Source organism: Orcinus orca, chromosome 11 (assembly GCF_937001465.1).
Source record: "Orcinus orca chromosome 11, mOrcOrc1.1, whole genome shotgun sequence".
Classification (NCBI taxonomy): domain Eukaryota; kingdom Metazoa; phylum Chordata; class Mammalia; order Artiodactyla; family Delphinidae; genus Orcinus; species Orcinus orca.
Window position 1 is genome coordinate 30,682,819 of NC_064569.1, and position 102,078 is coordinate 30,784,896.

The window sequence follows — 102,078 nt, forward strand, 5'->3', positions numbered from 1 at the left end:
AAATAAATTTTCTTGTGCATGGTGGGGGTGCAGGGAGGTGAAGGGGCTCCTTAGGGTCAAACCGCAGATTTGTAATGAAAAGATGAGTACCTCCACTTTCTACTATAACAGTTGACAAGATTAGTTGATCATGGCATCTGATCATGAGACCCTAAAGGGCCTCAGAATCCCAGACAATGCTTAGTAATCACTAGCAGCTGATTGGAGCTACTATAGAATAGAAATTTTAATTCTTATCCCAGACCATCCTGGAGTACTTGTTTCTTCCCCTCTGATGTTAGGATGGTTTTGTGGTTGAAAATTTTGGGAACTGTTAGGAACTTAAAATATAGACAAGTGAAATAACTGGAGAACATTTACAGAGTCCCCTCAGAACAACTGCTCCCTATAACATTCAACATTAAGTATTCAACAAGTATATTTTTACATGCCTACATGTTTAGGACATTGTTAGGCTGTGTGGGGGTGTTAAGCTATAAGGGCTCAGAAGTGAAAAGATATAATTTTGGCCCACAAAAAGAATATATGGTAGAATGGTGAGATTAGAATTAGATAAATGACTATAATACTAGATACATAGCACTTAATATATAACAAGCACTGTTCTAAGTGCTTTTTGTATATTAGCTCATTTACTCTTAACAAGAACCCTATGAGGTATGTACAGATGTTATCCCCATTTTACTGATGGGGAAACCATTAATGTTAAGTGACTCACCCAAGGTCACCTAGCTAATCAGTGACAAGAGTTAGGATTAGAGAACAATGTGCTTGACCACTACACAGTGCTATATAGAAACATGTGTATTGTAAAAGTGGCCTGTGGATAAATAAAGGGCTGCGGATATTTAGAGAATTGAGAAACAGGAAATTATGTTAAGCCTTGAAGGATAGCAGAACAAACACCACAGAGAAGCAATGAAATACAGGTTCTTAAAAGTTGAAAAGGATGTGAGATAAATAATTGATCAAGTTGGAGACCTAATCTTTAGCAAGAGTTCTTAGACGAGATGGATTGGGAGGGGAGGTATTAAAGAACTTGAAAGGATTATTTTGCAGTGTGTGTGTGTGTGGGGGCCTGCATAAGGACGGGAAAACACTTAAGGGACTATACATTTTTGTCAAGGGAATGAATGAAGCAGGCTATAGCAAGTTTATGTTTTGGTCATAACAACTTGATTGTATACATTAAACTGAGGGAGAGTATTCTTGTATATTATAGGAATCTGATATATGTTAAGTGTAATTACAGAATCATCTAATAGGAGCATCTTTATAGTTGCAAAGGTCTTTACAGTTTTTCTTGGTATTTGACTTTTTGCTGCTCTTCAGTTCAGGGACTCTACCAGTTATACATAAAATGTCTTCTTTTGTGAGGGAAAGGGCTAAGCTTCCCTTATTTTCCTTTTTAAATTACTTAACTTGGTTTGCCTTTAGTGTTATGGTTTGTGGACATCTTTGCAAGATGTCATAACATTTCATTTCAAACAAAGTCTCATTTAGGGTAAAGATATTTGATCTAAGCTGAAACTAATTTATACATCTCTGATAGCAGTTCCCAATCTACTGTCCCTGAAACTTGCTAATCAGTGATAATGTCAGGTTTTTCAATTTAAGGACTGTTCTAAAATTATATTCCTCTTACTTTTTTTTTCTCTTACTTTTTTTGATTTTAAAGTACCTCTCCCCCTTTAAGTCCTCTCTTGACAAAATTAAAATATCAGTAATTTGTCAGTCTTACCAATTAAAAAAATTATTTTTATTTGGGAATCATTGACCTAGAACTCTAATTTTTGTTTTATACTTTTTACAAGTCACCGCTGAGACCCTGTATTTTCCTAGTCAGGTTAAGGTATAAATTTGAGAGAGGTCAGGTATAAGCAACTGATTTTTTTAAATTTGGAAAAGTTTCTCTTTTATTTTCCTTATTTATTGATTGGTGACTTGTTTCACCAAATTCATAGCCACCTCAGAAATGAGGGTGGTAGGATAGAGGAGAGGAAGTAGAATATAAAGATGTAACCAGTCTTTGGGCCAGAATATGCTATTCAGAATGAGATCGCCTTTTTATAACTTAGATTGAAGAATGTGACCAGTGTCATAAGAAAAACACAGATTAAAATCTTGTTTAAATTTAGGTGAGGTAGAGGTTTGCCTTTGTAAATGTAGGCCTAAAATGTTCACCTGTTCAAAACATTTGTTGAATGCTATGCACCAGGTGCTGTGCCAGGTTGGGGTACAAAATAACCGAAATTTAGTCTCTTTCTGATAGATTTATAGTTTATCAGGAGGAGGGGGAATGACATGCTATTAAGCTTGAAAATGTTTAAGGTCAGAGGCCAAAATATGTGGTTTAAAAAATAGATACTGTGACTAATAGTAGAACATGGGGTAGTTTTAGATAGGGCTTGGCAAATCAGAAACAAGGATGAAAGAAAGTTCAGATGGAGAAAGACAAAGAAGAAAATAAACATTACATAACTAATTGGAGATAAGATTATATATTTAAATATTTTACAGTGTGTGTGTGGTATTTTACAGAGATGGTGTGTGGTATTTGCTTGACAGGTTGAAAGACAGACTGAGAAGTTGAAATTTGATCTGTTATTGAAGACTCATTCAAATTCAGAAGTAACGCAATGAAAGTGGTATTTTATGACTCTTTGTGATGTTAGTGGTGTGTAGGTTGGAATACAGCAGGGAAAGACTCCAGGATAGGAATACTAGTTAGGATTCTGCTTGGGGGGGAAAAAAACAACTAATACTATTTTTTCATTTTCTGATATGACTGTATATTCTCCAAATCAAATCAATACCAGTGCTAACTCCTTTTTAGGTACTGTGGGCTATGTGAATTTGGGTTAATTATTAAACCTCTGTACAGGGGCAGATCCAGGTTGTAAGGAGCCCTCTTTATGGAAAAAGAATACAAAATTGTGACTACAAAATTATGTACAGGGCTTGGAAAGGGCATGCATATTCAGGTGAAGTGCCCTGAAGCTTAAGCTTTACAATAAATTGTCTTCACAATAAATTAACCTCTGTCTCTATACATCTCTTTCTTCATCTGTTAAATGGGGATAATACTTAAATGTACAGTGAACATCATCTCAGTTGCTTGGGACAGTCATGGTTTATGCCTGTGGTCCTAGTGGCATGCCCAGTTCAGCTTTGTTCTTGGAGGTTTTTTGTTTTGTTTTTATTTTTAATTGAAGTATAGTTAATTTACAATGTTGTGTTAGTTTCTGGTATACAGCAAAGTGATGATTCAGTTACACACATATATACACACATGCACATACTCTTTTTCATTGTGGTTTATTATAGGATATTGAATATAGTTCCCTGTGCTATACAGTAGGACCTTGCTGTTTATTTTATCAGCACTTGCTGATAAAATTAAGTGTGCTGGGACATGAGCAGCTTGGGGCAACTAACTTGCATTGGGTGGGAAGTATTTAATGCTGCTATCCTTGCTGGCCGCTTGTTGTACCAGCTAGTTGTACCATTGCATGCTAAGGTCGGAGAGATTTGTCCAGCCACCATGGCTGGTGTTGGGAAATTTTATATTAGTTGTCAGTGAAATATCTATAAGGAATTGGGGCCTTTCAGTCCTGTGATAGAACATACAAAGAGTAGTAGGACTGTTGCTGCTGTAGTGGTTTTGCCAACAATTATTTTCTTTTTTAATATTTTTTGGTAATGCTTTTGTAATCTTTTTTGCAGCCTGGAGCTCAAATAAAGAAGAATAAATACTTAATGATAAATTAAGTTCTGATATTTTGTTTTTCAGTCAAGTTGATGTGAATCTGTAACTTGTGTACAAGATGTGTGCCAACATTTATCATCTCTCATGGTTATGTCGTTGACCACATGACAATCTGAAGCCACAAACCTACTGAAAAGCATCAGGATTTACTTTCAGATATAGTAGTTATTTTAAGGCGATTATAGCTGCAGACAGTAATTTGACACATGGAACTGAAGAACATTAAAGGTAAAATTACTTCTGCAATAATAATATGAATACAAATTTGATGGATCATAGCATCATGGGTAAAACAGGGTTCTTACTAAATTATGTACCTATGTAGCCAAGATATACCTGGAATTGGTTGTGGTTTACATATATTTCATAGTTGCATCCAAAGAGGCTTTATATTTTACCAAACAGAAGCCGTACTTGTCACAGTTTCAAACAATTTTATATATGCACAGTTAATGTAACTGAATTACAATGTTTTTGAGACAATACTAATGTTGAATACAAAAAGAATACTTTGGCATGTCATTAAAAGCTTTTTCTCTTTGCTGCCTTTCCTTAATTGAATTTCATGAACGTTTGAGTCCTTTAAGAATTACTTTATAAATCAGTCTGTTTGTCCTACACTGTTATTGAACATTTTTATAAGCAAGTCCTCTAAATTTTGATGACATTTTGTTCAAACAGTTGGAAATTTTTATTCAAAGTAGTGCCTAAATGGAGGGAAAAAACTTCAACTTTTGAAGGTTTTAGTGAATTATAATTATTGGAAATAATGTTTCTAAAACTTAATTGTGAAATATACACCTATGTTGGGGTATCATTCACATTCTAAAATCTCTTCCACTGTGTGACTCAAGAGATGGCGGCTCATGTTTATCATTACAGCCTGTAACTGTGAAACATTGTTTTCTGTGTGAAAATACTATAAGAATTCAGTCTCTTAAGAACTTACTTTTAATTAGCCTCTGTATTCTGAGTATTAGATGGATTTCTGCCTATTGATTTGCCAAATTTTTTTCACAATACTTTACCTTTTGTAATTCATACATCTAAAAACTTTTTTCTTGTATTACAAGAGAAGAATTTATTTAAAGCTATAATATTCTAAAATATATCATTACTATTCTTAACGCATCAGGTAGACCTGCTTTAGTTTTGTGGAAAGCCAATGTAAGTACTTTTTCTAGGCTAGTTACTGCCCTGAATCTTAATAAGTCTGCTAGCTAACAGTGCTAGATTATGATGTTTTAGGTTAATATTAATTCCAGTGTAACACGAACCATAAAATATTATTTTTCATTTTTAGTTATTGCTCTATTAATTTTATTTACATTTTCCACTTTTAATTATACTTAAGGTATTATAAAATTTTAACAATATAGAACAGTTTCTCTTGCATGATATCATGCCACTGAAAAAAATAAGCAGCAAACTAAAAAGCAAAACAAAATGAAAGAAACAAAAAAGAACAATTTAAGACTGACAATTAAGGCATAAGACACCCATAGTTTTTAATCCCTAATGTAGTTTCAATATATCCTGCATATTCCATGTAAAATGTGCTTCAGTATTCTTTTTGATATTACGTTGACAACCTTATAACTTTTGTCTTTTTTTTTTTTAAAGAAAGTATTTCTTTAACATTTCCTTTAAAGCTTTTCCTATTAGAAAGAATAGCAAGGGGCAGAATGCCTTGATACATTTCTGTAGTCAGCATGGTTCACTTTTTTTTTTTAACATCTTTATTGGGGTATAATTGCTTTACAATGGTATGTTAGTTTCCGCTGTATAACAAAGTGAATCAGCTATACATATACATGTATCTCCATATCTCCTCCCTCTTGCCTCTCCCTCCCACCCTCCCTATCCCACCCCTCCCTGTGCTATGCAGCTGCTTCCCACTAGCTATCTGTTTTACATGGTAGTGTATATATGTCCATGCCACTCTCTCACTTCGTCCCATCTTACCCTTTCCCCCCCATGTACTCAAGTCCATTCTCTGTGTCTGCATCTTTATTCCTGTCCTGCGCCTAGGTTCTCCAGAACATTTTTTTTCTTACATTCTATACATATGTGTCAGCATGTGGTATTTGTTTTTCTCTTTCTGACTTCACTCTGTATGACAGTCTCTAGGTCCATCCACCTCATTACAAATAACTCAATTTCGTTTCCTTTTATGGCTGAGTAATATTCCATTGTATATATGTGCCACATCTTCTTTATCCATTCATCTGTTGATGGACACTTAGGTTGCTTCCATGTCCTAGCTATTGAAAATAGAGCTACAATGAATATTGAGGTACGTGACACTTTTTGAATTATGGTTCTCTTAGAGTGTATGCCCAGTAGTGGGATTGCTGGGTCGTATGGTAGTTCTATTTTTAGTTTTTTAAGGAACCTCCATACTGTTCTCCATAGTGGTTGTATCAATTTACATTCCTACCAACAGTGCAAGAGGGTTCCATTTTCTCCACACCCTCTCCAGCATTTGTTGTTTGTGGATTTTTTGTAGATGGCCATTCTGACTGGTGTGAGGTGATACCCCATTGCAGTTTTGATTTGTATTTCTCTAATGATTAGTGATGTTGAACATCCTTTCATGTGTTTGTTGGCAATCTGTATGTCTTCTTTGGAGAAATGTCTATTTAGGTCTTCTGCCCATTTTTGGATTGGGTTGTTTGTTTTTTAATATTGAGCTGCGTGAGCTGTTTATATATTTTGGAGATTAATCCTTGTCTGTTGATTCGTTTGCAAATATCTTCTCCCATTCTGAGGGTTGTCTTTTCATCTTATGGTTTCCTTTGCTGTGCAAAAGCTTTTAAGTTTCATTAGGTTCCATTTGTTTATTTTTGTTTTTATTTCCATTTCTCTAGGAGGTGGGTCGAAAAGGATCTTGCTGTGATTGATTTATGTCATAGAGTGTTCTGCCTATGTTTTCCTCTAAGAGTTTTATAGTGTCTGGCCTTACATTTAGGTCTTTAATCCATTTTGAGTTTATTTCTGTGTATTGTGTTAGGGAGTGTTCTAATTTCATTCTTTTACATGTAGCTGTCCAGTTTTCCCAGCACCACTTATTGAAGAGGCTGTCTTTTCTCCATTGTATATTCTTGCTTTCTTTATCAAAGATAAGGTGACCATATGTGCGTGTGTTCATCTCTGGACTTTCTATCCTATTCCATTGAACTGTATTTCTGTTTTTGTGCCAGTACCATACTGTCTTGATTACTGTAGCTTTGTACTATTGTCTGAAGTCAGGGAGTATGATTTTTCCAGCTCTGTTTTTCTTTCTCAAGATTGCTTTCGCTATTGGGGATCTTTTGTGTTTCCATACAAATTGTGAAATTTTTTGTTCTAGTTCTGTGAAAAATGCCATTGATAGTTAGAGATGGATTGCATTGAATCTGTAGATTGCTTTGGGTAGTATAGTCATTTTCATAATGTTGATTCTTCCAATCCAAGAACATGGTATATCTCTCCATCTTTTGTATCTTTAATTATTTTCATTAGTGTCATAGTTTTCTGCATACAGGTTTTTTGTCTCCTTAGGTGGGTTTATTCCTAGGTATTTTATTCTTTTTGTTGCAATGGTAAATGAGAGTGTTTCCTTAATTTCTCTTTCAGATTTTTCATCATGAGTGTATAGGAATGTGAGAGATTTCTGTGGATTAATTTTGTATCCTGCTACTTTACCAAATTCACTGATTAGTCCTAGTAGTTTTCTGGTAGCATCATTAGGATTCTCTATGTAGAGTATCATGTCATCTGAAAACAGTGACAGTTTTACTTCTTTTCTGATTTGGATTCCTTTTATTTCTTTTTCTTCTCTGACTGCTGTGGCTAACACTTCCAAAACTATGTTGAATAATAGTGGTGAGAGTGTGCAACCTTGTTTTGTTCCTGATCTTAGTGGAAATGGTTTCAGTTTTTCACCGTTGAGAATGATGTTGGCTGTGGGTTTGTCATATATGGCCTTTATTACGTTGAGGTAAGTTCCCTTATGCCTACGTTCTGGAGGGTTTTTATCATAAATGGGTGTTGAATTTTGTCGAAAGCTTTATCTGCATCTATTGAGATGATCATATGGTTTTTCTGCTTCAATTTGTTAATATTGTGTATCGCATTGATTGATTGCATATATTGAAGAATCCTTTCATTCCTGGGATAAACCCCACTTGATCATGGTCTATGATCCTTTTAATGTGCTGTTGGATTCTGTTTGCTAGTATTTTGTTGAGGATTTTTGCATCTATGTTGATCAGTGATACTGTAGTTTTCTTTTTATGTGACATCTTTTTCTGGTTTTGGTATCAGGGTGAGGTGGCCTCATAGAATGAGTTTGGGAGTGTTCCTCCCTCTGCTGTATTTTGGAAGAGTTTTGAGATGGATCAGTGTTAGCTCTTTTGTAAATGTTTGATAGAATTTGCCTGTGAATCCATCTGGTCCTGGGCTTTTGTTCGTTGGAAGATCTTTAATCACGGTTTCAATTATGTTACTTGTGGTTGGTCTGTTTATATTTTGTATTTTTCCTGGTTCAGGTTGTGCTTTTCTAAGAATTTCTCCATTTTTTCCAGGTTGTCCATTTTATTGGCATATAGTTGCTTATAGTAATCTCTCATGATCCTTTGTATTTCTGCAGTGTCAGTTGTTACTTCTCCTTTTTGATTTCCAATTCTGTTGATTTGAGTCTTATCCCTTTTTTTCTTGATGAGTCTGGCTAATGGTTTATCAATTTTGTTTACCTTCTCCAAGAACCAGCTTTTAGTTTTATTTATTGATCTTTGCTATTGTTTCCATCATTTCTCTTTCATTTATTTCTAATCTGATTTTTATGATTTGTTTCCTTCTGCTAACTTTGGGGTTTTTTTGTTCTTCTTTCTCTAATTGCTTTAGGTGTAAGGTTAGGTTGTTTATTTGAGATGTTTCTTGTTTCTTGAGGTAGGATTGTATTGCTATAAACCTTTCTCTTAGAACTGCTTTTGCTGCATCCCATAGGTTTTGGGCCATCGTGTTTTCATTGTCATTTGTTTCTAGGTATTTTTTGATTTCCTCTTTGATTTCTTTGGTGAACTCTTGTTTATTTAGTAGTGTATTGTTTAGCCTCCATGTGTATGTATATTTTACTGTTTTTTTCCTGTAATTGATATCTGCTCTCATAGTGTTGTGGTCGGAAAAGATACTTGATACGATTTCAATTTTATTAAATTTACCAAGGTTGGATTTGTCACCCAGGATATGATCTATCGTGGAGAAAGTTCCATGAGCCCTTGAGAAGAAAGTGTATTCTGTTGTTTTTGGATGGAATGTCCTGTAAATATCAATTAAGCCCATCTTGTTTAATCTCTCATTTAAAGCTTTTGTTTACTTATTTATTTTCATTTTGGATGATCTGTCCATAGGTGAAAGTGGGGTGTCAAAGTCCCCTACTATTATTGTGTTACTGTTGATTTCCTGTTTTATGGCTGTTAGCATTTGCCTTATGTATTGAGGTGCTCCTATATTGGGTGCATAAATATTTAAAATTGTTATATCTTCTCCTTGGATTGATCCCTTGATCATTATGTAGTGTCCTTCTTTGTCTCTTGTAATAGTCTTTTTTTTTTCTTTTTTTAATTTTATTTTTTTTTAAATCTATATTGGAATATAATTGCTTTACAATGGTGTGTTAGTTTCTGCTTTATAACATAGTGAATCAGCTCTCTATATACATATATCCCCATATCTCCTCCCTCTTCTGTCTCCCTCCCACCCTCCCCATCCCACCTCTTGTAATAGTCTTTATTTTAAAGTCTATTTTGTCTGATATGAGAATTGCTACTCCAGCTTTCTTTTGATTTCCATTTGCATGGAATATATCTTTCCATCCTCTCACTTGCAGTCTGTATGTGTCCCTAGGTCTGAAGTGGGTCTGTTGTACATAGCATACATACGGGGTTTGTTTTTGTATTCATTCTACCAGTCTGTGTCTTTTGGTTGGATCATTTAATACATTTACATTTAAGGTAGTTACTGATATGTATGTTCCTATTACCATTTTTTAATTGTTTTGGGTTTGTTCTTGTAGGTCTTTTCCTTCTCTTGTGTTTCCTGCCTAGAGAAGCTCCTTTAGCATTTGTTGTAAAGCTGGTTTGGTGGTGCTGAATTCTCTTAGTTTTTGCTTGTCTGTAAAGCTTTTAATTTCTCCTTTCAATCTGAATGAGATCCTTGCTGGGTAGAATAATGTTGGTTGTAGGTTTTCCTCTTTCATCACTTTAAATATGTCCTTCCACTCCCTTCTGGCTTGCAGAGTTTCTGCTGAAAGATCAGCTGTTAGCCTTATGGGGATTCCCTTGTATATTATTTGTTGCTTTTCCCCTACTGCTTTTAATATTTTTTCTTTGTTTTAATTTTTGATAGTTTGTTTAAAATATGTCTTGGCATGTTTCTCCTTGGATTTATCCTTTTGGGACTCTCTGCACTTCCTGACTTGATTGACAATTTCCTTTCCCATATTAGGGAAGTTTTCAACTATAATCTCTTCAAATATTTTCTCAGTCTCTTTTTTTTTTCTCTTCTTCTTCTGGGACCCCTATAATTTGAATGTTGGTGTGTTTAATGTTGTCCCAGAGGTCTCTGAGACTGTCCTCAATTCTTTTCATTCTTTTTTCTTTATTCTGCTCTGCAGTAGTTATTTCTACTATTTTATATTCTAGATAACTGTACATTCCTCTGCCTCAGTTATTCCGCTATTGATTCCTTCTAGAGAATTTTTGATTTCATTTATTGTGTTGTTCATCATTGTTTGTGTGCTCTTTAGTTCTTCTCGGTCCTTGTTAAACATGTCTTGTATTTTCTCCATTCTATTTCCAGGATTTTGGATCATCTTTACTACATTACTCTGAGTTCTTTTTCAGGTAGACTGCCTATTTCCTCTTCATTTGTTTGTTCTGGTGGGTTATTACCTTGCTTTTTCATCTGCTGTGTATTTCTCTGTTTTCTCATTTTGCTTAACTTACTGTGCTTGGGGTCTCCTTTTCGCAGGCTGAAGGTTCATAGTTCCCGTTATTTTTGGTGTCTGCCTCCAGTGGGTAAGGTTTTCTCATTGTGTTGCATAGGCTTCCTGGTGGAGGGGACTGATGCCTGTGTTCTGGGAGATGAGGCTGGATCTTGTCTCTCTGGTGGGCAGGACCACATCTGGTGGTGTGTTATGGGGTGTTTGTGAACTTACTATGATTTTAGGCAGCCTCTCTGCTACTGGGTGGGGTTGTGTTCCTGTCTTCCTAGTTGTTTGACATAGGGTGTCCAGCACTGTAGCTTGCTGGTCATTGAGTGGAGCTGGGTCTTAGCATTGAGATGGAGATCTCTGGGATAGCTTTCGCCATTTGACATTATGTGGGGCTGGGAGGTCTCTGGTGGACCAATGTCCTGAACTTGGGTCTTCCACCTCAGAGGCTCAGGCCTGACACCCGGCCGGAGCACCAAGACCCTGTCAGCCACACAGCTCAGAAGAAAAAGGAGAAAAAAAAAAGAAAGAAAAAAGTAAATAAAATAACATAATTTAAAAATATATGTTATTGAAGATTAAAAGAAATAGAAAAGTAATTAGAAAAAGAAAAAAGAAGAGAGCAACCGAACCAAAAAACAATCCACCAATGATACCAAGTGCTAAAAACTATACTAAAAAAAAAAAACAAAATGGATAGACAGAGCCCTAGGACAAATGGTAAAAGCAAAGCTATACAGACAAAATCACACAAAGAAGCATATGCATACACACTCACAAAAAGAGGAAAAGGAAAAAATATATATACATTTATATATATAAGAAAAAAGGGAAGAGAACAACCAAATCAATAAACGAATCTACCAATGATAAGCTCTAAATACTAAATTAAGATAAATATAAAACCAGAAACAAATTAGATGCAGAAAGCAAACCCCAAGTCTACAGTTGCTCCCAAAGTTCACCGCCTCAATTTTGGGATGATTCGTTATGTATTCAGGTATTCCGCAGATGCAGGGTACATCAAGTTGATTGTGGAGATTTAATCCACTGCTACTGAGGCTGCTGGGAGAAATTTCCCTTTCTTTTCTTTGTTCTCACAGTTCTTGGGGTTCAGGTTTGGTATTGGCTCTGCCTCTGTGTGTAGGTTGCCTGAGGGCATCTGTTCCCTGCCCAGACAGGACGGGGTTAAAGTAGCAGCTGATTAGGGGGCTGTGGCTCACTCAGGCTGGGGTACTGAATGCGTGGTGAGCCTGCAGCAGGCAGAGGCCGGCGTAATGTTGCAACAGCCTGAGGCACACCGTGTGTTCTCCCGAGGATGTTGTCCCTGGATAACAGGAGCCTGGCAGTGGCGGGCCGCACAGGTTCCTGGGAGGGGAGGTCTGGATAGTGACCTGTGCTTGCACACAGGCTTCTTGGTGGCTACAGCAGTACCGTTAGTGTTTCATGCCTATCCCTGATAACCGTGCCTCACGCCTGTCTCGGGAGCTTGTTTAGGCGGTGCTCTGAATTCCCCCTCCTTGCGCACCCTGAAACAATGGTCTCTTGCCTCTTAGGCAGGTCCAGATTTTTTCCCGGGCTCCCTCCTGGCTAGCTGTGGCACACTAGCCCCCTTCAGGCTGTGTTCACGCAGCCAACCCCAGTCCTTTCCCTGGGATCTGACCTCTGAAGCCCGAGCCTCATCTCCCAGCCCCCAACCGCCCTGGCAGGTGAGCAGACAAGCCTCTCAGGTTGGTGAGAGCTGGTTGGCACCGATCCTCTGTGCGGGAATCTCTGCACTTTGCCCTCTGCACTCCTGTTGCTGCGCTCTCCTCTCTGGCTCCGAAGCTTCCCCCCGCCCACTCCCCCCCTGTCTCTACCAGTGAAGGGACTTTCTAGTGTGTGGAAACTTTTCCTCCTTCACAGCTCCCTCCCAGAGGGGTAGGTCCCGTACCTATTCTTTTGTTTCTGTTTTTTCTTTTGCCCTGCCCAGGTACGTGGGGAGTCTCTTGCCTTTGGGGAAGTCTGAGGTCTTCTGCCAGCATTCAGTAGGTGTTCTGTAGGAGTTATTCCACATGTAGATGTATTTCTGATGTATTTGTGAGGAGGAAGCTGATCTCCATGTCTCACTCCTCTGCCATCTTGAAGATCCCTCCCAGCATGGTTTTATTTCTTTCTGTATCTGTCTCTCTCTGCACCTCCCTCACTCTCTCCCTTACTATTTTCCCCTTTTTTCCCTACCTTCCCTCAATTAACCTTTTTTACACCTCTCTGTTTTACTTTATTCTTTTTGCTTAACAAAAAATAATGTAACAAATATCTATATTCTTTCTTCATATAATTGATAACTTGTAGTGTTTTATGAAGAGGTTATGACCTACTGATTTTCTTTTTAGTATGTAGCTATAATGGCAACTAATAGTGTTCATTCAGACTTTTATTGAAAGAGATGGTTGCGGTATGTGACTTTAAAAATCCATTTTCTAGAATGAAATAATAATTGTTAAAAGGCTGAGCCTCATTCCCATTTCCCCACTCCCAATTCTCTGGTAGTTAAAATTTCAAGGCAATATTAGAAAAACTCTTAAAGTTATTTTTTATAAAGTACATATAAATTTCATGAAGAAACTGGCTTTTGAACGGGGTCTTGAAGGTACTGAAAGTTCTGAATAAAAAAATGTGGTGGAAGAAGTATCTATATATGAAGAAGAGTAGCATATATTTTATTTTTTTAAACATCTTTACTGGAGTATAATTGCAGTGTGTTAATTTCTGCTGTATAACAAAGTGAATCAGCTATATGTATACATATATCCCCATATCCCCTCCCTCTTGCTTCTCCCTCCTACCCTCTCTATCCCATCCCTCTAGGTGGTCACAAAGCACCAAGCTGATCTCCCTGTGCTATGCAGCTGCTTCCCACTAGCTATGTATTTTACATTTGGTAGTGTATATACGTCAGTGCTACTCTCTCACTTCGTCCCAGCTTACCCTTCCCCACCGAGTCCTCAAGTCCATTCTATGCATCTGTGTCTTTATTCTGTCTTGTCCCTAGTTTCTTCAGAACCATTTTTTTTTTAGATTCCATATATATGTGTTAGCATACGGCATTTGTTTTTCCCTTTCTGACTTAGAGAAGCATATATCTTAATTTGGTTGGGTGTTGGAATACATGAAGTGGAAGAATGGAAAACAAGGTTGAAATCTAAGGGATGGACAGGCTATGGAAGTCCTGTCCCTAAGTAATAATCAGTGCTGCATTTTATTGTGCTTACCATTATAGTAAAATATATTGGAGAATATTTGCATAAAATCCAGGAGACTTCAAAATATAAATCTGGTAGTTAGGCATATATTTAATATTGCAGTAGACAAAGTAGCTAATGACTTCTGGGGATTCATATTTTATATATGGCAAGGTGTTTTAATTATGTGGACTTTTTCTTTTTTGTTAGACATAAAATTCCACATAGTTTCCCACATTATATAGGGGTATTGTTCTCCCACTGTTACTATCTTTATTTTTCTCTAGCTTTATTGAGTTAATAATTGACAAATAAAAAATATAAGATATTTAAAGTGTACAACATGATGATTTCATATATGTGTACATTGTGAAAGTAATCCCCTCATCAAGTTAATAACCATATCCATCACCTCACAGAATTTTTTTTTGAATTTTATTATATTTATTTTTTATACAGCAGGTTCTTATTAGTTATCTATTTTGTACATGTTAGTGTGTATATGTCAATCGTCAATCCCAATCTCCCAATTCGTCCCACTACCACCAACCCCCACCACCACCTTCCCCCCTTGGTGTCCATACGTTTGTTCTCTACATCTGTGTATCTATTTCTGCCCTGGTTCATCTGTACCATTTTTCTATGTTCCACATATATGCATTAATATATGATATTTGTTTTTTATATTTTTGCCTTAATTCACTCTTTATGACAGTCTCTAGATCCATCCACGCCTCTACAAATGACCCAATTTGATTCCTTATTATGGTTGAATAATATTCCATTGTATATATGTACCACATCTTTATCCATTCATCTGTCAGTGGGCATTTAGGTTATTTCCATGACCTGGCTATTGTAAATAGTGCTGCAGTGAACATTCGGTGCATGTGTCTTTCTGAATTATGGTTTTTATTGGGTATATGCCCAGTAGTGGGGTTGCTGGGTCATATGGTAGTTCTATTTTTAGTTTTCTAAGGAAACTCCATACTGTTCTCCATAGTGGCTGTATCAACTTATATTCCCACCAACAGTGCAAGAGGGTTCCCTTTTCTCCACACCCTCTCCAGCATTTGTTGTTTATAGATTTTCTGATGATGCCCATTCTAACTGGTGTGATGTGATTCCTCACTGTAGTTTTGATTTGCATTTCTTTAATAGTTAGTGATGTTGAGCAGCTTTTCATGTGCCAGTTGGCCATCTGTATGTCTTTGGAAAAATATCTGTTTAGGTCTTCTTCCCATTTTTTGATTGGGTTGTTTCTTTTTTTAATATTGAGCTGCATGAGCTATTTATATATTTTGGAGATTAATTCTTTGTCTGTTGCTTCATTTGCAAATATTTTCTCCCATTCTGAGGGTTGTCTTATCATCATGTTTATGGTTTCCTTTGCTGTGCAAAAGCTTTTAAGTTTTATTAGGTCCCATTTGTTTATTTTTGTTTTTATTTCCATTACTCTAGGAGGTGGATCAAAAAAGATCTTGCTGTGATTTTTGTCAAAGAGTGTTCTTCCTTTGTTTTCCTCTAAGAGTTTTATACTGGCGGGTCTTTCATTTAGGTCTTTAACCCATTTTGAATTTATTTTTGTGTATGGTGTTAGGGAGTGTTCTAATTTCATTCTCTTACATGTAGCTGTCCAGTTATCCCAGCACCACTTAGTTAAGAGGCTGTCTTTTCTCCATTGTATATCCTTGCCTCCTTTGTCATAGATTAGTTGACCATAGGTGTGTGGGTTTATCTCTGGGCTTTCTATCCTGTTCCATTGATCTATATTTCTTCTTTTGTGCCAGTACAATATTGGCCTGATTACTGTAGCTTTGTAGTATAGTCTGATCAGGGAGTCTGATTCCTCCAGCTCCTTTTTTTTTAACCTCAAGACTTCATTGGCTATTCGGGTCTTTTGTGTCTCCATACAAATTTTAAGATTTTTTGTTCCAGTTCTGTAAAAAATGCCACTGGTAATTTGATAGGGACTGCATTGAATTTGTAGATTGCTTTGGGTAGTATAGTCATTTTCACAATATTGATTCTTCCAATCCAAGAACATGGTATATCTCTCCATCTGTTTGTGTCATCTTTGGTTTCTTTCATTAGTGTCTTATAGTTTTCTGAATACAGGTCTTTTACCTCCTTAGGTAGGTTTATTCCTAGGTATTTTATTCTTTTTGTTGCAATGGTAAATGGGATTGTTTCCTTAATTTCTCTTTCTGATCTTTCATTGTTAGTGTATAGGAATTCAAATGTTTTCTCTGCATTAATTTTGTACCCTGCAGATTTACCAAATTCATTGGTTAGCTCTAGAAGTTTTCTGGTGACATCTTTGGGATTCTCTATGTATAGAATCATGTCATGTACAAACAGTGACAGTTTTACTTCTTTTCCAATTTGTATTCCTTTTATTTCTTTTCTTCTCTGATTGCCATGGCTAAGACTTCCAAAACTATGTTGAATAATAGTGGACATCCTTGGGCTTCCCTGGTGGTGCGGTGGTTGAGAGTCCGCCTGCCGATGCAGGGGGCACGGGTTAGTGCCCTGGTCCGGGAAGATCCCACATGCCGCAGAGCAGCTGGGCCCATGAGCCATGGCCGCTGAGCCTGCGCGTCTGGAGCCTGTGCTCCCCAACGGGAGAGGCCACAACAGTGAGAGGCCCGCGTACCACACACACACACACACACACACACACACACACACACACACACACACACACACACACACACACAAACAAAAAAATACTGGACATCCTTGTCTTGTTCCAGATCTTAGTGGAAATGCTTTCAGTTCTTCACCTTTTTTATTTTTGTTTTTGCAGTACGCATGCCTCTCACTGTTGTGGCCTCTCCCGTTGTGGAGCACAGGCTCCTGATGCGCAGGCTAGGCAGCCATGGCTCATGGGCCTAGCTGGTCCGTGGCATGTGGGATCTTCCCAGACCGGGGCACGAACCCGTGTCCCCTGCATCGGCAGGCAGACTCTCAACCACTGCGCCACAAGGGAAGCCCCAGTTTTTCACCTTTGAGAACGATGTTTGCTGTTGGTTTGTGGTATATGACCTTTATTATGTTGAGGTAGGTTCCCTCTCTGCCCACTTTCTGTAGAGTTTTTATCATAAATGGGTGTTGAATTATGTCAAAAGCTTTTTCTGCATCTATTGAGATGATCATACTGGTTTTATTCTTCAATTTGTTAATATGGTGTATCACATTGATTGATTTGCATATATTTAAGAGTCCTTGCATCCCTGTGATAAATCCCACTTGATCATGGTGTATGATCCTTTTAATGAGCTGTTGTATTGTTTGCTAGTATTTTGTTGCAGATTTTTGCATCTATATACATCAGTGATATTGGTCTGTAATTTTCTTTTTTTGTAGTATCTCTGTCTGGTTTTGGTGTCAGGGTGATGATGGCCTCATAGAATGAGTTTGGGAGTGTTCCTTCCTCTGCAATTTTTGGAAGAGTTTGAGAAGCATGGGTGCTAGCTATTCTCTAAAAGTTTGATAGAATTCACATTTGAAGCCACCTGGTCCTGGACTTTTGTTTGTTGGAAGATTTGTAATCACAGTTTCAATTTCATTACTTGTGATTGGTCTGTTCACATTTTCTATTTCTTCCTCGTTCAGTCTTGGAAGGTTATACCTTTCTAAGAACTTGTCCATTTCTTCCAGGTTGTCCATTTTATTGGCATAGAGTTGCTTGTAGCAGTCTCTTATGATGCTTTGTATTTCTGTGTTGTCCATTGTAACTTCTCCTTTTTCATTTCTAATTTTATTGATTTGAGTCCTCTCAGTCTTTTTCTTGATGAGTCTGGCTAAAGGTTTATCAAGTTTATTTATCTTCTCAAAGAACCAACTTTTAGTTTTATTGATGTTTGCTTTTGTTTACTTTCTTTCTATTTCATTTATTGCTGATATGATATTTATTATTTCTTTCCTTCTACTAACTTTGGGTTTTGTTTGTTCTTTCTCTAGTTCCTTTAGGTGTAAGGTTCGATTGTTTACTTGAGATTTTTCTTGTTTCTTGAGGTAATCTTCTATTACTATAAACTTCCCTCTTAGGACTGCTTTTGCTGCATCCCATAGGTTTTGGATCGTCATATTTCTGTTGTAATTTGTCTCTAGGTATTTTCTGATGTCCTCTTTGATTTCTTCAGTGATCTCTTGGTTATTTAGTAATGTATTGTTTAGCCTCCATGTGTTTGTGTTTTTTACGGTTTTTTCCCTGTAATTGATTTCTAATCTCATAGCATTGTGGTCAGAAAAGATGCTTGATATGATTTCAATTTTCTTAAATTTACTGAAGCTTGATTTGTGACCCAAGATGTGATCTATTCTGGAGAATGTTCTGTGTGCACTTGAGAAGAAAGTGTAATCAGCTGTTTTTGGATGGAATGTCCTATAAATATCAATTAAATCTATCTAGTGTATTGTGTCATTTAAAGCATCTGTTTCCTTATTTATTTTCATTTTGGATGATCTGTCCATTGGTGTAAGGAAGGTGTTAAAGTTCCCTACTATTATTGTGTTACTGTCGATTTCCTCTTTTATAGCTCTTAGCATTTGCCTTATGTATTGAGGTGCTCCTATGTTGGGTACATATATGTTTATAATTGTTTTATCTTCTTCTTGGATTGATCCCTTGATCATTATGTAGTGTCCTTCCTTGTCTCTTGTAACATTCTTTATTTTAAAGTCTATTTTATCTGATATGAGTATTGCTACTCCAGATTTCTTTTGATTTCCGTTTGCATGGAATATCTTTTTCCATCCCCTCACTTTCAGTCTGTATGTGTCCCTAGGTCTGAAGTGGATCTCTTGTATACAGCATATATATGGGTCTTGTTTTTGTATCCATTCAGTGAGCCTGTGTCTTTTGGTTGGAGCATTTAATCCATTCATGTTTAAGGTAATTATTGATATGTACGTTCCTATGACCATTTTCTTAATTTTGGGGGGTTCGTTTTTGTAGGTCCTTTTCTTGTCTTGTGTTTCCCGCTTATAGAAGTTCCTTTTGCATTTGTTTTAGAGCTGGTTTGATGTTGCTGAATTCTCTTAACTTTTGCTTGTCTGTAAAGCTTTTGATTTCTCCATCGAATCTTAATGAGATCCTTGCAGGGTAGGGTATTCTTGGTTGTAGTTTTTTCCCTTTCATCACTTTAAATGTATCATGCTACTCTCTTCTGACTTGTAGAGTTTCTGCTGAGAAATCAGCTGTTAACCTTATGGGAGTTCCCTTGTATGTTATTTGTCCTTTTTCCCTTGCTCCTTTCAGTAATTTTTCTTTGTCTTTAATTTTTGTCAATTTGATTACTATGTGTCTCAGCATGTTTTTCCTGGGTTTATTCTGCCTGGGACTCTCTGCACTTCCTGGGCTTGGTTGGCTATTTCCTTTCCCATGTTCGGAAAGTTTTTGACTATAATCTTTTCAAATATTTTCTCGGGTCATTTCTGTCTCTCTTCTTTCTGGGACCTCTATAATGTGAATGTTGTTATGTTTAATGTTGTCCCAGAGGTCTCCTAGGCTGTCTTCATTTCTTTTCATTCTTTTTTTTTTATTCTGTTCCTCAGCAGTGAATTCCACCATTCTGTCTTCCAGATCACTTATCTGTTCTTCTGCCTCAGTTATTCTGCTATTGATTCCTTCTAGTGTATTTTTCATTTCAATTATTGTATTCATTTCTGTTTGTTAATTCTTTAATTCTTCTATGTGTTTGTTCTTTAATTCTTCTAGGTCTTTGTTAAACATTTCTTGCATCTTCTCAATCTTTTCCTCCATACTTTTTTTTTTTTTTTTTTTTTGTGGTACGTGGGGCTCTCACTGTTGTGGGCTCTCCCGTTGTGGAGCACAGCCTCCGGATGCGCAAGCTCAGCAGCCATGGCTCACGGGCCCAACCGCTCTGCGGCTTGTGGGATCTTCCTGGATTGGGGCACGAACCCATGTCCCCTGCATCAGCAGGCAGACTCTCAACCACTGCACCACCAGGGAAGCCCTGCCTCCATTCTTTTTCCAAGGTCCTGGATCATCTTCATGATCATTATTCTGAATTCTTTTTCTGGAAGGGTGCCTATCTCCACGTCTTTTAGTTGTTTTTCTGGGGTTTTATCTTGTTCCTTTATTTCGTACATAGTCCTCCACATTTTCATTTTTTCTCTCTGTGAATGTGGTTTTCCTTCCACAGCCTGCAGAATTGTAATTCTTCTTGCTTCTGCTATCTGCCCTCTGGTGGATGAGGCTATGTAAGAGGCTTGTGCAAGCTTCCTGATGGGAGGGACTGGTGGTGGGTAGAGCTGCGTGTTTCTCTGGTGAGCAGAGCTCAGTAAAACTTCAGTCTGCTTGTCTGCTGATGGGTGGGGTTGGGTTCCTTCCCTGTTGGTTGTTTGGCCTGAGGCAACCCAGCAATGGAGCCTACCGGCTCTTTGGTGGGGTTAATTGCAGACTCTGGGAGGGCTCATGCTAAGGAGTACTTCCCAGAACTTCTGCTGCCAGTGTCCTTTTCCCCACGGTGAGCCACAGTCACCCCCCGCCTCTGCAGAAGACCCTCCTACACTAGCAGGTAGGTCTGGTTCAGTCTCCTATGGGGCCACTATTCCTTTTCCTGGGTCCCAATGTGCATACTACTTTGTGTGTGCCCTCCAAGAGTGGAATCTCTATTTCCCCCAGTCCTGTCGAAGTCATACAGTCAAATCCTGCTAGCCTTCAAAGTCTGATTCTCTAGGAATTCCTCCTCCTGTTGCTGGACCCCCAGGTTGGGAAGCCTGACATGCGGCTCAGAACCTTCACTCCAGTTGGTGAACTTCGGTGGTATAAGTGTTCTCCAGTTTGTGAGTCGCCCACGCAGCAGTTATGGGATTCAATTTTATTGTGATTGCACCCCTCCTACCATCTCATTGCAGCTTCTTCTTTGTCTTTGGATGTGGGGTATCTTTTTTGGTGAGTTCCAGTGTCTTCCTGTCGATGATTGTTCAGCAGTTAGTTGTTCTTCTGGTGTTCTCGCAAGAAGGAGTGAGCACATGTCCTTCTAATCCGCCATATTGAACCAATCTTTTTTTTTTTTTTTGATGAAAGCATTTAAGTTCTCCTCTCGTAGCAAATTTCAGTTATACAGTACAATGTTATCAACTATAGATACCATGGTATACATTAGATCCTCAGACTGTAGTCATCTTGTAACTGAAAATCTGTACCATTTTTACAGAGCTTTCCCTATTTCCGCCACCCATCAGCAACCACTTTTCTATTCTCTGTTTCTGAGTTTGACTTTTTTGTTTAGATTCCACATATAAGTGTTACCATGTGGTATTTGTCTTTCTCTGGATTATTTTACTTATGCTAATGCTCCCAAGTTCATCCATATTATTGCAAATGACATGATTTCATTCTTTTTAAAGGCTGAATGACTTTCCATTGTGTATATATATACCACATTTTCTTGATCCATTCTTTCATTGATGAACAATTAGGTTGTTTTTGTATCTTGGCTATAGTTAATAATGCTGCTATGAACATGTGACTAGAGCTATCGCTTTGAGATATGGATACATATCTTTGGATACATACCCAGAAGTGGTATTGCTGGATCATGTGGTAGTTCTATTTTTAATTTCTTGAGGAAACTCCGTACTGTTTTCCATAGTGGCTGCATCAATTTACATTCCTACCAACAGTTTGCAGGAGTTCCTTTTTCTCCACATCCTCCCCAGCATTTATCTTTTTTATTTTTGATAAAAGTAATCCTAAGTGTTGTGTGGTGATAAATCATTGTGGTTTTGATTTGCATTTTCTTGATAATTGGTGATATTGAGCACTCTTTCATGTACCTGTTGGCCATTTGTATGTCTTCTTTGGAAAAATGTCTATTTAGGTCCTTTGCCAATTTTTAAGTTGCGTCATTTGGTCTTTTGCTATTGAATAGTATGAGCTCCTTACATATTTTAGATATTGACCCCTTATCAGATATAAGCTTTGCAAATATATCTTCGCATTCCATAGGTTGCCTTTTCATTTTGTTGATGCTTTCCTTTACTGCGCAGAAGCTTTCTAGTTTGATGTAGTCTTACTTACTGATTTTTGCTTTTTTTCCTTATCCTTTTGGTGCCATATCCAAAAAATCACTACCAACACCAATATCAAGGAGTTTTTTTCTCTGTTTTCTTCTAGGAATCTTATGATTTCAGGTCTCACATTCCAGTGTTTAATTCATATTGAGTTAATTTTTGTGTGTGGTGTAAGATAGTAGTTTAATTTTATTCTTTTGCACATGGCTGTGCAGTTTTCCCAACACCATTTATTGAAGAGACTATCCTTTCCTTATTGTATATTCTTGATTGTCATAAATTAATTGACCATATGTATGTACATTTATCTCTGGGCTGTCTTTTCTGTTCCATTGGTCTATGTGCCTGTTTTTATGCCAGTACCATACTGTTTGATTACCATAGCTTTGTAATGTTGTTTGAAATCAAGCAGTGTAATGCCTCCAGCTTTGTTCTTTCTCAAGATTGCCTTGGCTATTTGGGGTCTTTTGTGGTTCCATACAAATTTTAGGATTATTAGTTCCATTTCTGTAAAATCTTTCACTGGAATTTTGATGGGGATTGCATTGAATCTGAAGATCACTTTGAGTAGTATGGACATTTAAATGATATTAATTATTTTAATCCATGAGCACTGAATATCTTCCTATTTAGCTGTGTCTTCTGCAATTTCTGTCATCAGTGTCTAATAGTTTTTAGTATACAGATGTTTCATCTCCTTGGTTAAATTTATTAAGTATTTTATTCTCTTTGCTGCCATTGTTAATGGGATTGTTTTCTTAATTTCTCTTTCTGATAGATCGTTGTTAATGCTTACAAATACAAGTGATTTTTGTACATTGATATTGTATCCTGAAACATTACTGAATTTTTTAGTTGTAACAGTTTCTGGTGGAATCTTTAGGGTTTTCTATCTATAATATCATGTTATCTGCAAATAAAGACAATTTTACTTGTTCCTTTCTAGTTTGGATGCCTTTTATTTCTTTTTCTTGCCCAACTGCTCTGGCTAGGATTTCCTTACTGTGTTGAATGAAAGTGGTGAGATTGGGCATCCTTGTTCCTGATCTTAGAGGAAAAGGTTTTAGTGTTTCACCATTGAATATTAGCTGTGGATTGGAGTGGTAGATATGGAGTCCAAACCCTTTGCTCCTCAGGGAGAAGCTAGGAGTTGGGGGTTCTCTCCCAACTGTATGGCATTGTGCTAGGGTAGGGTTTATGGTAACAGTGTGTCTCAGCCTTTCCTATTCATTTTAATGCGGAAATTTTATCATTTGTCCAGTGTGCAGGAGTCACTCACCTAGTTTCTGTATCTCTTTCATAGGGAATGCTCCAAGTGTAGCTGTACACTGGGTGTGTCTGTGCGAAGAGGGAAGCTTAGGAACCTCTTATATTGCCACTGTAAGGGAGCAAAATCTTCCACCCCAAAATATCTCTTTGGCATGCGGATTATTTCAAGCTGAAAACATTCTAGGCCCAAAAGACTCAGGAAGAAACATTGACCTTTCTCCTAATTGCCTAAAAGAATTCAGATAGACAGCCTGTTCCCAGAACAGAGCTATCATCAGAGATATCAGCAAATATCGTCTAGGTGTGGTGTGGGAAAATTGGCAGGGCCTACAGATCAGAGTCCACTCTGTGTCCCATTGTCTACATGGCCCAGCAAACATTTATGTACCAAACATTTGCTTTTCCATCTCCATATGAATTGCCTTTCTTCCCTTTGAAGTCCCAAACCACTACTCCCAACATCCTCTTTTGTCTTTAGCTGAAGATGGTATTAAAGGTGACGACTGCACCCTGGTGGCGCAGTGGTTGAGAGTCCGCCTGCTGATGCAGGGGACATGGGTTCGTGCCCTGGTCCGGGAAGATCCTACATGCTGCGGAGTGGCTGGGCCTTTGAGCCATGGCCACTGAGCCTGCAAGTCTGGAGCCTGTGCTCCGCAATGGGAGAGGCCACAACAGTGAGAGGCCCACGTACTGGGGAGAAAAAAAAAAAAAAAAAAGGTGAGGACTTCAGCCATTTTGGTGAGTTACTCAGTTTTCCTGGATCTCTCTCATGTATACATGTTATTAAACTTGTTTGGTTTTCTCCTGTTAACGTGTCTCATGTCAATTTAATTCTTAGACCAGTTATAAGACCCTGGAAGGGCAGAGGAAAATTTCTTCTTCTCTGACACAATCTTGGTTAACCCTTGGGGGCAAAAACCAACTTTGCTCTCTTATTTTAATGTTAATCTAAGCAAAACCATTAGAAGCAACTATTAGGAATATATATATATATATACCTCCAACATGCACACACATAAATATATACATACAAATCCATACCTGACATAGCCAAATAAAAAATCACTTTTTGATTGTCAACTATTTTAACTTTATTGTACAACATCTCTTCAGTGGACTTTGTACCCTTCGGCAGCCCAACATCTGAATCTGAGCACCTTGTCTATGCCTTAGGTATTTCTCACTTTATGAATTTTGATGAGAGGCACAGCCCACCTACCTCCATAGAATCTGGAAGAAAAAAAAAAACCCAGATACCTGTTTCAGCCTGTTTTGCTGCTAGTGAATGGGCATATGATTTTTTAAACATCTTTATTGGAGTATAATTGCTTTACAATGGTGTGTTAGTTTCTGCTTTATAACAAAGTGAATCAGTTATACATCTGCATATATCCCCATATCTCTTCCCTCTTGTGTCTCCCTCCCTCCCACCCTCCCTGTCCCAGCCCTCTAGGTGATCATAAAGCACTGAGCTGCTCTCCCTGTGCTATGCAGCTGCTTCCCACTAGCTAGCTATTTTACATTTGGTAGTGTATATATGTCCATGCCACTCTCTCACTTTGTCCCAGCTTACCCTTCCCCCTCCCCGTGTCCTCAAGTCCATTCTCTAGTAGGTCTGTGTCTTTATTCCCGTCTTGCCCCTGGGTTCTTCATGACATTTTTTTAGTTTCCATATATAGTGTTAGCATAAGGTATTTGTTTTTTCTCTTTCTGACTTACTTCACTATGTATGACAGTTTCTAGGTCTATCCACCTCACTACAAATAACTCAATTTAGTTTCCTTTTATGGTTGAGTAATATTCCATTTTATATATGTGCCACATCTTCTTTATCCATTCATCTATTGATGGACACTTAGGTTGCTTCCCTGTCCTGGTTATTGTAAATAGAGCTGCAGTGAACATTGTGGTATATGACTCTTTTTGAATAATTGTTTTCTCAGGGTATATGCCCAGTAGCAGGATTGCTGAGTCATATGGTAGTTCTATTTTTAGTTTTTTAAGGAATCTCCGTACTGTTCTCCATAGTGGCTGTATCAGTTTACATTCCCACCAACAGTGCAACAGGGTTCCCTTTTTTCCACACCCTCTCCAGCATTTATTGTTTGTAGATTTTTTGATGATGGCCATTCTGACCAGTGTGAGATAATATCTCATTGTAGTTTTATCCAATTTCCTTTTAATTTATTTTCTGTTTAAATTAACCAAAGATGCTTTCATTTCTTTTAACTAAGAATCCTAACTGATGCAATATTCTTCTTTAATATAGGTAATTGAAAGTGACTATATGCAGTAAAACATTTAGACATAGAGTACTTACTGTTTACTAGCATTGGGTACCTTAATAATAGTTTAAAAAGATTACCTTTGACTTATACATCAGGATCCTTTTTTACTTTCACTGTAGTTTAGTGATTAGTAAGCTGATCTAGCAATTGGTCTTGAATTCCTAATTAATTTTTTCTTAGGCAAATAGGAACAGGGATTATGTAGTACATAGAATTTGGTGAAAGTCATAAGATGATGTCCTGGTTAATGGAAAATCAGCCTGGAATAAATTCAGTTGGTTTATGCATATATTAAGACTGTATTTAGACTTTGACTTATCCCTAATTCTATTGATCTTTATAATGTGGGAACTGCTTATACAATTGATATTTCTTTTTTCTCTTTATAATCTGGATTGTTTAGTGTTATTGCAGCCTCTATCATACTTCTTATATTTCTGACTTTGAAAAGTCACTTTTCTCTCTGTGCCAAAGTTTTTTAAGTTTTGAAATGATGGAGAATAAACTAATCCCAAAGGTCCTCTCTAGCCTTAGTATTTAATGAGTTAATGAAGTGTAATTTGTTTCCTTTTTCTTTTCTAAAGTTTGAATGCCAACAGTACACTTATGCTGCATGGAGCAGAATAGTTTGGATTTATTGTTCAGTGACCTCAAAATGGTCAATTTAAGACATACTATTGGGAAATATGTTAAAGAACAAGTTCAGTAAGTGGCAGAGGACTTCCCTGGTAGTGCAGTGGTTAAGAATCCACTTGCCAATGCAGGGGACACGGGTATGATCCCTGGTGCAGGAAGATATGACATGCAACAGAGCAACTTAAGCCCATACACCACAACTACTGAGCCTGTGCTCTAGAGCCCGTGAGCAACAACTACTGAGCCCGTGTGCCACAACTATTGAAGCCCACCCGCCCTAGAGCCCATGCTCTAGCCCATGCTCTAGCCCATGCAAGGAAAGCCACCGCAATGAGAAGCCTGCGTACCACAACGCGGAGTAGCCCCCGCTCACTGCAAATAGAGAAAAGCCTGCGCACAGCAACGAAGACCCAACACAGCCAAAAATAAATAAATTTATTAAAAAAAATAAAGTGGCAGAGTCTGGGGATATTCAGTAACTGTCATTCATGTAGTTTATGAAAATCATTTGGAAAAATGAACAGCTTTGTATATTCACAGTTGGCATACTTGGCAGGCAGTAAAAGAAACTGGTTAAAAATTTTAAAGCTAGATTTCTTGGATTTGAATCCAGGTTCTACCACTTATTAGCAGTATGACCTTGGGCAAATTACTTAACTTCTCTGTGTCTTAGTTTCTTCATCAGTAAAATGGGGATAAAAATAGAACTTACCTTATAGATTTGCTATGAAGATTAAATGAGTTTATACATGTAAAGATTCTGGAGTATCTAGAATGGTACAAGATTTATGGTACTCATTTTTAGCAATTTTATTTTCATTTTATTATTACATAATCTCACATAGCTAAAATACATTTTGTTATTTTACTTATAATTCTTGCACAAATCTTGAATTTGAGAGTATAGTTTCATGTATATCCAAAAGATATATTGTGTAGATCTGACTCTATTATCAATGTTTTATAGTGTTCTGCTATTATTAATAGAGCAAATATTTTATAACTGTTAAATACTGCATTACCATTGGGATTCAGTACAGTTTTTGGCACAAAGATTATGTGGTTTGAAGCACATCCATAATGAATAGCTGTTTTTTAAAGAAGTCGTGAGGTTTCAGGTACACATAGCTGATATATTAATGTAACTGAAGTTGCTCTAATAATAAACTTAACATTTCCTTAGATCCTATATAGATTTTGATCTTCTCTCTATTCCATGTTGATTTCAGTAGAATATTGAAATACAAGGAAAGGCAAAGAAAATAGCAGTGTTGACCAAGAATATTGCTATCAGATGAGAATGTTTCAGTGATACATTCTTTCCAGTGCATTTATTTCTCTACTTATCTTGTTTTTCATAACAGGTTTATTTTATGCTTAATTATTCATCATACGTCCAGAGTCTTTTTTATTAGTTCTTGGATTTTCTATCTGGGAAAATTTTGTGAAGCAGTATATATACTTTACAGATAATTTAAGAACATTTTCACAGTTGTCACTACACTTTTAGATTTTAATTCCAAGTCTTCAATTCAGCTAAAATGGCAGTTGTTTTAGAGACTATTTCTTTAATTATTATATGTTTTATCATGCTTCCCTTTTCAGGACCAGAGTTCTGATCAAGCAGGAAAGGAGAAAGCAAAAGGTAAAGAAAAAATATTTTGATTGTGTCTTATAGCCTTATGAGAACAGTGATCTTTTGGAGCACTTTTCCAAGGTTGATAAATTCACCTGAGTGAAACTGGAAGACCATCTTTCTTTAGTCTTCTTCCTTCTTGTAGATAGCTTAATTAGCTACCCATTTTGCTCAGGCAGAGAGTTAAGGATCATGTTGATTCTTGTTGTCATCTAGTTCCAATATATCCCAAGTCTGATCAATTCTCACTAACTGTACTGTTAGCCCCCTGATCCACATCATTATCATTTATTGCCCAGAGTACTATAATGACCTTATAACCTATTTCCTACTTTTTTTTAGTGTTTTTTAAAATTTTTACATTGATTGTATTACATAGTAATGTTGAGCATGTATATGCCTTGCAACTGAGCAGTATATATCCCAGAGAAACTTCCACAAGTGCACTTTATGTACATGCTTGTTTGAATCATTGTTGTTAAGTAGCAAACAAAAAAAAAAAAGAAAGGAGAAAGAGAGGAAGAAGAAGGACAGGGTACAGGGGAGAGAAAAGGGAGCACCCAAACATTCAGGAGCAGTAGAATGGTTAAGCAAATTGTGGCCTACCCAAGTAATGGTATAGCCATGAAATGTATCATCTGAATGTAATTAATGTAGATGAATCTCAAAAACAATGTTGAGCAAGGGAAGCAACTCACAGAAGAATACAAGCAGTGAGATTACATTTACAAAAAGTTCCAAAACAGTAAAAATATGTTCAAAGGTAGTAAAATTTAAAGAAAAGCAAGGGAGTGATTATGATGTAAGCAGGATTTTTGTTAACTCAGTGAAATTATACCTTATTGTAAGTTTAACTTGTATTTTCTTGACTACTAATGAAGCTGACTATCTTTTCATTCAGGTTTTCTGTTTGGGGTTTTTTTTTAACATCTTTATTGGAGTATAATTGCTTTACAATGGTGTATTAGTTTCTGTTTTATAACAAAGTGAATCAGCTATACATACACATATATCCCCATATCTCTTCCCTCTTGTGTCTCCAGGTTTTCTGTTTCATGAGGTGCTTTTCCAAGTATTTAAAATTTTTTTTCTTTGGGTTCTTTGTCTTTTTCTTATTGTGTCTTTATACATTTAGGAATTCTTTGTCAGTTATATGTGTACTCCATAGCTTTATTTTTACTTCCTTAATGATATCTTTGAAGAAAAGTTCTTACTTTTAATGTCATTGAATTTATCAAAAAAATTTTTGCTTTTTCTTTTATTCTTTTGTATTCTATTCTTCACACAGCAGTTAGTATGATTTTTTTAAAAACACAAGCCAGAATTTATCATTTCCCTGCTTAAAAGCCTCAATTACTTTTCATTGCTTTTAGAATAAATCTGATTTAAACATATCTAAAAGGACCTAAAGGTTCTGCATGCTGCCTGCTTCTCTGACCTTATTTTTTACTACTCGCCCTATTGTTCATTGTATTTCAACCACACTGAGCCTCCTTCTGCCACTCTTCTTCCCTTTCTCTGGAAAATTCTCCCTTGAGATAGTTTTATGTCTGGCTTATCAATCTTGGGTCTCAGCTAAAGTATCTTAGACTGGCTTTCTCTGATCACTACATCAAATAACTCCCCACCCTCCAGTTACTCTCTCTTCAGTACTCGCTCTTATTCATCACTCTTTTCAAAGTCTGGTATTTTCTTATAAATTTGTTGATTCTCTTCTCTTCCCCCACCCCCTATTAACATATATTCATAAAAAAGGGGTCTTATCACTTTTATTCATTCTGTATCTCCTGTGCCTAGAATTGTGTGTAACATAGGCACTCAGTAACTAAATAACCTATGAATGTCATCTGTCCCCAGACTATTTTTCAAAAAATAATCTAACTCTATTTGGATCATTCTTTTGAATATTTATAAGAAAGAAAAAGACTCATGGCCCTTTCCCAAAGTGTTGATCTCTAGTCATGTCATTTTCTTATTCCTTGAAAATTTCATACCTTCCTTTGTCTCCTCAAGCCTCTCTTCCCCAACCCTGTTCTTTATCCCTTCATGCTCATTAGATGACCGTGTCTCATATTTCAAAGGAGATAGAAGCTATCAGATGAGAATTATCTGAAATTTCTATCACCAGTTCTATAAACCATCTTATATCTTCACCCATCTTCTCTTTCCTTCCTGTAACTAAGGAAGTAGTTTCCTTTTCTCAAGGTCTCTCTATCTGTGATCTGGATTCCATTTACTTCTGCTTTCTCAGGGACCTCACTGCATCAATTACTTCACCCCTTTCTTGTATCTTCAGCTATTCTGGGTCAACTGGAGGTTTTGCATCGATATCATACATACTCAATTCTCTCCTGTTGAAACAAGTAAAAGCTCTCTCTGGATCCTTTCCCTTTTCTGCTATGCCCCTTCCCACTTACCTCCCATTCACTTCTCAGTACACTCCACTATACAGCTCTTGCTAATGCTGAAATTGAACTTCATGTTGTTCAATTCCAAGATATTTTTCAGTCCAACTTACTTTAATATGTCATTATTTCCTGCAGTTTACCATTACCTCCATCTTTTCTTTTTGTAGGTGTGTGAGATATAAACAAACCATTCAACACTTCATAAAGTGGACAGTCTCCATTTGGAGAACTGTACACTCCCTTTATCTCAAAACAAGCTTTTACCTTGCTTTCTTCAACACATTCTCCAGATTCTATTCCTGTCTCTCTAGCTGCTTCTTTTAAATAGCTATTATCAAGTTAAAAATTGATTATTTCCTGAGGTTTTTCTAATTATTTTCTGTTTGGCTCTACCAAATGAAACTTGATAGAAAAATTGAGCCTAACCTTGTCAGGTAAATCAACTAGTCACATACCTTTGTTCTTTCTGGGAACACAAAGATTAGAGGCTATCATGATATCTAGAGTATGAGGATCCATTCTCTTCAGCACAGTGTCCCCTGAAATAAAGACTTACTAGCTTTGTAGATAGTCGTTGTACTGTTCTTCCTTATTCCTAGAACCTTATATTTCTGTCCTCTGGCTTACTCTTGACTCATCCATCTACCTTAGAAATAATTTCATAAGAAACCTTCCCTCTCCTCCTCTGCCTGACCTCCCACCACCTACCCATAGGTTGACTACCCTTTTGGGGTAGATCCTATAACCTCCTATCACATGGTATTGTAATTATTTGTGTCAGTGTCTCTCTCACCATAGTCTTATTCATCACAAAGTATACTGCCTTAAGAAATAGCATCTTAATTCTAAGATATCATCAATTGTAAGATCCATAGTCAGTTTTTTCAAGGGAAAAAAATATTTACATCCTGAAGGTACTGTCATTTCATTGCTGAACCATAGTGTGATCTTTTCTAAGACATTTAAGTCCAATTTGGGATTGCAAATCACTGAAACAAATTATAAACAGATATGTTTATCTACGGTTAGTTTTGCATAACAACATGACATTTACTTTGTTGCTTGAGAACTGGTACGTTTCTTACAATTCTTACAAGTTTTTTACAATCTTAAGTCTAAGTCTACAGTATAAATGTCTATTATAATTAATGATATTCTGAAAGGTTAATGTGAAAGAGCTTTAATTTCTTGGAAAAGCAATACTTCCTCTTTAGTTTTTTTGCCATCTTGGACCTTCCTCATTTTTGATATCTCACATTTATAATCACATTTATGGCAGTGTATTATGAATTATTAATGGAAGAGAAGATGTTTTCACAATTTGTTATAGTGTTAGTACATAGTAGTTGCTCAATAAATAAGTTTTAAACAAATAAAGGCCTTTGAACTTGGTAAATTAAGGGTATAATCTGAAAGAAAAGAATGAAGATAAGGAAGAATAATTAAGTTCAAACAACCAAGAAGAGAATAAATGCTGGATGATAAAAGATAATTATGTACAAGTCTGGTTTAAAAAAAATTGTAGTCATGGAGGTATAACAAAGGGAATTAAATTGGCTTTGGCTGCAGATTATTTCTCACATAGCTGCTTTCCCCCCCCCCCTTCTCATCTCAGTTGACTTTTAATGGCACCCAGCTGAGAATATCTTTAAGGATTTTTATATCTATAGAATAGCACACTTTGTAGAAAAACAAATTTGTAGCCTGTCAGATTTGTTTTATCAGATTTTTAAAAACTTTCTACATTCAGATAATTTTTGATACCTGTGAATGTCTTTATAAAGTTCTGTCTTAAAAGTATTACATTTAACAAAAGAAAGATTATAAGAGGCTGTGAAATTTAAACTCTTTAGGCAAACTGCAAGTTATCATGATTGATTTTAATTTGTAAACATATAAAGCGTGTCACAAAAATATAAAAATATCAAGTCAAGGGCTTCCCTGGTGGCGCAGTGGTTGAGAGTCCGCCTGCCGATGCAGGGAACACGGGTTCGTGCCCTGGTCTGGGAAGATCCTACATGCCGTGGAGCGGCTGGGCCCATGAGCCATGGCCACTGAGCCTGCAAGTCTGGAGCCTGTGCTCCGCAACGGGACAGGCCACAACAGTGAGAGGCCCGCATACTGCAAAAAAAAAAAAAAAAAAAATCAAGTCAATTATTTGATTGTATTATTGCTTTTTATTATTTATGATTCTGCCTGAAACCATATAGTTGCTGCAATAACTTTTTATTTATAATTACTTTAGGAATATTTTGAAAAGAAAAGGTTAAAATCAAAAATGGAATTACTGGGAGTTTCATCCCCTGTCAAAAATTCTGCTGTCAGTTTAGACCTCCTTAACCTGTATATGGTAAATCAGATATCTTGCCAGAAGGAAACACCTGGTAAGTAAGTTTTTCTAATACCATTTTGTTTTGATTCTGATGTGATTATAAGACTTAGTTCTCTAATAAGTGTAATTTTAGAACTCAAAGGATGTGGAAAGTAAACTAATTTTAAAACTTGGTTGCCTGGTTAAATAAGATTTGTTAATTTTTGCTTAAAATCTGTTGTTTAATCCATTTACTTTTATTTTTAGGTTAAGTGTTATATAAAATTAATTTTATAAGGTATGGTTAGACTTATTACAGTGCAGCTGTTTCAGTTATTACATTATTCTGTCTAGGCAGATAGTTATCAAAGTTTAGCTAAAGAGAAGGAAATAAATGTATTTACTATCTTATACTATTTAGAGAATTTGTTTGAAAGGAAGAGCTGAAAGGATTTTTGTCAGTTTCCTATCTCACAATCTGAATAATTTCGTAGGCATTCCTGGGGTATTAACTATGGTAGTCTAATACTTCAAAATAAAATTCCTTTTGGCATGCACTTTGATTCTTTAAGTAAATAAAAAGTTTAATCAGAGTATTTTTTTTTCTCTAAAGGGAACTTGTGTCTGATATTTAATTTTTAAAATAAATGCTAAAATGAGAGCTTAAAGAAGTAAGAGAGTTCATAAATGATGGATAGAAATTGATCATACTGTTCTTAGTATCCCCTCTTTTCCTTTCTCTGCCATTTTTGTTTCTCCCTCCACAGATGGCAGTTTACACAAGTAAAAAACTTTTACTGTAGTAAAAGTAAATATGTTATTCATGGACTTTGGGAATAAAAGCTTTTGTTGTAAATCTGTCTGTTGAATTTACCTTTTATTTTCTTCACTTGTATAATACAGTGTTATCAACTATAGTCACCACATTTTACACTAGATCTTCAGACCTTAATCATCATACAGCTCAAAGTTTGTGCCCTTTTACCAGCCTCTCCCTATTTTCCCCTACTCTCCAATCCCCAGCCCCTGGAAACCACTTTTCTACTCTGTGTTTCTATGAGTTTGACTTTTTTTTTTTAAGACTCTACATGTAAGTGATTCTACATTTTTTTTTTAAGATTCTACAGTGCACAAGGGTTCCCTTTTCTCCACATTCTTGTCAACACTTGTTATCTCTTCTCTTTTTGATAATAGTCCCTCTGACAGATATGAGAAGATGTCTTATTGTGGTTTTGATTTGCATTTCCCTGATGATTAGTGATGTTGAGCACCTGTTGGCCATTTGTATGTCTTTGGAAAAATGTCTATTCAGGTCCTCTGCCCATTTTTAAATTAGATTGTTTATTTTTTTGCTAATGACTTATGTGAGTTCTTTATATATGGTGGATATTAATCCCTTATTAGATACATGATTTGCAAATATTTTCTCCCATTCCATAGGTTGCCTTTTCATTTTGTTGATGGTTTCTTTTGCTGTGCAGTAGCTTTTTAGTTTAATGTAGTCTCACTTGTTTATATTTGCTTTAGTTGCCTTTGTTTTGCTGTCAAATCCAAAAAATCATTGCCAAGATGGATGTCAAGGAGCTTAACCTTTATGTTTTCTTCTAGGAGTTTTATGGTTTCGAGTCTTATAATTTTTACTTTTTTGTTTTTTTGGCCACGCTATGTGGCATGCGGGATCTTAGTTCCCAGACCAGGGATCAAACCCTTGCCCCCTGCACTGGTAGTGTGGAGTCTTAACCACTGGAACGCCAGGGAAGTCCCTAGGGTCTTATAATTAAGGCTTTAATCCATTCTGAGTTGATTTTTGTGTATGGTGTAAGATAAGGTTCCAGTTTTGTTCTCTTGCATGTGCTGTCTGATGATGAATTTATCTTTATGTATTTTCTTTCTCCCTTACTTTCTTTTCACTTATGCATTCAACATATGTTTACTGAATACCTACCATAAGTATTGTGTTGGATGCTGGGAATAGAATAGGAAGTGACAAGGTCGGGACATGATACCCCAAAATATGGCACCTTGGCATTTTGAATATTTTAAGCTGAAGGAATTTGAGAAGCAGCATGTGCAGGAAGGATTCTCATGTGAGAGGTACCCTATACCTGGAGGAAAGGAACATCTTTATCTCCAAGACAGAGGGGCACTGAGAAGAATCTAAATGAACGGGACTGCTGTTTCCCCCAGTTTACTACACTTTGCTCATACCCTTTTTTTGTCCTATCACATTCTTTATGACTTTCCATTGTTCGTCAAACCTAGCATTAAAATGCTCAGGTTTAAACACTTCTTTGGGTCTTCATTTTCTTTTTGAAGTTTTCTATGTAAAACCTATATTAAGTAAATTTGAATGTTTTCCTCTTGTTAATCCCTGTTTTGTTACAGGGGCCCCAGCTGGGAGTTTAGAAAGGTAGAGGATAGAGATATTTCTACTCTCCTACAAAAGCAAGACTTTATTAGTGAGGACTCATGGCTGCAAACAACAGACATTTAAAAATATATACTTATTTAATGTTGTGAATTGAATGTTTGTGTCCCCCCCCTCCAAACTCATATGTTGAAATCTTAATCCCTAATGTTCAAGAGGGACATTTAGGAAGTGATAATGTCATGAGGGTGGAGCCCTCATGGATAGCATTGTATCCTTATTAAAGAGACCCCAGAGAGCTCTCTTTCCCTTTCTACCATCTGAAGGCACAGTGAGAAGATGGCTGTCTGTGAACAGGAAGCAGGCCCTCACCAGACACCACATCTGCCAGCGCCTTGATCTTGGACTTCGCAGCCTCCAGACTGAGAACTAAATTTCTGTTGTTTATAATCCACCCAGACTATGGTATTCTGTTACAGCAGCCTTGAAGGGACCAAGGCACTTAACTAAAAGGAAGGGCTGTGGTGCAGCCGGGCCTCAGAGACTGCTTGGATCAGGGACTTGAATACAGCCAAGATTCTTTCTCACTTCAGATATTAGCTTCATTCTCTCAGACTGTCTTCGTCATTGAGGCTTAAAACATTACCTTAGGGGCTTCCCTGGTGGCGCAGTGGTTGAGAGTCCGCCTGCTGATGCAGGGGACCCGGGTTCGTGCCCCGGTCTGGGAGGATCCCACATGCCGCAGAGCGGCTGGGCCCGTGAGCCATGGCTGCTGAGCCTGTGCGTCTGGAGCCTGTGCTCCGCAACGGGAGAGGCCACAGCAGTGAGAGGCCCGCGTACTGCAAAAACAAACAAACAAAAAAACACATTACCTTAAAAAACTAATATTGATCATCTCTCCTAGTTTTGCTACCAGGGAAATACTGAGATCTGTTTCTCTGGTTCTGAACTTTAAAAAATTCCACTGGAGGGATGTTGCCTTGCCCTACTGGTGCCAGGGCCCAGCACTGGAACAATTACTTATTTTTTTAACTTTTTATTTTATACTGGAGTATAGCTGATCAACAATGTTGTGACAGTTTCAGTTGCACAGCAAAGCGATTCAAACCTACATATATATGTATCCATTCTCCCCCAGGCTCCCGTCCCATCCACGCTGCCATGGAACAATTACTTATAACCAGAGGGAACAATTATTAATTCTTCTTGGGTCAGATGGGTACCCATTATTTTTTCCAGAAAGGCAGGGTTTTATAACATAGAAAGTCTCCACTAGAACTACATAGTTGGTGCATGTGTAAAAGCATTTCACAGAAGAGTTGTCAAAAGTACTGAACAGACAAAATAGAGACTTCTTCTATAAAGAGAGACAAGGATTCTGCTCTATAAAGTTTAAAAATCTAGTGAGGGAAATAGAGTTAATCAAGTACTGCAAACTATGGTAAGTGCTATAATAGAGAACTTATATAGCTTTATGGGAATGTATCAGACAACATCTGATATAGTCTGGGCGTCAGGGAAGTCTTGGAGGAAGTAAAAAGTAGAAGTGAGTAGAGCCCCTTTCACGAGGAATATATAAGATGATGAAGAAAAAGAGATGATTTGACTTACTGTGATAGTATTGTAATGACTTCTAGCATATATATCTATAGAATATAGGTGGTTTTCAGTAAATTTCTAAAATGTACATTTATTTAATGAACATAGTATATCAAACAACGCTTTTAAAAGATTTTATTATTCTTATAGATTTTTATAAATTGTAATTGTAATTTTTTTCATTATAGAAACTGTGAGAAAACCAATCCACGTGAATATGAATAGAGACATAAAAATGCCCCTAAGAAAGCATGATATAGAGCTTCCAATGTCGCCTCCCTGTGTACCATCTAACCTCTGCATTGATGATGTAGAAAACAAGTAGGTTTTAGCTAAGTTGTATATTATTAGGTATTTAAAATGGGTCATTATTAACACTCATTTATTCATTGGAAAATGTACAAAGGATTTATCCTTCTAAGCTTCAGTTTTTATTTGTTCGGCTGTTATAATATTATTAAACTATTAAGACCTTTATCAAATGACCAAATGTCCACACTAAGTTTTTGTACACAGTTTCACTTTCTTTATCATAAAAATGTCTCTCTTGTAATAATATAATTTTTAGAAAACTCAGTAATATTATAACCCTGGAATGAAGAGAGTTACTTAGAGTTCCATATGTTTTCAAGTATTTGTGTAGAACAGTATGAATTTTAAATAGATATAAAAAGATGGTCAATTTTATTGCCAGCTATATTTTTAACCTTAAAATTTTATTTTCGTTAGTATATACTATCAAAGACTAAGCAGCAAGGAAGAATTTGATCCAGTTCAGGTGAGTTTTTTTTTTTTTTTTTGACAATTGTGACATGCCACCAAATGATATAAATTTTTCAAATACTGGAGAAAATTATAGTCCTTAAAATTATTCTTTTAAGAGTTTTTAATGTAAGGAACCTATACATTAAAATATTTTAACTGATTGCTTATGAGAAACAATTTGGAGTTCTGGTAAAGTAGACTAGGCCTACATGTGCATAACATTTGATTCTGCTTGTTACTGACAAACTGCAAAGGATAATTCATTAGGAGATTCCTACTTTGGGTTCATGTGATCATTGAGTAATTCATCTCTTCAAACATAGTGATCAGATTATTTTATTTTACATCAAATTGTGATTTTCAATATTCACATTGTTTCTAAGATTATTTTTTAAAGTATTGCAAATGATTATTTTTTAGCAAATAATTTTTAATTTAAACATTTTTATTTTTTTAAATTGAAGTATAGTTGATTTGCATGTCATGTTAGTTTCAGGTGTACAACACAGTGATTCAGTTATATATATATATGTATGTATGTGTATATATATATATATATATATTCTCTTTCAGATTCTTTTCCCTTATAGGTTATTACAAAATATTGAGTGTATTTTTCTGTGCTATACAGTAGGACTTGTTGATTATCCATTCTGTATATACTAGTGTGTATACATTAATTCCAACTTCTTAATTTATTCCCCACTCCCTTTCCACTTTGGTAACTGTAAGTTTGTTTTCTATGTCTGTGGGTCTATTTCTGTTTTGTAGATAAGTTCATTTGTATCTTTTTTTTTTTATTCCACATATAAGCTATATCATATGATATTTGTCTCTCTCTGACTTCACTTAGTCTGGTAGTCTCTAGGTCTGTCTATGTTGCTGCAAAAGACATTATTTCATTCTTTTTTATGGATGAGTAATATTCCATTGTAACTATAAACCACATCTTCTTTATCCATTTATCTATTTGTAGACATTTAGGTTTGCTTCCACATCTCAGCTATTGTAAATAGTGCTGCAAAGAACATTTGGGTGTATGTATCTTTTCGGATTATGGTTTTCCCCAGATATATGCCCAGGAGTAGGATTGCAGGATCATATGGTAGCTCTATTTTTAGTTTTTAAGGAACCTTCATACTGTTCTCCAAAGTGGCTGTATCAGTTTACATTCCAACCAACAGTGTGTAGGAGGGTTCCCTTTTCTCCATACCCTCTCCAGCATTTATTGTTTGTAGACTTTTTAAGGGCCATTCTGACCGGTGTTGGGGTGATGCCTCATTGTAGTTTTGATTTTCATTTCTCAAATAATTAGCAATGTTGAGCATCATTTCATGTGTCTTTTGTCTACCTGTGTGTCTTCTTTGGAGAAATGTCTATTTAGATCTACTACCCAGTTTTTGATAGGTTATTTGTTTTTTTGCTGTTGAGCTGTATGAGCTGTTTGTATATTTTGGAAATTAATCCCTTATCAGTCTCATCACTTGCAAATATTTTCTCCCATTCTGTAGGTTGTCTTTTGATTTTTCTATGGTTTCCTTTGCTGCAAAAGTGTTTAAGTTTAATTAGATCCCATTTGTTTATTTTTGTTTTTATTTCCATTATTCCAAGAGATGGATCCAAAAAGATATCGCTGTGATTTATGTCAAAGAGTGTTCTGCCTATGTTTTCCTCTAGGAGTTTTACAGTATCCAATCTTACATTTAGGTCTTTAATCCAGTTTGAGTTTATTTTTTACATTGTATTAGAGAATGTTGTAATTTCATTCTTTTACATGTAGCTGTCCAGGTTCCCCAGCACCACTTATTGAAGAAACTGTCTTTTCTCCATTGTATATTCTTGCCTCCTTTATCATAGATTAATTAGCCATAGGTGCCTGGGCTTTCTGTCCTGTTCCATTGATCTATATGTCTGTTTTTGTACCAGTACCATATGTTTTGAATACTGTAGCTTTGTAGTCTGAAGTCAGGGAGACTGATTACTCCAGCTCTGTTTTTCTTTCTCAAGATTGCTTTGGCTATTTGGAGTTTTTTGTGTTTCCATACAAATTTTTTAAAATTTTGTTCTAATTCTGTGAAAAATTCCATTGGTAATTTGGTAGGGCTGGCATTGAATCTGTAGATTGCCTTGGACAGTGCAGTCATTTTAACAACATTAATTCTTCCAATCCAGGAACACAGTGTATCTTTCCAACTGTTTGTGTCACCTTCAGTTTCTTTCATCAGTGTCTTATAGTTTTCAGAGTACAGGTCTTTTGCCTTCTTAGGTAGGTTTATTCCTAGATATTTTAATCTTTGTGATGCAATGGTACATGGGATTGTTTCCTTAATTTCTCTTTCTGATCTTTCATTGTTAGCATATAGAAATGGAACAGATTTCTATATATTAATTTTGTATCCTGCAACTTTACCGAATTCACTGATGAGCTCTAGTAGTTTTTGGGTAGTATCTTTAGGATTTTCTATGTATAGTATCATGTCATGTACAGTGACAGTTTTACTTTCTGTTTTCCAGTCTGGATTCCTTTTATTTCTTTTTCTTCTCTGATTGCCATGGCTAGGACTTCTAAAACTGTGTTGAATAAATATCATAGGATATAGCTTATGTTTGGAACTTTTAAAAAAAGACAGAAACTGTGTCCACAAGAGTGGACATTCTTGTCTTGTTCCTGATCTTAGAGGAAATGCTTTCAGCTTTTCACTGTTGAGTATGATGTTATCTGTGGGTTTGTCATATATGGCCATTATTATGTTGAGGTACGTTCCCTCTATGACCACTTTCTGGAGAGTTTTTATCATCAAGGGATGTTGAATTTTATCAAAAGCTTTTTCTGTATTTATTGAGATGATCATATGGTTTTTATTCTTCAGTTTGTTAATGTGGTGTATCATGCTGATTAATTTGTGGATATTGAAAAATCCTTGCATCCCTGGTATAAATCCCGCTTGATCATGGTGTATGATCCTTTTAATGTATTGTTGGTTTAGATTTGCCAATATTTTGTTGAGGATTTTTGTATCTAAGTTCATCAGTGATATTGGCCTGTAATTTTCTTTTTTGAAGGTATCTTTGTCTGGTTTCTGTATCAGGGTGATGGTGGCCTCATAGAATGAGTTCGAAGTGTTCCTTTCTCTGCAATTTTTTGGAATAGTTTCGGAAGGATAGATGTTAACTCTTCTCTAAATATTTGGCAGAATTCTCCTGTTAAGTCATCTGGTCCTGGACTTTTGTTTGTTGGGAGTTTTTAAATCACAGATTCAATTTCAGTACTTATGATTGGTCTGTCATATTTTCTATTTCTTCTTGGTTCAGTCTTGGAAGATTGTACCTGTCTAAGAATTTGTACATTCCTTCTAGGTTGTCCATTTTCTTGGCATATAGTTGTTTGTAGCAGTCTCTTATGATCCTTTGTATTTCTGTGGTGTTGGTTGTAACTTCTTTTTCATTGCTAATTTTATTGCTTTGGGTGCCCTCCCCTTTTTCTTTATGAGTCTGGCTAAAGGTTTATCAATTTTGTTTATCTTTTCAAAGGACCAGCTTTTAATTTCATTGATCTTTTCTATTGTTTTCTTGGTCTCTATCCCATTTATTTCTGCTCTGATCTTTATGATTTTTTTCCCTTCTACTAACTTTGGGTTTTGTTTGTTCTTCTCTCTGTAGTTGCTTCAGGTGTAAGGTTAGGTTGTTTGAGGTTTTTCTTGTTTCCTGAGGTAAACTTGTATCACTATAAACTTCCCTCTTAGAACTACTTTTAGCAAATAAAATTTTAATCAATTAGAAAATGCACAGATTGTGATTAAAGCTTGAAATATTAAGGTCTAAGGCTATATTATTCATTACCCTTTCTTTCCTTTGAATTGCTAAAGTTATACTAGAGAAAGATAACAACAGTGACACTAAAATCTCTTGGAAATCTTTTCACCTGTAATGTGGGTTAATGAAACTCAGGTTTCCCATCTTTAGGAGATGGCATGTAGGAGAATGGGGCTTGAGGATGGAGGGGACCAAGTGTGATAAAGGCAAATGAAAAGGAGCTCTTAAGTATAATCTTAGTTGATAACCTCTCTTGTCTTAATAAGTCTTGTCCATTACTGATGGGCTTGCCTTTCCTTGGGACCTTTTCTGCAACCCATGATCTTTTTGCACTTCTATTTTCACTTTCATCTTCTCTGGTTTTTACATTTTGGCAAACCAAATTATTGTATCTTCTTTCATATAGTCATCACAAGTCATGGACTCATATAGAATGTTTGAACCTCAATTCAACAGAACAGAAAACTGCAGTTTCACTCCACCATCTTTTTCAGCTGAATTATCTTCCAATAGAAATATTACAAAACTAAATTTCATTCCCAGAATAGCACCTAGTCTTCAGAAAGTTGCATATGAAGAGAAGCAGAATGAACAGATATCTTTGGATCACGAGTTCTTAGCATTTTGATATTATTATATTTTTATGATATATTCCTTTCTCTTTTTATAGATTTAAAAATATTAGTTGCGAATTGCTATAGTTATAGCTAAAATAAGATATAAATTAAGTGTAATTGTTCCTCAAAGGTCAAAAACTTAATTTTCTGCACTGTAGAAGATTATGAATCCAAAAACTGGAGTGTTCTTTAAAAATCTTTGAAAAAAGTCATTTTTTATAAAATTGATAGTGAAATTGAAAATCGTTCAGTGTGTTATATAGTAGTATGATTGTAATCACAGTAAATATCTAGTTGGTGATGTAATGGTGGCCCGGTAGACATGTTATGGAAAGGCTCTTGTGAATAGCAGTACATAATCTCAGTGATATCATAGTAGCCTGTTAAAGTATGAGTTGTGATGGCTTGATTCTTTTTATGATTTGTCAGATAACAACGTTATATGCACTTCAATTATAATTATACAAATATATTTATATAGAGATGTGTAGTGCTAAAATATTGTTCAATCATTGTGTACTCTAAAGTAAAAATATGAAAATGTCCAAAATTTAAAATTCTGAAATATATCTGCTATAGAACATAGCAAGAAATGATTTTTTATTAAATTTATATAGAGTTTAAAAATAAAATTATTAAAGATTACTAATGTATAATGATAGGAAAATGGTTGTATAAACACTGTCTTATTAATAGGAATATTTAGTTTGAATTTCTCCCATTTTTAGCATGCAGTAGTTTTATGCCATATTTATGTAGATATTATTTTTAAATTAATTTATAATTATAAATTTATAAATTATAGTTATATATCATGCTATATTATAGTTGTATATAATATATAACATGATTCAGTTTTATTAAAGTATGTTTTCTGTTTTTCAGAAGAGATAAAATGAAGTATTATGTTTCAGTGATATGTGTTAGCCTTATTAATTTGAGCACCCAATAATTTTTGAAAGATGCAGTGAAAAACATCTAAGTACCCATTCAGTTTGTATTTTATAAGACTAAAACTTGCATCCTAGATCAGTTTATAGGCTAGAGAATGAAATGCTCTGTAATCTCCTACTTATAGACTGCAGGTTAGTGATTATCTCCAGAGGGGTAAATAATGTTATTCTTAATATGACAGAAGAGAAAAAGAGAGTTTAATGTCTCTGTCCAAGGCATATTGTCACATTGTGACCTTTTAATGAAGTATTTAATAGTTCATTTGGAGGGATTTCAAGAAAAGTGAGAAGAATTGAAATGAAATTATATGATAAAAAAGAAATTGAGTTGAAAAAACATTTTAGAAGAAAAAGTGTTCTGGGGCTCACTTCTCACTTCCCTAGAAAAGTAGTATTTGAGCCCATATATAATATTCCCTTCTCTTTTGATTTGTTTGTTTGTTTCTCACTTCAAGGGATGCACCTTTGTCTCTGCACCTCTGTCACTGTCTCTCTGAGGCTGAGATGTGAGATGTATTATCAGACTTTATTTTCAGCTCTCCCTCACTTCAGACCTTTTTTTTTTTAAGACTTTCAGTATCTCTTCTTGTCTCCCCCTCTTTTTTTCCTATTTCTGTCACTGATTGTCTTTGGACTTGTCATTTCTATGTTTGATGACTTATAGATAAATATATACTACAGATATAAACTATTGTTGCTGGATAGATTAGTGCTGGGCCAATATAATATATTTATATGGTACTTTCCACATTAATAAATGGATTATCTCAACTGCTTTTCACAATAGTCTTCCAACACTTTCTCCATTTTGTATTCAATGATATTGATATTTGGAAATATTAAAGTAGCAGTATAAAATTACTCAGTAAATGGAAAAACTGAGATAAGTATAGCTGTTTTCTTGGGAGAGATAATGTATTTTTTGTCAGAGAAATTTAACTTTTATTTACTCAAGATCCTGGTGTACTGGGTATTTTTTAAATTTTTTTTTTAATCTCTGAGAAAATGTTTAGCTGACCATAGTATCAACCCTGTTATTTCAATAATTACTCAAATACTGATATTGCTTTCATTGTTATAACAGTATTTATTTTGTTTTCAATTAGGACACAATTACTTTATTTTAGACTAAAATAATACATTTTTGTATATATATGTTCACTTAAATGGCATTTGTGATAAATAATTTAACTTGTATATATGTACATTTACCACTTTGGCAGGCTCTTCCTTTCTTTTTGCAGCTCAGTAGTGTTAATTATTCTAATTCCTTGGTTTCTAAATTAAATGAAAGTCAAGATACTTTCAGTCCATCATATGAAACAGCACAATTTGGACCATTACTTGAAAGATTAAACAGGTAAGCAAAGATGTTGAACGTAATAAAGAACCTGTAGCATTCTTTCCTTGAATTATTAATTTGACTTTTAATAGATACAAATATCTTTTGTTAGAAATGTAAGCAGACCTAAATATTACTTCTAGAAAAAAAACACTATCAGTAAAATGTAGCATTTCACTAAAACACTTATAAGTAATTATTTTCTAATGTGCACATTTACCTTTCATTTATTTATTTTAAAACATATTTGGAACCAAGGTGTTTTGTACCTGTTTTATAATCTCCATGAATTACTTGCTTCTTTTGCTGTGTCGTATCATATTAATTTCTTTTTCATATTTATGATAGTTGATCAGTGTCTTATTTTTATTTTCTAGATGTCTGTATATAAACCCTAGTTATTTGTTTTAAATCCATTGAACTTGTCAAACCAGTTTGAATTACTCTTGGTAATTGTGGTGAGAAACCTTGACTCTGTAATCCTACCCATCTTCTTCATGGTAGTAAAAGGCAACACTGTTCACTCAGCTGCTTAAGCCAAAATAAAAGTTGTCCTCGATTCCTTCCTTTTCTTCATCTTCCAATATACATTTCACCAACAAAGTATTGTCATTTCTGTATTCTGATAAACTTTAAAATTATTTACTTACATTTTCATCTCAAAGGGTTCCATCCCAGTCTAAGCAACCACTGCTTCTTGCCTGGAGAATTGTAATAGCCACAAAACAGTTCTTTTTGTTTTCTCTTTGTCCTGAGATAAATTTTTTTTACAACTTTATTAATGTATAATCAACGTACAACAAAGTGAACTTATCTGAAATGTGCACTTAATAAGTTTTGACCTGTGTTAAAAATAATGAACTTATTTATCATCTCCAGTAGTTTCTTGGGCGCCTTTGTAATCGCTTCTTCTGGTCACTTCACATCCCTTACTCCCATCCCAAGACAACTGCTCATCTGCTTTCTGTCACTATTGATTAGTCTTTAAGTGGCATCATACAATATGTTCTCCCTTTTTTTTGTTTAGCTTTTTTCACTCAGCATAATTATTTTGAGATTCATCTATATTGTTTATTGTATATATCAATGTCTGTTTCTTTTTATTGCTGAGTAGTATTCCATTGTATGGACATAGCACAATTTATTCATCTGTTGATGGACATTTGGATGTTTTTCTCCCAGTTTTGGCTATTCCAAATAAAGCTTCTATGAACATTGATACTGAAATCTTCGTTTGGACATATGCTTTCATTTATTTTGGGTAAATATCTACAAGTGGAATAGCTGGGTCATATGGTAGGTGTATGTTTAACTTTTCAAGAAACTGACAAACTGTTCTCCCAAGTGATTTGTGTCATTTTTACATTCCCATGAGCAATGAGTGAGAGTTCCATTTGCAACACATACTTGACAACACTTGGTACAATCAGTTTTTTTAAATTTACACCATTCTAGTCAACATGTAATGGTGTCTCATTGGGGTTTTAATTTTGCATTTCCCTAATGACTAATGATGTTAGCATCTTTTCATGTGCTTCCTAGCCATTTATGTATCTTTGGTGAAATGCTAACCCTTTTCGTTTTCTTAATGGTGTCTTTTTGACACCAAACTTTTTTACAAAGGTTTTAATTTTGATGAAATCATATTTATTAATTTTTAAATTTATGAATCATGCATATGGTGTCAAAGTTAACAAATCTTTGCCTAAGACAAGGCCAGGAAGATTGTCTCTTATGTTTTCTTCTGTCTTGTAGTTTTCAATCTAATATTTTTTATTTTATTTTATCTTTCAATTTATTTTATTTATTTATTTATTTTTAGCTGTTTTGAGTCTTCATTGCTGTGTGCAAGCTTTCTCTAGTTGCGGCGAGCGGGGGCTACTCTTTGTTGAGGTGCACAGGCTTCTCATTGCGGTGGCTTCTCTTGTTGTGGAGCACAGGCTCTAGGCACACAGGCTTCAGTAGCTGTGGCACATGGGTTCAGTAGTTGTGGCTTGTGAGCTCTAGAGCACAGGCTCAGTAGTTGTGGCGCATGGGCTTAGTTGCTCCGTGGCATATGGGGATCTTCCTGGACCAGGACTTGAATCCATGTCCCCTGCATTGGCAGGCGGATTCTTAACAACTGCGCCACCAGGTAAGCCCTCAATCTAATTTTTTTTTTTTTTTTTTTTTACGGTACGCAGGCCTCTCCCGTTGCGGAGCACAGGCTCCGGACGCACAGGCTCAGCGGCCATGGCTCACGGGCCCAGCCACTCCATGGCATGTGGAATCCTCCTGGACCGGGACATGAACCCGTGTCCCCTGCATCGGCAGGCAGACTCTCAACCAGTGTGCCACCAGGGAAGCCCCTCAATCTAATATTTTTGAGTTAATTTTTATGTATGGTGTGAGGTAAGGATTTAATTTCACCATTTGCATTTGTGGAAAGAGAAGAATAACTTCTCCCCACTGAGTGCTTTGAGACTTTTGTTGAAAATTAATTGACCAAAAATATGTTTTGTTTTCCCTGTAATCTCAATTCTGTTTTATTTATCAATCATGTCTATCTTTGTTTGTCACACTGTATACTAAAGCTTTAGTATAAGTTTTGAAATTGGGACTTGTATTAGTCCTCCAATTTGTTCTTCTTTTTCAAAAGTGTTTTAGGTTGTCTTAGCCCTTTGCATTTTCATATAAGTTTTAGGATCACCCGGTCAGTTTCTGGGGAAAAAAATAGTTTAATTGGATTTTTATAGGGATTGTGTTGAATCTATAGATCAATTTGGGAGAAATTTTAACATTTTAACAATCAAATTTAACAATTTTAACAAAGTGATTCTTCCAATCCATGAGCATGAAATGTTTCTCCTAATCGATTTTACTGTATGTCATAGGAGCTTTATTCTTAATAGCCCCAAACTTCAACTAACCCAGAAGTCCATTAAGAATAGAATATTATATAATATTCATGTAATGGAATAGTACATGGAAAAGAAAAAGAATGGACTGCTAATATATGTAATAGCAAGCAAGAACATGAATAAATCTCAACACAAAAAGAGAACCATTGTATAATTCAATTTAAATGAAGCTCAAAGACAGGCTAAAATAATGTATAGCAACAGTAATCAGAATGGTGGTTACTTTTGAGAGGTATGGACTTGGAGGGACATGAGAGAGCCTTCCAGTGTGTTTGAAGTGTGATTTTCTTTCTCTCCAGCTTTAATGACATAACTGACAAATAAAAATTATATATATTTAAAGTGTTCACTGTGATGATTTAATATACATACACATTTTGAAATGATTACCACAATCAAGCTAATTAACACATCCATCACCTCACATAGTTACCATTATTGTATGTGTGGTAAGACCACTTAAGATCTACTCTGTTAACAAATTTCCAGTGTAAATATAGTATTAAGAACTATAGTCACCATGCTGTACACTAGATCCCCAGAACTTATTCATCTTATAACTAGAAATTTGTACCCTTTGACCAATATTTCCCATTTCTCCCACTTCCCAGCCCCTGGCAACCACCATTCTACTCTCTGCATTTTTGAGTTTGGCTTTTTAGATTCTACATATAAGTAAGATATACAGTATTTATCTTTCTGTGTCTGACTTTTCACTTAGCAAAATATCCTCCATGTTCTTTCATGTTGTCACAAATAGAAGGATTTTCTTTTTTTTTTTTTATTTTGCGGTATGCGGGCCTCTCACTGTTGTGGCCTCTCCTGTTGCGGAGCACAGGCTCCGGACGCACAGGCTCCGCGGCCATGGCTCACGGGCCCAGCCGCTCCATGGCATATGGGATCTTCCCGGACCGGGGCACAAACCTGTGTCCCCTGCATCAGCAGGTGGACTCTCCACCACTGTGCCACCAGGGAGGCCCAGGATTTTCTTTTTATGGCTGAATAATATTCTATTTTATTTAATCTTCTTTAATTTTTCTCAGTAATTTACAGTAGTTTTCAATGTATAAGCCTCATGGTTATATTGTTAAATTTATTCCTACATATTTAATTCATTTTATGTTGTTGTGATGGGAATTATTTTCTTTTTTTAAGTTTTATTGAAGTATAGTTGATTTATACTGTGTTAATTTCTGCTGTACAGCAAAGTGACTCAGTTATACACACACATACATATATATGTGTATATATATACATACATATATATATATTCTTTTCCATATTCTTTTCCATTATGGTTTATCACAGGATATTGAATATAGTTCCCTGTTCTGTACAGTAGGACCTTGTTGTTTATCCATCCTATATATAATAGTTTGCATCTACTAATCCCAAACTCCCAATCCTTCCCTCCCCCCCAGCAGCCCCTTGGCAACCACAAGTCTGTTCTCTATGTCTGTGAGTCTGTTTCTGTTTCATAGATATGTTCATTTGTGTCATATTTTAGATTCCACATATAAGTGATATCATATGGTATGTCTCTCTCTTTCTGACTTACTTCACTTAGTGTGATAATCTCTAGGTCCATCCATGTTGTTGCAAGTGGCATTATTTTATTCTTTTTTATGGCTGACTGATATTCCATTACATATATATCTTAATCCATTCATCCATCAGTGGACATTTAGGTTGTTTCCATGTCTTGGCTATTGTAAGTAGTGCTGCTATGAATATAGGGGTGCAGGTATCTTTTTGAATTATATTTTTTTCCGGGTATATGCCAGGAAGTGGGATTGCTAGATCATATGGCAACTCTATTTTTAGGTTTTTTGAGGAACCTCCTTACTGTTTTCCAGAGTGGCTGTACCAAATTACATTCCTACCAATAGCGTAGGAGGGTTCCCTTTTATCCACAACCTCACCAGCATTTATTTGTAGCCTTTTTAATGATGGCCATTCTGAATGGTGTGAGGTTATACTTCATTGTAGTTTTGATTTGCATTTCACTAAGAATTAGCAATGTTGAGCATATTTTCGTGTGCCTATTGGCCATATGTATGTCTTCTTTGGAGAATTGTCTATTTAGGTCTTCTGCCCATTTTTTGATTGGGTTATTTTTTTGTTGTTACTGAATTGTAGGAGCTGCTTGTATATTTTGGAAATTAAGCCCTTGTCAGTTGTATTATTTGCAAATATTTTCTCCTAATCCATAGTTTGTCTTTTCATTTTGCTTATGGTTTCCTTTGCTATGCAAAAGCTTACAAGTTTGATTAGGTCCCATTTGTTTATTTTTGCTTTTATTTCTATTGCCTTGGGAGACTGACCTGAGAAAACACTGGTACAATTTATGTCAGAGAATGTTATAACTATGTTCTCTGCTAGGAGTTTTATGGTGTCTTGTCTTATATTTAAGTCTTTAAGCCATTTTTGAGTTTATTTTTGTGTATGGTGTGAGGGTGTGTTCTAACTTCATTTATTTACATGTGGCTGTCCAAATTTCCCAATACTACTTGCTGAAGAGACTTTTATTGTGTATTCTTGCCTCCTTTGTCAAAGATTAATTGTCCATAAGCGTGTGGGTTTATTTCTGGGCTCTCTATTCTGTTCCATTGATCCATATGTCTGTTTTTGTGCCATTACCACACTGTTTTGATTACTGTAGCTTTGTAGTATTGTCTGAAGTCTGGGAGGGTCATGTCTCCTGCTCTCTTCTTTTTCCTCAGGATTGTTTTGGCAATTCTGGGTCTCCCATGGTTCCATATAAATTTTAGGATTATTTGTTCTAGTTCTGTGAGAAATGTCATGGGTAATTTGATAGAGATCACCTTAAATCTGTAGATTGCTTTGAGTAGTGTGGCCATTTTAACAGTATTAATTCTTCCATTCCAAGAACATGGGATATCTTTCCATTTCTTTGCATTATTTTTAAGATTTCCTTTATTAATGTTTTGTAGTTCTCAACATATGTCTTTCACCTCCTTGGTGAAGTTGATTCCTAAGTTTTGTGTGTTTTTTATGTGATTTTAAAAGGTATTGATTTTTTTACATTCCCTTTCTGATATTTCATTGTTAGTATAAAGAAATTCAACTGATTTCTGTGTGTTAATCTTGTATCCTGCTACCTTGCTGAATTTATCAATTCTAGTAGTTTTTGTATGGAGTCTTTAGGGTTTTCTATATATAATATCATGTCATCTGCATATAATGACAATTTTACCTCTTCCCTACCAATGTGAATACCTTTTATTTCTTTTTCTTTTCTGATTGCTGTGGCTAGGACTTCCAATACTATGTTGAAGAGAAGTGATGAGCGTGGGCATCCTTGTCTTGTTCCACATTTTAGCGGGAAGGCTTTCAGCTTTTCACCATTGAGTATTATATTGGCTGTGGGTTTGTCATAAAAAGCTTTTATTATGTTGAGATATGTTCCCTCTATACCCACTTTTATAAGGGTTTTTATCATTAATGGATGTTGAATTTTATCAGGTGCTTTTTCTGAATCTATTGAGATGATCATGTGGTTTTTATCTTTTCTTTGGTTGATGTGGTGTATCACATTGATTAATTTGCATATGTTGAACCATCCTTGTGACCCTGGGATGAATCCAACTAGGTCATGGTGTATGATCTTTTTTATGTGTTGGATTTGGTTTGCTAATATTCTGTTGAAAATTTTTGCATCTATAGTCATCAAAGATATTGGCCTGTAATTTTCTTTTTACTAAAAAACCAATGGATCAATGATGAAATCAAGGAAGAAATTTTAAAATGCCTTGAGGCAAATGACAATGCAAACACAACTAAACAAAATCTATGGGATGCAGTAAAAGCAGTTCTTAAAGGAAAGTTCATAGCAGTACAGGTCTTCTTTAAGAAACAAGACAAATGTCAAATAAACAACCTAACCCACCACCTAAAAGAATTAGAAAAAGAAGAACAAACAAAACCTAAAGTTAGCAGAAGAAAGCAGATAATAAAAATCAGAGAGGAAATAAATAAAATAGAGATTAAAAACAATAGAAAAAAATCAGTATAACCAAGAGTTGCTTCTTTGAAAGGGTAAACAAAATTGACAAACCTCTGGCCAGGCTCACGAAGAAAAGAGAGAAAACCCAAATAATGAAAATAAGAAATGAAAGGAGAAATCATAACTGATACCACAGAAATACAAAAATCCATAAGAGATTACTATGAACAATTATATGCCAACAAATTTGACAACCTAGAAGAAATGGACAACTTTCTAGAAACATACAGCTTGTCAAGACTGAGTCAAGAAGAAAATGATAACTTGAACAGACCAATCACTAGAAATGAAATAGAATCTGTAATTAAAAATACAAAAACAAGAAACAACTCCCTACAAACATAAGTCCAGGGCCAGATGGCTTCACAGGTGAATTCTACCAAACATACAAAGAACTTGTACTGATCCTTCTCAAACTTTTCCAAAAGATTGAAGAGGAAGGAACACTCCCAAAGACATTCTATGAAGCCATCACCATCACTCTGATACCAAAACCAGACAAAGACACTACCAGAAAATAAAATTACAGGCCAATATCTTTGCAATTATTTTGTTAATATTATTTTTGGATTATTCATTGCTAGTATATAGTTATACAATTTTGTATATTGAAATTGTATCCTTTGACCTTGCTGTATTATTAGTTCTACTAGTAGTTTTATGAGTTCTTTAGGATTTTCACCATATTGGATTATGCTGTCTATAAATATAGATATTTTTACCTTTCCCCTTTCAATCTGAATGCCTTTTGCTTCTTTTTGTTGCCTGACTGCAGTGACTTGAACCTCTAATACAGTGCTGAATAGCAGTGGCAAGAGTGAGCATGTTTACATTGTTCTGAGTCTTAGGGAAAAGCATTTAACCTTTCACTATTAAGAATGATATTAGCTTTAGGTTTTTTGTAGGTGCCCTTTGTCAGGTTGCCCTCTATTCCTAGTTTATTGAAAGTTTTTATCATGGATTTTTGCCAAATGCTCATTCTGTGTCCCTTGAGATTATCATGTAGTTTTTTTTCTTTATTCTATTAATATATATATATTACCTTATTTTCAAATGTTAAACCACCTTGCCTTCCTGCGATAAAGGCTGCTTAATTATGTTACAGAACCCATTTCATAAAATGCTGGATTTATTTTGCTAATATTTTAATGATTTTTACATCTATATTCATGAGAAATATTGGTCTGAATTTTTCTTTTCCTTTGATGTCTTTGTCTGGCTTTGGTAACAGAGTAATACTTCTGGCTTCATAGAACAAGTTGGAAAGCATTTCCTCCTCTATTTAATGGAAGAATTTGTGGAGGACTGGTTATTTCTTCTTTAAGTATTTTTGCACCTGGCCTTTTCTTAGTGGAAAGACATTTAACTAATAATTCTTTTTATTTTTAGTTGTTATAGGTCTAATCAGATTTTAAAATTTCTTCTTGAGTACTTTGTGTTAATGTGTGTTTTTATAGGAATTCATCCATTTCATCTAAGTTGTATAATTTGTTTGTATAAAGTTGTTCATAGTATTCCCTTGAAATCCTTTTAATTTCTATAAGGTAAGTGTTGATATCCTTGTTTAACCTGTTTAATTCCAGATCTGTGTCTTTTCTACTTTTTTTCTTGGTCAGTATAACTAAAGATTTGCTAATTTTATTTGCTAAGTTTTGAGTTTCATCAATTTTCTCTATTTTTTTTCTATTTTCTATTCCATTTCTGCCCTAATGTTTATCATTTTCTTTTTCTACTTACTTTGGATTTAGTTTGGCCTCCTTTTTTTTCTAGTTTCTTAAGGTGTAAGCTTAACTTATTGATTTGATATTTTTCATTTAAATTTTTGACATTTAAATATTTTGACATTTAAATATTTTTCATTTAAATATTTGACATTTAAATCTGTAAAGCAGTGCTTAGAGGTCAACCAATGATTAGTTGAAGGTTGTGTTTAAACACCTTGAGCTAATAAGACTTACTCCTGGGCATAAGACCTTACATTCAGCCAGGTATGAGTGGATACCTCACATTCAGCCAGGATGAGTGTTATTTTTCAAAGACATTTTGAAAAATGTCTTTGAGTGGCATTGTTTCCAACTAGAAGTTTGCTGTCATTCTTATCTTAATATCTGTGTATATAATATAATTTTCTGTTTTTAAGATTCTTTTGTCGTGGATTCTCTACCGCAGATTTTTTATGGTGGCTTTCTCTCCATTAGGGTTAGGATGTTTGTTTTCTATTTCTTGTATTTGGACTGTGCTGAGCGTCTTGGATCTGTGGACTTCTTATTGTTTTTACAAAATTTGGAAAAAATTCAGTCATTAATTTTTCAAATATTTTTTACATATTTTTTCTGATTGCTCTCTCCTGTGTGTGCTCACAGCCTTATACATGTTTGCAGCTTTCCAGACCACCAGTGATGGCTGAGAGTTTATGAAAACGTATTTGTTTTCTAGATCTCTCCATGAAATTTCTTGATCGTTTTTTGCTTTCTCCAAGTATTATAGCCTTAGGCAGCTGCAATGTTAGCCTATCCTGATGGTCTGCCACCAAGATAATGATCGATTTTGACAAATTCCCTGGTCATGGGGCTCCCCCATACCCACCTCCAAACTGCCTAGCCTTGGTAGTGCTACCAGCCATGGAGCTGGGGATGGAGGGAAGCAGCCCAAGGCTAAAACTCCACAGACTCCCACTTTTCCTACTAAGGTTTAGTAGTTTTACCTCCTTCTCAGTTTATTGTATACCTTTGGTCACTCCCCAGATTCTGAAATAGTTTTTTTTGCAAATGTTATTTGGTTCTGTTGTTGCTTAGAGTGGGGAAGAATTTGCCAAGTTTCTCTATCAATTCCAGAGGTCCTGCTCCTCATAGATTAATTTTTTTAATGTTAAATCAGTCTTGTGTTCCTGAGATAAACCCCACTTGGTCACAGCATGCTATCCTGGTTATGCATTCTTGGATTTGATTTGCTAAAATTTTGTTAGGAATTTTTGAAAGATATTGTTTTCTAGGTTTCTTTTTATTTTAATATCTTGGTCTGATTTTGATATCAGCCTAATGCCAATGTCATAGAATGAGTTGGGAAGTAACCCCTCCTATGTAATTTTCTGAAAGTTTGTGTAGCTTTGGTGTAATTTACTCCTTAAATGTCTGGCAGAGTTCATCACTGAGGAGTTCTTTTTGTGGGAATGTTTATTTTTTACTATAAATTTCATTTCTTACTAGATACAGGCTAGTCAGATTATTTTTAGTGAGATTTGATAATTTGTATTGAATGAAAAAAGTATTCATTTAATCTCTTGTAGAATTTATTGACTTCAAGTTATTCATAATATCCCCTTACAATGCATTTAACATCTTTAACATCTGTAGTGATGTCTTTTCTCTCATTGATAACATCTTCTCCTTTTTTTCTCCTGATTATTCTGATTAGGGACTTACCAAGTTTACTTATCTTCTAAACGAATTAACTTTCAATTTCACATATTTCTTATTTTTCTAGTATTCATTTCATTGAATTCTGCTTTTATTTCCATTTGTCTATTTAATTTGGATTTAATTTGCTCTTTTTTTTCTGGTTTCTTAAGGTGAAAGCTGAGGTCATTGATTTGAGACCATTTTTTCTTTTCTGTGTGTGTGTGTGTGTGTGTGTGTGTGTGTGTTTAGTGCTATCAGTTTCCCATTAACCACTGCTTTTGCTATATCCTACAAGTTTGATATGTTTTGTTTTAATTTTCATTCAGTTAAAAAAATTATAATTTTCCTTTTGATTTCATTTACAATCCATTAATTATTTAGAAGTTTGTTGTTTGGTTCCTAGAAACCTCAAGGCTTTTCTGTTATCTTTCTAAATTAATTATATTGTGGACAAGGAAGATGCTTTATGTGATTTGAATCCTTTCAAATTTATTGAAATGTATTACTGTTAAGAATATCATTTACATTTAATGTGACAATTGATATGGTTGGGTTTAAGTCTGTTCTCTTGCTATTTGTTTTTTATTTGTCCCATATAATTTTGTTTCCCTTCCCTCTTTTTCTGCCTTTTGAGTATTTTGTATGACTTAATTTATCCCTTTTGTTGGCTTATTAGATATAACTCTGTTTTTTGTTTTTCAGTGATTGCTTTAGATTTTATAGTATATATTTAATTTATCATGGACTGTCTTCAAGTTATATTATGCCAATTCAAATATAATATGAGACTTATAATGGTATGCTTCTGTTTCTTTCCTTTAGCCTTTGTGTTGTTGTATTCATACATTTTACTTATATATATGTTATAAATCCATTATTCTTTTTGTTTTAGAGAGAGTTAAAAAATAAGAAAACAATTTTTTATATTCAGTTCAAATTTATCATTTTTGGTGGTCTTCATTATTTTGTGCAGCTCTAGATTTACATCTGGTGACATTTTCATTCTGTTTAAAAGACTTTCTTTAACATTTTTTATAGTGTGGGTCTGCTGGTGATTAATTCATCTCGTATATTTTTAAGTCTTTATTGTTCTCTTCTTTTTGAAAAATGTCTTTGAGTACCATTGTTTCCAACTAGAAGTTTGCTGTCATTCTTATCTTAATATCTGTGTATATATAATATACAATTTTCTCTGTTCTTAAGATTTTTCATGATGGATTCTCTACCACAGATTTTCTACTGTGGATTTCTCTCCATTAGGATTAGGATGTTTGTTTCCTATTTCTTGTGTTTGGGATGTGTTGAGCTTCTTGGATCTGTGGACTTATTGTTTTCACAAAATTTGGAAAAAATTCAGTCATTAATATTTCAAATATTTTTTCTGATTCCTCTCCTCTCTTCTTTGGGATCCCAAATAATATGTAAAGTAGTCCAACTGAAGTTTTGTAACAGTTTGCTGATGCTCTATTCATTTTCCATTTTTTTCCTCTCCTTTCATTTTATATATATTGTTAGATCTTCAAAGTCACTAATTGTATCTTCTTTGGTATCTAATACTGGTAAATTTATTCAGTGTATTTTTCATCTCTAGAAATTTGATTTAACTCTTTATTTTCCTTGTATCTATTCACTATGCTCAATCTTTCCTTTAGCTTCTTGAATATAGGGAACATAGGATAACTCTAATCTTAATGTCTTTGTCTATAAATTATATCATTTTGTGTCATTTCTTAGTCTATTTCTAATAACTGATTTTCCTCCTCATTACAGATTGTAACTTTCTGCTTCTTTGCATTCTTGCGAATTTTGTTTAGATTCTATACATTGTGAATTATCTTTTTGGTTTCTGGAAATCTTGTAATCCTATAGCTCATCTTAAGCTTAGTTCTGGGATACAGTTCAGTTACTTGGAAGTAGTATGATTTTATTGAGGGTTGCTTTAAACTTTGTTAAGCAGGACCAGATACACCTTCAGTCTGTGGTTAATTTGCCCTCTGCTGAGGCTATACTCTTCTGAGTATACAGAATTCAATTTCCTTTGAATTACAAGGTTTTCCACTCTGGTTGATGAGAACACAAAATTTTCCCATCTTTGTGTGAGTTCCTGGAATTGTTCCATCTTCTCATGTTGAGTGGTTCTTTTCCCAGCCTTGACTAATTGCTTCATATGTATGTGCTGGTCAGTACTTGGTTAAAGATTTGAGAACTCTCTGTAGATCTCTGGAGCTTCCTTTTTTTGAAACACACTCCTTCATGGTACTCTGCCCCGTGAACTCTATTTTCTGTAGTCTCCCTGAACCCCCAGCCCTATTTCCTCAAGAAGGGTAATCTGTGAGCTCTGACTAGGTTTCCCCTCCAAGTATTCAAGTATTCTGTGGCTTGGATACACTCTCAAGGTAGTAAGCTAGGAGCAGTTATAGGGTTCATTTGATTTGTTTTCTCTCTTTCAGGGATCATTATCCTGTTCTACCTGATGGCCCATGTCTGAAAATTATTGTCTCATGTATTTTGTCTAGTTTTTTAATTTGGTCAGTTGGGAGGATAAATCTGGTTCTTTTTACTTCATTTGGGTAGTCAGAAGACCTGAAATTCATATGCACCCAGCAATCAGACTGATATTTTCCAAGGCAGAAGGCAGTCGATTTTACTTTTGTACTTGGAACCTTTCAGTGTTTTTTGTTTGTTTGTTTGTTTGTTTTTAACATCTTTATTGGGGTATAATTGCTTTACAGTGGTGTGTTAGTTTCTGCTTTATAACAAAGTGAATCAGTTATACATATACATATGTTCCCATATCTCTTCCCTTTCAGTGTTTTTTTATTGGTCTTTTCAGAAATAAAGCTCTGCATGATTTTTGGCCCTTTTGTACCTTTTAAGCCTTAAGTCATAAGTTTTCTTTTACTGATTCTAATCTAGCTTTATTCCTCCTCTTTTCATTTCCCAAACATGCTGCAGACCTTGCATTTGTTATTATTCCATTCCCCAGGGCGTACTTACTCCTTTCTTCACATGTCTAATCATTCTGTACTTTTAGCTTATTTATCACTTCCTTATTAGGGACTTTCCTGACCAAACTATCTGAAACATGACCTCCAACATGTTATTCCATCACGTGATTTTGTAGCACTTGTAAAGGCACTATAATTATCTTTATTTGTTTAATTCTTTATTTCTTTTATTGTACTTATTAATGGTTAATTATCTCATTTGTTTAATATATTTGTTCACTAGAATATAAGCTGTATTGTCTCCTTACCACATAGTAGGCATACATTAAATTTCTGTTGAATACTCTTTATTTAGATAATAAATTTATCCCTATTTTTGTACATAATTTTCATGAATTTTATATTTATCTATAGGAAAAATTAAATTGTTAAACTGGATGGATTTATCTTAATAAGACTTTAAAATTTTTAGCATCATGTCTCTCATTTGTACAAGTAACAATTCTTCCCAACATTTGGTCCCCAACTCAAATGCCACCTGCCTGATTTTTCTCAGTCAAAAGAATTTCTATGTACTATAGTGACAATTTACTGTAGGATAGCACTTTTCACTTTCTAATTTTTTCTTGCCTCTTCTAGGCTATTTCTTGTGAGCAATGACTGTGCACTCTACACTTCTGTATTGCCCACATCTTTTGAGTTAGTGATTATCCTGAGTCTGAATGCTTAAGATACCCTTTTAAAATGATGATTTACATTTTGTAGTATGCTTTCTAACTTACTAAGTGCTTTTAAATTTATTTTCTTATTTAGAGTAATAGAAATTTCTCTGCTGTTAATGGTGTATATTATTGTATACTATAGGTTATGCCTTTTGGTAATAACAGAGTAGCATTTTTCTGCCCAAAATACCAATAAGACCCATATTGAGAAATAATGTAGGATCATGATCTGTGTGCATTCATGGACAAAACATCTCTCTCTCCTTAATACCAAAATGAAATATTTTATCTCTCTGTCCCCAACACATGGCGCACTGCCTAGAACAGAGTAGGTGTACTTGCTCATTAAATATTTAATAAATTAATTATAAATAAAATTGGAACTCAATCAGAGTTTCAGCAGTCTGTGTTTTTTCTAAATTTCTTTGGTACCTCCAATCTCTGGAACAAAACCAACCCCAAGTAAATTTGTAGATAGTCAAAGGCAACAAAATTCATAATACCTTGATTTCTAATTACTTTCCATGATAACTTTGATTCTTTAATACAAGTTGGACATAACTTAGAATTATGATTTATAATAATTTATAATAATTATACATTAGAAGGGAATTTGCAAGCTATCTGGTCTAACATTTTCATCTAATCCATCTTATCTCTTGACTTTATTACTTACGTATGCATTTGTAGTTATATTGCTCTTCCTTGGGAACTTCAGAGATTGTTAGTTTGAGTTCCTTGTTAGGTTGAGAAATATCTGATTTAATGTTCTCATAACAATTTTATTTGACATTTTAATACTAAGGGTAATTATTTTCTCTGAACAGTCTTCAAAGTGTCTTTCTCTGGTTAACTGGAGTGGCATTTATGTACAGTGTTTGCCTAGGTAATTCTCTAGATGTTTTGTTTTTGTTAATAAATATTTTGTTTTGTTAATAAAACAGTAAATTGAACCACATACTAGTTTTTCATGTTGCAGTACTAAACTAAGTGTAGATTATTTTTATACTCACTAAGATATTAGAAGAGGTTATTAACACATTTCCACCCAAAGCAGTATTATTTATTTAAATTTTAAAAATGTAAACATGGTCCATTTAAATGTTAGCAGCTACTCAATATGTTCTGTAAGATTTAACTTCACATGTTTCTAAATGAGAATGCTCTATGCTTTTCTTGCTAAATATGTTTTTATTTATCCTGAAGTCCAGAAAATAGAAATTTCCTTACTAGGAGACCTGCTGTAGTTGTAGGTGAATATTGTGGAAGCATGGATGAAAGAAGACAGTCAGATTTCATTACTGAAAAAAATTCATTACAACATATTTGGGGAGAAAATAGAAAAAAGTTTTCTAATGAAGATATGAACCAGCCAACCCCGAACCTTCTATCAGATAACTGTGACTCTTTTATTAGTGAAAATATGATCAACTTATTAAACATAGATCAACAGAAGATAAAGAAAACCTTTGACAAGTGTCGTTATGACAGTGCAGTCATTAGTTCTGATAAAAACCATTTCACTGATAGATGCATTAGAAGTATTTTTACAGATCCAGAGTTGACTTCTAGTAATTCTACTTTTAATAAATCAAGTTTTCCAGAAAAGTGTCAACCAAACAAGAATTGTCAGAAAGAGTACAACAATAATGAAAGAAATAATTTTAGTACATCTTTTGAGAAGGATTGTTACCCAGCCAGCTCTGAAAAAAAAGGTTGGTGTTATAGATGGAAAGTGTAATAATCTATTGGGGCTTTTTGTTTGTTTGTTTTCAGTTTTAATGAATATCCATGTGTGTGTGTGTGTGTGTGTGTGTGTGTGTTTGGAGGAACATGAAATTAAAAATAGAATGACATTCTATTATATGACATTGTGGACCAGTGGCATCCCTCTATATGGGTCATGCTAATAAGCTTCAAATTAAAAAATAGAAATTGTCTATGCTAAAGTTTTATTTCAAAACATACTTTTATTTTTAAAGGAAAATTTGAAAGTGATTACCAAGAGAAGACATCCCAGAAAAAAAATCAGAAATATTCAGTGAACCATATGTAAGTTTTTAGGTAAATTTGGGGAATGCAAATTGGGATCTAATATAATGCATGTTTAAGGATTAAACTGATACAAAGTGAGGTAGGCATAATGCTGTCTGAGGGTGGGCAGACTGGCCTCAAAAATCAATTGTCAGACCTCGGTAATATCACCCTAGTTGAGAGTTTGGTCCTCATATTCACCAGTGCAAAAATATCTTCTTATCTGAATCATAGTGTTAATTAGATTTGAGAAAACTGACTTATGTGTTCAGGAAATTTATTTACCCACCAGAATGTCAATTTATTAATTTACAATAAGAAATAGGTGACATACATAGGAATGCTTACTGGCATAATTTTCGTACTGAATATTTTCTACCTTTTGGCAGCTTGCCATGGGAAGGTTGCTTGGTTAATATAGAATCAGAACAAGGGAGTAATAGAATTCAAATGTTAATGGCATAAACAAGCATATCAACAATGTATGGGACTGACATTATAGGAAATTAAAGAAAACTTGTCATTTCAGAATATACCTAACTTTCTCAGTAATAATTATGATTTAATCAAATCTTTGTAATTGAAAATCATGAATTAGAATAGATTTTTATTTTGGAAGTACTTTCTTATGGAAATATGTAAAATATCTATAATACAAAGAATTATTAGATGCCATTTTTATGGCATTGGCACAACAAATTAATTAAAAAATAGATTCACCACATTTAATAAAATTAACAACTTAGGTTCTTTGTTGTCAAACCTCCAAATATTCAGAAACTTATGAATGAAAAACAGGATGTTAAAACTTGAATTTTAAAACATATTTTATGAAAGTGATTTAGAACATGGCTTCCAAACCTGTGTGAAGATCCTCATCACTTGAGGGTTTTTTTTTTCCTAATAAATTTATTATTTATTTTTGGCTGCATTGGGTCTTCATTGCTGCACGTGGGCTTTCTCTAGTTGCGGTGAGCAGGGGCTTCTCTTCGTTGCAGTGCGCAGGCTTCTCATTGTGGTGGCTTCTCTTGTTGCAGAGCATGGGCTCTAGGCATGAGGGCTTCAGTAGTTGTGGCTTGTGGGCTCTAAAGCGCAAGCTTAGTAGTTGTGGCGCATGGGTTTAGCTGCTCTGTGGCATGTGGGATCTTCCCAGACCAGGGATTGAACTCGTGTCCCCTGCATTGGCAGGTGGATTCTTAACCACTGCGCCACCAGGGAAGCCCAAGGGGTGATTTTAAAATACAAAATATCAGGTTTGACCTACACAAAATAAATAGGCTCCTTAAGATAGAGCTTATGAATCCTTATCTTTTAAAAAACTTCTCTTATAATTCTGATCTTTAACCAACTTTGGGAATCATAATTTAGAACAATAATTTTCAGAGGGAATAAAACACACTCTAATACTGTCTTATTTAAAACCCTTAGGGGTAATATCCCTTTGGAAGAATTGTGTTCTAAGCAATCATGGGACTTCGGAATTGGTGAGGTAAAGTACATCTTACATTATCTTTCCAATTAAGTAAGTTGTATTATCATGTCTTATTTTAGTATTTAAAATTTACTTTGATTTAAGGTTAGCTCTTTCTGAAAATTTTCTTTTTAGGGTAACTTTTTTTAATATATTTTTTTACTCTGGGGAAATTATAGCTTAGATTGAGAAATAAAATTAACAACATTTCAGAAACTGTAATGTGCCTTATTTTAGTCAAACCAATATAGATGCATTTAACGTTCTTTCTCTAAGTCCTATAAAATTTATTCCAAGATGAAATTTCTTCAGGTTTAATTGTGTTACAGGTGAAAATAGTTATATATTTAAAACATATATAAACACTGGTTACCTAAGTTGTAATTCCTGCTCATAATAAGGGTGTATGATTCAGTCATTCAAAAAACAATACACATTCTTTTCAAGAGCGCATGGGATATTCTCTAGGATAGGTCACATACTAGGACACGGAACAATAAACAGTTAAGGAACAAGCACGAAGATGTAAAATATAGCATAAAAAACCCACAAAAGAGAAGGGAGTAAAAAATGTAGATATTTTAAAATGTGTTTGAAATTAAATGACTATCAGTTTAAAACAAGTACAGTAAGTCCCCTACATATGAACCTTCAAGTTGAGAACATTCAAAGATGCAAATATGCATTCACATGTCCAATCACATAAATTAATTCATGTGTCTGGCATACATTGTTACATGTATGCGTCTTCTAAAAGTGGTTGTGCTTTTGTGTACTTTACAGTACGGTATAGAGTATAGTAGTACAGTGTCTTTATTTCAAGCCCAGGCTGTCTGGAAGCAAGTATAAAAGCAGTGGTGATGTAGCAGGTACTGCTAAGAAGCACCAATTGATAACAATAGAATTGAAAGCCCAGAGAAAGGATGAAGAGAGAAAAGAGGAAGAAGAAGTAACTGAAGAACCAAAGAGATTCACAATGCAGGAAATTTGGTAAGGGGATTTTCTTTATTTGAGAAGGCACTGTTAGTTTTTGAGGCACAGGACCCGAACTTAGTACATGAAAGTTGCAGCAGCCGTTCAGAATGCAATCCAGTGCTACTGTGTCATCTATGATGAGAAAAAAAGAGCTACTACCCCCCAGAAATCACTGGGTCTTTTGTTCAAGAGGGTAGATAGAATTGAATCCAGCAAGGAACCAGAACTTTTGTCATCAATGTCAGGCGTGTGTAAAATTGCAGCTTGCCCTCCATCTCTCATTGCTGATGATCCTTCAGCTCTACCATCTCCCACCTCCTCTCCCTCCTCCAGTCAGTAATTATTCTTGCCTGTTCACTCAATGCCAGCCCCTGTATGCCAGCTGTTGTACTGTACTACTGTACTTTTCAAGGTACTGTACTGTAAGCTTAAAAATATTTTCTTTACTTTTGTGTTTGTTTGCTTTTTATGTATTATTTGTGTGAAAAATATTATAAACCTATTACAGTACAGTACTATATAGCTGATTGTGTTAGTTGGGTACCCAGGCTAACGTTGTTGAACTTACAAACAAATTGGACTTATGAACGTGCTCTCAGAACAGAACTCATTCATCTGTACGGGACTTACTGTAGATATAATTATGGGTCAACATATGTGATCCTCGTGGAAACCACAAGTCAAAAGCCTATAATAGCTACACAAAAAGCAAATAGCAAGGAAACCAAGGAATTACTAAAGAACCTCATGAAACCACAATGCTAGAAACAAAAAGAAAAAATGAACAGAGAAGAACTACAGAAACAACTGGAAAACAAGTGATAAAGTGGCCATAAGTACATACCTATCAATAATTACTTAAAATGTCAGTGTTCAATCAAAATACATAGGGTGGCTGATTGGGTAAAAACCAAGACCCTCAATATGCTGCTTACAGGAGACTTTAGGGCAAAAGACATGTACAGAATAAAAGTGAGGGGATGGAAAATGATATTTCATGCAAATGGAAACAAAAAGAAAGTGGGAGTAACAATACTCATATCAGACAAAAGAGACTTCACAACAAACGATATAACAAAAGACAAAGAAGGGTATTATATAATGATAAAGGGATCAAACAAGAAGAGGATATTATACTTGTTAACATATTTGTACCCAAAACAGGAGCACCTAAATATATAAATCAAATACTAACTCTTAAAGGAAGAAAGAGACAATAATATAATAATAGTAGGGGACTTTAACACCTAACTGACATCAATGGACAGATTATCCATACAGAAAATCAATAAAGGAAGAGTGGTCTTAAGGACACACTAGACCAGTTAAACTTAGTAGATATCTATGGGACAGTACATCCAAAAACAACAGAATACACATTCCTTTCAATTGAACACAGAACATTCTCCAGGATAGATCACATACTAGACCACAAAACAAGCCTCAGCAAATTTAAGAGGATAGAAATTGCATCAAGCATTTTTTTCAGAACACAACTGTATGAAACTAGAAATCAACTACAGAAAGAAAAATGGGAAAAGAACAAACACGTGAAGACTAAATGACATGCTACTGAAAAGCAAATGGATCAACAATGAAATCAAAAAGGAAACCAGTACCTTGAGACAAATAAAAATGGAAACAAAACTTTTCAAAATACATGGGATATTGCAAAGTCAGTTCTAAGAAGGAAGTTTATAGCGATACAGGACTTCCTCAGGAAACAAGAAAAATCTCAAACAGCCTACCACCTAAAAGAATTAGAAAAAGAAAAACAGAGATCAAAGTCAGCAGAAGGAAGGAAATAATAAAGATCAGAGAGGAAATAGAGATAAAAAACAATGGCGGTCTTTCCTGGTGGTGCAGTGGTTGAGTCCGCCTGCCGATGCAGGGGATACGGGTTCGTGTCCTGGTCTGGGAAGATCCCACATGCCGCGGAGCAGCTGGGCCTGTGACCCATGGCCGCTGAGCCTGTGCGTCCAGAGCCTGTGCTCCGCAATGGGAGAGGCCACAACAGTGAGAGGCCCGCGTACCGCAAAAAAAAAAAACAAAAAAAAACAATGGAAAAGATCAATTAAACTAAGAGCTATTTTTCTGAAAAGATAAACAAAATTGATAAACATTTAGCTGGGTTCACCAAGAAGAAAAGGGAGAAGACTGAAATAAACAAAATAAGAAATGAAACAGGAGAAATAAAAACTGATACCACAGAGATATAAAGAAATTATAAGAGAATTCTCTGAACAGTTATATGCCAACAAATTGGACAACCTCGAAGAAAGGACAAATTTCTAGAAACATACAGCCTGCCAAGACTGAGTCCAGAAGAAACAACTTTAACAGACCAATCACTAGTAGTGAAATAAAATCTTTAACTTGAAAAATTCCCTACAAATAAAAGTCCAGGGCAAGATGGCTTCACAGGGGAATTTTACCAAACATATGAAGAAGAACTAATACTTATCCTTCTCAAACTATTCCAAAAAATGGAAGAGTAGGTAACACTCCCCAATTCATTCTACAAGGCCACCATTACACTGATGCCAAAACCAGACAAAGACAGTACGAAAAAGAAAATTACAGGCCAAATATATATATATATATATATATATATATATATATTTTTTTTTTTTTTTTTTTTTTGCGGTACACAGGCCTCTCACTGTTGTGGCCTCTCCCATTGCAGAGCACAGGCTCTGGACGCACAGGCTCAGCGGCCATGGATCATGGGCCTAGCCGCTCCGCAGCATGTGGGATCTTCCCGGACTGGGGCACAAACCCGTGTCCCCTGCATCGGCAGGTGGACTCTCAACCACTGCGCCACCAGGGAAGCCCAGGCCAAATATTTTTGATGAATATAGACGGCAGAATCCTCAACACAATATTAGCAAGCCAAATCCAACAATATATAAATAGGATCATACACCATAATCAAGTTGGATTCATTCCAGGGTCAAAAGGATGGTTCAACATTTGCAAATCAACCAGTGTGGTATATCACATTAGCAAAAGGAAAGATAAAAATCACATGATCTCAATATATGCAGAAAAAGCATTTGATAAAATTCAACATCCATTCATGGTAAAAACTCTCATCAAAGTGGGTATAGAGGGAAAATATTTCAACATAATAAAGTCTATTTGTGACAAACCTATGGCCAATGTCATACTCAATGGTGAAAAATTGAAAGCCATCTCACTAAATTCAGGAACAAGATAGGGATGTTCACTCTTGCTGCTTTGATTTACCATAGTACTGGAAGCCCTAGCCACAGAAATGAGACAAGAAAAAGAAATGAAAGTTATCCAAATTGGAAGGAAAGAGGTAAAATGGTCATTAGTTGCAGATGACATGATACTTTATATAGAGAACCCTAAAGTCTCACACAAAAACTACTAGAACTAATAAATGAATGCAGCAAGGTAGCAGGATACAAGAGAAAGTTTTTAAAAGTCCCATTTAAAAATCACACCAAAAAGAATAAAATACCTAGGAATAAACTTAAGAAGATGAGAAACCTATACTCTGCAAGCTATAAAACATTGATGAAGGAAATTGAACATGATACAAAGAAATGGAAAGGTATCACATTTGTGGCTTTGAAGAATTAATATTGTTAAAATGGCCATATCACCCAAAGCAATCTATAGATTTCATGTAATCCCTATCAAACACTCATGACATTTTTCACAGGACTAGACCAAATAATCCTAAATTTACATGGAACCACAGAAGACCCTGAGTTGCCAAAGCACTCTTGAGAAAAAGAACAAAGCCAGAGGAATTACCCTCTCAGACTTCAGAGAATACAACAAAACTGAAGTATTCAAAACAGCATGGTACTGGCACAAAAACAGACACATAGATAAATGGAACAGAATAGAGAGCCCAGAAAGAAACCCACAGAACTGTGGTAAATTAATCTATGACAGAAGAGGCAAGAATATACAATGGGGAAAAGAAAATCTCTTCAACAAGTGGTGCTGGCCAAACTAGACAGCTACACATAAAATAATGAGATTAGAACATTTCCTCACACCATATTCAAAAATAAACTCAAAATGGTTTAAGACCTAAATATAAGACATGAAACAATAAAACTCCTAGAAGAGAACATAGGCAGAATACCCTTTGACATAAATTGTAGCAATATTTTTGGGGGTTTGTCTCCTAAGGCAAAAGAAATAAAATCAACAATAAATAAATGGGACCTAATTAAATTTAAAAGCTTTTCCACAGCAAATAAAACCATCGGCAAAATGAAAAGCCAACCAGCAGAATGGGAGAAAATATTTAGAAATGATGCAATCAACAAGGGATTAATATCAAAAAATACATAAACAGCTCATACAACTCAATATCAAAAAAACCAAATAACCAATCAAAAAATGATCAAAGACCTGAACAGACTTTTTCTTCAAAGAAGACATACAGATGGCCAACAGGCCCATGAAAAGATGCTCAACATCACTAATTATTAGAGAAATGCAAATCAAAACAGCAATGAGATATCACCTCACAACTGTCAGAATGGCTATCATCAAAAAGTCTACAAATAACAAGTGTTGGAGAGGATGTGGAGAAAAGGGGACACTTGTACACTGTTGGTGAGAATGTAAATTGTTGCAGCCACTATGGAAAACAGTATGGAAGTTCTTTAAAAAACTAAGAATAGAGTTAACATATGATCCAGCAATCCCACTTTAGTATATATATCAGGAGAAAAAGAAAACACTAATTTGCAGTTACATGTGCCCCAAAATTTATAGCAGCACTATTTATACTAGCCAAGACATGGAAGCAACCCTAGTGCCCATCAACAAAGTAATGAATAAAGAAGATGTGGGAGATAAACACACACACACACACACACACACACACACAAAATGGAACATTACTTAGCCATTTGCAGCAATGTTGATGACCCTATGGTCCTAGAAGATATTATGCTTTCTGAAATAAGTCAGGCAGAGAAAGAAAAATAGTGTATGATATCATTTATGTGTAGAATCTAAAACATAATACATATGAATGCATATGCAAAACAGAAATAGACTCACAGATATAGCAAACAAACTTGTGGTTACCAGTGGGGATAGGAAAGCAGGGAGGAACAAATTAGGGGTGTGGGGTTAATAGATACAAACGACTAAGTATAAAATAGATAAGCAACAAGGATGTATTGTATAGCACTGGTAATTAGCACAATTATCTTGTAATAACTTATAATGGAGTATAATCTGCAAAAATACTGAATTACTATGCTATACACCTAATCTAAATAATATTGTAAATCAACTATATTTCCATTAAAAATTGCTTTCCAAGATTCTGTTAGATTTCAGTAATTAATACAGTAAATAAAATCGGAATAAAACTGAATTATGTATTAATTTTCCTTCTGTGTGATAATCAGTGAAAATAAATATTGTTTACCATCAAAAAAGAGAGAGAGAATGAGCTGCTAGAGAGCTTTGGGAGTACTCAAAGGTGTCATAGGAAAGAAAAATGGGAGAGATTTTTAAGGAAGGGAATGTGGTCAGTAATATTAGATGCTATCCTGTTACTCCTTTAAATAACTCATATTTTCTAAATAAGAATAATATAGATATATCCTCTTAAAGAACGAATCATGAGCAGGTTAGAATCCTTAAAAAACAATCTCTACATCTATGGCAGCTTGAATGTGTCTAGAGCAAGTCAGAAAAGAAAATAAGCTCACTGGTAGAACCTGAAGGGTATCAGGTGCTATGAGTTCTTTAGGTAGAGCAGCCGTCAGCTTTTAATTTGTGATGCCTAGACAGGGCTAAAGGCATAGTGGAACCCTGGCTAAAATCTTAAATTTTACAAGAGAGACCAAGGCAGGAGTCACAATAAGAGAGGAAGAAAAGGATTGGAGCAGTAGAGGAGCTGAGCTATACCTGCCTACTGGTTGGGAAACTTTGGGACAGGTAATTCCTACTGAGGCAGAATTAATGAAGAGATAGCAAACAAGCAAACCAAACCCCAAAATCAAACCAAACAAAAACTCCTCTTGGATGGCAGATAGTAGGGTATGAGTAATTAGGGGTGTTCCAAGATCCTTTTGCTGGATGTGGAATGGAATAGGAAAGAAGAACATCTTGGAGGATATAATAATTTTTTTTTTCCGGTTTTCCCAATGAGTTTTATTTGGGCAGACCTGGGGACAGGGAGGGCCTGCGTCTAAAAGAAGGTGTTGGGCCTCTTAGTGGTGAGGTGTGGCTTGTGCTGGCAACAGAGAACCCTGTAGGGCAGTGGGAACTTGATCTTGGAGTCGTGGAACTGCTTGACTGCTGGTCGACAGCACTTGCTGGCTGCAATCTCTTCTGTTTTTGTGATCTGGATCGAGTGGGCCCAGGCGCGGTGCCAGGTGCCAATGTCTTGGTAGCACTGGGTGACCACACTGGCTGTGGTCAGGTCCCGGTACTCTCAGTGCTGCAGAAGTCATAGCGCAACCAGAAGCCAAAGTTCTTCACCCGCAGGGGAGATTTCTCCAACACCTGTCTGCAGTAGACAATTTCCCCTGAATACTCTCATCTTCTTCAGCTGAGACACAAAGTACCAGAAACAGGACTTGGCAACATGATTAGATGCAAAGATGCACATGCAGTAGAGGGGAGACATGCCGCATTTGGGGGTCAGCAGGCAGTGCCCCACCACCTTGTATTCTGGAAGTGTGCCGAGGCCTTCATGGTGTTCTATACGTGCTTGCTGCCACCCTCAAAAAGGAAACTACATTATTATTTTTATGGAGGTATAACTGAATATAACAGTTATTTAAAGTGTACAACATAGTGATTTGATATGTGTACCCACTGTGAAAAGATCGCCACAATAAGTCTAGTTAACATGGATCACCACACAGTTACAAATTCTTTTTCTTTGGATGAGAAATTTTAAGATATACTCTCTAGAAACTTTCAAATATAAAATACAGTATTATTAACTATAGTCACCATCCTGTACGTTACATCACCAGGACTTATTTATTTTATAATCGTAAGTTTCTACATTTTTACCACATTCGCTAATTTTGCCCATACCCCACCCCCCGACTCTAGCAACCACTAATCTATTCTATTTATGATTTTTTTCAGATTACATGTATAAATGAGGTCATATGGTATTTTTCTTTCTCTGCCTGACTTATTTCACTTAGCATGGTGCCCTCAAGGTCCATCCATGTTGTTGCAGTTGGCAGGATTTCCTTACTTTTTATGGCTGAATAGTATTCCATTGTGTGTGTATATATAGATATATATACCACATCTTCTTTATTCATCCATTGATGGACACGTAGGTTGTTTCCATGTCTTGGCTATTGTAAATAATGTTTCAGTGGACATGGTGGTGAGGATAATATTTTTGAGTTAGTGTCTTCTTTTCCTCGGAAAAATACCAGAAGTGGAATTGCTCGATCATATGGTAGTTCTATTTTTAACTTTTTCTTCCAGTTTTATTGAGATATAATTGACATACAGCATGTATGAGTTTAAGGTATACATCATAATGATTTGACTTACATGCGTCATGAAATTATTAGCACAATAAGTACAGTGAACATCCGTCATCTCATACAGATACAAAATTAAAGAAATAGAAAAAAATTCCTTGTGATGAGAACTCAGGATTTACCCTATTTTTAATTTTTTTGAGGAAACCCCATTCTGTTTTTCGGTAGCAGCTGAACAATTTACATTGCCACCAATAGTGCACCTGGGTTCCCTTTTCTCCACATCCTTGCCAAGGCTTGTTTTTGCTTATATTTTTGATGCTAGCTATTCTCACAGATGTGGTTTTGATTTGAATTTCCTTGATGATTCATTTTGTTAAGCATCTTTTTCTGTACCTGTTAGCTGCCTGTAGATCTTCTTTGGAAAAATGTCTGTTCAGGTTGTCTGCCCATTTTTTAGTGGGATTGTTGTTTTTTCACTCTGAGTTATATGAGTTATTTATATATTTTGGCTTATCAGATATATGATTTACAAATATTTTCAGATATATGATATATATATATCAGATATATGATTTACAAGTATTTTCTTCCATTCAGTAGGTTAGCTTTTCAATTTTTTTTTTTTTTTTTTTTTTTTTTGCGGTACGCGGGCCTCTCACTGCTGTGGCCTCTCCCGTTGCAGCGCACAGGCTCCGGACGTGCAGGCTCAGCAGCCGTGGTTCACGGGCCCAGGCGCTCCGCGGCATGTGGAATCTTCCCGGACCGGGGCACGAACCCGCGTCCCCTGCATCGGCAGGCGGACTCTCAATCACTGCACCACCAGGGAAGCCCAGCTTTTCAATTTCTTGATGGCTTCCTCTTCTGCGAAAAGCTTTTCAGTTTGATGTAGTCCCACTTGTTTATATTTGCTTTAGTTGCCTTTGCTTTTGGTGTCAAATTCAGAAAATCATTGCCAAGATGGTTGTCAAAGATTTTGCCACTTGTGTATTTTTCTAGTAGTTTTTTGGTTTCAGGTCTTATATTCAAGTCTTTAATCCATTTTGAGTTAACTTTTATGTATGATATAAGATAGGGGTCCATTTTTCATTCTTTTGTGTGTAGCTGTTCAGTTTTCCCAGCACCGTTTATTGAAAGGACTGTCCTTTCTCCATTGTATATTCCTGGCTCCTTTGTCATAAACTGATTGACCAAATATGTATGGGTTTATTTCTGGGCTTTCTTTTCTGTTCCATTGGTCTATGTGTCTGTTTTTATGTCAATATCATACTGTTTTTATGTCAACATCATACTGTTTTGATTACTATATCTTTAATATTGTTTGACATTATGAAATATGATGCCTCCAGCTCTGTTCTTTTTTCTCAATATTGTCTTCCCCATTTGGGTTTTGTTGTGGTTCCATACCAATTTTATGATTTTTTTTTCTATTTCTGTGAAAAATATCATTGGAATTTTCACAGGGATTGCATTGAATATGCAGATGACTCTGACTAGAATGGGCATTTTAACAATATTAATTATTCCAATTCATTATCATGGACTATCTTTCCATTTATTTGTGTCTTCAATTTCTTTTATTAATGTCCTATAGTTTTCAGCATACAGGTATTTCACCTCTTTGGTTAAACTTATTTCTAGGTATTTTATTCTTTTTGATACAATTGTAAATAAGATTGTCTCCTTAATTTCTTATTCTGATAGTTCATTATTAGTGTATAGAAATGCAACTTATTTTTATATATGGTTATGTATCCTTTACCCGAGTTTATTGTACAGTTTTTTTGGCAACAGTGGAATCTTTAGCGTTTTCTATATATAATATTGTGTTATAAGCAGATACAGACAATTTTAATTGTTCCTTTCAGTTTAGAATGCTTTTTCTTTCTTTTTCTTTTCTTTTTCTTGTCCATTGACTCTAGCAAATATTACCAATATTATGTTGAATAAAAGTGGTGAGAGTGGGCATCTTTCTCTTGTTCCTGATCTTGGAGAAAAAGCTTTCAGCTTTTCATCATTGAATGTGATATTAGCTGTAAGCTTGTCATACATGGCCTTTATTATGTTGAGGTACATTCTCTTTATACTCTTTTGTTACAAATTTTTAGACATAGATGGATGTGAATTTTTGCAAGTGCTTTTTCTGCATTCATATCAATGATTATATGATTTTTACCCTTCATTTTGTTAATATGGTATATCTCATTGACTGATTTGTGTTATGTTGAACCATCCTTATCCTTGGAATAAATCCTACTTGATCATGCTGTATGATTCTTTTAATGTATTGTTGAATTCAGTTTGTTAATATTTTGTTGAGGATTTTTGAATCTATGTTCATCAGGGTTATTGGCCTGTAATTTTCTTTTCTTGTGTTCTTGTCTGGTTTTTGTATCAAGGTAATGCTGGTTTTATAAAAGGAGTTTTGAAGTGTTTCCTCATCTTCTGTTTTTTGGAAGAGTTTGAGAAGCATTTATATTAACTTTCTTTAAATATTTGGTAGAATTCATCAGTGAAGTCATTGGTCCTAGACTTGTTTGTTGGGAAGTATTTGATTATTGATTTGTTCTTCTTACTAATTATCAGTCTGTTCATATTTTCTGTTTCTTCATGGATTAGTCTTGTAGGTTGTAGTTTCTAGTAATTTTCCATAAATTCTAGGTTGTCCACTTTGTTGGTGTTCAGAGTACTGTCTTATGATCACTTGTATTTCTGTGGTATCAGTTGTAGTGTCTCCTCTTTCATTTATGATTTTATTATTTGAGTCCTCTCTTTTTTTGTTGTTGTGTCTAAATAAGTTTGTTAATTTTGTTTTATCTTTTCAAGAAAGCAGTTCTTAGTTTTATTTATCTTTTCTATTATCTTTTTATTTTCTATTTTATTTATTTCTGCTCTGAAATTTGTTATTTTATTTCATCTACTATGTGTAGGCTCAGTTCATTCTAATTCTAGTTCCTTGAGGTGTAAAGTTAACTTTGTTTATTTGAGATCTTTTGTTTATTGATGTAGGCATTTATCACCATGAATTTCCCTTTTAGAACTGTTTTTGCTACATCCCTTAAGCCTTGTTATGTTGTTATTTCCATTTTCATTTGTCTCAAGATATTTTTTTCTCTTTTGATTTCTTCTTTAACCCATGGTTGTTCAGGAGCATTTTGTTTACTCTCCACATGTTTGAATTTTCCAGTTTTCCTCTTGTAATTGATTTGTAGTTTAATACCATTGTAGTTGGAAAACATTCTTGATATTATTTCAGTCTTTAAAAAGAATTTGAGACTTGTTTGTTTTTTGATATTGAGCTCCATGAGCTGTTTGTATATTTTGGAGATTAATCATTTGTCTGTTGTTTCATTTGCAAATATTTACTCCCATTCTGAGGGTTGTCATTTTGTCTTGTTTATGGTTTCCTTTGCTGTGCAAAAGCTTTTACGTTTAATTAGGTCCCATTTGTTTATTTTTATTTTCATTGCCCTAGGAGGTGGGTCAAAAAAGATCTTGCTGTGATTTATGTCAAAGAGCGTTTTTCCTATGCTTTCTTCTAAGAGTTTTATAGTGTCTGGTCTTACATTTAGGTCTTCTATCTGTTTTGAGTTTATTTTTGTGTATGGTGTTAGGGAGTGTTCTAATTTCATTCTTTTACATGTAGCTGTCCAGTTTTCCCAACACAACTAACTGAAGAGGCTGTCTTTTCTCCATTGTGTGTTCTTGCCTCCTTTGTCATAAATTAGGTCACTATATGTGCATGGGTTTATCTCTGGTCTTTCTATCCTTTGCCATTGATCTATATTTCTGTTTTTGTGCCAGTACCATATTGTCTTGATTACTGTAGCTTTGTAATATAGTTTGAAGTCAGGGAGCCAAATTCCTCCAGCTTCGTTTTTCTTTCTCAAGATTGCTTTGGATATTCAGGGTCTTTTGTGTTTCCACATGAATTGTAAAATTTTTTGGTCTAATTCTGTGAAGAATGCCATTGATAATTTGATAGGGATTGCATTGAATCTGTAGGTTGCTTTGGGTAGTATAGTCATTTTCACAGTATTGAGTCTTCCAATCCAAGAACATGGTATATTTCTCCATCTGTTTATGTCATCTTTGATTTCTTTCATCAGTGTTTTATAGTTTTCTGAGTATAGTTTTTATAGTTTTCTAAGTCTTTCACCTCCTGATGTAGGGTTTTATGTTTTTCTTTTTTTAATAAATTTGATTGATTGATTGATTGATTTTTGGATGCATTGGGTCTTCGTTGCTGTGTGTGGGCTTTCTCTAGTTGCAGAGAGCGGGGGCTACTCTTCGTTGAGGTGTGCAGGCTTCTCATTATGGTGGATTCTCTTGTTGTGGAGCATGGGCTATAGGTGCACAGGCTTCAGTAGTTGTGGCACATGGGCTCAGTAGTTGTGGCTCACAGGCTTTGTTGCTCTGCGGCATGTAGGATCTTCCTGGAGCAGGGCTCGAACCTATGTCCCCTGCATTGGCAGGTGGATTCTTAACCACTGTACCACCAGGGAAGTCTCCCTTAGGTAGGTTTATTCCTAGGTATTTGATTCTTTTTGTTGTAATGTTAAGTGGGATTGTTCCCTTAATTTCTCTTTCTGCTTTTTCATTGCTAGTGTATAGGAAAGCAAGAGATTTCTGTGCATTTATTTTGTATTCTGCAACCTTACCAAATTCATTGATTAGTTCTAGTAGTTTTCTGGTGGCATCTTTAGGATTTTCTATGTATAGTATCTTATCATCTGCAAACAGTGAAAGTTTTACTTCTTCTTTTCCAATTCGTATTCCTTTAATTTCTTTTTCTTCTCTGATTGCCGGGGCTAGGACTTCCAAAACTATGTTGAATAAGAATGGTGATATTGGACATCCTTGTCTTGTTCCTGATCTTAGTGGAAACACTTTCAGTTGTTTACCATTGAGTATGATGTTTGCTGTGGGTTTGTCATGTATGGCCTGTATTATGTTGAGATAGGTTCTGTCTATGCCCACTTTCTGGAGAGTTTTTATCATAACTTGGTGTTGAATTTTGTCAAAAGATTTTTATGCATCTATTGAGATGATCATATCGTTTTTTTTAATTTGTTAATATGGTGTATCAAACTTGTTGTTTTGCATATATTGAAGAATCCCTGGGATAAATCCCACTTGATGTGGTGTATGATCCTATTAATATGTTGTTGGATTCTGTTTGCTAGTATTTTGTTCAGGATTTTTGCATCTATGTTCATCAGTCATACTGGTCTATAATATTTTGTGTGTGATGTCTTTTTTTTTTTTTGCGGTACGCGGGCCTCTCACTGTTGTGGCCTCTCCCGTTATGGAACACAGGCTCCGGACATGCAGGCTCAGCAGCCATGGCTCACAGGCCTAGCTGCTCCATGGCATGTGGGATCTTCCCGGACTGGGGCACAAACCTGTGTCCCCCTGCATTAGCAGGCAGAGTCTCAACCACTGCGCCACCAGGGAAGCCCTGTGATATCTTTTTCTGATTTTGGTATCAGGGTGATGGTGGCTTTGTAGAATGAATTTGGGGGTGTTCCTCCCTCTGCAATATTTTGGAAGAGTTTGAGAAGGATAGGTGTTACGTTTTCTCTAAATGTTTGATAGAATTCGCCTGTGAAGCCATCTGGTCCTGTACTTCTGTTTGTTGGAAGATTTTTAATTACAGTTTAAATTTCATTACTTGTGATACTTTCTGTTTATACTTTCTAATTCTTCCATGTTCAGTCTTGGAAAATTGTAGCTTTCCAAGAATTTGTCCATTTCTTTGTGACTGTCCATTTTATTGGCATATAGTTGTTTGTAGTAGTCTCTTATAATCCTTTGTAGTTTTGTGGTGTTGGTTGTGATTTCTCCTTTTTCATTTCTAATTTTATTTATTTTTCTCTTGATGAGTCTGGCCAAGGGTTCAATTTTGTTTATCTTCTCAAAGAATCAGCTTTAGTTTTATTGATCTTTGCTGATGTTTTCTTCGTTTGTTTCATTTATTTCTGCTCTAATCTTTATGATTTCTTTCCTTATACTGTCTTGGGTGTTCTTTGTTCTTCTTTCTCTAGTTGCTTTAGGTGTAGGGTAGATTGTTTATTTGAGATTTTTCTTGTTTCTTGAGGTGAAATTGAATTGCTATAAACTTCCCTCTCAGAACTTCTTTTGCTGCATTTCAGAGGTTTTAGGGGGTATGTTTTCGTTTTCATTTGTTTCTGTGTATTTTTTAATTTCTTCTTTGATTTTTCAGTGATATCTTGGTTATTTCATACTGCACTGTTTAGCCTCCATGTATTTGTGTTTTTTATAGTCTTTTTCCTGTAATTGATTTCCAGTCTCATAGCATTGTGGTCAGAAAAGATGCTTGATACAATTTCAATTTTCTTAAATTTTCTGAGGCTTGATTTGTGACCCAAGAAATGTTCCGTTTTCACTTGGGAAGAAAGTGTATTCTACCACTTTTGGGTGGAATGTTCTATAAATAATAATTAAACCTATCTGGTTTATTTTGTCATTGAAACCTTGTGTTTCTGTATTTATTTTCTCTTTGGATGATCTGTCCATTGGTGTAAGTGGGGTGTTAAAGTCCCCTACTATTATTGTATTACTGTCGATTTCCCCTTTCATGGTCGTTAGCGTTTGCCTTCTGTATCGTGGTGCTCCTTTGTTGGGTACATAAACATTTATAATTGTTATATCTTTTTCTTGGATTTATCTCTTGATCATTAGGTAATGTCCTTCCTTATCTCTTGTAACATTCTTTATTTTAAAGTCTATTTTATCTGATATGAGTATTGCTACTCCAGTTTTCTTTTGATTTCCATTTGCATGGAATATCTATTTCCATCCCTTCATTTTCAGTCAGTATGTGTCCCTCGTTCTGAAGTGAAGACAGTATATATATGGGTCTTGTTTTTGTATCCATTCAGCCAGTCTGTATCTTTTGGTTGGGACATTTAATCCATTTACATTCAAGGTAATTACTGATATGTATGTTCCTATTACCATTTTCTTAATTGTTTTGGGTTTGTTTTTGTGGGTCTTTTTCTTCTCTTGTGTTTCCCACCTAGAGAAGTTTCTTTAACATTTGTTGTTAAATGGTTTGGTGGTGCTGAATTCTATTAGCTTTTTCTTGTCCTAAAAGCTTTTGACTTCTCCATTGAATCTGAATGAGATCCTTGCTGGGTAGATTAATATTGGTTGTAGGTTATTCTTTTTCATCACTTTAAGTATATCCTGCCACTCCCTCTGGCCTGCAGAGTTTCTGCTAAAAAATCAGCTGATAACCTTATGGGGACTCCTTTGTATGTTATTTTTTGTTTTTCCCTTGCTGCTTTTAATATTTTTTTCCTTGAATTTAATTTTTGTTAGATTGATTAATATGTGTCTTAGTGTGTTTGCCCTATGGGACTCTCTGTGCTTCCTGGACTTGGGTGACTATTTCCTTTCCCATATTAAGGAAGTTTTCCACCATAAGCTCTTCAAATATTTTCTCAGAGCCTTTGTTTTTCTCTTCTTCTTCTGGGACCCCTATAATTCAAATGTTGGTGTGTTTAGTGTTGCCCCAGAGGTCTCTGAGATTGTCTTCAATTCTTTTCATTCTTTTTTCGTTATTCTGCTCCTCGGCAGTTATTTCCACCATTTTGTCTTCCAGCTCACTTATTTGTTCTTCTGCCTTGGTTATTCATTTCTTCCAGTGTATTTTTCATTTCAATTATTGTGTTGCTCATCTCTGTTTGTTCTTTAGTTCTTCTAGATCTTTGTTAAACATTTTTTGTGTTTTCTCAATCCGTGCCTCCATTCTATTTCTGAGATTCTGGATCATCTTTACTATCATTACTTTGAATTATTTTTCAGGTAGATTCCCTATTTTCTCTTCATTTATTGGTCCTGTAAGTTTTTACTTTGCTCCTTCATCTGTGACATATTTTTTTGCCATCTCATTTTTTTTTCTTTATGGGTGGGATTGTGTTCCTATCTTAGTGGTTGTTTGGCCTGAGGCTTCCAACAGTGGAGTGTGTAGGCTGTTGAGTAGAGCTAAGTCTTGGTGCAGAGATGAGGACCTCTGGGAGACCTCACTCCAATGAATATTCCCTGGGGTCTGAGGTTCTCTGTTAGTCCAGTGGTTTGGACTCAGAGCTCCCATCACAGGAGCTTCAGCCCAACCCCTGACTAGTGAACCAAGATCCTTTTAGAGGAACGATATGCATCCAAATTTTAAGCCTCTCTGTCCAGAAGTTCCTTAACTTCAGTCAAGTTCTTTAATCTGGAGAACCACTTGCCAGGCGCTTCCCAGACCCCCTCTCTGTGACCGCCAAACTTCTTTTTCCTCCAGACCCTTTAAACTGCCTCTAGGCATTTTTCTGATTTCCTCTTTCCATTGGTTGTTTAGTAGGATATTGTTTAGCCTCTATGTGTTTGTGTTTTTTTTAGTTTTTTTCTTTTAGTTGATTTCTAATCTCATAGTGCTGTGGTCAGAAAAGATGCTTGATATGATTTCAATTTTCTTAAATTTCCTGAGGCTCACTTTGTGGCCCAGTGATCAGTTCTGGAGAATGTTTCATGTGCACTTGAGAGGAATGTGTATTCTTCTGCTTTTGGATGGGATGCTCTGTAAATATCACTTAAGTCCACTTGGTCTAATGTGTCATTTAAGGCCTGTGTTTCCTTATTGATTTTCTGTCTGAATGATCTGTCCACTGATGAAATTGGGGTGTTAAAGTCCCCCACTAATATTGTGTTCCTGTCGATTTCTCCCTTTATGGCTGTTAATATTTGTCTTATATATTGAGGTGCTCTTATTTGGGTGCATATATATTTACGATTGTTATATCTTCTTCTTGGATTGTTCCCTTGATCATTATGTAATGTCTTTCTTTGTCTCTTGTAAAGTCTTTATTTTAAAGTGTATTTTCTCTGATATGAGTATTGTGACTCCAGCTTTCTTTTGATTTTCATTTGCATGGAACACTTTTTCCATCCCCTAATTTTCAGTCTGTATGTGTCCCTAGATCTGAAGTGGGTCTCTTGTAGACAGAAGATATATGGGTCTTGTTTTCATATCTGTTCAGCCAGTCTCTGTCTTTTGGATGGAGCAATTAATCTGTTTACATTTAAAGTAATTATTGATATATATGTATTTATTGCCATTTTGTTAATTGTTTTGTGTTTGTTTTTATTGGTCTTTTTTCTTCCCTTCCTCTTTCATTCTCTTCTCTTGTGATTTGATGGCTAACTTTAGTGTTGTGTTTGCATTGCTTATTCTGCTTTATGTGTGTATCTATTGTAGATTTTCAGTTTGCAGTTACCATGGGGTTTTGATATAGCAGTCTATATATAAGCAAGATTGTTTTAAGTTGCTTGTCTTTTCATTTCAAATGCCTTTCCAATATCCTGCATTTGTGCTCTCCTCTTCTCACAATTGCTGGTTTTGATACCATATTTTGTACGGATGATTTCCTACGTTTACTGTTTGTTTGCCTTTACCAGTGAGCTTTTCCATTAGTAATTTTCCCATTTTTAGTTGTGGCTTTTTCTTTTCTGCTTAGAGAAGTTCCTTTAGCATTTGTTGCAAAGCTCGTCTGGTGGTGCTGAATTCTCTTAGCTTTTGCTTCTCTGTAAAGCTTTTGATTTCTCCATTGACTCTGAATTAAAGCCTTGCTCAGTAGAGTATTCTTGGTTGTAGGTTTTTCCCTTTCATCACTTTAATATATTGTGCCACTCCCTTCTCGCCTGCAGAATTTCTGCTGAGAAATCAGCTGTTAACCTTATGGGAGTTCCCTTCTATGTGTTGCTTTTCCCTTGTTGCTTTTAGTATTTTTTCTTTATCTTTAATTTTTGTCAATTTGATTACTGTGTGTCTCGGCGTGTTTCTCCTTGGGTTTATCCTGCCCAGGACTCTCTGTGCTTCCTGGACTTGGGTGGCTATTTCCTTTCCCACGTTAATGAAGTTTTCGACTATAATCTCTTCAAATATTTTCTCAGGTCCTTTCTCTCTCTCTTCTCCTTCTGGGACCCCTGTAATGCAAATGTTGGTGCATTTAATGTTGTCCCAGAGATCTCTTTGGCAGTCTTCATTTCTTCTCATTCTTTTTTCTTTATTCTGTTCTGCAGCAGTGATTTCCACCATTCTGTCTTCCAAGTCACTTATTCATTCTTCTGCCTCAGTTATTCTGCTATTGATTCCTTCTAGTCTATTTTTCACTTCAGTTATTGTATTGTTCATCTCTGTTTGTTTGTTCTTAATTCTTCCAAGTCTTTGTTAAACATTTCTTGAACCTTCTCAATCCTTGCCTCCATTCTTTTTCCAGCATCTTGGATCATCTTCACTATCAGTATTCTGAATTCTTTTTCCAGCAGATTGCTATCTCCACTTCTCTTAGTTCTTCTTCTGGGGTTTTATCTTGTTCCTTCATCTGGGAGGTATTCCTCTGCCTTCTCATTTTGTCTAACTTTCTGTGATCGTGGTTTCTGTTCCACAGGCTGCAGGATTGTAGTTCTTGCTTCTGTCTGTCCTCTGGTGGTTAAGGGTGTGTAAGAGGTTGTGCAGGTTTCCTGATAAAGGGACTCCACTGGTGAGTGGAGCTTGGTATTGCCCCTCTGGTGGGCAGGGCCATGCTCAAAAAAACTTTAAGCATCCTGTCTGCTGATGGGTGGGTCTGTGTTCCTGCCCTGTTTGTTGTTTGGCCTGGGGCACCCAAAACTTTTGGGTGGGGCTAATGGCAGCCTCTGGGAGGGCTTACACTAAATGATTACTCCCCAGAACTGCCACTGCCAGTGTCTTTGTCCCCACAGTGAGCCACAGCCACTCCCCACCTCTGCAGGATACCCTCCAATATTAGCAGGTAGGTCTGGCCCTGTCTTTTATGAGGTCACTGCTTTTTTTCCCCTGGGTTCTGTTCCACACAGAACCGTCTGTTCCCCCTTCAAGAGTGGAGTCTCTGTTTCCTCCAGTCCCATGGATTTTCTGTGATCAAACCCCACAGGCTTTCAAAGCCAGATTCCCTGGGGGCTCCTCCTCCCATTGCTGGACCCCCAGGCTGGGAAGATGGACATGGAGTTCAGGACTTTCACTCCTGCAAGAGGGCCTCTGTGGCACAATTGCTTTACAGTCCGTGGGTCACCCACCTGGCTGGTATGGTGTTTGATCTTATCGTGATTGTGCCCCTCCTAACATCTCATTGTGGCTTCTTCTTTGTCTTAGGCTGTAGGGTATCTTTTTTGGTAGGTTCTAGCATTTTTCTGTCCATGGTTGTTCAGCAATTAGTTGTGATTTTGGTGTTTCCATAAGAAAGGATGAGTCCACATTCTTCTACTTCACCATCTTGAGCCCAAGATAAAAGCTCTACATTTTTATTTCCCTCCCCCATTTTGTTTTTGGTGTCACATCTTACTTCTTCTTACCTTGTGTATCTATTAACAAGTTACTGTAGTTGTTATTTTTACTACTTTTGTCCTTTAACTTTCACACTAGTTTTATAAGTGATTAACCACCCTTACAACATTATTCTAAATTTTACATATTTACCTTTACCAGTGAGATTTATACCTTCACATATTTTCCTGTTGCTAATTACTGTTATTTTGTTTTGTCTTAAAGAAGTTCTTTTAACATTTCTTTTAAGGCCAGTCTAGTGGTGAAAAACTCCTTTAGTTTTTGCCTTTCTGGAAAACTCTTTATCTCTTCTTCTAATCTGAAGAACAAATTTGCCAGGTAGAGTATTGTTGGTTGGTAGTTTTTTTTTTCTTCCTGCAATTTGAATATATTGTGCCACTCCTTTCTGGACTGCAAAGTTTATGCTGAAAAACCTGCTGATAGTCTTATGAGGGTTCCCTTATACTTAAGTTGTTTTTCTCTTGTTGCTTTTAAGACTGTCTCCTTGTTTTTAACTTTTGATAAGTTAATTATAATGTGTCCTGGTGAGAGTCTATTTGGATTCATCTTATTTGGAACTTTATTGTCTTCTTGGATCTGGAGGTATGTTTCCTTCCCCAAGTTAGGGGATTTATTGGCCATAATTTTTTCTAACCAGTTTTCTGCCCTTTTTTCTTCTTCTTTTCATTTTTGGACCCCTATAATGTGAATATTGGTCCACGTGATATTGTCCCATAAGTCCCTTACACTATTTTCACTCTTTTTCTTTCCTTTATCTTTTTTGTTACTCTGATTTGATGAATTCCTTTGCCTTATTTTGAAACTTCTGATCACTTCTTCAGCTTAATCTGGTCTTCTGTTGAACCGTTCTATTGTATTTTTTGGTTCAGTTATTGTATTCTTCAGCTCTGATTTCTGTTAGGTATTTTCTTATATTTTCTGTTTCTTTGTTGAAATTCTCACTTAGCTCATGTGCTGATCTCCTGACCTCAGCGAGCAGTTTTATGACTGTTATTTTGTAAGGTATAAGCTAAATTGCTTATCTCCATTTCATTAAGGTCTTTTTCTGAGGCTTTATCTTTTTCTTTCATCTGGAAAATATTCTTCTGTTTCTTCATTTTCCTTGACACTCTTTGTTGGTTTTTATGCATTAGAGAAAACAGCTACCTCTCCTAGTCTTGAAGGAGTGGCCACATGCAGGGGATGATCACTGTGTTTCAACCTCACCCTAGGTCTTTGTTGTCTCTCAAATCTTTGTGATTGTCCAAGCAACTTAGTTCATTTTTAGTGGCTCCCAGTTGAGGGTGTGCCAAAACCACCAGGTTCCTAAATGGGAATATCTCAGTCAAAACATAGATTTAGTCTGATTGGAAGCTGGACCCTCTGCCAACAGTACACAAGTACACAAATATGCCTCTTCCATGAGAAAACTTTAAGATGGGAATTTCTTTCTGTTCCCTCTGCTCTGAGACATGGTGTGATAGCCAGTTGAGAACTGTTTCTTTGTTTGCTACCATCCCATTGAACCTGTGAAAACAAGGGCTGCTGACCACCAGAGCCAGGCTATCAAGGGATGTGTCCTTTGGGCAGCAGCCTCAAAAGTCAGGGCCTCAGACGTGTGCACAAACTCTTTTCTGGGAGATACCAATGTCAACTGAAAAAAATGCATAACCTAAAAATTGAGAATTATGTTTTATTCAGCAGGCATACTGAGGACTTAAGCCCAGGGGACAGCCTCTCAGATAGCTCTGAGGAACTGTCCCTTAGAGGTAAGGTAAGAGCCAGGTTATATAGGAGTTTTTGCAAAAACAAACAACAAACAAAGAGATAGTCAGAACATCAAAGGATTACTGTTAATTAAAGAAAAACCAGACACCTCAAGTTAATAATATAGCATTTTTCTATGTACGGGAAGCTGCAAGTGTCTGGGCTCATTGAAATCATTCCTTTGATATGCACCTTTACTGTCTAGGTCAGTATCCTGTCTTCTCCATCCTGAATCCCTCAGGGTGCACCTGTGGGTGCTGGGGGTTGGGGAGGCTGCAGTAGCTGACGGCTGCAACATCCTTTGTTTACTGATTTAACAAGTGACATTCTTTGTGACAACCTAGAATAAGGCAGAGGGAAAGCGCAAAGATGGCACCTGCTGGTCTCTGTGGTCTTTAAAAAGTATTTCAGTCTGTCTCTAAATGTGTGTCAAATAAGAAGCCTGTTCCTGAGGCTGAAGATTTAAGATAAGCAAATAAGCCTCTCTCAGGGAAACATTCAGGGTATGTTTCAGTCTGCTACCTCTGTGCTGTGCCCTGGGGGAATAACTGGTTAAGAATTCTTTCTCCATTTGTTATAGTGCTATAGGACCTACAAATGTAAGACCCATTGGCTGCCAGAGCAAGGCAGACAAGGGGTGGAAACCGCAAAAACTGGGGCACAGATGTGTGTACAGGCTCATCTCTGGGAGCAAGGCAGAGGGAGCGCATGAAGATAGTGCCTAGACTCTGAGGTCTCTGGAGAGGATTACAGTCTGCTCTTAGATATGAGTTTAATTAGAAGCCTTCTGTTCAGGTCACATCTATGAAGATAAACTAATAGGCTTCTTTCACAGAAAGATTGGGTATGTCAGTGGGCTACCTCTGCTCTAGGCCCTGGGTAGTAGTCTTGTGGAGCTTGTGCAAACACTTTGAGAACTGTTTCTCAGTTTGCTATAGTCTTGCAGATCTCATAGACAAAGGCTTCACTGGCTTTCAAGTCTTGATGTTTGGAAGGCTCATCTCTCAGTTGCAGGTCTTAGAAGTTCAGGAACCAAATATAAGGTTCCAACCATTAGTTCTTCATGGAGAAACTTGTAGTAAGTTCCTTCCTGATTGTGGGTTGCTGCACCTGGAGTGGGGTTTATGGTGTCTCAGCGTAATCTGAGATTGAGTCTCAGCCTGTCCTACCTGCTTCAATGTAGGTTTTTTCTAATTTGGCCAATGTGTGGGAGGCTCTTGGCTAGTTGGGGTTTTTTGGCGGGAGGGGAGGTTCTTTTAGAAGAAATTGTTCTGTGTGTAGCTGTAGATTCAGTGTGTCCATGGGAGAAGGTGAGTTTAGGATCCCTCTACATTGCCATCTTTAACTGCAACTTATTTAATTTTAAAATAGTAGAGGAATACAGTTTAAATATGATTGTTTAAAATGGGAGGAAAATCACTAGAGAAATGGAGGCACATGGAAGAACTTCAGAATGCAAAACGGTGGGGATGTCACACTAGGAAACCTGATCAAGGTGGGAAAAAATGAGAACACTTCTACATAAACAATAAATGTAAAATGTAAGGAATGAATCCTGCTTAGCAATATATTAAATTTTATTAGAGGGCTGGTGTTTCTTATGAAGATTAGAGGAATATCAAATTGAGGAGACTAATATCTCTACATATTTTTCAAGAAACATGTAGAACATAATAATAAAGGTTGAAAATAAAAAGATAGCAAAAGATATGTATATAAAGAAAATATATAGTATTAGGGACAGTATAAATGCAATAAATGCCCATTAGAGAAGAGGAGGATATAAAAGTTATTGATCCATACCAATTATGAAATCCTGCTGAGCAGGCATTGTGAAGGCTTGCTGAACCTAGAGAATGGGGGAAATTCCTTGAATAATTCAGTTTTATTTTTTTCTATTTGGGCTTCTGTTTTTCTCTATCAAAAGATATGAAGTTGGCATTGCAGTATATGTCTACCTTGGGGTCTATGTAGCTTTCTCAGTTTGTGGGTTCCTGGTACAAGTTTGAGACTTGAATGTTTTAAGGATTGAGCCTACAATACTTTTTTTTTTTTTTGTACAGCAGGTTCTTATTAGTCATCTATTTTATACACATCAGTGTATACATGTCAATTCCAATCTCCCAATTCATCACACCACCACCCCCACCCCCCGCCACTTTCCTCTCTTGGTGTCCATATGTTTGTTCTCTACATCTGTGTCTAAATTTCTGTCCTGCAAACCGGTTCATCTGTACCATTTTTCTAGGTTCCACATATATGCATTAATATACAATATTTGTTTTTCTCTTTCTGACTTACTTCACTCTGTATGACAGTCTCTAGATTCATCCACATCTCTACAAATGACCCAATTTCGTTACTTTTTATGGCTGAGTAATATTCCATTGTATATATGTGCCACATCTTCTTTATCCATTCGTCTGTTGATGGGCATTTAGGTTGCTTCCATGACCTGGCTATTGTAAATAGTGCTGCAGTGAACACTGGGGTGCATGTGTCTTTTTGAGTGATGGTTTTCTCAGGGTATATGCCCAGTAGTAAGATTGCTGGGTCATATGGTAGTTCTCTTTTTAGTTTCATAAGGAACCTCCATACTGTTCTCCATAGTGGCTATATCAATTTACATTCCCACCAACAGTGCAAGAGTGTTCCCTTTTCTCCACACCCTCTCCAGAATTTGTTGTTCGTAGATTTTCTGATGATGCCCATTCTAACTGGTGTGAGGTGATACCTCACTGTAGCTTTGATTTGCATTTCTCTAATAATTAGTGATGTTGAGCAGCTTTTCATGTGCTTCTTGGCCATCTGTATGTCATCTTTGGAGAAGTGTCTATTTATGTCTTCTGCCCATTTTTGGATTGGGTTGTGTGTTTTTTTAATATTGAGCTGCATGAGCTGTTTGTATATTTTGGACATTAATCCTTTGTCTGTTGATCATTTGCAAATATTTTCTCCCATTCTGATGGTTGTCTTTTCGTCTTGTTTTTAGTTTCCTTTGCATTGCAAAAGCTTTGAAATTTCATTAGGTCCCATTTGTTTATTTTTGTTTTTATTTCCATTACTCTAGGAGGTGGATCAAGATCTTGCTGTGATTTATGTCAAAGAGTGTTCTTCCTATGTTTTCCTCTAAGAGTTTTATACTGTTGGGTCTTACATTTAGGTCTCATCCATTTTGAGTTTATTTTTGTGTATGGTGTTAGGGAGTGTTCTAATTTCATTCTTTTACATGTAGCTGTCAAGTTTTCCCAGCACCACTTATTGAAGAGACTGTCTTTTCTTCATTATATATCCTTGCCTCCTTTGTCATAGATTAATTGACCATAGGTGGGTGGGTTTATCTCTGGGCTTTCTATCCTGTTCCATTGATCTGTATTTCTATTTTTGTGTCAGTACCGTGTTGTCTTGATTACTGTAGCTTTGTAGTATAGTCTGAAGTCAGGGAGTCTGATTCTTCCAGCTCCTTTTTTTTCCCTCAAGACCTCTTTGGCTATTCGGGGTCTTTTATGTCTCCATACAAATTTTAAGATTTTTTGTTCTAGTTCTGTAAAAAATGCCATTGGTAATTTGCTAAGGATTGCATTGAATCTGTAGATTGCTTTGGGTAGTATAGTCATTTTCACAATATTGATTCTTCCAATCCAAGAACATGGTATATCTCTCCATCTATTGGTATTATCTTTAATTTCTTTCAACAGTGTCTTATAGTATTCTGCATACAGGTCTTTTGTCTCCCTAGGTAGGTTTATTCCTAGGTATTTTATTCTTTTTGTTGCAGTGGTAAATGGGAGTGCTTCCTTAATTTCTCTTTCAGATTTTTCATCATTAGTGTATAGGAATGCAAGAGATTTCTATGCATTAATTTTGTATCCTGCAACTTTACCAAATTCATTGATTAGCTCTAGTAGTTTTCTGGTGGCATCTTTTGGATTCTCTATGTATAGTATCATGTCATCTGCAAACAGTGGCAGCTTTACTTCTTCTTTTCCAATTAGTATTCCTTTTAATTTCTTTTTCTTCTCTGATTGCCGTGGCTAGGACTTCCAAAACTATATTGAATAGTGGTGAGAGTGGACATCCTTGTCTTGTTCCTGATCTTAGAGGAAATGCTTTCAGTTTTTCACAGTTGAGAATGATGTTTGCTGTGGGTTTGTTTTCTGATTTGGATTCCTTTTCTTCTCTGATTGCTGTGGCTAAAACTTCCAAAACTATGTTGAATAATAGTGGTGAGACTGGGCAACCTTGTCTTTTTCCTGATCTTAGAAGAAATGGTTTCAGTTTTTCACCATTGAGAACAATGTTGGCTGTGAGTTTGTCATATATGGCCTTTATTATGTTGAGGTAGGTTCCCTCTAGGCCCACTTTCTGGAGAGTTTTTATCATAAATGGGTATTGAATTTTGTCAAAAGCTTTTTCTGCATCTACTGAGATGATCATATGGTTTTTATTCTTCAATTTGTTAATATGGTATATCACATTGATTGATTTGCATATATTGAAGAATTCTTGCAGCCCTGGGATAAATTCCACTTGATCTTGGTGCATGATCCTTTTAATGTGTTGTTGGATTCTGTTTGCTAGTATTTTTTGAAGATTTTTGAGTCTGTATTCACCAATGATATTGGTCTGTAATTTTCTTTTTTTTGTAGTATCTTTGTCTGGTTTTGGTATCAGGGTGATGGTGGCCTCATAGAATGAGTTCGGGACTGTTCCTTCCTCTGCAATTTTTTGGAAGAGTTTGAGATGGATGTGTCTTAGCTCTTCTCTAAATGTTTGATAGAATTCACCTGTGAAGCCATCTATTCCTGGGCTTTTGTTTATTGGAAGATTTTTAATCACCATTTCAATTTCATTACTTGTGATTGGTCTGTTCATATTTTCTATTTCTTGGTTCAGTCTTGGAAGGTTATACCTTTCTAAGAATTTGTCCATTTCTTCCAGGTTGTCCATTTTATTGGCATAGGGTTGCTTGTAGTAGTCTCTTAGGATGTTTTGTATTTCTGCAGTGTCTGTTCTAACTTCTCCTTTTTCATTTCTAATTTTATTGATTTGAGTCCTCTCCCCCTTTTTCTTGATGAGTCTGGCTAATGGTTTATCAAATTTATCTTCCCAAAGAACCACATTTTAGTTTTATTGATCTTTGCTATTGTTTTTTTGTTTCTATTTTATTTATTTCTGCTCTGATCTTTATGATTTCTTTCCTTCTGCTAACTTTGGGTTTTGATTGTTCTTCTTTCTCTAGTTCCTTTAGGTGTAAGGTTGGATTGTTTGAGTTGTTTATTGAGGTAGGATTGTATTGCTATAAACTTCCCTGTTAGAACTCCATTTGCTGCATCCCATAGGTTTTGTGTTGTCATGTTTTCATTGTCATTTGTCTCTGGGTATTTTTTGATTTCCTCTTTGACTTCTTCAGTGATCTCTTGGTTATTTAGTAATGTGTTGTTTAGCCTCCATGTGTTTGTGTTTTTTATGGTTTTTTCCCTGTATTGATTTCTAATCTCATAGCATTGTGGTCAGAAAAGATACTTGATATGCTTTCAATTTTCTTAAATTACTGAGCCTTGATTTGTGACCCAAGATGTGATCTATCCTGTAGAATGTTCTGTGCACACTTGAGAAGAAAGTGTAATCTGCTGTTTGGGGGTGGAATGTCCTAGAAATATCAATTAACTCCATCTGGTCTATTGTGTCATGTAAAGCTTGTGTTTCCTTTTTAATTTTCTCTTTGGATCTGTCCATTGGTGTAAGTGTGGTGTTAAAGTCCCGCAGTATTATTGTGTTACTGTCAATTTCATTTTTCATAGCTGTTAACAGTTGCCTTATGTATTGAGGTGGTCCCATGATGGGTGCCTATATATTTATAATTGTTATATCTTCTTCTTCGATGGATCCCTTGATCTTTATGTAGTGACTTCCTTGTCTCTTGTAACATTCTTTAAAGTCTATTTGGTCTCATATGAGTATTGCTACTCCCGCTTTCTTTTGATTTCCATTTGCAGGGAATATCTTTTTCCATCCTCTCAGTTTCAGTCTGAATGTGTCCCTACGTCTGAAGTGGGTCTCTTTTGGACAGCATATCTAAACCTCAAAACCTGTTTTGAGGTTCTTGTATTTGTGTCCATTCAGTGAGCCTGTGTTTTTTGGTTGGAGCATTTAATCCATTCACGTTTAAGGTAATTATCAATATGTATGTTCCTATGACCATTTTCTTAATTGTTTTGGGTTTCTTTTTGTAGGTTCTTTTCTTCTCTTGTGTTTTCCACTTAGAGAAGTTCCTTTAGCATTTGTTGTAGAGCTGGTTTGGTGTTGCTGAATTCTCTTAGCTTTTGCTTGTCTGTAAAGCTTTTGATTTCTCCATCGAATCTGAATGAGGTCCTTGCTGGTTAGAGTAATCTTGGTTGTAGGTTCTTTCCTTTCATCACTTTAAGTATATGATGCCACTCCTTTCTGGCTTGTAGAGTTTCTGCTGAGAAATCAGCTGTTAACCTTATGGGAGCTCCCTTGTATATTATTTGTCCTTTTTCCTTTGCTGCTTTCAGTACTTTTTCATTATCTTTAATTTTTGCCAATTTGATTACTATGTGTCTTGGTGTGTTTCTCCTTGGGTTTTTCCTGTATGGGACTCTCTGCACTTCCTGGACTTGGCTGGCTATTTCCTTTCCCATGTTAGGGAAGTTTTTGACTATAATCTCTTCAAATATTTTCTCGGGTCCTTTCTCTCTCTCTTCTCCTTCTGGGACCCCTATAATATGAATGTTGTTGAGTTTAATGTTGTCCCAGAGTTCTCTTAGGCTGTCTTCATTTCTTTTCATTCTTTTTTCTTTATTCTGTTCCTCAGCAGTGAATTCCACCATTCTATCTTCCAGGTCACTTATCCCTTCTTCTGCCTCAGTTATTCTGCTTTTGATTCCTTCTAGTGTATTTTTCATTTCAGTTATTGTATTGTTCATCTCTGTTTGTTCTTTAATTCTTCTAGATCTTTGTTAAACATTTCTTGCATCTTCTCGATCTTTGCCTTCATTCTTTTTCCGAGCTTGTGGGTCATCTTCACTATCATTTTTCTGAATTCTTTTTCTGTAAGGTTGCCTATCTCCACTTCATTTAGTTGTTTTTCTGGGGTTTTATCTTGTTCCTTCATCTGGTACATAGCCCTCTGCCTTTTAATCTTGTCTATCTTTCTGTGAATGTGGTTTTTGTTCCACAGGCTGCAGGATTGTAGTTCTTCTTGCTTCTGCTGTCTGCCCTCTGAACATACAATACTTTTTAAATGGTTGAATAATGGGGTTAGAGAAGAGGTTCTGTTCTATAAAGTTATTCAGGACCCCTGGCTGCTAGGGACTCTGCTGCCTTTTAACTGGTAGCTTTCCATGTTTGCACTGTATGTTGATATCAGAGGGAAAAGGAAGTGGAGGATTATGGAGAAAATTTTTATAGACCAAGACTGGTAGTGTTCTGCACCATATTTGCCAATGAGCAGAACTTAAATCACTTGTTCAAACCAGCTGCAAGGGAGGCTAGGAAATGTAGTTTAGCTGTATGCCTAAGAGGAAGGGGAAACAGGTTTGATTGAGCAGCCGGACAGTTTCTCTTTTATACTACCTATCTAAAAAACTGTATCCCACCAACAGAGAATATTTAGTTTCTATGAATCCATGGTACATTTATAAACATAATTCATATATAATAATAAGCCATAAAGAAACTCTAAGATATTTATCTATGGAGAGATTCATAGCCACATTCCCTAGTAAAAAATCATTAAAGTAGTAATCAACAGCAACAACAAAAGGTGTTTAACCTCCCTTACCTTCTTGGAAATTAAGAAACACTGTGGGTTTAACAATGAAAAAGAAAAAAAAGAAAAAAATCAAAAGAAAATGCAAATTACATAGAGATTGATGAAAATCAAAGCCAGTGGTGTGTTATACAGAAAATTTTTACCTCTAAGAGCTTTTATTATTTAGAAAACCTGAAACTAAATGAACTGATATCCAACTTAAGAAATTAGGAAGAGAATAACAGAATAGATCTTCAAATTGCTTTAATATCTTTGTCTTTTTTCAACTACATTTGCTAAGGTTACCTGAAGCCTTTCCTTTTTGTCAATAATTTATTTCTTGGTAAATGTCTATTCTGTTGCTTGCTGTTTCTAAACCAATTTATATTTTATTTCATTTTATTGTTCATCACAGGCAAATTTTTCTTTGTGATTTTAAAATCATCTGAGTTGAATTAAAGTAATATGAAAGAAGAATGCTATAAGATGAATTGGCGTGGTTAAAAGGAACTATAAGTAGGTATTTTATATTCTTTGGAGTTGTTAAAATTTTGTTTTTCTTCTAGATTCTGATGGAAGAAGGAGGAATGTGTTCTTTAAAAGGTGGGATAACATCTACTAAGAAAACCTGTCAGTATAACTATAAGTGAATTTTATTCTTTAAAAAAACAACATTTTAACAGAAATTAGTTAAATTTTAAGGTTTTTTTAGAGTTTTGCCAGCAAATATATTTTATAAGTATCTTAGAATATATTAATAATGCAATTGGCTCTTTAAAATTAATTTTGTCTTCTATAAAATGTTATACATGATGAGGATATATAATATATATGTACAACTTACTGAATAATAAACAGATACCTTTGTACTTAGTTTGTATAGTAGTTTAAGAAATAATACATAATCAGTACTTTTGAATATCTTCTCAATTGCATTTCCTATCCTGCCCCCTAGTGGTAACTCTTTTCCTGAATTTGTTTTTTGTGATAGCACATATAGACTTTTCCAATTGCTTGCTTTTGAGCTTTCTGCAGCAAATTGAGGCAAACTCTATACATTTTTCTGAAACTTACTTTTTGTTCACCCAGTAATGTTTTGAGGTTCAATCACCCTGACACTTGTGACTCTAATACAGTTCATTTGTTTTCTCCTATATAGCCTTCTATTGTGTGAATGTAGCACAATCTATGTATGCATCTTCTGACAAAGATTATTTGAGTTGTTTTTAATATTTTGCTATGATAAACAATGCTACTTTGACAAATTTTGACATTTCTCCTGGCACACATGTATAAATGTTTCTTCTAGGATATAATTCTAGAAGTAGAATTGGCTAGTTCATATGATATGCACTCTTCTAGGTAATGCAAAATTGTTTTCCAAAGTAGATGTGCCTGTTTAAACTCCTGGTTTAAACTCCTGGTTTAAACACTAGCAATAGGTAAAGAATCTTAGCTGTTACATATTCTCACTAACACTGGATCAGCTTTTTATCATTGTTGGCAATGTGATATCTTATTGCAATTTCAATTTATATTTTCCATTGTTGATTAGGCTCATTGGCCACCCATATTTCATCTGTGAAATGTCTTTCATGTCTATTGTCCATGTTTCTTTTAGGAAATTTGGCTTTCTTTATGGGATGTGTCTTTTGTATATCTATGTCCTTTATACCTTTTATATATCCTAGATTCAGATTGCTTGTAGACTCCTGTGTAGCAGATATTTCATATTTGAGTAGCAAATATTTCATATTTGAGTAGCAGATATTTCATATTTGAGTGGTCTTTTTATTCTATATTGTCTTTTTGTTGACAACACTTTCTGGCACTTTTTAGATATTTTGCGGTTGAATGATTCTTCAGCATATCTAGTCTGTTGGGATACCTAGAAATCTTTATGGACTTTTTCCTTTTTTACTTAATTTAATTTTTTTAATATGTAAAGCATTAATTTGGTTTCTATCCCTCTCCTGTCTGCCCTATTTCCTTCTGCCTCATATGAGTAGCTATTTTTTGTTGGTTTACTGTTTATCATTCCAGTGGACTTTTTTTCTAAATAAAGCCTGATGTGTATAAATGCACATATATGTGTGTCTTAGTTCCCTGTTCTTTGCACTCTAAATAGGATATTTTATTTAATACAGTATATTTTATAGATGAATTAAATGGATTTATTTAATAAATTTTCTGTAGATTTCCTCATATTAGTACTGGACGTTTATTCATCCTTTATTTATGCCCATTTAGTAATCCATTATGTGGATGATCTATAGTTTACTCAGTCAGTGCCCTGTTGGTGGATATTTAGTTTGTTTCAAGTATCTTTCTTACAAACAATGTGCAGTGTGAACAATTTTGAGCACATATTTCTTAATTGTGGAGGTACATTTTCAGGGTAATTTCTAGAAGTGGGATTGCTGAATCAAAGAGGAGATACACTGTGGGTTTTTTTTTTTTTTTGATAGTTATTGCCAAAATTTGATTTTGATAGAAATTTCCAAATTCCCCATTGCATCATTTTGTAATCCTACCAGAAATGTGCTTTTGATTCCACAGCCTCACCAACAGGGATTGTGGTCAAACTTAGGAATTTTTGTGAATCTTATAAAGATATATAGATAGAAGTTTCAGTTTGCACTTCTTTTTATATGAGTGCAGTCGAGCATCGTTTAAAAATGTGTAATGGCTATTTGTGATTTTTTTTCTGTGAACTCTCCATTCATGTCCTTAGGCCCATTGAGGTTTTACATCTTTTTCTTGATATTTAAGAGCTCTTTGTATGTTAATATTAAAGAGGTTTAGGTCTTTGTAATGTGTCACAAATATTTTCTGCTATTTTATTAATTTTTGATTTGTTTTATCTGTTTTTACTTTGTTTATGGTGTCTCCTGCTTTGCAAAAGGCTTAACATTTTTTATGTAGCTAATATTATCAATCTTTTCTTTTATACCTTTGGATTTAATTAGGAAGACTGTTTACACTCCCTGGTTGCAAATGAATTCACTTATATTTTCTTCTAGTATTAGTATGATTTTATATTTTTGCACTTAGAGTTTATCCTGTTTTAGGAGTTTATCCTGATTCAAGTTTTTAAAAATGCATCTTTTCCCTAGGTATTTGTAATACTACCTTTTTATGTATCAACTTTCCATATATACTTCAATCTGTTCTGGGGCTTTCTTTACCATTCCATTGATCTTTCCTAATCTTCATGTGCTAATATCACATTATTTTTATTATGATTACTTTATACTATGTTTCATTTCTAAGAGTTACACCTCCCTTTGCACTTTTTAAAGAATTTTTCTGGCTATTTTTGATTAATTTTACATGTAAACTTTAAAATCAACTTGTGTAACTTCAAGGAAATGTTTCCTTTGGTTGGGGGGGCACACTGCTTGGCATGTGGGATCTTAATTAGTTCCCCAACCAGGGATCAAACCTGTGCCCCCTACAGTGGAAGGACAGAGTCTTAACCACTGGACCACTGGGGAAGTCCCGCCAAGGAAATATTTCAATTTTTATTGGGAAAGTACTAAATGTATACATTAATTAAGTGTGAATTGTCATCCTAATGATGTTGAGTAGCCCTATATAAGAATAAGGATGGCTTTTTATTAATTCAGTCTAATTTTATATCTTTAATAGTTGTTTAAAACGCCTTTATGCACTTTAACGTTTTCCTCAAGCAGATTCTGCATGTCCTTTATTAGATTTAGCTGTAGGTACTTTTCATTGTTTTTGTTGCTACTTTAGTGTGAATGTACACTCCATGTTTCTACATTACGTAAGAGTCTGGATTTTGGACTTAGGCACGTGTATGTTGACTGTTTTATTGAGTTTTTTTAGAGGTGATTTTGAGGCTATTAGTAATGTGGGGAAGAGTGATTATTGGCATCTGTAGAAATGATTATTATCTTTCCCTCATATATCTTTTTTTATACCCCAAAACACATAAAATTCACCCTTCCAACAATTTCAAAGGGTACAGTATACCTCTCCTTCCCCCCAGCCTCTGACAACCACTATTCCGTTTCTATGAGTTTGAATATAAGTGTAATCATACAATATACAAACATTGTATGTAATACAATATTTATCTTTTTGTGACATTTCACTTAGCATAATGTCTTCAAGGTTCATCCATGTTGTAGCATACAACAGGATTTCCTTCTTTTATGATGCTGAATAATATTCCATAGTATGTGTAAACCACATTTTCTGTATCCATTCTTTTGTCAATAGACATTTAGGTGCTTCCACCTCTTGGCTATTATAATTCTGCAGTGAACATGGGTGTGCAAATATCTCTTCAAGATTCTGTTTTCAATTCTTTTGGATATATCCCTAGAAATGGGATTACTGGATCATATGGAAGTTCTGTTTTTAAATTTTTGAAGAACAATTCATACTGTTTTCCATATCAGCTACACCATTCTACATTCCCACGAAGAGTGCACCAGGGTTCCAACTCTTCCAAATCAGTGCCAACACATTATTTTCTGTTTTTTTTTCCTCAATAAGTAACCATCTTAATGGGTGTGAGGTGATATCTCACTGTGGTGTAGATCTTTTAAAGTGCTGAATTTTGCTAATGGATTTTTGTGATATGGACCATTCTAGCATTCCTAAAACAAATCCCACCAAGTCATGATGAATTATGATTAAGTTTACTATTCTATTTAATTTTTAAATTTTTTTGTTCTTTAATTTTAAAAGTTTTAATATTTATATACAATTTTTGCATTGATCCTATAAGTGAGATTGGCCTATGCATAATATGTATGTGAGTGTGTATGTGCATGTGTAATCTTTCTCAGATTTTGGAATTAGTGTTATGTCAGATTGACAAAAATTTGTTTTAAACTGAGGCTATTTGAAAGCTTTCTTGAAATTTGAATCACTTGCCTCTTCAATGCAGTCCCACTGTTTTATTGCAGATCCTCATCACTTCATAACTTGATTATTGAGTTAATCTCCTAACAATCTGCTTTCATGTAGTTCAACCCTTCTTTAATTAATCCCCAATTAGACGCCTTGGTAGACAGTCTAAAATTAATTTTGTATTAAAGTGCACCTCTACACTTTCTTTTCCCCCATCCCATATGCTATTTTTCATCTTGTCTTTTGGGAAATTGTTTATTCATCTTCCAAAACCCATTCTTTATCTTGTGCTTTCTCTATTACTCTTCACTAAACCTTTTTTCCCTAGAGCTCATCACACTTAGGTCTCTACCACTTTTGTACCTTCTATGACTTCTATTGTTGGGTCTAATTTTGTGACTATTTAAAAAAAATAAATGTATGTCTTTTTCTCCATCTCAAGAGTCTGAATACTTTGAGCATTATGGCCACATATTCCTAAAAACTACTAAGTGACTTACTTAAGGCAATTACTCAATAAGTGTATAATTTACATTTTAATCTACATATCCTTTCTTACACTGTTAGAGGTAAGACATTCATTTAACGGACATTTGTCTTCTCTACTGATAACTATGGGTTTACTATACTTATGAACTGAATGAACCTTGTTGTGGGGGAATGCCCTTAGATCATGTTGTTAGTAAAATCCTACTTTTCTTTTCTCTGCTTTCCACTGTTGAGGAGAACCTGCTTCGGGAGGGTATAAATTCCTTCTAGTATGATGAACTAAGGGTAACTGAATTTACCTAAGTTCTCTCTACCTCTCAGCTGACTGACGGCTAGATTCTGTTACAGAAGGTATCAGATCTGATCTGAGGTATGAATAGTAGTCATGGTCTGTTGTGTATGGGAGGACATGTGATTTAACATGTGTTGTTGCACCACATTCCATTACCTTTTTCTTTTTCTTTTTGGATAGCAAATTCATTTTCACAAACAAGAAGAGGAATGGTTGAAGCTACTCTTGATCTATAGTATTTATGCATGCTAGGGAGTCATGACCTACTTTTCAAGCCCATTTTTAAACTTTACTTGTAATCATAAGAGAACACATTAGGCAGATAATGAAAGAATAATATACTGGATGCTTTGAGTTTTTTTACATACAGCTTTTTAAAAAATAAATTTAACAGTGTCACAGTCACCATCAAATTTCAATAGAGTATATATCTTTTTATATTATTTTGAATTCATAAATGGCTTTAAAATTCTATAGTTTTGAAATCATATTAAAGGTTAAATACAGTTTTGATTGTGTGATAAAACTTCATTTACTCAATTAGCAAATATCTGGTACCTTAACTTGGCTTATTTCTCCTTCCTACAGATTGACACTTTAAATTATTTGCTCATAAAAAATGGTTCATTGTATTGGAAAAAATCAATTCAATTTCCTCTGTTCTCCTTTCTTCCCTTACGTTAGGTACCCTCATTTTACTTGTAGATACACATCTTTTACATGTAGAATAAATCCATAATACCCTGTCAAAAATGCAACCTGCCACATATCCAAAATTTTAACTTTTAAAATGCTCTATAGTATGTTAGCTAAACTTATTTACCAGCAGCTATCTTCTGCCTATGTACATATTAATAGGTACCATTCTTCACAAATTAAATTCTTATTTTCAGATCTTGATTCTTCACGGAGTAGTCAGTCTACCAGTTGCTCCCCAAGGCCAGCAGATAGTTGTTTCAGTTCTAGTTCAGAGATGGTAAGTTATGCTCTTTTTTTTTTTGCTTGTTAATATATGCTATACTAATTTAGAGTGATTTGTATTTCTCATCGTTTACTTTTTCATTCTGAAAAAAATAGTTGAGATAATAGTGAAAATAAATGTAAACAAAAATGTGAAAATATTAAAAATGTAAGAAGAATGTAAATTAAAATGTAATTGAGCATCATTCATTCATGCTTATGAGATGATGAATGTGTTCATTGTTATTTACAAAACCCACTCTTACTGAGATGTATGTGTGTGTATATGATAAATGCATTCTTCTTTTAAAAGCGTTTTTAAAAGAACCTATTCACAATAATTGAAAACCTAAAACAACCAATAATACACACAAAAAGAAAGTCTCCAGACTTATGTGAAGAAAACTATAAAATACTATAATCTGAATAATTGGAGTGACATGTTTAATGCTGAGTGGGAACTGTAATCTGAATAATTGGAATGGCATTATATTCTGAGTGAGTTTCTCGCAAATCACATGTTTAAATGGAATTCTCCATTAATTCTTCCATCTTCGTTTCACCTACCTTTTGTCTCTAGCTTGCTGTCCAAACTGCTCTTGCTGAGGAAGGACATCAATGACCTCTAACGATGCCAAATTCATTGGACAATTTTCAGTTTTTATTTTATAAGAATTTCTAACAATATTAATAGAAATTATTATTTTCTTTTCTTGAAACATTTTTTTCTCTTTGCTTTTGTGATACACACTATCTTAGTTCCCTGCATACCTCTCTGAATGCTACTTTATGCCTTTGCCCACTTCTCTTCCACCTTTCCCTGTATATAAATGTTGTAATGTTTAGGGTTTGCTTCAGGAGCCTATTCTTCTCTTAACCTACACTCCAAACTCTAGATGATGTTACATACTCCATTGATTTTTTATACTATTACCTGGTTGATGACAATTCTCAACTTTATGACTTTAGCTTAGATCCTTAATTAGGTGTCCAATTTCTTATTGGATATCTTCTTGGATATTTCACAAAAAACTGAACACTTCTGATCTCCCCATATCAGTTTTTCTGATAGTTCCCATATTAGTGGATCCCTTTTCTATCCACTCAGTTGTTCATGCCAGAAACTTTAGTTTGGCATTTCTTTCTGTCTCATCTGCCTTCCTTAACCATATTCATTTCATCACTTGATCCAATCAATTCTACCTCCAAAATAAATTGCATATTTATCTACTTCTCACCTAGGGTACTAGGTGTCAGTACCCTAATCTAAGGTACCATCATCTTGTTCTTGAACTGTTATGGTTGTTGCCCAAGAGATCTCTCTACTTCCACTCTTGCCCCACTTTTTCTCTAGTTAACAGTCATCATGGTCTTTTGAAAACTTAAACTGAATGATGTTACTTCTATGTTTATTCAATGGATTCCTGTTTTACTTTAGAATCTAAACTGCTTTCATTAGTGACAGGCCATGTGTGGTCTAGCCCCTGGCTACATCTCCAACTGCTAGTATTCCTCTCTCACCACACTTTACGCATACTGACATTCCACTTCCTTAGCTTCTTAAGTCACTTTTCTGCTTCAGCACATTTATATATTCTGTTTCTTACATTACTGTTATTCATCCTTTAGGTCGCAGCTTAAATATGTCACTTCTTTTGAAAGCCCCTCCTTGGCTTTTCAATCTAAATTAGACTCCTTAGTTATGGCTCTTGAAGTGCTTCATGCTTGCTCTTCATAATGCTTTGTTCAACTTGTAATTACATATGCTTGTGTGTAATTATTTGATTAACGTCATTTCCACACATAAGAGTGTGTGCTGTAGAGAGCAGCAAATATGTCTGCTTCACTCACATTGCAGATGCTGAGTATTTATTTCTTGAATAAATAAATGTACTGATCCTATTTTCTCTAATTTATGCCCAGCCAGTTTAATGCTGTTTCTTGGGCTTACTTTTCCTATTTTAGTGCCAATCAGCTTAGGTCTATATCTCATTTTAGGTTTTTTTATGTTAACTTTGCTTTTTATTTTTAGCTAGAATAATCAATACTTTTATATAAGATTTTTATTAAAACAGTATTTTGGTTAGTTCAGTAATTAAAAGATAAATTTTTCTTGAAGTTGAAAAATTCAAGCTACTAAATTGAAATCTAGACCTATTAAAAGTTCTTAAAATTTGATTTTTTATATAACAGTTTTGATATTTATTGCTGTTTAACCTTTCTTTTGTCTATTTGATTTCCTGTTAGCTGATACCATTCTTAATGAGTCTTTCTTGAGACTGAGCTCAATATAGATATTTTTTGACTTAATGACTCAATGAGTGAATATTAAAACAAATTGTATGTGTTAGCTTTTTCTTTCAAAGTTATACTTCTACTTCACTCTTCTTAAGTAGTTGAAGAGTATATGTTGTATTTCATTTCCTCTCTGTGAAAAGGTAGTAGGGTGATGTCACCTATGAGTATGAAGACTAATAATGGACAAAAATCTTCTCTTTTTTGTGCTTTTGCATCTTTAATATAAGGATTATTATTGTTTCATGCTATTTTAAAATCCATAACCTTGATTAAAAAAAAATTCTAAATCTAGGTTGATTTGCCACCTGCCAAAGTCTCTTTTATTTTTGAAATTTTCTATAATGTGAATTTTAAGAATGTCTACTTTCGGGCTTCCCTGGTGGCGCAGTGGCCGATGCAGGGGACACGGGTTTGTGCCCCGGTCCGGGAAGATCCCACATGCCACCGAGCGGCTGGGCCCGTGAGCCATGGCCGCTGAGCCTGCGCATCCGGAGCCTGTGCTCCGCAATGGGAGAGGCCACAACAGTGAGAGGCCCGCGTACCGAAAAAAAAAAAAAAAAAAAAAAGAATGTCTACTTTGAAGTGATTGTTTTTTTAATTTAAGCATCATTAAGAGCAAAATTACTAAATTTCTTTTAGCCATCTGAAGATGAAGATCAAATTGAAGGTTCAAATAGGAGATCCATCAAACCGAAGAAACAACTAATAATTTTTATTTAGAAAGCATGGAGAAACTTCCATGTGATAGGATTATTAAAAACAATGCCAAATTTCATAAACAAAATGAGGATTTTAACCAGTTCTCAATGAATAGTAATATAGATCAGTTTCCACAGTCTCAGTGTAATTCAGCACATATATTTCAAAACGTAACCAATAATAACTGCATTCTGCAGGTTGCAAGGTGTGATGCATGGATACAAACGGAGAGTGAACCTGTAATTGAAGAAAAATTAGATGCTGCCATACAATGTGATATAATTTCAAAATGTAAATGTAGAAAAGATGTGTCTTCTTTTTGTAACGTTGAAAGGTGCAATGAAAATATTAAGGCAGATACCACTGGAGGGCAGGAAATCCTTAAAAACAACTAATATTCTAAAACCTCAGCCTGAGATTTTGCATTTGGTTTAACGGTTAGAGTTTTATTAACATAATAAAGAATGAGAATATTTTTGTAGCTAAGCAACTAGGTGGAAGTATTCCCATAGGTATTTTTAATAGCTTTAGTATGTCAAAGTTTTTTAGAAAATTAGATATATGTAAATTTACTATCTTTCTTATGGTAATTATTAATTACATTATGATATGCTGTTGTTTATGGATTAAAAATATGTTTAATTACTTCTTTGTTGCATTTATGTTAAAATTTAGTGCTGTTGCATCTTTTGGCAAAAATGTTCTCTCCCAAGAGCTTAAGACAGAAAATAATACTAAATAATACTAAATATGTTTTATAACTTAATTATAAGAATTTTCTTAGCTACTTCTCTTAACTACTATACCATCATTAAAAATTCTGGCCTTAATTTTTAGATAAAGTATTTTTTTCTAATTTGGAGAACATTTTTTGGTTTTGCTTATATTAATTCAGAGGAATGGTTTTTCTCTTCAAGATTAAAAAAATGTTTTAATGCTTTTGTAAAAGAATTGATCAACATTGGAAAATAATTTATGTTTACTAATTTTAATATTACATAAGATTTTCATAAATAATGCATCAGAATTTCTCATTTGTAAAATATGGGCTTTGTTTCCAACATAACAATTATTGTTTTTGGTCAAGATTTTAAATGTTCACACTAGTCATTTTAGAAAATGGACATTTGTATGGGTATATTACAAAGTGACCAGCAGGGGGCATTCTGATATCTAACTGTAACAAAAATAAAATTGTTAGGACTTTCTGTTAAAGGATGATTAGATGCTGCATTTTTACATGTACACATATCACTCAATAGTTTGTTTTACAGAGGTGATCTGAAACATAACAATTTAGAAACACTAATAGCTAATATTTAAACAGTAGCAATCTTTAGGTTTTTAGCTAGTTTTAGGAAGCTCTCTTTGCTGCCTCAGAGAGAGCACAATGAACTCTAAAATAATTTTCTTAAAGTAGGGTAATCTCATGAAAGGGTAATATAATTATCTGATGTACACTGGTTTTTTTCCAAAAGGCCAGATTTTCATCCTGGTATTCAATAAAAAGTATTCCATAGTGGATTGATTATCCTGAGCATTGTTTTGTAAAATATGACATATTGTAGTAATGAAGACCTATATAT

At 35.2% G+C, this 102,078-nt stretch overlaps 1 protein-coding gene and 1 pseudogene across 1 annotated transcript; one reads left to right on the forward strand and one right to left on the reverse strand.

Annotated features, from left to right (window-relative positions):
• Positions 1-27,819: 27,819 nt before the first annotated feature.
• Positions 27,820-101,209, forward strand: C11H12orf40 (chromosome 11 C12orf40 homolog). The gene is given in 13 exon segments (XM_033412358.2): positions 27,820-27,856; positions 32,501-32,639; positions 36,722-36,854; positions 37,263-37,311; positions 41,518-41,723; positions 43,931-44,041; positions 59,225-59,733; positions 60,001-60,070; positions 61,481-61,541; positions 91,434-91,497; positions 97,429-97,511; positions 100,433-100,493; positions 100,496-101,209. Coding segments are annotated over 12 exon segments (1,845 nt in total). The 5' UTR covers positions 27,820-27,856; positions 32,501-32,533; the 3' UTR covers positions 100,888-101,209.
• On the reverse strand, positions 68,638-70,091 carry LOC105748755 (60S ribosomal protein L18a-like; annotated as a pseudogene).
• Positions 101,210-102,078: the final 869 nt, after the last annotated feature.